This window comes from Rhinolophus sinicus, chromosome X, assembly GCF_036562045.2.
Source record: "Rhinolophus sinicus isolate RSC01 chromosome X, ASM3656204v1, whole genome shotgun sequence".
Classification (NCBI taxonomy): domain Eukaryota; kingdom Metazoa; phylum Chordata; class Mammalia; order Chiroptera; family Rhinolophidae; genus Rhinolophus; species Rhinolophus sinicus.
In genome coordinates, this window is record NC_133768.1 from 11269250 (window position 1) to 11413428 (window position 144179).

At 37.6% G+C, this 144179-nt stretch overlaps 2 protein-coding genes across 4 annotated transcripts; one reads left to right on the forward strand and one right to left on the reverse strand.

The window, feature by feature from the left end:
- Positions 1-15363: 15363 nt before the first annotated feature.
- FANCB (FA complementation group B) lies at positions 15364-39292 on the reverse strand. Of its 2 annotated transcripts, XM_074323189.1 has the most exons (11): positions 39191-39292; positions 38215-38330; positions 37934-38075; positions 31591-32601; positions 26870-27022; positions 24961-25053; positions 20216-20344; positions 18024-18187; positions 16803-17236; positions 16449-16686; positions 15364-15900 (listed from the first exon to the last, which is right to left on the reverse strand). In XM_074323189.1, the coding sequence occupies exons 4-11, from the start codon at positions 32584-32586 to the stop codon at positions 15489-15491; spliced, it is 2619 nt and encodes an 872-aa protein (XP_074179290.1). In that variant the 5' UTR covers positions 32587-32601; positions 37934-38075; positions 38215-38330; positions 39191-39292; the 3' UTR covers positions 15364-15488. The 2 variants fall into 2 exon arrangements, with proteins under 2 accessions (XP_074179290.1, XP_019601805.2); XM_019746246.2 differs by lacking the exons at positions 38215-38330; positions 39191-39292 and having other exon boundaries at positions 15370-15900; positions 31591-32622; positions 37934-38066.
- Positions 39293-39621: 329 nt separating this feature from the next.
- On the forward strand, positions 39622-84611 carry MOSPD2 (motile sperm domain containing 2). 2 transcript variants are annotated; one of them, XM_019746332.2, is made up of 15 exons: positions 39622-39761; positions 39918-39987; positions 56976-57131; positions 58751-58837; positions 60518-60672; positions 64723-64783; positions 66902-66940; positions 71513-71637; positions 74635-74811; positions 75407-75519; positions 77607-77703; positions 78558-78654; positions 79057-79186; positions 81343-81445; positions 83692-84611. In XM_019746332.2, exons 1-15 carry the CDS (start codon positions 39753-39755, stop codon positions 83731-83733), a joined length of 1461 nt encoding a protein of 486 aa, XP_019601891.2. In that variant the 5' UTR covers positions 39622-39752; the 3' UTR covers positions 83734-84611. The 2 variants fall into 2 exon arrangements, with proteins under 2 accessions (XP_019601891.2, XP_019601890.2); XM_019746331.2 differs by lacking the exon at positions 83692-84611 and adding an exon at positions 82045-83478.
- The last annotated feature ends 59568 nt before the right edge of the window (positions 84612-144179 follow it).

The window sequence follows — 144179 nt, forward strand, 5'->3', positions numbered from 1 at the left end:
ACATATGATCTATCCTGGAGAATGTTCCATGAGTCCTAGAGAAGAATGTGTATTCTGCTCTTGTTAGATGGAATGTTCTGTGTATGTATGTTAGGGTCATTTGGACTATAGTTCAGGCTCAATGCTTTCTAACTGATTTTCTGCCTGAATGATCTATTTATCATTGAAAGCGGGGTATTGAAGTTCTCTACTATTATTGTATTGCTGTCTATTTCTCCCTTTGTATCTGTTAATAATGCTTTATATATTTAGGTGCTCTGATGTTGGATGCATATATATTTAGTATTATTTCCTCCTGATGAATTGAGCCCTTTAAGCATTATATAAGGAACTTCTTTGTCTTTTATTACATTTTTTTTACTTAAATTCTATTTTGTCTGATATAAGTATACCTATTCCTGTTCTCTTTTGCTTTCCATTTGCATAAAATATCTTTTTCCATCCCTTTAGTTTCAGTCCAGGTGTGTCCTTAAAGTGAGTCTCTTGTAGGCAGCATATAGTTGAATCTTTTTTAAAACATCCACTTAACCTCTGTATTTCTTTTGATTGGAGAATTTAGTCCACTTACATTTAATGTAATTATTGATAGGTAAGGACTTACTAATGTCATTTTGTTGTTTTCTTGGAGTTTTGTAGATCTTTTGTTCCTTTCTTCTCCTCGTTTTCTTCCTATGTGACTTAATGACTTTCTACTTTGATTCCTTCTTTATCTTTTTCTGTATCTACCATAGGATTTTGCTTTTTGGTTACCATGAGGCTTACATAAAATATCTTATAAGTCTATTTTAAGCTAGTAACAACTTTGTTTGCATACAAAAGCACAACACTTTTACTCTCCCCTCCCAATTTATATTTTTGGTGTCACAGTTATCATCTTTTTTTTTTTTTTTTTTCAATTTTATTGGGGAAGGGGAACAGGACTTTACTGGGGAACAGTGTGTACTTCCAGGACTTTTTTCCAAGTCAAGTTGTTGTCCTTTCAGTCTTAGTTGTGGAGGGCGCAGCTCAGCTCCAGGTCCAGTTGCCGTTGCTAGTTGCAGGGGGCGCAGCCCACCATCCCTTGTGGGAGTCAAACCGGCAACCTTGTGGTTGAGAGGACGTGCTCCAACCAACTGAGCCATCCGGGAGCTCAGCGGCAGCTCAGCTCAAGGTGCCATATTCAATCTTAGTTGCAGGGGGCGGAGCCCACCATCCCTTGTGAGACTCGAGTTGAACCGGCAACTTTGTGGTTGAGAGCCCACTGGCCCATGTGGGAATCGAAGCAGCAGCCTTTGGAGTTAGGAGCATGGAGCTCCAACCGCATGAGCCACCGGTCCAGCCCCCTCATCTTTTATATTGTGTACCCATTAACAAATTATTTTAGCTATAAGTATTTCAAATACTTTTGTCATTTAATCTTTACATTAAAATTATAAGTAAATTATACAACACTGTTACAAAGTTCGTGTGCTGTGAATTTGACTATAGCAATAAATTTTATACTTTTAAAAATTTTTATACTTCCTTTTATGATTTCATACTACTAGTTAGTGTCCTTTCTTTTCAACTTGAAGAACTCCCTTTGGCATTCCTTGTAAGTAATCCAGTAGTGATGAACTCCATCAGCATTATTGGGGGTGGGACACTTCCCTTGTATGTGACGAGCTTTTTTCGTAGTGCTTTCAAGATGCTCTCTTTGTCTTTGATTTTTGACAGTTTTATTATAATGTGTCACAGTGAAGTCTTCATTGGGTTGAACCTGATTAGGAACCTTTGAGCTTCATGTACCTGGATGCCCATCTTTCCCCAGATTTGGGGAATTTTTAGCCATTATTTCTTTAAATATGTTTTCTACTCCTTTCTCTTTTCCTCCTAGAATTCTTATAATGCAGATATCATTGCTTGATGTCCTATAATCCTGTAGGCTTTCTTCATTCCTTTTCATTTTTTTCTTTTTTCTCCCCTGACTGGATTTCAAATAAGTTATCTTCTAGTTCACTGATTCTTTCTTCTGCTTGATCGAGTCTGCTATTGAAGCTCTCTAATGCATTTCTTATTTCAGTCTTTGTATTACTCAGCTCCAGAATTTGATTGTTCTTTTTAATGTTTTCTCTCTGTTGAACTTCTCATTTTGTTCTTGTACTGTTTTCCTGATTTTGTTAAAATGTTAGTCAGTGTTCTCCTGTAGTTCTCTGAGTTTCTTTAGACCAATTATTTTTAATTCTTTGTCAGGCAATTGGTGAATCTCCATTTCTTTGGGGTCAGTTACTGGAAGTTTATTGTGTTCCTTTGGTGGTGTCATGTTTCCCTGACTCATCATATGTGCAGCCTTGGGTGTGTGTGTGCACATGTGAAGAAGCAGTCACCTCTTCCAGATTTTATGGACTGACGTTAGTAAGAAAAAACCTTCACTGTGGGTCAGGGCATACTGGAGTATTCTGTGGCCCTTGGTCTAGTGGTGTAGGATGCCAAGTGTGGGTTTATGTGGTACCTCCAGGTCTGGGGGAGGACAGGGGGCATTGTGTATCATTGGCTCAGGAAGCTCTTTTCCACATTGACAACTGCATGACCCTTTGTGATGAGAACTTCAGGGTGTCTGTAGTGGCTGCAATGGATGTTGGGGTCCGTGGTGATGCCTCCAGGTCCTGAGGTGAGGAACTGGAGCTGGTGGTAGGTCTGGCCAGAGATGGTCGTGTACGGCTGTGGGTGCTGGCTGTAGGTACGAGGGGCATGCAGACACATGGCTGTAGGGTCTAGCTGTGGGCGTGTGTATGGCAGTGGAGTCCTGTGACAGGAGTCAAGCTATATCCAGGCATACAAGCAGGTGCTAGGGCCTGGACTTTTCACATGCATTCATACATCTACAGAGGGTAGCTGCAGGTATGTGCATGGCAGGGTGTGTGTGGCGGGTAGGGGGTTGGCTGCACAAACCTAAGCCAGTATTATGCACCCACACAGCATCACAGGCAGTGGCTGGTTGCCAGTGCAGATCCTGGGTCCTGGGCATCCTGTAGCAAAGTGGTTGAAGGGAGGGAGAGGGGAATAGGGAGGAAATCAGGCAACCGGTGTCTGCAAATGTAAAACCTGTGGGGCCATTGGTTTCCTCAGTGGCAAAAGCTGCCAGGACCCTCTGTTGAGCACTCTGCTAGGGTCAGAGATAGGGTACTCAGTGATGAAAGTTGAAGGGGTCCTCTACAGAGCAGACCACTGGAAACCACATTCATTCCCCCACTGCTAAAACTGGTAGTCGCTGCCCTTCTTCCTTGTTCCCAGCCATCTCAAGATGTATCAGCTATGTCATATGTCAGTCCCTGGGTGGGGTGAAACTGAAGTGGGTCTTTCACGCAGTGTCCTGAAAGGCTGGCGAGTCTGGTCACTCACCCTGTTCTCCTTTTCCCAGCAAGGGGAGTTTGGGCCAGGGAGCTCCCTCGTGGCACTGAGCAGAGCTGACCAGGCATTGGGATGATGCAGGAAAATGAAACTATTCTTCCTACCCTTTTTTGTGCAGTTATTCTCAGGGTTTTGTTTGTTTTTTGTCCACTGTGTTGCTGAAGCTTCTTAAATGGACTCCTGAGTTCTCACAGAGCTATTTTTGTATGTGGCTAGCTAATTGTTCTTTGTGGGGGACAGAAGCTTGGGTCTCCTGCTCCACCATCTTGGTGATGTCACTCTCGTTAGGCATTTTAATTCAACAAATAATTTAAAGTGAAGACATGACAATTATTGTCGTGTACAATATTCATTCATGTATATTTATTGACTATATATCTTTTTATTTTCTTCATTTCTTCCTGCATTTCATGCTTCCATATACTATCATTTTGTTCCTGTCTGAAGAAATCCCTTTAATATTTGTTTCAGAGCAGGCCTGCTTGCAATGCATTGCCTTAGTCTTTGTCTGAAAATATCTTTATTTTTCAAGTATATTTTTGCTACACAAAGAATTTTTGGCTCAGTTATTTTTTATAAGAAATTTAAAGATGAATTCCATAGCTTTTTGGTTTCAATTGTTTTATAAAACATTGGTTATCAATTATACTGTTGTTCTGTTGAAGGTAATGTATCTTTTTTCTCTAACCATTTTTAAGCTTTTCTAATTGACTTTGTCTTTGTTTATCAGCTGTTTTTCCATGATGCACGTAAGTGTGGTTTCCTACTTTTTTTTTCTGCTTGGAGTTTTCTGAGCTTGTTGAATCTCTGGGTTGATGTCTTTCATCATTTCTGAGCAAATTCTCAACTATTACCTCTTCAAATATTGCTTTTGCCTCATTCTCCTTTTCCTCTTGGATTTCAATTACATAAATATTAAACCATTTGAGTATGTCTCACATGTGTCTTGTATGCTAATCTTTTTTCCACCTTTTCTCTCTCTGCTTCACTTTGAGTATTTTTAATTGACCCATATCCAAATGCACTAATCCTACATTCTGCTGGCCCCTCTGCAGCTAAATTCATATACTGAGTTTTGAATTTTAGATATTACATTTTTCAGTTCTAAACTTTCTATTTGAGTATTGTTTAGAGTCCAATTGTTTAAAATTTTCCATCTATTTGTCCTTTTCCTCTATTTTGAATATATCATATATTTTAGAACTCTTATCTGCTAACTTCAATATCAGCAACATCTGTGGGTCCACACCTATTTTTTCCTCTGAATTACCAGTCATAGTCTTGCCTCTTTGCATATCTAGAAATAATTTTATTGTGTACCAGATAGTGTGTATAGAAGAACCATACAGGTTCAGTGAAAAAGAGAGTTTCCCTGTTGTTTCATTAGTGAATTAGTGTGAGTAGCTGATCAACTCAATCCAATCAGAAACAGCTTGATCAGGGATCTACTGTAAGTATAGTAAGACTCAATCTACTTCTGGTATGTTCCTGTTCCTAGATTCTGGAAGTACAGATCTCCTTGGCTCTAGAAGCTAACAGAAAGACAGTTATGACCTTCAGAAGTTTTTATCTTATCCCTTTAGCTTCCTACTTCATTCAGCTTCAAAACTTGGCAAATGTCTTGAAGGGAAAACCAGCCACATCATTGAAGCAAAGCTCCTCCCTGGCAGTCCCGTATAATTGAAGGAGGTTTCGGTATGCGTTTCAGAAGTTTTTGTGCTGGCTTCCACATTTCTTGTACAGCTACAGAACTAAGAAAATATCCCAAGGTGAAAACTGTATGCATTTAAGGCCCCTTAATGCTTCAATTTGTCACTACAGCACAATGCAACGGCTAAGTTTGCTGACTTCTGTCCCCAAGCAGAAGTCCTTTGCCTGGACCAAGCCTGATCCACGGTCTGTCCCCAGATAAACAAAGGGTTGGCAATTATCAAGTCACTTTGAAAAAATTGTCCCTTTTCTGTAATTTTAGTGAATCCAGTCCTTGTTTCATAGCTCTCTAAATCCTTTTAAACATGACTTTGTAATGAATCCAGTTTTGTCTAGTGGGAGAGTGGTTCTGTGGCAACCTATTTCATTTCACTGTTATAGGAAAGTCCACTTTTTTCAATGCATTTATTTTGCTTATTGTTTGAAGTTGCAGGTTGTTAAATGTTTATTTGCATTTCCTTTTCCATTAATTTTTTGTTTGTTTTTTCTTTTCTTTCTCCTTATCGTTTTCAAGACATTTTCTGTATTATAGAGATTAGTCCGTATTTTGAGATATGTCACAAATGTTCTTTCAGTGTTATTTTGTCTTTTGATTTTTTCCTTTTTTAATGAAGATATTTTGACTTTTTTTTTCTTTTAATGTGACTAAAATTTAGGGCTTCTGGATTTTGTGAAATAGATTGATAAGTCTTCCCCACTCAAAGTCAACATAGAAGTTATCCCTTATTGTCATCTAATATTTTTGTTTCCTTTATACTTTTTGTTTCCTTTTTTATACTTGGTATTTCGATCCATATCAAAATGATCCTGGTAATAGGTACATTCTACCTTTTCTCCCCCAGATGGCTACTTGGATTTCCTAAGACCATCTTTTCTTCACTGAAGTGAAATGTCATCATTATAATGTACTAAATTCTCATATGTATTTGGTCTTATTTCTGAATTTTCTATTTTATCGTGGTGCATGTCTATTTGTGCACTAGAAATTCACTTTTACTTATTTATATTTAATTATATATCTTAATATCAAGTAGGGTGAATCTCCATTCCCCACCATGCTTTTCTTTCTCAGAGTTTTCATGGCTTTTCTGGCATACAGATGTTTCCACAAGAACTTTACAATGAGCTTGACTTTTTCCAAACAAAATTTATTGGTATTTTTATTGGGATTGGGTTAAATCTGTAAATTAACATAGAGACAACTGACAACTTAATGACACTGAATCTTTCTATCTAGGAATACGATACACATTACTATTTTTTTAGAGTCTTTTTTGGATCCTTTAGTAGCATTTAAATGTTTTCTTCATTCAGATATTGCACATTTCTTATTATGGGTACTTTTTTGCTGTTACTGTAATTATGATATTTTTTATGTAGTCTAATTTTGAAGATAAGAGATTAAACTGAACTTTACAATACTTGAAAATGAGATTGCTCTTCAGTACCTGGAAGTACTAGAGAAGCTACAGGGATGTGCTAGAAAGACTATTTGACAGTAGGAAAAGAAGATTGCTTTTACTGAATTTTTAAAAAACTGTTTTTATAAAATGGGATAGATCAGTGAAAGAGTTCAAAGTACTCTTGTCCCCCAATTCTATTGTTAACCCAAAATAAAAAACCTCGGAGTCTTCCTTGACTATTCCTTCACCTTCTGCTGACCATCTATCCAGTTTTTAATAATTGGTGAGCATCAAAATCATATTTGTGGCTTTTAAATATATATATAATCAAATTCTACCCTTGACCATTCTGGTTCAGGTCTAGGGCAAGTCTAGGTGTGTGTGTGTGCATGTGCGCATGCACACACACACACACACACACACACACACACTCATTCAACTCCAGTAAATCTGATTCTCCACCTTTTAAGAATGATTAATAAATTACAAACTAAATCCTGCTGACCATATATCCTAAATATCTCTGCAGTACCTTCTTCATTTTTACCTTTGCCAATTTACATCAGTACCTCATCATCTCTCACCTAGACCACTCTAGCAAGCTCCTCATTGCTATTCCTTAATCTACTCTTTGTCCCTTACAATCCAGCCTCCAAACAGCTAACAAGGTCATCCACATAAAATGAAAATCAGATCATCCCACCTGCTAACATAAATTCTTTCAAAACTTCTCATCTATGATTCTTAAACATTGATCCACTGACTAGTGCCAGTCCATAAGTTTCCACTGGTGTGGCACCATGAGACAGAAAAATAAAGCCAAAGTGGTGATTTTCTTTTTCATAAAACCAAATTTATTCAACTTAAATTATCTGTATTCTATGATTATATATTTAGAATCAATATATTCTTTTATGGAATAATAATGGCATGGGTGTCACTTTTATACATCCTTACGTGGCAAAACAAAAAGTTGTCAAATCTATGCTGGCCTAACCAATTTTTAAAATTACACCTGCCCACATGATCAAAGTCTGGGAATCGGGGGTGGCTGGTTAGCTCAGTTGGTTAGAGCGCGGTGCTCATAACACCAGAGTTACCAGTTCAATCCCCACATGGGCTGTTGTGCCCTCCACAACTAAATTGGAACTTGACTTGAAGCTGATGGGTCCTAGAAAAAAACACTTAAAAATAAGTAAAAGTTTTTTTTTTTAAAAAAAGTCTGGGAATCACTGATTTAAGAATTAAGTACAAGCTCCTAAATGTGACATGTAATTTGGAAATTCTGCCTCTCCACACACATACACATCAAGACTAGCTCTTTACTTACATTTCTTAAAACTACATTTCATTCATTAGTTTCTTCTTTTAAAAATATTACACTAGTATTACTTAAGCAGCAATTATGTGCAAAGTACTATGCTAGATGAAATACAAAAGTAATCAAGACAGAAAATGGGCCCTGTCCATAGAGGGAAACGGGATCAAATATATGGTGATGGAAGGAGAACTGACTCTGGGTGGTGAACACACAATGTGATATATACATGATGTAATACAGAATTGTACACCTGAAACCTATGTAATTTTACTAACAATTGTCACCCCAATAACTTTCATTTAAAAAAAAGGAATTTAAAGTTTTACAGTTTGCAGTTAAAAGCCCTGATTTCAAATTGGAGTTAACTCAAGTACCTGTCTATAATTAGTTAGCTATTAAATTACAATTATACTCACTGGAAAGAAGTATGGTATACTTTATAAAAGTGTATACTGGGGGAACTTGACCTGGTCTTGGAGGGTCAGAAGTCTCCATAAAGAAGTAAATTAAGAACTGAGATATGAAGGATGTATGGGCATGAAACTAAGTAAATGGGAGAGTAGGGCTGAAGAGAAAACAGCATAGTAATGGGAGAGCATGTGCAGCGTGTGAGGTGATAAGCCAAATGCTGTGCTTGAAGAACTGATGGGATGATGGCGAGCAGGACCTACAGGGACAGGAGTAGAATCCTAGCTAGGCTCATGGGGGAGGCCAGATGACACCGTGCCTTACACGCCACATATGGATTTTGATCTTTATTCTAAAAGTAAGAGGAAGTCACTGAATGGACACTGAAACAGTGGAAAGATGATGAATGCAGATCAGACTTGTGCTTTGACAACTGTGGCTGCTGTCTGGAAAATAGGACTAGAAGTAAAAGTAAAAAACATGGGGACAAGTTGGAAAGCTGCTGAAATAGTCCAAGTAAGAAATACCGGTAGCGTAGAATAAGGAGCTGGCAATAAAAATGGAAGAAAGCTTGATAAAATTAAGATAGTTAAGAGGATGGGTTGACAGAATCTTATAGCTTAGTACTAAAAGTCATCTGCTTTATAGTCATATGCAAACATCATGCTGTTTTATTTTTCATTGCCTTAATATCCTTGACTTTTTAATTTGTAAAACTAATGTAATGAATAATAAGTGTTTGTATTCGTTTCCTAGAGCTGCTGAAAGAAAATGCCACAAATTGCGTGGCTTAAAACAACAGAAATTGATTGTTTCAGTTCTGGAGTTTAGAAGTCTGAAATCAAGATATAGGCAGGGTCATGCTCGCTCTGAAATCTGAAGGGGAATCCTTCCTTGTCTCTTCCTAGCTTCTGGTGGTTTGCTGGCAGTCTTTGGCAGTCTTCAGCTTGCAGCTACATATCTCCAATCTCTGCCTACACTGTCACACTGCGATCTCCTTGTCTGTCTTCACATCTTCTTTTAAGGACACCACTTCATACACTGCTGACATCTTGAAAGAGATGAAATGTTTTCTATAGGGACATCATTTGGAAGGATTAGAGCACGCAAAGGGTGAAAAACAAGAATTCCACTCCTTTCCTACTCAAGTGATGCAGTACTTATATGGAATAAAGATGTAAGTTTTCTAGGCTAGGCAGCTCACAACTTTTCCTGAAATTCCAAGCTCTATTCAGTGATTCCCAGGCAATGACAAACACTTCAGAGAATCTCTAGACCTCCTAGAGATGTCTCAAAGAGAAGCTACTTAAGGGTTATTTAAAGAACTGACACTTCATTTCAGAACCCCCAAAATATGAATGAGCAATGGTAAATGCAATAATTCTGGAGAGCGGAGGTTCTAACAAAGACAACTAAAAGGAAATAAAGAAGAGAGACTCGGTTATTAGATATAGTTGGAGGGAAGTAGTCAAGAGATAAAACTTGGCTGAGGACATCAATCAACTCTAAGAACCTGCTCGTTATAGGACTAAAGATAACATGGCCACAATACTTCAATTATATTAACAAATTTATATTTTGACTGAATTGTATATTTCTTATAATCTTATTGTTTTGCAATAAGTGCATTTTGTTAACAGCCAGAGGACATGCACTATTTCATTACAAACTGACTCTAAGCTGAATAGCATCGTAGTGAAAGAGCAAAGGTTCTGGAGCTACACTGGATTGGAATCTTGGCTCTGTTCCTTAGTAGCTATGTGACCTTGGGTATGTTATTTGATCTGTGTGGGTCTTTTCCTGATCTATAAACAAGAGATTGTTAATAGTATACATCTTATAGCAGCATTGCCTAATAGGACTTTCTGTGGCTATGGAAATATTCTATTCTGTGTTGTCCAAATGGTAGCCACTAGCAACATGTGGCTATTGATGATCTGAAATGTAGCTAGTGCACATTTCACTAAGAAACTAAAATTGTAATTTAATTTTAATTGATTTATACATAAGTGTAAATAGCCAGTGTCTAGTGGTTACTGTCCTTGAAAGCACAGTTTTATATGGTTGTAAGGATTATATGGGCTAGGCATTGAAGTCAACGTCTGGCACACAATAATCAATAAATGTTAGCTATTGCTATTTCTCAGCATGCCACATCATAAAAAAAACTGGTTTGCAAGTGTGGGCTGCAACTTTCTTCAACTCTTTCCCTCAGTTCTGTGGATAATTATTTTTTCTACTGGTTACAGTTCCAGGTCAATTCCTTCGCCTTCCAGGTGGCACCGACTTAGGAAATCCCAGGCCAGTCTTCACGCCAAGCCCCACCTCCCCTTCTTGGGCCCAACACATGTACTTCATGTTCACTGTCTCTGAAGATTTTGCAGACCATCAAGAACACATTTGGCCCTGGCTCCCTTCAGACGCTACTCCCTACCCCCACTCCTAATGTTTTTACCAGAATCTTTCAAATGTTAGAACATATTCATTTCCTGTTTGGATAACTTATAAGAGGATTACATTATCGCACTTGACATAACCAAACTACTTGGTCTTTGTAAACCTTAAAACATCTCATCAGGCTTACAAAACCTACACTAAAAATTCCCATAACCTTGTTGTTGTTTTAATGAGGTTAGAATGAAGTTAGAAAGGGTTATGTTTTGCTTCCCTAGTATATATTAAAAGGCAACCACTCATATTCTAGCATATATTTGTTAATTGTTACCTTTGAAAGGGCTGCAAGCTCTGAATTAATACTACTGCGCATCTCTTGATAGAGGAATCCTACTCTATTTCCGAAACAGATCCATAATATCAAATCAGCTTTTCTTAGCACAAACACTCCCAGAAAAATCAAAATTGATAAAGATTTATAGATGATGTAATACAGAATTGTTCACCTGAAATCTATGTAATTTTACTAACAATTGTCACCCCAATAAATTTAAAAAAAATAAAAATAAATATCGACACTATGATTTGCACCCAGAAAAAAAGATTGATAAAGATTTCTCTTCCTATTGGACAGATATAGCTGACGATATGAAGAGTTGTCAGGAGAGAAACGTAAGCCTGAATTCTTCTCATATCTAAGAAACACGATACATATGGTCCTGACATTTATAATTTTATATTCTAAAACAGGAAATATGGAGAAATAGGTTAAATAATCTCACATGTACCTCTAACCCAATGAGGAAGGCATAATGAACAAGTGTCCTGGTGTAATACTAAAGGGAAGCTAAGGAATAGAGAAAAGAAGATAAAGAACCAAAAAAAACTAAAAAAATAAAAAAACCAAAATACTATCAGATATGAACTAATCTGAGTTGTAAACTAAACAAAAGGAAACAAAGACCCAGGATAGAAGCCTAGCAAGCCACAGAAAGGTGGTGCGGGGGCAGAGGCTGGGTGGCTCTTTCCTGCTCTGCTTTAGCAGAAACAAGCATCCTGTCTCTGTAGTAAACTCTTTCTGTCCTGGGACTCCATGTGACCGGCAGTCAGCTCTGTTCTCTGAGATTCTTTTTCCCATTTCTTGCAGTGAAAAATAATTTCAGCTCCAAGTAATAGAAATGGTGGGATTTAGGTTCGATCAGCACACAATAAAACAATTATGCAATCTACAATGTCAGATTCATTCTAATGCCTCATTTCCTGCGATTATAACTCTCAACTTTTTAAATTCAGGCCACTGACTTCCAGGACAGGAAAAGAGCCTCCTCTTCCTCACCAAAGAACCAACTCCTTCCCTTCATTCCGATTAGGCCCAATTTAGGTCTTGCGCCCATCCTAGACCAGTAACAGCTCCAGGGAAATGTCTTGAACTAACTGAATTAGACTAGTCAGGACTAACTTCTGTAACGGGGCATGGAGTCCACTTCCCCAGCCATATGAATTGTGGGAAAGGAAGTTTCTTGAACAAAAAGAGAGTTCTAGTACGAGAAAAGGGAAGAAATTGATGTTCAACAGGCAATCAATGAACAGAGCACTCCACTTCTCTCCCACTCCTGCCTGGGTACCTAGTGCTAGATGCTTCGGTTGATTACGAACCGCACGCTTTAGTGGCCTATAACACCACTTATACTTTTGGGGTAAGTGACTACTGCTGCGGGAAAATAGACAAGTAAAGATGAAGTCAAAGATGCTAAAAGAATTTCCTAGCGGAATTCAGGATCACTATTTTGACCTACAGTTGTGCATACAGGTACTTTGTCCAGTGTAGCTGCTCACAAGTGTAGCAAAGAAAACATCTGAATAGTGTGGGTACAGCAGATGTCTGATTTTCTGGCCTTATGATCACTCACTCCCTGAGGATTACCAAAAGAAGGTCCTAGAAAGCAGCCAGACTATTAGCACTGTGAACATACTTAACACAGTAGGATTTGATAGGATAGGGCCATTTGGTTGAAGCAGTAAACAATTCAAGTAACATATCAAGGCAACTCAAAAAGGGAAAACAGAACAAACCCCAGAAGAATTCAATCAGGCACGCTGTTTATGGATTAGCACTCTTTCAATCACACTATACTGTCTTTAGCAGTAAAACCTAAAGTTCTCTACATGGGGTTACCCAAGAGCATCCGTTCATTCCATTAGAATGGAAACTGATGTTTTTGAAAGTTTGAGTACGAGGAAGACAAAAGGATATCTCTCAATATCTGATTTTGTCCAACTTTCAGGCAAAAAGAAAGGGAGGGAGGGAAGGAGGGAGAGAGGAAAAGAGGGAGGGGGAGAGGGAGAGGAAAGGAGAGGGAGGGAGAGGGGGAGAAACGGAGGGAGAGAGAGAGAAATAAGAGACAGGAAGGAAGGAAAGAAGGGAGGAAAGGAGGGAGGGAGGGAGAGAGGGAGAGAGGGAGGGAGGGAGGGAGGGAAGGAGGAAGAGAAAGAAAGAAAGAGAGGGAAGGAAGGAAGGAAGGAAGGAAGGAAGGAAGGAAGGAAGGAAGGAAGGAAGGAAGGAAGGAAGGACAGAAAGAAAACACAGCTTTATCAGGACAATAAAAGATTTACTTGTATATTATTAGAATTGTTAAAGGGTCTACTGATTTTGAAAAATTTGTAACAAGGGTATGGGATCAAGTTGCTTGCATGTACCTGTTTAATTTGGTTTAACTTTTTTTTTCATACTGGGGACAATACTAATAATTACACTTGATGGGTTGCTGTGAAGGATTAAAAAATACATATGTATCGACATGGATATGAATGTGTATGTGTGCATGTGTGTGTGTGTTTCAAGCTTACTATTTGGCATATAGTTGACAGCCAATAAATGTTACATTTCTTCCCCAACCTAGCCACCACATTAAATAATGTCACACCTAAGCTGGCTTAGTTAAGAGATCAAGAGGCTGACAGAAAATTTTGTGTCTGAAAATTGTGGAGTGCTGTTCCAAAACAAAACTTGTTTACACTTCAGCAGTGTGGATTTGGGAAGGACTGTAGTTTTGAGGGGAGCCTCACATGTTCACAAGGTCAGCGGTCAGATGAATATGCTCAAAGAAGCAAACAGATAACTGAATCATGAAAGAACGGCAAGGGCATCATTTCCTCAAACTCTGGCTTTTCTAATTTATATTAAGTAGAAAAATACACTGAAGTACCAGACTCACTTATAGAGGTCATTTGGTATATCTAGATTAATACCTTTTGGCTGCTCTTATAAATAAAAAATAAGCACCATGGTATTTTATTACTCTACCTTTCCTACAGAAAAACTATGACAATTAAATTCTGTTTAGTTTTGTGACAGCCTCCATCTTCCAATGCAGTTCTTGTATTTTATACTCGGTTGTTCTTTCAGAACACGTCATGGACAGTTTTAATATACGAGTATATAGACGCGTACTGTTTCCAGATTTCCACAATTAATCCTGAAATTATTCCATCTCCACTTCCAGAAGGTCTGACATATTTTTCGTTGACATTTCATAGAAATAGAGCTGTCTCAATTTGCAATGGATTACTAAAAAAAGAGCTAGCATATTATACGGACAATCATAAAAATTGAGACAAGAAAACAACTCACAGTCTCTAAAATCCATTTGCATCACCAGATCGAGCACTTCTAAGGCACGAGGGGAATTAGCACTTGATAGCTGCAAGCATGAAATGTCACTTTCTATAATCATCTTTATTTCTTTCAATTGAGCTGGAAACTTCCATCTCACTTAAGGAGTTTAGAGCAAAAAGGATCAGAAACAATCCTTTTGGCCCATATCCTTTTATGTTTTTTACCTCTCCTGTCGTTACATTATTCCAAAATTTTTATCCCCCCACCAAAAAGGAAATAGGTTGAATTTTTACCCCTTGAAATGTCTCATTGGACCCCTTAAAAATCACTTAACTGAACTGAATTTTCACTTATTTTTAAATTTCTCGGTTCCTGAGAAACGCCATATACCATATTATTTAAATTATTTTAGTTAGCCTTTTATATTTTAGGTTTGCCTAGAGTGGAGTTTCAGATGGCTTAAAGGCATTTTCAATTTGTTTTTTAAATAGTGGCCTGTGAGGTATGCTTAACCTTTGAAAGAGAGGTGCTTCTCAGAGAAATGTCCTAAAATTTCCACATTCCTATAGACTTACACTTTCAGAGATGCTCTCTAATAAAATTTAAACAAGGGTTCCAAACACTTTCATTTTAATGGTCCCACCCAGACACTCTGCCATTTAAGGTTCCACAGGAGCTTGCTGTTTACAGGGAGTTGTGAATCCAGACAACCTTGTTTATCTGCTTGAAGTTGATTTTTATAAGCTGTTTTCCTAAGCAGAATCCAGTAAAAGGCCTACTTAAGTTTTTGAAGATTTAGACCAAAAGACTGTTAGACCACCTCTGTCTTCACTTCAGCGCTAAGTCTAAGTAAGGCAGGATCTCTCAACCTCAGGATTGATTGGGGTCATTCTTTCTTTGGGGGCATCCTGTGCAGATCAGGATGTTTAGCAGCATCCCTGTGCTCCAACCGCCATATGCGAATAGCACCCCGGCCTCACCCTCCCCCTCCTCACTACTTATGACAATCAAAAAATGTCCCCTGACAAGCCAAATGCCCCCTGGGAAGTGGTGGTGGGGGGAGGCTGGAGAGAGGAAAAAGAGCCCCTGCTGAGAACTGCTGCCCTAAGGCATGCTATTTTGTGCATCATCAAAACCCAAGATTCTGCAAAATGCCTCAATTTTTATTTTTACAAAAGATGCATATGATGTAAAATGAAAACAAGTGGAACCAAAATGCTCTGGCAGGGAAAACGTACTTTAAAGTCTAATCAAATTGAAATTATAATTATAAACCAGTCAGTTTCTGTGCAGCAATGTCTGATTCCAGCTGAACCTCAGCTAATTTCAAAGTCATTTCTCTATAAAGGGTACCACTCACTTTTAGGTTCGTCCCCAACATTTGCTTTTCTCTCTGAAATTCTTCTCTGTAGGAGTGGATGTTTTCTTTTCTGTCTGATAAAGCAGCCTGAATGACACCACTCTTTTCTTCCCTTGCTTCACACCTCTGCATCAAGTTGTTTTCAACCTTGACTAAGGCAGAAGAAACAGAACCCAGGATATCCAATTCTTTCTCCAAAGCTAATGCCAAATGATCAATTAGGAAATCCTCACTTTCTAATTTTAGATTTTTGAAGGAACAATTTGTAGGGAGAACTTTGATGAGATTCTGAAGGCACTGAAACAAAACTGTTTGATTCCTGGAAAAAAAACCACACACAATATATTACAAAACTGGGGACAGCACAAAGCAATTGTGTACAACATACTGTAGTAATCAATTACTATTTGTTTATAAATACTCTAGCAATGAATAGAACCAATTATGCATGCATGTGACCACTGATGTAATTCAGACCGCAGCAATCAAAAATACATATCCTATGCCAAGTCAGTTAATACTGATGAGGTTGTTTCCTGATTAACGTTTTTTCTCTCAATAATAAGACTAATATTTATTTTTTAAAATTTCATTGTGGGGGAGGGATAAGGGAAAACATTAAAATAATTATTAGGCCCTAATCAACCCAAAATATTTTTAAAAAGCCAAATACAAACATAAAATTAAAACAGCTTCAGTTTTTAAATGAGGCCACCTGTCCATTGTTGCTACAGCAGGCAATGACCCGGACATGTCCCACTACGGCTGGCACAGAACTCTGCCGTGTGGGATCGCTGTTGGGCAGCACATTCACCACACACATCTACCCTAACTCTACTGGACCAATTCCCATTTGATGTGCATTACCTGGAATAGACTGTTAAAATCCCTTCAAATGGCGTCCTTTGTTTCCAGTTGAAGAGTGTCCCACACAAACTTTCTGGCCCTTTACAAAGGCAAATTTCTGGAAATCCTTTGATTACTTCACATTTCATGTGTTCTAAGAGCCATGCCTTCATTGAAGTCAGGGCATAGCTGGGTGATGTGATTTGAAAACAAGTTTTGTGCAATACTGCGAGAAGTGCAAAGAGATCTTCCATGTGTTCTACAAGAAAAACATGTCATAGGCTCTGTCATTAAACTCCATTATCAAATAAAGAGAGTTCTTAAAAATTTCTGATTCAATTAGGTATATGATTAAAAAGTACCAACAAAAATTACCTATGGGATTCTTTGGAAATGTCACTAGGTATTTCCCACTTGAAAAATCTTCTAGACTTAAAGAAAGTCTGCCACACGGAATATAATGATGCTGAGAACAGTTACCATTTTCTCTCTTCCTAATTTGTAACAGCACAATGCAACAAAAATGACTGAATGTTAAAAGCGGCCAAAGAGGTGTTACCGCAGTAATTATCTGTACACACTCTTTCTCAGCTGGCTGTTCACAGACAAAGCTCTCCTCTTCCTCTTCCTCACGATCAAGAGTCAACTTGATCCTTTTTGCCTCTGGTCCTGTTTCATATGGCACTGAGCATGGTGCTGGAACAGAGTTCCTACTCAAGTTGATCACCCTATTTTGACACTTAATAAGCTGAAAGCTGGAGCTATGGGGTTGATTTATTGACACCGATAAAGTCACCTGGTTCTGGGACCTGTAAAACATCCAGAGTTTGATTTAGTCTAAAAGTTCATTCTTTAAAATTAAATAGATGCTTAAATGGTATACAAACAACAACAAAAAATTTTATTCTCTCTTTTCCTAGTAAACATCATCTCAAACATAAAATGTAGCAGAAAATGAAGCGTAATAGCCAAACACATTTTTAAAGATCCTGTATTAACACTTCTCATAAAATAGGAAAGTAAAAACATTGTGTAAATATGCTGGACTGTAGGAAAGTAATTTTTTAACAGAAAGAAATGGTAAATTAATGCTTGCATTTTATTTTTGAAGTAGGTCCCCCTTCTTTTTACACAAGGAAAAAAACTACTCATTTTTAAGTCTATTTTCATAATTTAGAATGCAAATATCTCTAAATTATAAATTGCATTTTATACTCTCCTAAATAATGTGAATACAATCTGCTTCTTAATACAGAATATTATTTATCCCTCAGCAATGATAATATTTTGGATAGAAGAGTATTAAAGTTAATTTCATCTGTTTCTATTTACATTTTTAATATGGCTATTAAACATTTAAAATTACATACGTGGCTTACATTACATTGGTGTTAGACAGTGCTGTTCAAGAGCATCAAGATAAAGGTATCATGTTAGAATTTACTTACATCACCCAGAGTCAGTTCTCCTTCCACAATGGGATTTATAGATGATGTAATACAGAATTGTACACCTGAAATCTATGTAATTTTACTAACAATTGTCACCCCAATAAATTTAATAAAATAAAAATTTTTTAAAAAAGAATTTACTTACAGCTTCAAAGAAGACGTGGTTTTCACTCCAACAACCAAGCTATCATCTATTACACGATACCATATCTTCTCTACTAGCTGTTCTGAATCTTGAGATTTGTCTAATAACTTTTCATCAGAAGTATGGACAAGATTTTCTTCACCACAAAGAGTAACAAAACATTCCTTATAGAAAAACATGTTTAAATAACTAATTACAAAAAAATTATCAACTGTAGCAAAACTAAGAAAATAATATAAATCAGCTTTTGGCCAGACCTTAAGGCTTACACATTTTAAAATAAATTATAATTTATAATTCCTTATACTATAGATTATACATAATTCACTAAAATAAAACTTATAAAACATATGTAATTAACTATTTACTCAGATCAAGAAGCACGACCGACTGGAAAGAAGACAGATTATCCAACACAGCAGGGGTGCAAACCTGCAGTCCATTTTGAAAAATCATCTGACAACATATACCCCGGGCCTGCCGCAAACAACCCGATCTTATCAGTGACTTACACTAAACCTGTAACTGTAAAGTTTTGTATGAATGAAACTGACTAAACTATCTGCTGATCGTTTAGGACTGCTGATCGATTATTGCTAACATTTTATTCTTGAGGTCCATGCCATACTCACTGATTTCCACACACATATGGATTTCTAATAAAATAGAAATAAGAGTAGGAGGAGGAAGAACAGGAGTAGTAATGATAATAATAACATTTAACACTTATTGAATGTTTACTGTATATCAGGCGCTGTTCTAAATGCCATTCATGTATCAATTTGTTTAACCTTCACAATAACCCTAATACCCTAGGTCTGTAGTATTATTATCTACATTTTTCAGATAAGGAAAACCAGGCACAGGGAAGTTAAGTACCTTGCCCCAGGTCACACAGCTAGCAAGGGACACAGCTGGGATTTGAACAAAAGCAGACTGGTTCCAGAGCCCATATTCTGTCTTAGCCATTACTCTGTACTGCCCCTCTATGTGGTAATTACTGAAAAAAGATATGGGCACTTACTCTAGAGTGAGCTAGGAATTTGACAATTGTTCTAGTAGCCATCAGATGTGAGGCAGGCTATTCATCCAAAACCTGCAGAAATTTTTACTGCCTGCCAGGACTGCTTTTAAAACTAACCATGTAAAGGGCCAAAATGGTGTCTTGCACACAGTGGTTTCAATGCATTAATTTCTAAACGTGTCTTCCCCTTTTCTAATACTGGCAAAATTGTTGGGGTGAGGTAAGGAAGGAAAATGGGGAGACTTTTAACAATGACTTTCATGAGGTTTCCCAGAAAACTAGAACAGTAGTACAGAAATGTAGCATGTGTTTCTACGTTTGTTATACTAACAGAATCGTATTTTGGGCCAAAATCTTCATATAGCTAAGACTGAAACACAGACATGAGGCATAGACCATTATAAGAACGGCCAATCTAGAAGGAAGTCAGAGCTAAGCACTACAGTGACTTGAGGGAATAAAATGCAGCATCAAGGTTCTCTCCATCCAGCTGATTTATTTGTAATTTTGCTGTGCTGTCTTTCTCTTCATGGAACTAATGTGCATAAATACTATGTTTTATGAAGTCAAAGCAATTATTGCTAACTTTCTACATTACTATACTGGCAAGAAGAACTGCAAGGTACCTAAACAGGTTCTTTTGATGGTCAACCACAAGGAAAATGAGAGTAAATTTATAAAAGTAGATATAAGGACTAAAAACTCAGAACAATTTAGGGATATTAACTAGAGGAATAAATATCCTTTAAAATGAACTGTACAAGATATTAAAAGAACAACCATTATACTAATGATGAAATTATATCATCATCAATACAAGGTTAACTAATACTCAGTTTAAGAAGTCAGAAAATATATAATTCACTTAGGAGTAATTTCTATTCAAACTATACAAGTTTTGTTAAACAAAAGGACTTATTCCTCAAGGTTCCTGATAACTGAGATTTAAATATCCTACAGAATAAGAATAATTTGCAAATTGGTAAAATATTGGCTTCTTAATCAAATACTTTTCAATGTTATAAAAGCCCACCATTATAATCCCTGCCACTTTGCTAATTGATCTGTTGAACAGCATTTTCTAACATATTCCCATACTCCAATTTAAATAACTCTTCAATAGCTTTCAATTCATAAAATGATAAAATGGTCACATGATCAATTTTACCTCCTCTGCACTTGATATACTATCTTCTTTCCCTTGAAACAGGTTCATTAAAGCTTTGCAAGATTTTAAAATAATTTTTTCCTTAAGCAAGAGATGCTGCTGTGCTTCCTGAATAGAAGCCAATCCAGCCTGTAAAGTAGGAAGAACAATCATTGTCAGAGACATAATTTCAAATGAAACCTGACATACCATTAATTCAGGAAGGACTTTCTGCTTCATGCATTTTTCTACAGAAAAGCAGAGAATACTTCTCAGAGCAAAACTATTATATTTATAAAATTTAAGTTTAATTACAAAAGAAAATAACACAGCAAGTAACTGCAACAGATTTTACATATCATATTGAGAGAATGCCAATGCATTAGCACCTGTTTCACCACTGAGTTAAGTAATCAATATGAATATAAATATCCAATCAATATGAATAAAAATCAAAGCTTATCAACACTCCTACCCCCACAAGGAAACTGTTTTTCTTGTTGCTGAAATAATTTCTGCTTCAAAAAGCAAAAGACATCATTATAAATAGAAATGGTCACTTTTAATCTGATACTATTTGAAATACTGTTCCTATAACCTTTATAGCAAAATTTTAAAAATAACATATAACAGCCTCAAAACTGTCACAAGTTTATTTTTGTGCTAATAAACTCAGTGCTAGGATTAACTCTTAACTACTGGAGGAAAAACAATGGGTCTGAACTGGGCATAGAACAATCCATTCCTTTTATTGTAGCAGATAAAGAGATTTCAGCACTAAGAACAAAACACTCATGAAATACATTTTGCCACTGAAAATTTTAAGTCATGTCGTTGTACTGATAGAAACTGTTTCATGTCAGACGGGTATCTGAGGCTGTTTAAGTATTAATCCAGCTTTTAATATAAATGTTTTTCTAGATTGAAAAAACAAAATGCATCCTGTTTTTGAATTCCTTTCTTTTAAATGATATTATAAGGCAGGTACATTTTTCATTTTATCAATGAATAGAAGTTGGAGAGTGAAGACTGAATTATATTTCACCCCATTGGACAAAGTATGGTAAGTGTCTAGCTAATGTTTTAAAGCTTTGTACGTTGACCTAGTTCTGTGGGCTCCACATCATTCACATGCCCTCATCACTCACCTACTGAGTAATCTGTAATTTACAGGACGCGAGTTGTAGCCCTCAGAGGCGGAGCAAACCTGAGACTGCTGGAGCGGTAGGGAGTGAAGAGAGGACTATGTGAGTGGATGGACACTGAGGGCCCCCTCAGAAATGATCCATGCTCTCTCTTCCCTACTCCCTGCAACATGCCCCCTACTCCAGGACTAAATGGTAAATTACCAAAACTCTTAAATATTCGTTACGAAGTTTTGTTACAAAACTATGAAAATGAGCACATGGTAAGAAATTTAATTAACAGAAAAGTACATCTCACCTTCCCTTCCTACACCCTCAATCCCATTTGCACAGCCAACAGATTGCTTATCTTTCCAGAATTTTGCCAAGTATACGTTAAGGAATATGTTCCTCCTCCTTCCAATAAACATACAAACAAAACTCACCCAAAACCAAATACAGGAGTATACTACACTGCATGGCACCAAACCTTGCATTTTTCCTTCTTTATGTGACCTCTCTCAGACATGCAGAAGCGTGCATAAAACGAAGAATGGTTTACAGACTAATAATGAACTCACTACCCATGCAACCACACCCAAGTCAAAAAGTAGCACTCCAGGAGTTAGCTGCCCCCGGGCTTTCCCCAGTCACAAACCTCTTTCTCCACTGCAGTTGCAACACTACCCTGACCTTTAAGATAACTTCCTTGTTTGGCTTCATAATTTTACCATCATTATATGAATTTCTAAAGACTGTTTTTACTTGTGTGTGTGTTTTGCTTCTGAACTTTTTATAGATGGAATCATGCTGTATGCGTCAGGTTTTAGAGTCATCCATTTGTCATGAGTAGCTATAGTTCAGGCCTTTCACTGACCTATAGTGTTCCACCGTATAAGTAACTAGACCACAGTTTACTTCTCCAGTCTGCACTGCACGGACACCTGGGTTACGTCTAGCTGTGGAGTATCACAAACAATGCTGCTGTGAACATTCCTGGCCATGAGCACGGGTTTCTCCAAGGTCCTCCCCACTTTCCCCTCCAACAGCTGGTTGGAAAACAAATTTTGCGGGAGAAAGAACTGTTAAATGGACTCCAGTCCTTGCTCTGCAAATCACTTAACCTTTCTGCCTCTCCATTTGTTTTCTCATATGTAAAATGGGGGCAAGGGTAGATTTGTTAATCTCTAAAAGTCCTTCCAACACTTGGAAATGTTTTTATCCATATTGAGAGCTAGTGATAACACGTGGATACCTGAGACAAAATGGACACTCAACTACCTCTTATTCCACACTTCCGTATGTCCCTGCCTTCCGTCTATCTTCCTTTCATATTTTACTTCTTTGTCTCTGTGCTACTTTCTGGACAATTTTTCAAACAGTCTACGAAAGAGGACTTCCAGAACTGCTTCAGAAAGTGGCAAGAACGATGGGATAAGTGTGTTTGAAATGAGGGGGAGTATTTTGAGAGGGATTCATGGCAATGTGTCTTTTACTGTACTCAATTTTTTTTTAATTTAAACATTCACTGTACTTGGTGATCACACCTCACATATTTGCTTCTGCCAGGTACCCAGGGTACCACTGCTCTAGGTTAAATGCAAATGCTCCTGGGGCAAAAGTAGCATCAGTGGTCTACTTAGCTCTCTGGGTTCTGCCCTTTAGACTCTGGCCTGATAATTTATGCTTCTATCTTCAGGTTTTTGAAGCTTTTAAGGTTTTAAAAACATATTTCAACTATCATTTTAAGTTGCTTTATTAGGACAGTTGGTCTAAATAAATTAGGTGACATATTACCAGAAGTGGGATTTCTGAAAGTCATGCTTTCATAAATTAAATTATTTGGGTATTATTTCTAAATAGGTATAAAGATCAACCTTATTCCTTTTGACAGCTACATAGTATTCCATGGTTCAGGTATATCATAATTTATTTACTATACCACTAATGATGGATATTGCAATTTTGACTGATTTTGTTATTTATAAAAGCTTCATAAATGTTCCTATAAAATCATCATTGCTTACATGTGCAGGTATAACCTCAGAACAGATTTCTAGAAGTGAAACCACAAGAGTAAAAAGATGTGCATGTGCAATTCATATTTTAGTAGTTACAGCAAGTTTCCCTCTGAGGAGGGTGGACCACTTTACATTCCCAACACTATTATTTCAGAATGCATATTTATACTAAGGATAGTAATCCTTTGTCAGGTGTTACAATTTCTTTTTACATAATTTGTCTTTTTATTTATTTTACTTTGTTCAGAGTATGAACATTTTAAATGTAATCAATCTTTTGCATCATGGGTCTATGTCCACTATGATATTTTATTTATCTATTGCTCACATTCATGTTCAATACACATTTAGTGAATTTACTTTAATAATTAAAATAGTTGTAAAATAAGTTTAAAAGGCCTGCAAAGTATAAATATTTACTATCTGGCTTTTACAGAAAACGTTTGCCAAGGATAAGAAAAAAGTTAAATGACACCACAAGGAACCACACAAAGCCAAAAGGAGGGACTATTGGCCTGGCCTCCTCATTTGGTATCATCTAAAAAATAAGGGAGGGGGCATTATTCTAAATAAAAGAAAACAATGAGAGATATAATAATCAAGTGGAAGTGTAAACTTTGATGGGACCCTGAGAAAAACAGCTATAAAAAAATTTTGTGTGGCAGTTAAAGACATCTGAATATAGACTGAATAGTAAATAAGATTAAGGGATTCTTATTAATTTTCTAAGTGCAATAATAGTATTGTGGTTACATAGGATAATGTCTACTTTTAGAAAATTCTTGTTAAAATACATAAGAGTGAGGTATTATAATATCTGCAACTTTCAAATGATGCTGCAGAAATGTACACATACTTATACACATACACCAAGCACAAACAGATGAGGCAAATACGATTTTTTAAAAAGTAACTATAGTTGATTCCATGTGGGGACTAGAGATCATCAGTGTACTATTCTGTGAGCTTTTCTGTATATTTGAAATGTTTTATGAATGAAAAAGAGCAGGTTACAAAAGAACATGCATCTTATAATCACATTTTCATGTACATTTGCATATACTCATTTAAAAAAATCTGTAAGAATATACATGCCAAAGTGTTAAAATTGGTTATATCTCAGTAGCAGAATCAAAGGTAATCATTAATTTATTTTTAAGATTCTCTTGCTTAGTCTAATATTTTACAAGGAATGTGGATTACCTTTGTATATTAGGGGAAAAAACCTCTCTTTTAGAGAGCTTTGTATGGAAAACTTGAGGGTAAACTGTTCATGTTTGGAATACGTTATGATTGATCATATTTGCTATTCCTTTAAAAGAGATACTGTGGGATACCGATCTCATAGACCAGAAAGAATGTGCTTTCAAAAGCTTCCTATATGTTACCTTATAAGGCTTATTAAATTTACATAATCTTACTAGAAAAAGGTATCATTTTTAGATGATACATTTATAAGTAATGTCATAATATTTTTTACAGAGGTACCAGAAAGGTAATGATCCTTTAAATACCATTTTTCCCAATCACTGAATTGCTTATACTTTAAGAACCTTTCTTTCAATGTCCTATCCTTCATTTAAAATAGCACTAATCACAAAAAGCAAACATAGACACTAACTTTCATTCTTCTTTCCAGAGCTGGAATCACCAAAAAGCGATTATCTTCTTTATCTTCCAGTAAGTCATCTTCATTGCAAGCCAATGTTTCACTCTAACAAAAAAAAATACACTAAAATTGAAATTTTGAAACAAATTGAAAATTCGTAAGATTAAGAATACACAATCAAAACTTAGCCAAAGGGCAGTTTTCCATGTTACACACTAGTGTATAAAATACAACATATGTATTTTCCCCATCTTCTTGTAACTAGAAAAAATTACTATTATTACCACTATTCCCACCCACGCAATATTTGCATACTGCCTTCAAAAAATATCAGCTTAGTAGACTTTTATAAAATTGTAAAATCTCATTAACTAGAGGAAATAAGAATTATCCTCATTGTACTAATGAAAAAAAATTGAGGCTCAGGCATTTTATATAGATCTGAAATTTCCAGGGTATTATTTCCCTTATGCCCAGGATCTTCAGATATTATGAACTACTGCTTGTTTTAATAAAGCAGTTTCACTTGATTTTATTCCTTAATTAATCCAATATCATGTTTATTGATACAATTTTCAGAAGCAACAATAAGTTAATTTAGCACTTGAGTGACCACCATGTATACTATTTTCAAAGGCATAGTCAATTTGTGAAACATCTGTTGAAAGGCGATTCAATGTATACAGTCATGTGCCACATGACATTTCCGTCAACCACGGACCACATATACAACAGTGGTCCCATAAGATTATAATGGAGCTGAAAGTTTTCCATCACCTAGTGACGTTGGACCCATCATAACATTGTACCACAAGGCATTACTCATGTGTTGTGGTGATTTTGGTATAAACAAACCTACTGCACTGCCAGTCTATGAAAGTACAGCATGTACAATTATGTATAGTACATTATACTTGTCATCGTGATAAATGACTGTTAGTGATTTATGTATTGACTGTAGACTTCTTAATCATTATTTTATAGTCTACTCTTTCCACTTATAAAGTTTGCTGTAAACAGTATGTTGTATTATGGCAGCAGCCTCATAAATCTCATGTTTACCTCACCTCTTGATTGCATTTTCTTTTGTGCACGATTTAACCTCATTTTTTAATTAATTTATTTTTTTTAATTTTTATCGGGGAACAGTATGTTTCTCCAGGGCCCATCAGCTCCAAGTCGTTGTGTCTTCAATCTAGTTGTGGAGGGCGCAGCTCACTGGCCCATGTGGGGATCGAACTTGCAACCCTGTTGTTCAGAGCTTGTGCTCTAACCAACTGAGCCATCCGGCCACCCCAAACCTCATTTTTCAAAAATAAATTTAGTGTAGCCTAAATGTACAGTGTCTATAAAGTGTACAGCAGGGGACAGTAATGTCCTAGGCCTTCACACTCACTCACACTCACTCACTCACTCACCCAGAGCAGCTTCCAGTCCTGCAAGCTCCATTCATGGTGAGTGCCCTACTCAGGTGTGCGATTCTGTATCTTTTTTACTGTATTTTTACTGTACCTTTTCTATGTTTACTTATGTTTAGACATACAAACACTTACCACAGTGTTACAGTTGCCTACAACATTCAGTATAGCACATGCTGTGCAGGCCTATAGCCCAGGAGCAATGGGCTACCCCACACGGCCCAGGTGTGCAGTAGGCTAGACCGTCTAGGCGTGTGTAAGCACCTCTATGATGTCTGCACAGTGACGGAACCGCCTAACGACGCAGTTCTCAGAACGTACCCCCATTGTTAAGAGGCATATGACTGCATTTTTAAAAGATTCAATGCATGTATTGTTAAAGTTCAATGTTTACTTTAAAGTATGAAATCACAAATATTTAAATAGTGGGTCAAAAGCTTTAAAGCACTCAAATTTCCTAAAATGGTGCTTAAAGTATTGTATAAAAAGTAAACAGAACTTACTGAATAGTTTATGTTGTCAAGATCTGTTATTTTAAATGAACTCAGGCAATCTGAATTTAAGGAGTCCTTAAAAAGTAGCAATACTTGTTCAGTTCCAGTTCCAAGAAAGTCATCTATCAGTACTGAGCTAATTTTTTCCCATTTAGCAGCAATCTGAAAAAGAGTTGTAAAGAAGGAATAGAGAAGGGAAAAAAAATCAGTTGTGAAAACTTGTTGCATGCAGTTGTAATGTGTTATCGTCAACCTTATATACATGTAATGAAAAATAAACACTAAAAACTAAAATAAATATATTGAGGGATCAGAAAACATAAGGAGTTATAAGTTTATAAATAGCAAGATACTTAAATTTAATATTTTATCAACATTTGTCCAGGGACTGTAATATTGCTGGTTTCTATATTAAAATTTTATTATAATTTATAAATTATAATACTTCTCATGACTAAATATTTTGGAAATTCTAGCATTTCTCACGAGTAACTCTAGTGCAGTTTCTTTCTCTAACACAGTTAATTTAAGGGTGACCCTCACTCCTGTAAGCCTTGGTGGATATGTATTTATGATTGGACAAGAAATTCAGTTGTACTAGGTCAATACAAGGTACCAGTGTACACTTTAAGAGCTCTCAAAGCAGAATAGCCTTTAAGAGTCAAGACGGTCTATGGCCATACCACCCTGCACGTGCCCGATCTCGTCTGATCTCAGAAACTAAGCAGGGTCGGGCCTGGTTAGTACTTGGATGGGAGAGTCAAGAACGTAATACCCTAAATCCTTGTTGGGGAGAACATAGCCATTATCAGGGCCACAAATGAGGAGGGATCCTAATATTGGGGCACCTAGAACCATCCTAGCCTAATGGAATGATTTGACCAGTTTATATTAGAATGTGAGACCCCAAGATTAAAATTGAAGATAACTTTTTAAAGGTCCATAAATCCTCTGAAAGACTAACACCACAGGGATCGGACACCCCTTCTCCCTCAGGCAGAAAAGCTAAAACTCCCACTGAGAATCCCAGGGGCACAGATACAGCGAATAGGTGATTCAGGAGGGTGGCCTGAATTAGAGCAAGAATATAAGACTCTTCAATCTATGTAACCAAATATCAACCTTTCCCCTATAAGGCTAATATCCAAAGCAGTGATTTTTTTCATTTATGCAGGAAGAAGGTGATTTGTAAAACCATATCCTTCTTCCTCCCAACTCCTCACCGGTATCATGGAGTATAATGAACTATACAAAGAGACAGTAATAAGAATGTGCTCAGTATGCAAACACCATAAAGCTGTGCACTCGGGAATCCACACACACATTCGCAATCTACAGCTCTAGAACCGTGCTGCCCAAAAGAAACACAGGCAAGCCACAAATGCAAGGCATATATATAATTTTAAATTATCAAGTAGCCTATGAAAGAAAATTCTCTAGCAGCAATGAAAAGAAAAATGTAAAAGTTACTTTATTATGTTTTATTTAATCCAATATATCCAAAATATTAGCATTTCAGTTCAATATAACCAATAACAGTGTTTAGATAGTTTACTTTCACTTTTTATTGTATTTTTACTGTACCTTTTCTATAGGGTTAAATATGTTTAGAAACACAAATAATTACCATGGTGTTACAATTGCCTACAGTATTCAGTCTTTGAAATCTGTGCATTTGACATTTCCAGAACATTCTACTTCAGACTAGCCACATGTTGAATAACCACATGTGGGTAGTGGCTACCATATCAGACAGAACACCTCTAGAACATATTAACCTCTTTCTATCTACAGCATACCAATATCCATTTCAGGTATACTTGACAATGATCTCAATTTTGAAATGATACAGATTCTTGCCAAATATATCCAAAGAACGATATACTGGATTCTTGCCAAAACTTGCAGAGACAATTTCCACTCGAGAGAAAGCCTCAGAAGATAAAAGCTACTCATGTATTTCTCTAGACTCAGCTCTGTTTCAAGTCCTGTCACTGGATAAAACATTATACGTGGGAAGGTTGATTGAGAACACACTAACCTTGATTTTCATTACTTATTTTAATTTATGCTTATTAGTATTTAACCTAGCTTTGTAAGCTGCCTTAATTCCTTTATGGAATGAGGTGGGTAAAGGATAGATGGATAAATCCATGGCTAAACCAAAGGAAGACTCTTCCGTTGTTTTCTCCCATTTGGGGGAAAAACTGCTACCATAGACACTATTTTATTTTTCAATAATGTATTTATTATTCAAAACCTCTTACATAATACCACAAACAGTAACTTCCTCTCAGAACTCAAGTGTTAGAAAATATTTTTTTTCCTTAATAATGTATGTTCCATTCAATCGTAAAACCTGCTGTATTTACTTCTTTCGTCTTAACTGCTAAACTAAGTGTATTTGCTCAAATGCAATTACTTCCCTTACCTCTCCTCCCCCTTTATTTGTAGATTGTTCGCCTTTATTCCCATTTTAAAAGTAATCAAATATTTTACTCTAAGCCATGTCCAATTTTGTTTAACTAGGTTAGTATAAATGTAACACCAACACTGAGGCAGGAGCTGCACAACTCCCGGAGTGGCAAGGTTACTCAGGCATTTTAGAAGCACTTTACTTGGCAGACATCAGGGTGTAACTCCAGAGCTCTCAATACAGGGCATTTGAGAACAGTTCAGAAGTACAGAATCCCTGAAGAGGTAGTTTAAGGGGTATGGCAGTACAGACTCAGGTAACTTACGGAAAGGACTGTGGTCCACTGTAGAGAAAGAACCACAGAACACAACCTCAAGGCGGGGAAGCCAACAGTTACAGGTCCACTTACAGGGAGTGACATAGTCTCCTGCTTGGGGTAACGTATCAAGTGGCAGAATTCTGCAGTGTCCAAACAGGGGACCTGCTTCAAGGGAGTGAGGTCTGCGTTCCACTGAATCAATGAGGCAGAAGGGAATTGTTTTTCTTTATCCAGGTGAGTACGAGACTTTTGTTCGGTCCCTGTCACTGATGGCAGCCCTGGCCCTTGCCTAATAATAGCTACCTTTCACCAAGCTTCTTCTATGTGCCAACCACTGTGCTAGACACTTCCCCATGTCATTTTATTTAATTCTCCTCTCTCAGAGGCAGGATGATTTCAATTTCATAAAGATGGAAAACGAGTTCACGAAAATGAAATACTTTCCTTAACGTAACCATTAAGTGGGTCAACTGGGATTCAAACTCCGGTTGTGTTCCTTCCACTACCCTGATCCCAATAAAGATTATAGGCTACACCAGATGTTTCCCTCCACCATTTCTTGAAAGGAAAAGAAGTTTAAAAAGACAGAAACTGTTACCTTCCAAATAACCTTCAAATAAAAGTAGAATGTGCTTTTAAAAGACGGCTTTTAAAGTAAAATAGGATAGCTTTCAAATTATTTTCTTTTTTTTCCCTTTCTTTTTTAAGGAGGGCACAGCTCACAGTGGCCCATGCGGGGATCGAACCGGCAACCTTGGTGTTATTAGCACCACATTCTAACCACTTGAGCTAATGGGCCACCCCCTCAAATTATTTTCCTCTATGCGTTACAGAGGTTGAATACCGTTATATAATCCCTATTAACATAAAGGTAATTTACAAGGCAAAGCCTGATAAAACACAATTTCAACCTGACATTTCCACACACACATACACAAAGTAACAATAAAAAATGCCTCTCAAACCTTCTAAAATATTTATCAATGTTCCATATCATGGTGATAATACAGAGATAGAAATTTTAATTGAGCTTCTAATTAAACAGATAGGGCACACAAAGTAAGGCAGTATCTGCTTTTTACCAAAGTAGCGCAAGAACTTAAAAAGCTGTATAATGAACTAAAAAAATACTTTTGGAAGACACATTTCTGATGGATAATGATTATTTACCTTGAATTACAAACACTGATATCACATAACTGAATGAGTTGATATATATCTTAAGCCAGGAGGATGCAGTGTTACCAAAAAGCAGGGTCAGAAATATCATTGGTGGAGACACCATTACAAACCTCCAATTTCCTATTTATTTTCTGCACCTTTTACCTGTTACTGAACACTCAATACCAGTGAGTATTCTACAGTAATTTTCAAACCTTACATTAAAAAATATGACTACTGTATATGTGGATAAAATGTGAATGTTTGCTAAGGCCAACTCTGAGTTTCAAAATATAACATACCAAAATTCTCTAAGCAACAGTTTTTAGAAAAATTAACACTTAGCACTTGTTTCTGGAGAACAATTATTTGACTCTTAAGGGACAATGATATATTTCAAGAAATTCCTCTAGATTTAATTTTAAGTTTAAACAGATAATTACCAACTTTAAAAAGTTGAACTGATTGAGTTTTCTAAGAAGGCTTATGAAGTCGTCACTAATAATCTTATTCTAAATAAAAATATGCATCTAATTATCACATTAATAAAAATTGTGTTATATTAAAAGACAAATATATAATAATTGTAATTATATATTTACATATTCCCAACCAACTCGAAGGTTTTATGACTCAAAATGGCAGGGCAAAATCCTTATCAGGTAGTATTCAGATAACTTTAAGAAAAAATAATGATATATACGACTTTCTTATAAGCGCAGCACTAAAAATTGATTTGGATAGTAAGACCCCAAATGAACTCTATAAAGTATAGGAATGTTTAATAGGTCGAAGACTACACCAACTGAATGATTATGAGAATAACTACTGTACCTGAAAGTTCTTTCCCCAAACAGCACAAACATCACTGGACCTAAAGGACACAAGGAAAAGGAGGTCTCCGCCCGAATCCATAAGTTGAATTGCACAAGGATCTCCAAATGGAAGCTGGCACACACTTTTAGGAGTCCCATTTTGGAATGAAATCAGCTGATCCTTTCGAGTAAGGGCGATCAGAGACATTCTGAGCTGGTTGTTGACAATCTCAGTTGCACAGACATGCACACACGTTATCACACTGCTGTACGCCGGAGGGATAATGTATGTATCACTTATAACTTCTTCACTTTCAAGGGCGTATACACAAAACTTGGTATTCCAAAATGCATAATCTGATTTTGAAGGCTTTGCGGTGCATTCTTCCTCCGACGAATAGCATTTCTTTTGTCCTAATAAAACCATACCTAGATTTTCAATCTCTCCTGCCCACTCAATACAGGAAAAGTTAACAGACACAGTAATAACTCTGCCAGTTTGGGGAGAGATATAGAAGAATGTTTCAACATGTTTCCATAAAATTAAAGGGCCATTAAAGACCCTTATGCCGTCCTTCAACTCATGGCCTAGTTTGAAACTCAAACGCTTTTCAAACTTATTGGTACTATGAAGAAATAGTAGAAAATACTTGAAAACATTATTCTTTTCATTGCATTGTATCACAATATAAGGGAGGTTCATTCCAGTTCTGAAATCTGACACACAATTGCAACACATAATTTTTAAATAAGAATTTTCTTCCTTTATGCTGAAGAATCCAGTGGACTTCTGAACAAATGCTCCTGTTCCTCTGTCAAACACCATTCTTCTGACATGCAATATGGGTATTTCTGCAGGCCCTTTACCTGCAAAATTTCCTTTAGACAATTGAAAAATAAGCACTTCCCCATTATAACACAAGAGCCTTTCTTCTTCATTAGATGGACATTGCTCATCATTCCACAATATCAAGTCTTTGTATTGGTCCAATTTTTGAATGCAAATTGATTCCATTTGATACTTTTAAACCTAAAAATGAAATGAGAAAGACTGCCATCAAGTAGGCAGAGTTAAAAGAAAACACGTTTTTGTTAGACAACTATTATATAGGTAACTATAAATTTTATTAAGGTAACATTTTTCAGTTTTTTATGTTATCTTAATGACACACTTATCAAAAAATACATCCCAAGTATTATTTCTGTACAGCCCTTAAAAAACACAGTTTGCAAAGAATACAAATAACCACATCAAAACCGATAACTGAATGTGTTGACAGTAACTATGAAAAGCTGTAGGTGCTCTAGTAAAGTGACTGCAAACATTCTGTCTGGCTCAGAGAATTTCTTGAGGGTTCCACTTCTGTCTCTCAAACCTACTGACCTAATCTGGTTTCCCTACTTTTACTAGAATGACAACTCAGTCAGTGATTTAAATTAAACTGCTCCCATAGCCCAGGCATTTGGGTCCCTGCTTCCCTGAGAAAGGAGCTCATACAGACTATATGACCAAATTGAAAGCCCAGAAAGAAAAACAGGAGATGCTATAATATGGCTTGAAAAAAATCTCTGCAGGAGTAAGAGAAATAAATCTTAAATCTTACTTTGCAAAAACAATGTAGCTTTATGACCTAAGTAAGTCACTATTCTTACTCAAAGTAGAAAAATAGAGGATTAGTAATATTATAATGAACACAAGAATTAAATAATAGCTATCAATTATTCATACTTATTATGTGCCAAGTACAATACATGCATTATTTCCTTTACGCTTACTACTATTCAAGTATTCTTATTATCCTATCTTTTAAATGAGAAACCTTATTTTAAAGGTCAGAAAATTTTCCAAGGTTACAACACTACTAATCGGCAATGGCATTAGATTTGGATGAGCAGCTGGCCCTCTGACTGCTGACCCATTTGTAACCACCACACTCTACTGACATGCATTCCCTTACTGTGGCACTGGTTATAAGAAAGGCAACTTGAATTAGTAAAGAAGAACAAAGAACAAAGGAACACCCCACACACACAATTAACACACATGTAAGAAAAATATGTCGATCTCTCTTTATTCAGTGGCTACATTTGCTGAGTCACTCCCTTTAACAGTTACTGAATGCTTAGCCAGACACAGGAATGCTGGTCTGCCTTTTCTAGACGTGACTTAGGGCAAGTTACTTTGTGCCCCACATCCACATCTATATAATAGGGTATAGTAACAGTATCTATTTCACAAGGTATTGTAATTAACTAACATAACCCACTTGAAATAGGACCTGGCACAAGAAAGCCCTCAGTAAAGGTTATTTGGTTACTAGGTTACCATTATTATTGTCGTCATCATCATCATGGCTGGCTCTGGTTAATATAGTACCTAACCTTATAAACATCAGAAGAACAGTTGCATACTTAACGGTTTGTGAATGCTGAAAGGTCCCTCTCCACTATAAATAATTCTAACTCATATTCTCTTTTATCCTGTGGATCATTTACACCAGGAAATCCAACTATTTCAGAAATAAATGAAAACTATGTCATTTACAAGTAAATAATATTGTTCTCCTCTGGTGAATAAGAAGCAAACTCCAAAGGCTTAGGTTTTGTTCTTTTATTATAAAAACCTACCAATAGTCCAATTAGAAAAAAAGCATCACTGAACCATTAACTACAAGTTTAACTTAATGTAGCCTGCATTTTAGAGAAATGACTTTGATTTGGAGGCAATTCTATTTAAGAGCAGACTAGTCAGCATCTACTTTCAAATTGGAGATGCTACACCTTACTGTCTAATTTCCAAATACATCACTTGTGGTTTTAAAATATGTTCACAAATTCTTTGAAACTCCTTCCATCAAGAAGTGACATTTAATTCTCTCCTTGAGTGAGGTCTGGTCATTATGACTTGTCTAGCCAATAGAAAGTGGTAGAAGTGACAGTGTATGACTTCCATGACTGGATCATAAAGTATGCGACTTCATCATTGACCTCTACCTTTGATCACTTACACTGGGGAAAGCCACCTGCCATGTCAAGACACTCAGGCAGTCCCTTGGATAAGTGCACACAGCAGGTAATTATGGCCTCCTGCCAAAAGACAGCAAGGGACTGAGGTCTTCTGCCAACAGCCATGTGGGTGAGCCTTCCTGGGGTCAGATCCTCTACTCCTACTCAAGCTTTTAGATAACTCAGTCCCTTGGAGAGATCTTGAGCCAGAACCACCCAGCCAAGCTGCTCCCAAATTCCTGATCCTCAGAAATTTTGAGATCATAAATGTTTGTTGCTTTAAGCTAAATTTGGAGTAATTCATTATGTAGGAACAGATAAGTACATTCCTCTATGGCATTTGTTTTTTTGGTTGTTGTTTTTTTTACATTAAATTGATGATATTGTTTTTGAGAATTTGATGAAACCTATGACCTGAAGTAATGGGAGATATTGTATCATAACACGAACTAGCAGAAGTCACTGGCTTACTGGTTTGTTGTTAGGCAATTAACATCAAAGATCTGAGACACACAAAGTAGTTTCAGCTTCCACAGTAAAGAAGATAGGCAAATCAAAGGTGTGGCTTCTATTTATGAACCTATCTTTTACTTTAAAGGAAATAAACATGTTATATTACATCAAAATATATGAATAATAATTTCTGTATTTCAAATTTCCCACAGCCATGTCAGGTCTTTCAGAAGATTCATTAAAAAAAGGAAAAGCATAAAATGACATATTCTGAGACAAAAATCTGAGAACACATTGTTTGGTACTACCTACTCAAAAAGTTTTTCAGATTTCTTAATCATACTAAAAACGACCAAAAATAACTTCTGTATCGAAAAGGATTTTATTATTTTAATATTAAATGTCACAACTAAAGTTTAATCAACACAATGCTCACCAATAATATCTGAGTGTGATGGAAGTAAGGAGAATCTGATTGCTAAAAGGTCAGTAGAATCTCCCCTTTACTAAACTTTAGAGTGTGTATTGTTGCACCCTGACAGTTACGACTTAGGAAAATCAGGCCCCTTACATTCTGTTCTTTTAATGCTATCACCAAGTTCCTTAATTTAGAAATCTCTATCTTCCAATTTTCTGTTCCAATTACCAAAGTTCAGGCTTTCATCTCTCACTTAGGCTGAGGTAAAAGCTCCTTAATTGGTTTTCCTTACTCTAGTCTCTCTCCCCTCCAATATATCAGTTTATCTAGACTACCTCAGTTTTTGTTCTAAAACACAAACTCGATCCAGTAACTGCCTCCTAATTCAAAAACATTGCGTGCACACACCACCCCTTTCTCAACAGACATGATCCATGAATTACTACCTGAAAAGATAGATGCTAAAAATTGTATATTGAATATATGAATGATGTACAAATAAAATATTGCAAACCACTGCTATAAAGTTTAGCATGGTATTCAAAGCCCTGCTATAATTCTAATCCAACATGCTTTTAGCATGAGCTCTAAGAAAACACCAAACTTATTCTCCTGAACTTAGACTTAAATAGATTTAAAAACATAAATGACTATTAAATGAAAGACGATTGTTTTTTCTTTTTAAATGCTATTGCCAAGACATCTGTATTTTCAATATGCTATTTAAATGGGCTACCTTCAAAGTTAAAAAGTAGAAGCTACTATTAATGTATTTATGAAGATAATTTTTTCCTCAAATTTTCTGTAATCTCAAGGCTTATTAACTTCACATTTTTATCTGTTTTATTTTATACTAATGCAACATCTGTTTTAAGAGTAAAGATCTTAGCATACGTTCATAAAACAAACCTGTAAACCTATGGAATAAGTGGTAATTTTACTTTTTAGATAGAAGTAATCTGGAAACAAGTGAAACTAAGGTTCAATTTAAAGGTTCTTAAACCAATATAAACAAGCCCTGATTAATCAAACCCTGATCATCAGGGCATCAGGCTTACTATTCCAACCTACCAGTCATTTGACTGTTTATTTAGTACCCTTACAACAGTGGCTGCAGAAAAAACAGGTAACTCAAACCAGTTAAATTTTACCTCCTGTTGTAGTTATGGGGGCGGGGGTGGAGGGGAGATTTGGAAGCAGAGTATTTATAAAATGTTGTGTAATTAATTTGAACTTTTCCTGTTCTGTATTACCATTTATACATAAAATGAAAACAGATGTGTGAGTAGACTAGAAAAATAATAATATATGATAACATAGTAGGTTGGCAAATTATCATCCTCATCTGATCTTCTCCACCAGCCTCCCAATCAAATAAACAATGTTCCTTTTAAATGTTACTAAATTCATTTGGGCACTGTGAATTTCAGAACTCTTTAAATTACTACAGGTCTGGTTCAGGAAGACCCTAAAAGAGCACTATATTATCTGCAGATGAAATCTAAAATAGTCTCTAACAAACTGTCTCAATTGCGACCAATACAAAGTATCTTTGGGAAAAAACAACACCTAGCTAAAAGTCTCATTTAATAATATTAAACATAATTCTTTGAACATAATACTGATAGATGTCCTTTTTTCAACATATAAGGCATTGTTACCTAAGTAAATTAACTTGGCTACAGAGTATGTCCACCGTTAAAACTTTTTTCTACCTATATAACTAGAAGTTATTTCTTGGGGCCTACCCAGAATCCATCTCCCTTATCCCTTTCCCAACAATACTTGGTGCACCTGAAATGCAGGTGAATGTGGGGGAATGGTGATCCACTAAGAGAGTTAGAGAAGATTAAGTTAAAGGTTTTCTATGTCATACTAAGGACTTCTAACCTTAGGTAGCAATGATAAACCACTGAAAGATTTCAAAAACAGAAATCATGGGATTATATTTCTGAATTATAGAGATCCTGGTGACAGTGTTGAAGATGGGGCTAAGGTAAGACTAGAGGCAGAGCCATCAATTAGGAGATAATTATAAGCACTTAATTAAAGGGAGAGGTGACTTTGGAAGGCAATTTGGCAGTAAATGGAAATGCATATATCCAGGAGTTTCATTTCTAAATACGAACTGAGAGAAATAATTCTACATAATAATGCATAAAGACATTGCTCTAGAAAGTGCACTGTGCTGTTATGTGTACTACAAAAAAAATAGTGAAAACTTCAATGAACACCAATAGAGGAATGAATAAATATAGATGGGAATATCATACCATAGTTAAAATGAATTAGATCTATGTATATCATCATGGTTAGGTTGCAAAAATAAAATGAGAAAAATTAAGTTGCAGAAAAATGTATACTGCAGTACATTATTTATCTAAATCAAAACACATAAAACAGCATTATGTATTTTCTGTTTACCTACAATGGCTATATTCTGAGCGCTTTCTCTGTACCAGGTACTGTTGGAATTTGTACTCACTCATTTATTCCTTACGACATCCTTGTGCCATAGGCACTATTATCCCACTTTATAGATGTAGAAACTGAGGCATGGAGTTCAGGGATCTTCTCAAAGGCTTACAGCTAGGAAGTGACAGAGCCATGATTCAAACCCAGGCAGCCTTGTCCGGAAAAAAAAAAAAAGCAAAGCTGTAAAGATTCATGCCACATTCCAAACAGCTACTATTTATTCTGGAGAAGGGGATGGACATCAGGGTAGGGAAGTGAAACCAGAGGAAAACTTTAGCTATACAGGCATACCTCGGAGATATTGCGCATTTGGTTCCAGACCACAGTAATATAGTAGCGCAATTAAGTGAGTCATAATCTTTTTGCTGGTGGCGAGTCTTGCATGCAATCTGTAAAAAATGCAACACCTATGAAGAACAATAAAGCAAAGTGCAATAAAACAAGGTATGCTTTACCTGAAGTGTTATTAAGAATGTATCCAAATAATTTTTAAATAGTATTCATTTCTTTTCTCTATAAAAATGTAAACAAAAATAGTCTGGGGTGAAAGATGCTAAAGTGTCAATCGTGGTTGACTACGGATGGTGGAAACATGGAGGCTGTTCTTACAATGTCTCTGTAGCTTAATCTTTCAATTTTTAAAAAAGGCAGTTATATTGAATGCGAGATGATTTGCTTTCCATTTTTTAACCAACAACTTTAAATATTGCTCCAGCAAGTTATGAGTCAATCTTTCTCAATGTTGGCACTTACTGACATTGTGCCCTGAATAACTTGTGGGGGCTCTCCCGTGCACTGTAGGATTTAGCAGTATCCTTGGCTTCTACCCACCCGATGCCAGCAGCAGGACGCCCTCCCAGTAGTGACAACAAAAATGTCTCCAGACATTGCCAAATGTCCCCTGGAAGGCAAAATTGCCCATTGCTTTGAGAACAATTACCTTAATTGATAATGGAAGACACTTTGCTTCTCAACTTTACACAACTGTTTCAGTTTAAAGATGTCAAAGATATATTCCCTGTTAAGTATCTCACACTCCCAGTGTTCCCAGGGGTGAAGAAAGTTTCAAGAGAAATATTCCTGAATATAGCAAGCATTTAAATCTAATTATCATTCCACAGAATGATGGACATCCATAGGATGATGGATACAGGTCACAAGACGCCGGCTTCCTTCCCGCTCTCCCGCAATGACAGGACAGGGGAGCAACCCCAGCCCCACTGACCCCTCCGCCAAGGTCGGGTTAGAGAACATACGCCGGCCCTACCTCAGCGTGTGGGGCCCTGAGTCCGTTGTCGCCACTTTCCCGAGGCCCCACGCGGGAGCCGGGTCCGGAGACTCCGAACCTCCCGCCCGCGCGCGGCATCCTGGGAAGGCCGGTCCAGAGGCTACGTAGAGCTCAGAGGAGGCGGGGCCCGCGGAGCCAGCCAGGAAAAGGTTGCCAACGGAGGCTGAGGAGGCGGGCCCTCGGGGGAACATTGTGAAACCGAATGGCAGGTGGAGCTGGCTGGGGTGGGGTTCCGCGGGGGAAGCGCTCGCGATCCGGCGGCTGGCGGGGGTGGGGTCCGCAGTGCAGGGAACAGCAGGGGGTGCGAACAAGAAGCGAATGGGAAGCCAGGCTGAGAGCCTAGTCCCGCCTCGAGACTCAGGCGGCCGTATTGGATTGGGCAGCTCTGCGACGCCTCCGCCCGCCTTCCGGTGTCACGCGACCGCCTCCACCTCCCGCCCTTCGCTCTTTACCTCTGGGCTGGCCTGGTGGGTGATGTGATATTGGGACGGCAGCTGTGGAAGTGGCGATAGCGACTGCAGTCACGTCCGCGCCCGCGACCATGGCCGAGGTGAGGAGCCGATCGCACCGCACCGTTGCCGGTTCCCACCTCAGACCCTAATCCTCCTCTGAGGCCGGTGGCCGCGCTCCCAGGTGCAGGTGGGCTGGGCCGAGGGGAAGCGGAATGGTGCGCTTGGTGTCTAAGCGTGTCTTGTCTTCCTTCCAGTGTCAAGCCCAGAATAAAGCCAAGCTCATCTCTGAGACCCGACGGAGGTTCGAAGTGGAGTATTTGACAGGTGGGTGTCATGTCCTCGGTGTGCAATGAGCGTCCCCAACTTTGCTGGAGTGTTTGCTGGTGTCTGTGGGAAGCGTTAGGGACCATTTCGACCCTCACAGGGGCGGTGCCCTGCATGATTCCAAGGTTTTCCTTTCTGTAACGTGCCATGCACGCTGCTCCAATCGGGCAGGTGATGCGTCCATTGCTTGCTAAAGGGCTAATGTAAGTTGGAAATCGGTGAGTTTCTACCTAGCATCTCGAGTTTATGGAACTTGCAGGACACTTGCTAAGCGCACGGTACTGGTGACACCATCCAATCCACGGTTCCTCTGCTGACCTTTCACCAGCAGCAATCACGAAAATGAACCTGGACACTGCCATAATAGTATTCACTCACTGTGTACTTAATTGGGGCTCCAGATTCCTTGGATGTTTTGCCTAATTCTACATCAGACAACCCAGCATGCTGCCCACGGAGTAGGCCCTCCAGTGCTGGAACAAGTTCTTTTCATCCCACATTGAACCTAGCAAAGTACCTGTGAGTCCAGAATTGATGTATTGCTTGAACATTCTGTATCCAGATGTCACAGATACTTGAGTTGTCCAGTATTTGACTGATGATTTAATCCATGCACAGTAATTTTTTAAAACATGCAGGATAATTTGATATAAATATGGTATAACTATTCTAATCCTGACCCTGCCACTTATTAGCTTACTTGTCTTTTCTGAGCCTCTGTTTTTACATAGATATAAAATGTGAATAATTAGGAGGCTTAATAATTAGGAGGACATCGAACTGTCCAGCATGGGGTCACATAGTAACCAAAATGACTATTTTGCCTCAATAGTCATTTGGTTACTGTGAAAGGAGTTAGGGTTGACTTTAGTGCTAAGCAGAGAGATTCCCTGCAATTTTAGGTTGCCCTTAGATTATATGTCAGTTGATGACCTAGAACAAATAAGGAAATCTGTTCCAAATAACATGGTCAGTAACCTTTTCATCCCTCCCTGTCAATTTTCTTCACATCCCAAATTTTGCATCAGAGAGTTGCAAAAGCACTTGATTCACTTTTAGCTCCGAGATCTCACTTCTAATAATACAGCTGGTTCCAGTAAAGAAATAATTTTAAAATTGCTTTCTATAGAAATGTGACTCTTATAGCTACACAGTTTATAATATTTTAAGACCCCAGAACTTGATATAATGAGCTAGTGTCTCCCCAATACTCTTCTACTTACACCCAAGCGAGGAAGAAGAATATAGTCATAGAAATATGCTAGACAAGGTCTTAAAGATCATCTGGCCCCAATCTTCTTATTTTTAAAATGAAGAAAGTAAGATTAGAGAGATTAAATGATTTGCCTAAAATCCCTGGTATTAGTGGCTAGGCCAAGGGCTGGTGCTCAGGTCTTCTGAATTTCACTATAGTAATCTTTTGGCAACACCATCCTGTCAAATTGTCATGTCATTCCCCATCTTGAAGCTCTTCGTTTCCTCCCTACTTTGTTTAGAATTAAAAAATCCCAGTTCTTTATAATGACCTACAATGCAAGGCCATGCACACACTCTCATTCTTTCCCCACTCCTCCATCCTCACCTGTCCCTACTTGCTTAGTACAGATTTCATCACTGCCCACAGTAAGAAACGTATTATACATTGCAATCCAGTACACGTGCACACACAAAACTGAAGCAAAAGTTTGTTAAATAATTCTTATTCTGAAAATCTATGACTTCCTGATGCAGTGACCCACTAAATTGTTATCACAACCTACTAACGTGACCCACAGTTTGAAAAACACGACCAGCTACACTGCCTCTTTTATGTTCTTCAAAGACTGAGTCTGTTTCCATCTCAGGACCTTTTTACTTCTCTCTGTCCGGAAGGCTCTTACCCAGATAGTGTGCATGGCTGGGACCTTCTTTTCTTTCCCATCTTGGTTTAAATGTGTCTGAGAAGCCTTTGCTGATTATTAAATAGCCTACCTGTCTTGTTTATTTTTGTCTTTTTTGCAAGTCTTACCATAGGCCGTAGTTATCTTGTTCATTTGTTTACTTATTGTTCATTTCCTCCGGTAGAACGTATGTAGGTCTGGGCAACCTGTGGACATTAAAGGCAAAGTTGGACTCACCTCTGTATACCTAGCACAGTTCTCAATACATACTCTTTGAATGAAGATAGCAGTGCTTAAATATATACATAGGGAGATTAGTCCAAGTCTGTAGTACTAAGAGCTCTCCTAACTGGCTTCCCTCCACCACCAAAATCTGGCAAAGAGCAGCCCTCACAATATGTCTCATAAAGACAAGTGTTATTTCTAAGTAGAGCACAGTATGGCATTAAGTATAGGGAGGGTTTTGTCCTTAAATATACACACTTGGGTATGTGTGAATGCACGTGGGTGGGTTATCTGCACAACCGTTGTAAATATAAATTTAATTTAAAGACTTGCAAGAGAAAGGGAAATAAAAACCTTTAAATACTTTCTCCCCTTAAACTTTCAGTTGTTTCCTGAAAGAGAGCATCAAGTAAAGGTAGAGTAGGAAGGTGACAGAAAGGGGTTTTGATTTACCTGTGTTCTCCCTTTCAAGTTTACTTTTTAGAAATTAACTCAGGTATTTAGAACATCCACTTTCCTCATTCCTCTTTTATGTCACCCTTTGTGTTGCCATTTAGAATATTTTGTTTCAGAAGAGCTTAAGGCAAACTTAAGCAATCGCAATGTTTTTCCTAAAGGAAGATATTTACTATCTGCAAGTATATCACTTAAAGCACTGGCTGTACTCCAGAAAACTCTTTGGAGGTAGATTCTTGGGAATCCCAAGCACATTTCTGTTTCCATAGAAATTAAGTTACCAATTATGGATAACTGGCAAAAGAATAAAATACAAGTCCATTATTGCTTGATGCATCATTAATGGTCCTCTTTTCTTCATTGTTTCTGTGAGAAATTCCATGCTGAGTTTCAAATGAACAACATTTCCTGTTCTCTCTTCCTCCTTCTTGTGGCCAAGGCCAGAGACTAATCCCTTGTGACAATAATTTATTCAGTTCCTCAAATACTCAGTATGTGCTTAATTCTGGGAAACTGTGTGTCAATATTAGAGAAAGTGCTGAAGAAGGATAGAGCCCCTTCCTGAACCACTAGAATCTAGTTAGAGGCGCTAAAACAGAGCTGTTCAAGTTAAGGCAAATTATATCAAGAGTAGTAAGAGTGCTACCATCATTTCTGTAAGAGTCAAAGATAAGGAAAATCACATATGATTGGGGTGGCTAGGTTAGCACAGAGTTAGAAAAAAAATCACAGGAAAAGTGGTGTTTCTCATGGACTTTGGAAGATGGTGGAGCTTGGCCAGGTGGAAAATGTGAACCAGGCGGATCCAATAGTGTGACCTAAGGCCCTGCAGTGAGAGGGTGGGGGGGGCACCTTCAGGAAGCCCTCAGAAGTCCACTCCGAGGAGCCTAGGGAGGGCGGGGGAGCACACGTGGCTAAGAACGGGGGCCCTGGAGTGTCCAGAGCCTTGGACACCTAAGCGATGCCTTTGTGCTTTATGTAGTCAGTTTGGAGAGGTTTGTGGGGTGTTATTTTAGGTTTGTTTTCTGACTTTGCAAGTATGTATATGAATTCATTTAAATGAATTTGGATGATACCAAAAACGTCTGAGAACTCCCCATAAGCTCACCATCCACAGATAGCTCTGCTAACAGAGGATGCTTTTTTTCCTGTCTTTTTTTCTATACATTTTTAAAAACATAGTTAAAAGACCATCCTGTATGTAATTTTGTGTTGCATTATTTTACTGACATGTTATTTCCCCATATTTATGAAGTAAGCAACACTTTACCATTTAATAGTCTGTTCTACAAATAAAAGATAGTTTTGTCTTTTAAAAAGTCCCTTTGTGGACATTTATATTCTTCCCAGTTTTTTGTTAATACGTTTTGTGCAGATTATTTCCTTCAGACTCATGTCTAAATGTAGAATTACTGGTTTTAGTAGTGTATTTTTAAGACACTTTGTTTCATATGTGTTAAACTTTCCTCTATAGAAGTTGCACCAAGATTCACTCCCACCAGCACATATGTATGTGTTAGTCTCACGACAGCCTTATCTATATTTAGTGTCCTCATTTCTTAACTGATGGTGGTTTTAGATTTTGCATTTGATGACTAGTGAGAGTAAACTTTTCATGTTTACATCCACTTGTAGTTTAATTTTTTTTCACTAGTATGACTTTATAATTGGTTTGGGCTTTTCTTGTTTATGTTACTTACTTTGTTCATTCTCTGAATGTATTCGCAATTTCCCATTCATTTGTGATTTCTTCCATTGCTGTTAAGTTAAATAATTTCCTCTCCATTGACTTTTTCTAGTTTTTTAATTTTTGTTGTCTTATTATTTTTAAATTTAGAAATATCTTTTATGTACAGAATGTGTAAAACATGAATAAAATAAACACCCATGTACTCAGCTTTCAGCCAAAGAAATGGAACCTCCTGGGTGGGTACCCCTGTCCCTGCTTATCCTGCATTTGTCCTTCATCCGTCCTGTGCCCCACCAGGCAGCTGCTTGTCCTGCATTTGGTGTTACTCATTCCCTTGCTTTTCATTAGCTTCACCACCTGTGATGTATTCCTCACCAGTACTTTAAGTTTACCTCATTTAAACTTTAAATAAAAGCTGAATATATTTTTCCATGACTTGCTTGTTGCTCAGTCATTCATATTGTCAAATATAACTGTACTGTCATGGATTCCTTTTTATAGCTGTGTAATAGTGCACAGAATGAATATACCAGTTGATGGATGTTGAGTTATTTCCACGTTTTGCTATTATGTACAATGCTGCTGTGAACATTCTTACGCATATCTGGTATCTAGAGTTTCTCTAAGGCAGTGATTCTCAATGTTTGTGCAGGAACCGTAGTTCCTTGAGACCATATCAAGGGGTTTGAGAGGTCAAAACTATTTTCATAATAACACTAAAACATCATTTTCCTTTTTCATTGTCATTCTCTCACAAGCGTACGGTGGTTGTTTTTCCAGAGGTTACGCTAGTGTGATATCGTTGCTCTGACAGCTGATGGAATGTGTGCTGGTATGTTCTCGTGTCAATTTTTTTAAATCAGTTTTAATACCTACTAGTACAGTAACTACTGATAAATGTAACCAATATAAACAAACAAGCTCTTTAGGGTACTCAGCTATTTTTAAGAGTGTAAAATGGGACCTAAGATCAAAAAGTTTGAGAACTGCTGTTGTAGGGTTTGTACCCAACAGTGAAATGGGTGGGTCACAGAATAAGCAAATACTCTACTAGGTAATACCAAATGATTTTCCAAAGTGACTACCAGTTTTCATTTTAACCAGCAGTATCTGAATGTCCTTGGTTTTCCAGACCCTAAAATTTGGCATTGCTATTTTTTCTTTGTTTTGTTAGTTTTTTTCCCATGTGATAGGGCTGTTGGAATATCTCATTGTGGTTTTAATTTGCCTTTCTTTGAGTACCGGCAAGATTAAGCATTTCTTCATATCTCTGTGGGCCATTTGGTTTCCACTTCCATGAAAATCACTTCTTCAGGCTCTTCCTGGCCCTTTGTTCTTCCATATAAATTATAGAATCAGCTTATCATGTTTATGAAAAAAATAAAAAGCTTTTGTTGGGATTTTGAGTGGAATTGGGTTAAATCAGAAAATCAACTTTGGCCTATCCAAAAACCTGGTATAGAGTTCTACCTGCTAAAGTCTTTCTTGTTGAAAGATTTATAATTTTCTCCATAAAGGTTAACCTATTTTTGTTAAATTTATTCCCAGATACTTTACATTTTTTTAATTAAAATTTTGCTTTTATTATTTAAATTTTTGTTTAAATGGTGTCCTTTAAGAATTTATTTTCTAAATGATTGCTGGTTTATAGAAAGTGCATTTAACTTTTTACATTAATATTGAATTCAGAAACCTTGCTAACTCTTATTAATTTTGATAATATCTCTAGATTATTTTGGGCTTTCTGCATAGACGGTAATATCACCTTGAAATAATGACAATTTTCTAACTTTCCAATTCTTACATCTTTCAGTGCTTTTACTTTACATGGGCTGGAACCTTTAGAACAGTGTTGAGTAGAAGCAGTGATAAAAGCTTGCTTGTTTTATTCCTGATCTTTGAACGATAACCCCGAACATGTCACCGTTAAGTACTTTGATCTCTGTAGAGAACCTTTACCAAAATGAAGACATTTCCTTCTATTCCTGGTTTGCCATTTTGGTTGTCGTTTGCTGTTTTGTTCCAATTATGAGTGATGGTTGAATTTTACTACCGTGTTTCCCCAAAAATAAGACCTAGCCAGACCATCAGCTCTAATGCGTCTTTTGGAGCAAAAATTAGTATAAGACCAGGTCCTAGCTGGACCATCAGCTCTAATGCATCTTTTGGAGCAAAAAGACGCATTAGAGCTGATGGTCCAGCTAGGTCTTATTTTCGGGGAAACAGGGTAGATGCATTTTCTTCATCTACTGAACACATTTATTGTGTCTAATGAGATGTTCACTTGGTATTTTTCTTTTAATCTGTTAGTATGGCAGATTATATTAATAAGGTTTTTGAAATATATTGTTGGATTCAGTTAACATTTTATTTAGGAATTTTGCATCTATGTTCACGAACTGGCCTGTAATTTTCCACTCTTGTACTTTTGTTGTTCATTTTTGACATCAAAATTATGCAGTTTTCATAAAATGAGTTAGGAGTATTTCCTCTTCTATTCCCTGAAAGATATGGTCATTGTGTAGTTCTAACCTGACTCCCCATATTCACTCCTCCCCCCAATTTATTATTGTTTTATGTATCTGTATTTGTTTACTTACCATAAGTTTACTAATATTTCTATTTACCATTCCTTTTTGAGTTTCAGATCTTGTATCTGGAATCATCATTTGATCTAAAGTATAACCTCTAGATTTTCCCTTGGTGGGGTCTTAGTGGTAAATCCTTAATTTTAAAGAAGTCTTTGTCTTTTTTTTAATTAAGCAATTAACCTTGAGGAATGCCTTCATTTTATTAGGCCAAAGGAGACAAAGTGGTTAGAGAAGTAGAAGAACCAGGAAACTGTAGTATCATAGAGGATCTCAGGGGAATTTCAAGGACAGGAAGCTCAGCAGTGAATGGAAGGAACACTGTAGGTAAAGAGTGCATGAAACAGGGATTGTCCTTGCCAACTGCCCTCTCTGGAAAGGATGGGAAAGGAAAATGGCATTTAAAGTGTAACTACACTATTGGATATTTTACATAAGCTCTAGATTATGAACCATCCAAGGGATCAGCTCAGGCTTTATTCATTTTTGCATCTGGAATACCTAGCTCTCTTTTGAGCTAGCATATGGTGGGTGATCATAAATTAGTCCTCATAACTAATGTGTAATGTATTATCCCCAAGAGAGAAAGCCTTTCAAAGACAGATAAAGTTGTTATGATCAGAACAACAGGAAAAGATCTTAAGAATTTATTAATTTTTATCATATCTAAATATATCAAGCCTCTGCTGTAGAGAATATAAGATTGTAACTTCACATGGAGATTTGAGTGATATATTTGTGATGGGATAGAGAATTGGTAGACCTGCTTATTTTTAAAAATTTTATTTTTTTATTAGTTTCAGGTGTACAAAACATAGTGACAAAGTAATAATCCCAATAAGTCTATCCATCTGACACTGTACATAGTTATTATATTATTGACTATATTCCCTACACTGTACTATATACCTCCATTATTTTTTTTAATTATAGTTGACATTCAATTTTATTTTATATTAGTGTCAGGTATACAACATAGTGGTTAGATATTTATATAATTTGTGAAGTAATCCCCCCAATAAGTCTAGTACCCACCTGGCACTATAGTTTTTACATTATTATTGACTATATTTCATGTGCTGTACTTTATATCCCCATGGCTATTTTGTTACTTCTTAATTCCTTCACCTTTTTCACCCAGCCCCCACCCCCCTCCCATCTAGTAATCCTCAGTTTGTTCCCTGTATCTATGGATCTGTTTCTGTTCTATTTGTTCATTTATTTCATTCTTTAGAGATACCTGCTTATTTCTGAATCTTTATTTTCAGTGTAACTTTTATCAGCACCTGGCAAATATTTTTGACTCCTCTCTTTATGTTGTTGACCTATTCTTCATATATGCTCATCTTGAATGTGTAGTGGAATATGCAACTTTAAAGAGTCCGTTACTAGAATGTTGTTACTTCTAAGATGTCTGTTACTAGAATATTGTCACTTCAATTGTCAGTTGAAAAGCTTGCATGAGAAGAGTGGTCTATTTACCAAATCTGTGCCATCTCGATAGTAGAGTATTTGAATGATTTTTTATTAGTAAAAATTTAAACTGACAAGAATTTTGGTTTGATGGGATCTCTAGGAGGTGGGTAGAGTTCACAGAAATTCCTAAAAAAATTTTCCCCTACAGCCATTTTTACAAGGAATGGGAGAACAAAAAAATTGCTTCATTTCAGTCTAAACTATTTTAGCTGAATTTGTGTTGACTATAGAGGTTTGGTGTATATGTATAGAACTATTTTGATATTAGTTACTTTATATGTACTAGTTGGGCTGTGATTTACAGAAGCTCTTCTTTTCCCATTATACTGCTATATATTCACAATTAACATAAGACATTTACAGATAATTTTTTTAAGTTTTTATACAGGCACTTACTGTGTACCAAGATCATTGGAGAGAAACATAAAAATATGTAAGTGAAAATAAAAGACATATGAGAAACCCATATACATCTAATAGGACTTCCAGAAGAAAAAAAATAGAGACAGTGCTATTTGAAGACGTAATAGTTGATAGTTTTCCAGGGTTTATAAAAGACATCAAATCCTCAGGTTAAAGAAGCATAACAAAATCTGAGCATCATAAAGAAAAATAAATTAATCCCTAGGCATATCGTAATGAAACTGAAAACACCAAGGACAAAGGAAAAATGTAACAACTGCTGAAAAATGACAGATTATCTACAAAGGAACAAATATCAGACTGATACCGGTACTTGATTTCTTATCAGCAACAGTTAATGCCAGGTAACAGTGAAATAATTTTCTGAAAGAACAAAGGAAAATAACTGCCATTTTAGAATATTTAGTCTAGAGTGAAGATAAAATTTTTTCAGGCATGCAAAGATTGACAGTCCATTGCTAATAAAAAATCTATTAGACTCCTTTACTAATAATAGAACCCAAAAGGAAGTAGCGGGATGCAAGGAGCAATGAAAAGCAAAGAAACTGGTGAGCAAATTAGTAAAGAAACGATCTGAATTAATGTTGTTAGTAAAAAAAAATCAACAACAGTAATAATAGGAATGGGGAGATTGAGGCAAAACATTACAAGACTTGTTCAGAAGGAGGATAGAGATATTAACTAGATTTTGTCGATTAAGTGTGAATATTTAAACTTAGGGTAAGCACTGAGAGACAGAAACAAAATATTTAATTTCTAAACCAGTGAAAGAATGAAAAGGTGAATGAAGAAAACATCATCTCTACAGCAGGAATCAAGAAAGGAGGAAAAAAACCAGCATAGTAAGTAGAAAACACAGAGTGAAACAGCAGAAATAATCCAACTTTATCAATAGTTACCACAAATATAAACAAATATATACTTCTTACCAGCGTAGATTTTTAAAATCTTAATTGCATGCTGCCTATAAGAGACTAATAACCTAAAATAAATTAATGTAGAAAGGTTAGAAATAAAGAGATGGATTCAATCCCCGCATGGGCCACTGTGAGCTGCGCCCTCCTTAAAAAAATAAATAAATAAAATAAAATAAAAAGAAAGAAAGAAAGAGAGAGATGGAAAAAGATGTATAAAACAAATATTAACCAAAAGTAATCCTGTGTTGGCTATATTTTCATTAGACAAAATATTATTTAGGGTGAAAACCTATACATATAAAAAGGGGTGCTACTAGTAATAAAAGGACCCCTAAAAAGATACAACAATTAGGAACATAAAAAAGTATCTTACAGTATAGCCTTAAGATACATAAAGCAAAAACTTCCAAAATTATAAGGGAAACTCAAAAAATCCACAAACATTGAATGATTTTAACAAACCTCTTTCAGAAATACACAGAACAAGCAAGCAAGAAATCCTTAAGATTTCAGATTTTACCACTACAATGAACAAAGTTGATAATAGATATGTATGTTTGTATGTGTATGTATATTGAGTTTATAGTCTCTCCTACCCAACAAATAGAGAGTACATAATTTTGAATATATATTTGTGCTCTTGGAGCTTTTGCAAGCATTCACCACATACTACGTCAGTAATAAGTCTCAGAAATTCCATAGTAGCTAGATCATACATGTTCTCACACCATTAAACAACTATATTAGAAGTCACAATAAACAGGTACTTAAAATCAAATGTTAAGAAACTAAAATAGGACACCTCTAGATAACCTATAGACTAACAACTTCCTAGCAACGTTTGTAGTTCTTTTGCTAAATAACCTGTGCATTAAAGAGGATATCACAATGGAAATTACAAAATACTTAAAGCTGAGCAACAGCAAAATACCTGTGGTCTTACATGCATTCATTAGAATGACAAGGTCCTAATAAAAATCAGCTAAAGATTCAATTCAAGGGGCCACAAAGTGAACATGAGTAAATACAAAGAAAGTAGGAGGAAGGAAATAAGAACAGATGTTAATGGTATGGGGGAAAGATAGTAGATATAATAAACACAAGCTGTTTTTTTTGCAAGGGCTAGTAAAATAGACAAACCTAGGATGACCAATTAAGAAAGGAAGAAGGCAAAGACATACACTAGGAACAAAAGCAGGCAATAATTATAGATGTGATAAGAGATTTTCTTAAATCATGAGAATAATACAATGACCAGTGTTATCACAGTAATTTAATAAACTTAAATGTAAAACTTTCTGGGGAAAAGAAAAATTGTCTCAATGAGAAGTAAAAAAACCTAAATAGATCAGTGACTATTAAAGAAATTGAATTGATAGTCATACCCAGTGTCCCCAAAAATAAGACCTAGCCAGACAATGAGCTCTAATGCATCTTCTGGAGCAAACATTAATATGAGACCCAGTCTTACATTATAGTAAAATAAGACCGGGTCTTATATTAATTTTTGCTCCAAAAGATGCATTAGAGCTGACTGTCCGACTAGGTCTTATTTTTGGGGAAACAGGGTAGATTTTTACCAATCTCCCCGCCCCGCCACCATAAAGACGCATGTGTACACATAAGGCAAAAGCAGTTGTGTTAATCCCAGGAATGCAAAGATGATTCAGAATTTAAAAATGTAGCAGAGGAATTTGCCATATTAACATAATGCTTCTCAATTAAATTTTTGAATAGGTACAGTTCAACTATCTCAAAACCATAAAAAGATAAACATTCAGAAGTGTCTTTCATCTCTTGTGCCTCTTCACTCCCTTCTCCTCTTTTCTCTTTAGGTAACCAGGTCTGTTCCTGTTTCTTTTTTCTGTATTTGTTTAAGCCAATACAAACATTATGTGCATTAACAAAATTAAATGAGGGAAGATGTTTATTTCGATAGAGAGAAACCACACTGGCTATAATTCAACTATATGAAAAAGCGAACAAAACTTTTTGAAAACAAGGAAAACATAACTTTAAGTGTATCTTCTAAAAACCTACGGAAAATATTATGTTTAATTGTGAAACTTCAAAATAATTCCCATAAAGTCAGGAAAAAGACAGTGATCTCCACTATTCTTCAATTCTACAATATATAAAATAACCTCGTTATTAATATGGCGAGGAAAATAATAGGTATGAGGTTTGCCAATCTTGTCAGTATTGTCTTGTGATAGCAACACAAAAATATCTAAACTGCCTAATAATCTAACTGAAGAAATATATGGCTTTTTCTTTTATGGAGAAAACTATAAAATGTTATTAAAGAATATTGAAAAAAGACCTGAATAGATGAGTTGAGCGATATATCATCTAAGATATTATGTCTCTTGCATATCCAGCATACGAATCCAGCTTTTGAAGACTAGGAGCTGAAGCAGAAAAGCACCTTCCCTCTCTACACCACAGGGGAAGTCAGCAAAGTCCTGTTTTTGTACTGTCCTCGAGCTCAGAATGGTTTTTTTCCTGTATTTTTAAAGGGTTGCTAAAAACAACAAACAAGGAAGAATCGTCAATGGAGGCCATATGTGGCATTCAAAGTGCAGGATATTTAAATATTTACCATCTGGCCCGTTACATAAAAAGTTTGCCAACCCCTGCAGTACACCAGTGGTTCTCAAAGTGTGGTCCCTGGACCAAAGGGCAGCACCAACATCCTGTAGCAACTTGTTACAGATGCAGATTCTCAGATGCCATCCATGAATTGACACTCTTAAGGGTGGGGCCCAATCCCTGTTTTAACAAGCCCTCCCTGGTTTTGATACTTGCTGAACTTTGAGAATCACTACTTCAGCTAGTGGCTTAATCCTATTTTAAAAGATCACCTGCCTCTCCCTCTCACCAGGTAGCTTCACTGGAAAGTGGAGATTCAGAGTAGGTGTGGCCAATGAGCAGAGGATGCCCTTAAAGGAATATTTTGTTGTTTAGGCACCTGATCACTCCCATTGTTGACATTTGCACAGTCCAGCCAATAGAAATGGTTGATCTAATGCAAATGCCCATCCAGGACCCCAAAAGAACTTTAAGTCAATCCATGCTTAGAGAGCTGGAGAAATAAGAGACCTAGAGAAATTAAGAGGTTTTAAACTACTATAATATTCAAGAGTTGTATATTTGCTGCTTTTGAACATTATGACACCCAGTTAATAACTGGTCTCTAGTTTTCATTATCAGAATACTTCAGTATTTTTTCAACCTTTATCTGAATTCTAGGCACATTTATAATAACTACAATATACTTCCAAGATTTTCTCAACTGATTAACTAATAGGTCAATTAAAATTTAGTCTTCTACTCATGGGTAGCATTCTTAATTTATTTAAATAAAAGTTTACTTGCATAGTGTTTAACATTTTCAAAATGTCCTTGATCTTCATGACTGTGGGTAGGCAGACCGTATCTCCATTTTATAGAGAAGAAAATCAGTCCCAGAGTGACTTGTTCAGTCTCCCTATCCATAGTACCATGGATCTTCTGATTCCATCATTCTGTCCTGTATCCTGAATCTAGCTAGAATTTTTTTCATATTTGTTAACCTTAAAACAGTTTCTGACCTATTGGTCATTTCACCAGCCAAGAGAGAAAAGAAAGTTAATGGAATTTTCTGTTTTATGAGTAACAATTCTATTCTCTTTATGTTGCAATACTTAAAATTTTCCGAAGGTGTATATGTGAGAAACAATGTGTGTGTGCGGGGGGGTGTCAGTGTGCACGCATGCACAGCAGACAGAGAGATGAAAAGCTGAGAGTTCTCTTTGCCCTGGAACATTTAGTACTGTCTGTTGCAGAGGTGAATCACCATTACCCTTTATTTAACTTTAGTTCTTTCTCTGTCAAATTATGAACTTTACAATTTGTCTGGTGGCAGTATACTGTATAAATACCGTGTTTCCCTGAAAATAAGACCTAGCCCAACAATTAGCTCTAATGCGTCTTTGGGGGCAAAAATTAATATAAGACCCGGTCTTATTTTCCTATAATATAAGACCGGGTATAATATAATATAATATAATATAATATAATATAATATAATATAATATAATATAATATAATATAATATAAGACCCGGTCTTATATAAGACCGGGTCTTATATAAAATTTTGCTCCAAAAGACACATTAGAGCTGATTGTTCAGCTAGGTCTTATTTTGTGGGAAACGGTATAAGATCAGTTTACAGAGCAAAATTCATATAGAATAGAAAGAAACAATGAACCACAGATGTGCTTAAAATTTCTTAACAAAGTGGCTGAAATGAGCTTTGAGCTATTTTGAAGAAAGGCAAGGATGAGGCTTAAAAATTCACCACTTAAGATTGATGTTGGTTTGTGATGAAGTTTTCATTGGTCCACAGCAAGATTAAAGTAATAAGGACACCATATTATGAGAGTATATACATATGCATACAAATCGGTGCATAATACTGTCGAACGAACTCAAAGAGTCTAGAGGCTTTCGCTAGATATTAGTGATAGAGATTTATTCAAGGGTCTTAGAGTTTGCAAACTCGGAATACAGCTAGGCAAAAACCTGGAAGTGTTCCAAAGAAGAAAGAAAAGATAAAGAGTTCTTAAAAGACCCATCCTTGAGAAGAATCAGTCCTGCATTCTTAGCCCTAGGATTGGTCCCAGACAGTTATCAGTCAGATGTCAGGAAGTCTGGATGATGGATGCCAGGTGGTACAGAAGATGAGTGCCAGGAGGTCTGGTCATGTCTGCTGGTCTGGATACGTGAGTCCCTTAGAGGATAATCAGGGTTTATCTGGAAGTCCAGGCATTGACACAGGACTGGAAAGTTCAAAAGTTTTAAGTTCCCAGGCTAGTTAGAACAAGAATATCATCATTTCTTCATGCCTCAGCCTACTCAATTTTAGTAATTTAGCCGCTAGACTTAGTGACTCCATTTTATTTCTTCATTCTATTCCTCAAAACTAATCTCTTCCTAATCTGTATGCTTTAATCATGAAGAGGTAAAGTCTTTCAAAATGATGTCCCTGGTAGGCTTATGGGGGTGGAAAATACAGGGAAGGAGAGGATTTGGGAGGGGGTCTTGTGAGGGTGGAAGAAGAGGGGCAGGAGAAAAGTGGGGACAGATGAGGTCTAAAGGGGAGAGAAAATGAGACAGAAAAACAAAGTAAACTGAGCATTCAAGGTAGGGAAAACTTGGCCTGGGACCACAAGGCCAAGTGTAATTGTGCTTATGACAAAACAATTTGTTGCATTCAAATACAGCCCCAGGCAACTGAACCCTCAACTGTTAGGAAATTTTCAGAAAATTAATCCTTTGGTAAGTCCAGATGTTACAGGAAGAAGCTAAAGATGAACACTCAATATGTATCTGAAGATACCAAAACACACGTGTGCACACCCTCTACCCCTGACAAAATCAGGAAGTATGCATTAAACACTTCTACCTGTTTGAGTTGCCAGCTAAATTAATCATCTTTTATATAGACCACCTCTTTTATTTGAAAGAACAACTGGAAAGTAAATGTGGTTATTCAGATGTGGGTATTTGGCAGAAATTTTCTTGAAAATGAATGAGGTCAGCCTGTTATTTCAAGGAAAACACCATGCTTGTCCAGGGGAGATGGCTGTACAGTAGCCAAACTAGATGGTGCTTCCTCAGGGGACAGGTGCTCCCAGGGGCTCTCTTGATGCTAAACAGTGTAAACTCTTTAAGTCTAACTCATGTTTAAACTTTATAATTAAAGTTGTTTTGAATACTGATGGATTTTTCAATAGCAGAGCTAAAAAACATTTTCCAAGGTTTACCTACTACAGAACCACTCATTGTATAGATGAGAAAAATAGAACCCAGATATTAAAAGGCATTTCCAAGGTAACACTCTACACGTGCATGTTTTAGGGCCTAATCTTATATTTTATAGTGCTTTAAACTTCCAACTACTTTCATATATACATGTTCATCTGATCCTTGCACAACCCTGTGAGTATCTAAAGCAGCTTAAAGATAAGGAAACTGAGACTCAAAGAAGATAGTTCTCTGAATGCACTTTATGTTTCCTTGCCCTTTAAGCTATTACCTCAGAGGGTCTGAAATAAGGCTGAGCAAATGGAGAAGACAGAATCTATAAAACTTCGCAACTAATTAGAAGAAAAAACACTGGAGATGAAGAAGCCAGAAAACTTTCAGAAGTTTCTTGCTAGGTCCCCTGGGAGGGTACCATTAAGCGAGGAAATAAAAAGTGAGAAGTAATGCATTCATTCAACAAATGTTTCCTGAAGGCCTTTTCATGGAACTGCTATCATGGGCTTTGGGGGGTTCGACAGGATGGACAGTGCCATTACTGTCTCCATGTGGGAAGACATGGCACGCATGCCAGTGACTCAGATTCGCGGGGGAAAGTGCTAAATGCCATGAGAAAGGCTTAGGTCAAGTCCTGTAGCTGTTCACAGGCGGGAAGGAATGACTTCTGGGCTCGGGAAATGTTATGGAAGAGGAAGCACTTGAAAGGAGTCTTGCAGGATGGGAGAATTTGGACATGCAGAGGTGGCTGTGAGGAGACGAGGAAAATTCAGTTATAGAAAAATAGTGAGAGCAGGGTGTAGAAAGAAGACTATCAGATACAGAGATTGGTAGGAACATAGCATGTATGTAGGCTGACAATGAGAAATTATTATTGAAAACAATTATTCCAATAAGTTATAGAAAATGTTAACTGCTACATACATGGTCAGTTTCCATCTTGTATTCAGTTCATTTTTTTAAGTGATACTTGCCAAACAAATGTCTTTTGAAGTACAACTTAGTTCTTTACATATAAAATTTCATTTTGCATTGACTAGGGTAAGGATTTCAAGTTCAGATAACACAATTGATCTTCCCAGATGTTGGTTTATAGTTTTAGAGAGGGTCCTGCAAAATATCTTACTATGGTCTTATTTTTTAAAATCTACAGTGGTTTACCGTGTTTCCCTGAAAATAAGACCTAACTGGAAAATAAGCTCTAGCATGATTTTTCAGGATGACACCCCCTGAACATGAGCCCTAATATGTCTTTTGGAGCAAAAATTAATATAAGATCAGGTCTTATTTTTGGGGAAACACGGTATTTAAAGTAAACCTGCAATCTTTAGATAACTTTATTCTCCTCACACTTAGAAATTCCATCAGTCCTTTAAATTGCATTTTCATCCGAACTGCATCCCTGTGTCTATCTTCAAATAGCTTAGCTTTGTTTTCCAGGTCTTTCTTCTCCTTTGGCATTAGTGTTTGTTATTATTCACTGTAGAATTTATCTGACTTGGATGTTTATTACTGTTTTTCCCCTAGATAAGCCAGATAAATATGATCCACGTGATGTTGAAAGGCTACAACAAGATGATAACTGGGTTGAAAGTTACTTATTCTGGAGACATGATGCTGTAGATGAAACACTGAAGATGATCGATGAGAGTTTTCAGTGGAGGAAAGAAATGTCTGTCAACGGTAAGCTGTTCAATTTAACCTTGACAGTATGCTATTCCCTGCATAAATGTTACTGTTTTACATTCATCTAATAGTGTATTTGCAAATATCCTTGGCAATCATCATAAACACCAGAATATAATGTATTATACAGACCCAATAACACTTTGAAAGGAGTGTCATGTGAGTAAGTCTTAAAAGTCAGATCATTCATGAGGAAATCAGATCACCAGGAAGCAGAATCACACTCAGACTGTTCACTCACAGCAGAATCTCCTAATGTGTGCTTGTTAGTTCGGTACCATTAAACAATAGCAAGACAACATCTTCGCTCTTAGGCCTAGAGATACTCTTTGCCTGTTTTTCTTAGTTGTTGCCTTATGTTCTTCTCCATCCTCAGAGTTCCTTGTGCTAATAGGTGTTCCATATAGAATAATTGAATGGAGGTCCCCCAAAAGCAACCTTATCCCCAAAGATGCCTTGGCAGCCTTCTTTTAGTGGCTTAATTTCAAGGCCTACTTCAAGACTGAAATTTTCTCCAAAAACGGGAGTTTGAAATCTTAGAGGGAGGTTTTATAATAGTCATCAAATACATAAAGAACTCTTCTCAGAAAAGGTTACTCATTATCTCTCTCCTCCTAAAAATTTAACAAGAAACTGGCATAACTACTGGCTTTGATGAGGTATAAAAAATTTCCTGACCTTGAGGAATATAAACTCTGGAGTGACTGAGTCTGGAGACTTAATACAAAATAGTCAACAAATAAATCGAGCAGACATTCGCCCCAATCCTCACACTTGTAGAAGGAATCCATCAGAAGGGACGTATTTAATAATTCGATTGGAAATGTAAAAACTATAGGTAATTGCAATAAACAGTGATGCATTTATTAATCAAGCAAATAAATACAAATCTGGTATTTCTAAATTACTTAAGGACAGAATAAACGTTTAACAATAGTTTTTTCTTACATAGAATTGCTTGTGTCTAGTGGCAGACAGCAGGTATAAGGTAAAGGGGGTGAGGAAAGATAAAGAAATCTTTGGAAGTTCTTGGGGAACTACTGGCAAATGTAACAAAAGCACTTGCTGTCTTGCTCTGTTGGATCTCGGCCTCACGAGAGACAGGATAGGCCCTCTTTGTTCCTCCTGCTACAGGAGCTAGCACTTTTCCTATTTTCCACTTGCCCCAAGATTATAAAATGTATTAGACTCTACTGGATATCAGGTTTTGTCGAAAAACATTATTTTGCAAATGAAACCATAGTGATTTTTTTCATTAATTCTGAATCTATACTGTAGATATTTATGGGTGTGTTCTCTTGAAATTGTCCAACAGTAACAATATTTGTTTGCAAATCATTATATGAAACACAACCAGACCACGGAAATGTGTCTATGTAAATAAAGGCTGACATGTCAAAGGGCAATGGATTTTTTTTCATTTCTCTCATCTGTATGTAGTTTGTTTACTTAGTAAGAAACACTGTTTTATTGCCAGATGCTCTAGCCAGATGTTTGAATAAACTTTATCTTTTTCATATCAGAGCTACTATATAACAGTACCTTTTACATTGTGAGTTTTCTTTTTAAAAAGGTCCCTAAGTTACAATTACTCATCAAAGTGTATCACTTTTTAGATCTGACTGAATCCTCCATTCCCAGATGGTTACTGGAAATCGGAGGTATTTATCTCCACGGTTATGACAAAGAAGGCAACAAGTTACGTAAGTATATTGAATTTATGGACTGGCTTTTCAAAATTTTGAGATGTACTTGTGTAGCTCAACAGAATTAGTAACAGGCGGCACTTCCTCCATAGGTAGCACATGGCAGGTTCCTTCCAGTTGGGGACAGTTAGGGCCATCTTGACTGAGCGTCTCATACTCGGTAGTTATACTACTGTTTACATTCTACCTAATCAAACAGGCAGCAAAGGCAAATGCTGCAGCCCTAACACAGCCAAAGTAATGTAATTCAGAGTCACTATCATCTTTCTAATTTGATTGTGACATTAAACTTCAACCCAGTACTTTTATGGAAATCTTTTTGACAGTCCCTGAGGGTTGGTACATGGAAGTTTTTCTTTTCAAGTTTCCCAGTCTTGTCCCCTTTCTTTCTCCTCGATCTGTGTGACAGCAGGAGGAACACTAACACTCATCGCTGCCATCCCAACAACTCTCTTCTATCCCCATTGCCCCAAATCCAGCTTGGTTTGTACCAAGGCTGACGCCCAGCAGACGTGTCAGAGCACCATTTCGAGCAGACGTCCTGCCCAGGCAGCTTCGCGCACGTCACTGCATGCCTTGCTCGCCTTCTGCGGCATGTGGTCTGTTCCTGTGTGAACAGTACTCTGTGCATTCTCCTCCTATCACTGGCTCCTCCTCAGTCTTCTTTGCGCATTTGTCCTTCCACTTGTCCTTTAAAAGTGCTTCCCTGGCTTCATTCCTTTTTTTGGCCTCTTTTCCTTTCTAGCTGATACAGTGTCTTTGAGTGATCTCACGTACCTTGACAGCTTCAGCTGCCTCCCCTGAAGGGCGCTGAGCCCACACCGTCCCCAGGCCACGTGCACATACATGCCCAGCTACCCACTGATGGGTGCCACCAGATTGATTACCAGCCGGCTGCCTTCAACATAACACACAGCTGAACACCCGAGTCCCACCATCTGCTCTGCCCCTGTACTGCCCAGCTCAGGCCAGCAACCACTGGCTCGTCCCTCTGACGTAGCTTCACTTCGCCCGTCTGGTTTCACCAGCACTTCCTCAGTTCAGTCCCTCACTAGCTCTTTCCCGCAGCGCCTTCCCAGGGCAGCAGCTGTTGGGTTTCCTCTCTGTCTCTTCCAGTCTCCTCTCTATGCTGCTGCCTGAGAGATGTTGTAAACAGGAAAATCAAAACACCTTAGCATTGTATGCAGTCCTCAAATCCCAGCCCTATCTCTGCTTAGCTTCACCTCTCATGTTTTGTCTTAGCTGCCACCACTCTGAATGGTTTGCCACACTCACCTACGTGCACGACACCCACTCACACCTCCACGGTGCCTCTGTCCAGCCTCTTCCTCTGCAAGGAACATTTTTTCTATTGCGCAACAGAAGCAATGACGACTTTCTTTTTCGTTAAGCACAGTTAAGGGTACTCTTATCTTATTACCAAATATGGTTTGTTCTCTTGTATTTTCTTTCCCCCCTTACTTACTAGTGGAGGATATTTCCTAACTTTCTGCTACTCTTTAACGTTCTCAAGTGCACACTACTTCTCATTTAGAAAAAGGAAGAGATATTTTAATCTGAGAAACAAAATGAATTATAAATGAAGAAAAATGAAAAGGGAAAGAATGATATACGTATAAAATAATGTTATAATGCCATAAACATTTTTCTTATTTTTATCTTATGTTCTGCTAAAAGTCTGGATCAGGGTGAAGTATCATATAAAAGATCATAAAACCATACTGGACAAAAAGAAGCTTATCGCATTCTGGTTGGAACGTTATGCTAAAAGAGAAAGTGGGAAACCTATAACAGTGATGTTTGATCTGTCAGAAACTGGACTAAACAGCATAGTAAGCATTTTTCTTTAATTCTAAATCATTGTTTATCTTCCATCCTTCCTGTCCTCCCTGCCACTCCTCCCTAACCAAATTTTGCTATAAAATTGAGCTAACCAAGTTATGTTTCAGATTTATTCTCCGCTCTCCCGTGTTATGAGTGAAGTCAAACATGGAGTAAGATTTGCAAACAAATAAATTTGCTTCAGTATTTAGCACTGAAACTGTAGATTTCCTACAAATGTTCCTTGTCTGACACACATGATGTAGAGGTAGGATGTGGAGGCTGACAGGCTACTGAGCACACGTGGTCACTGAACTTTTCTGCCAAAGCTCATATCCTACAGCACCTACCCCTGTAAAGCACTCAGTAAATACTAAGGAAAGTCTGCTCTCTATTGCACCATTACATTCATACAGTGCCTTGCAGCTGTGAGATGTTCACCTGAGTTTTGCACATACAGCACTTTGTGATTTTGTTGGGGTTCTGTTTGCTTCTTTGGATTCCAGAAAACTGGAAACCAATTTTCCCCAAGTGATTTTGCCAAGTTTAAAAAAATAAATCAAACCTACCAGTCTTTAATTTGGGCGCTTGTGACCTGAGTGGTAACTACAAACCCTTCAGCAGCGATGGGGATCCATCCATAAGCACATTTATTAGAGCTGTCGTCTCTTACATTCAACCCTTGGCTAATTCTGGTAGCAGTAAAGTGGCATTCACACACCTGCCTGGGGCAGTGTTAAAACTGTTTGAAAATCCATTTGGCAAAATACCATGTTTCCCTGAAAATAAGACCTATCCGGACCATCAGCTCTAATGTGTCTTTTGGAGCAAAAATTATATAAGACCCGGTCTTATTTTAACATAAGACCGGGTCTTATATAATATACCATGTTTCCCCGAAAATAAGATCTAGCCAGACAGTCAGCTCTAATGTGTTTTTTGTAGCAAAAATTAATGTAAGACCCAGTCTTATTTTACTATAATATAAGACTGGGTATGATATGATATATATGATATGATATGATATGATATGATATGATATGATATGATATGATATGATATGATATATGATTCCGGGTCTTATATTAATTTTTGCTACGAAAGACGCATTAGAGCTGATGGTACGGCTAGGTCTTATTTTCAGGGAAACACGGTATGTTAAGAATCTTAAAGTGTTTACATTCATACTCTGCCTGGTAACTAATTTCTGGAATCTATTTGTATTCTAAAGAAAGAATCCTGAATATAGAAAAAGCATTGTGCACCAAAATGTTTTTTTCAGAGTGTTATTTAAAATAGTGGAAAATTAGAAAAATGCATATGTCAGCATGGTGAAATAGTAAATTATGGTGTATCTAGTTGATGGAGTATGTTTAGTGGTATTTATAAAGAATTTGTAGTAATATTGGAAAATGACCTTTTTTAATGAAAAAAGGCAACAGAATTGTATCATGATACCTAGCCACAAAAAGAAAACCTTGGATATTGCAAAAACAAATAAATGAAAAACAAACTAGAGAGAACTAGAGATGAGTTGCTTTGGGTGGTAGAGTTTTTAATCTTTCTATATTTCTATTTATATTTTAAGAATTCATTGCCCTGGATTTTTTCAATCTAGTTTCTGTCTCAATGAGTTTTAGATGATAGAGTAAGTCATTTTATGCCCAAAATCTAAATCTAAATGCCTAAATATATAATAAAAATAAATCATGATTCTGTTATCCTTTATGTATAATTTTCTAATTGTTAACCCAGAATCATGAAAAATAATTGTTAATGTTTTTATTGCCAAATATAGGGGCAAAGAATTAACTTGAACTGTCTGATTTTTTCCAAACTACTTATATGTTACCTCATTATCTTTAATTTATAAAGTTTATTTGCATTACTATTTAATTCATTATTAATGTTTTTAAATACTTGAACCTTATCGAATAATTTTTATATATCACCCTCATGAATCACAAAGGATTTAAGTTGGCTGTATAAAGATGTATACAGAATTACAAGGCAAGACATTTTAAAAATTACTTGTTAAAGAGTTGGGCCACTAATTTGGCGCTAAGCTCTCAGCTGCCTACCTAAAAGAAATGGAATCATTTCAAACTATTTCAGAGACCATACTTTCAAACCAGGGTCTTAGGAGAAGTGTATTCATTCCTGATACTTGAACTAAAGAGAAAAGTCTTGAAAGGGAGGACATTTTACAAGATAATGAATAGCGATCCCCACAAAATGCAGACCAGTAGTTTCATGGAGTTTTTTTTATGTAGAGCCCACTACTATACATACATCAGTGACATCCTATCAAATCTACTTCAATTAGCAGTAACTTGGGATTTTTATAAGCAAGGACATTCAACTACATAAAAGATGAAAACAAAAATATTGGAGACTTTTTAGGCAATTTCTGGGGGCCACAGATCATATACTAGGTAACAAATTTATATATAACTAGTTATTTTGAGATATTTCTTTGACTCTTATTTAACTACAAATTATTAAGCTCTATGCACAGTGGATATGAAAATTAGTTATAAAGGTATTATTATATACTAGGATTTGTCCCATAATAAATACTTAAGATAGTTAAGGATGCTTACTTTCAGTTTACTGGAGTTAAAGATGCTGTAGCTCACATGCTAGAAAAGACTTTATAGACTCATTTCTAGGACAACCCACCTTTCGGTAATTGATGGATTTAAGTTTGCCTGGTTTTATATATGCGTGTGTGTGTGTGTGTGTGTGTGTGTGTGTGTGTGTGTGTATGTGTATGTATGTACCGAGGGTGCTAAAAATGTATACACATGACTTGTATTCATCTTTTGTTATCAATATATATTATTACGACTTTAATACAGTTTTTTCCTTTCTTAAAATGTGCATACATTTTTTGGCACCGTGTGTGTGTATCTTTCACCCTACAGTCCTTATAAAATGGCTGATCAGGATTAGTAAGACAGCTTGTGGCCATGGAATAACATGGACTGAAATGATCCATGTGAATAGTAACCCTAATAACCTAATTTCATGTTGCTGAGTTCATTGCAGTGAAACCAACCAGTTATGTTTATAAAGTCTCCCAGAAATTGGAGTCAGTGACCAACACTTGAATATAAACTAAGAAATTCTAATTCTAGATCCCTAAATAAGAGGAAAGAAGCTAGAAATGAAATAGATATAGCAGGCCAATATTACCAGGTTAACTTATGTAAAACACTAAAAATATATATTTTATTGAAGCTGTTAGAGGTGTAGAAATTAGCTTGAAGAAGAAAATATACCATAATTTACATACAAATGTATTATCATTCCAAGTAGTCAGTTTGTAAACTGTATAGTTGTTTCAAAAATTATTTAACAGATTTTTAGATTTTCTCTATGCAGATTGCTTTTAGCTCCATTTTATAATGCCATGTTACCTTAGCTGCCTGAGTATCTAACTAGTTTGAGGTAACATGAATGATATTTAAGCTTCTGATTTCTTTAACTCAGTTTTAGGACCGATTATTAAAAGTGGCTTAATGAACAAATTGGTAGCTACATTTTGCCATGGGGATATGAAAGACGGTTTGGGGAATATAATCAATAATGTTGTAAAGATTTTGTAGGGTGTCAGATGGGTACTTGTCCTATTAGGGAGACCACTTTATGGACGGTGTAGATGCCTGATCACTGCACTGTATACCTGAAGCTGAAGCTGAATAATAGTGAATGTCAACTATAATTATATGTATATATGGTCACAGGATATGGAGTACAACATGGGGAATAGAGTCAATGGTATTGTAACAGCTATATATGATGTCAGGGTAGAAAATTGGGGGAGGGGGCTTATCACTTTGTGAGGGTTGTAAATGTCTAACTAGTACATTGTTTTGTACACCTGAAACTAATTTAAAACGTGGCTTAATGATGTAAAACGTTAATTCTTGGGAATATAGCTATTTATATAATCGCTTATTTTTTAAGATGTTAATAATTGTCTCATTTGTACTTAATAATTTATCACCTTAAATGTGGACATTCTTAAAGATTTCAATATGTAATCTTTATTTTAGGACATGGATTTTGTACGCTTTATCATCAACTGCTTTAAGGTTTATTACCCTAAATACCTCTGTAAGTAAATTACTTCTTTATAAAAATATAACTATGTAGAAACTGTAGATAATGCCTGAGAATTGTAGTGCTTTATATTATTATGGACTTTAATAGCTGAAACATTGTTTCGTGATGCAGAGCTTAAATGTGTTCATAGACATTTAAGTGCATTTTCTAGTAGGTACAGGGGGAAATTTTCATAAATAATCATTGTCATTTACAGTTAGTTTTAAGAGTTTAAGTTCTAAACTGTATATATGACATCCTGTAACATACACATACACATAGGGACTATCTCATTTTTACTAATCTTTCAATTGATAAATTTCTTTAAAATAATATTTATTATATGGAACTTCTTACATACAAGAAACAGACAAACAGTATTGATAAAGTATACTCTGATAAGCAAACTCATACATAAAGTACACTGTGTTACTAATTGCTGTTTAACAACTGTCATTGAGAAAACACTTGACTGTCCTGTACTACACTTGAATGTGGCATTTGGAGTTTGTTTTTAATTGTGATTATTCCATTAATTACCTGAATGAAGAACTCCTAAATCTTACTCATTTTTTATTTATTGGATCTATGTGATGGTTTCCCCCTGGAGAAATGAAGTTTCCATCCCTCATAAACAGAAATATTTTTAACCTAAGTGGGTTGAAAGTGAAAAGACAGAAAAGAGGCAACAGGAAAATCAGAAAATAAACTCACAGCTCTGTCTGGGCACACCCCTGGCAAATATCACAATTAGGGTCTTTGGGGACTTGTGACTCAAGTGAGACTGGAGCATAAAATCCCTAAATTGTCTTACTTTGGCATGCTTTTGCATCATTATGAATGTGAAATGAGGAACAGGCAAATAGCATTATGGATATCAAGGCTCAGGGCCACTCCTAGCCATTTGTTCTTATGTCTTCAGAGAAAGTATTCATGAACGTTTTTAGTTAAAGAGAATGTCTGGTTTGGGGACCCTGTAGGATCTGCTGTTCCTTCTGAATTCTTCCACTGCCCCATATTATTAGCTTGTTTCTCCAGGGTACAAACTGAAAATAAAGTAGCCACTTGTTTATCGAAATAGCTGATGGAGTTTATGAAGAGTCATTTATAAATAGTATTATCATTATTACCTTATAAAACACATCCACGATTTTTTGAGAAAACTATCAATAAATTCATGGCTCAAAGATGAATTGAAATACTATTCATTCCAATAACTAGAGATAATGTATATATTCTACCTACCTAATGTAGTTTTGCAGACATTGAAATTTATAGAATCTTAAATTGATTATGCTTCAGAATCTGTCATGAAATATGATTACTTCTTAATAGTATTAAGTACCAGGGTACCACTTTGCAGATACCATGTGCTTATCATGTACTTCACTATCCTACATTAATATAATCATTCTAGGAGGTTCTTTGCTCAGAAGAATGAAATTACATTTTAATTCTTCTGGAATGAAGACTAAATTAGATATCAAAAATCCCTTTTGTGGTTTCTGGTTCTTTCTCACAATTGTTAATAGGGCTGTTTAATATCTTCATCTAAGTATGCAAATAATACTTTTGTATACTTTGGAATTATTGGTTTCCTGGAGCTCATAATATTAAGAAAAGTAGAAACAATTTTTGTTTCTTCAAATATAATGACTTATTAAAATAGTGGGGACAACTGTGAGAATGGTTTAGCAATATAATCTCTAGAAAATTATATTAATAATTGAAACCATAAATTAGATGTTGAAATTATTTTAAAAGTCAATGGACTTCAGCACTAATATGACATGCCACATCCAAAGATTCCACTTACCCACTTAACTATTTTCTTCTGTACCTTTCTGCAAACAGCAAAAGCAATAAATAAATAAAAGAACAGGCTACTTGGCAAAGGACAGTGATAGTGCATTATTCATTTCTCAGAAGCCATCCTCGTGGGTGGGCCCCTCACCACAGTGAGAAGTTAGTTTAGTTCGAGCACCACTCATACTTCACTGACTTAGAACTGAGTCAACCAGCTCACTTTTTAGTTACGTTTAGATCACCATTTTTTCTAGGTCAGGTAGAAGTGATATTGCTATAGTGGTACTAAGTCACATTCAATGAATTTTTTTTTTAATCTTTCAGCAAAAATAGTGATCTTTGATATGCCTTGGATAATGAACGGTGAGTATGTTACTGATACTTTCTAAAACAAAATGTCTGATTTCCTTTTTTCTTTGCCAATTTAGCCATATTTCTATGGTTGTTTTTTTAAAAAATGTTTATATTGAGCTTGGTGTATACGTACTCTTAAGAGGCTAGAGCTAAAACACTCAAAGGCTGTTCCAAAGCAAACTGGGCTAGCTTTCTGCCTCCAGGCCCTGGGGACACCCATTTGTCTTCTCTAAAAACAGCCTCAAGATGTTCAACCATTCAGGCAAAACTATAGTCAGAAGCCTTACTTTGTCACCCACAGATGGGGTATTTCATACACAGGCCTTGGCTAAGTTTTCTTACAGCCTTCAGATATTGAGGAAGAAATTAGAATGAATCTGAAATTTACTCCAAATCTCTGAGTCACATAGCCTTTATGAGTCATGATACATTTTTTGATTAAAAAATTTTTTTAACTATTGAAAACACTAGTAATAAAAAAATATCTCACAAAGAAAAGCCCAGGCCTAAATGGCTTGACTGGTAAATCTACCAAACATATAAAGAAGAATCAACACCAATCCTTCTCAAACTCTTCCAAAAAATAAAAGAAGAAGGAACACTGCCCAACTCATTTTATGAGGCATCTGTCCCTAATAACAAACATCACAGGAAAAGAAAACTACAGACCAGTATTCCTTATGAATATAGATGGACCAACCTCAATAAAGTACTAACAAACCGAATCTAGCAGCATATAAAAAGGATTATACACCATGACCAAGAGGGATTTATCTCAGGAATGCAAGGTCAGTTAACATATGAAAATCAATCAGTGTTATCCAACATACTAATAGGCTAGAAGAAAAAAAAACACATGATCATCTCAATAGACACCGAAAAAGCATTTGACAAAATCCAGTACAGTCTCATGATAAAAGCTCTCAAGAAACTAGGAATTGTAGGTGCAAAGAGTGGAACAACTGTGAAGTTTGGAGGACCACAGTAGTCCACACAAGACTACCCTCACTTCTGACACCAACTGTAAGTTCAAGGGGTTCCCAGAACCACTCTCAGGTTCACTAGAATGACACACAGAACTCACTGTAAGTTACTATACTCAGTTACGGTTTATTACAGGAAAGGATTCAGATTAAAATTAGCCAAGAGAAGAAAGACATAGGGCAGAATCCAGGAAAGGGCCAAATGTGAAGCAAGTTAATTTCCCAGCATCGACATGGGGCAGTACCCGTGGAGTACTGCCAACCAGGGAAGCTCGCCCATACAGTGGTGTTCAGAGTTTTTATTGGGGTTCCATTGCATAGGCCTGACTGACTTACTACATGGTTTATCTCCGTCTCCAGTCTTTCCAGAGGTCTGATACTGTGTGACGCAAAGCTCCCCCCCCCCACTCATTGTTCTAGTGTGACCCAGGGCCCCCAAACAAAGACACTCCTATCGGGCATGAAGATTACCTCCCAGAAACTGAGGGCAAAGGCCAGACCTTTCTTTGAGTAAAGGTTAATTCTTCACCACACAGAAGAGAACTTCCTCAGCCTGATGAAGGGCTTCTGTGAAAACCCGCAGCTAACATCATATTTAGTGGTGAACGAGTGAATGCCTTCTCTCTTAGATCAGGGACAAGACAAGGTTGTCTGCTTTCACCACTTATATTGCCAGGGCATTGAGGCAAGAAAAAGAAAGAAAGGGCATCCAGACTGGAAAAGAAGTAATACTATCTATATTTGCAGGTGACATAATCTTCTATATGGAAAATTTTAAGGAATACAGTCTCAAAAAAACCTATTAGAACTAATAAACAAGTTCAGCAAGGTGACAGAGTACGTAGTTAATACACAAAATCAATAGTATTTCTATATACTAGCAATGAATAATCCATAAATGAAATTAAGAAAACAATTCCATTTATAATAGCATCACAAAGAATAAAGTACTTAGAAATAAAATTAATAAGTTTAAGACTTACACACTGAAAACTATAAAACACCACTGAAGGATATTCAAGACCTAGTTATACAGACATCTCTTATTCAAGGATTAGAAGACCTGATATTGTTAAGATAGCAGTACTTCCTGAATTGATCTAGATTCAGTGCAGTCCCTATAAAAATCCCAGCTGCCTTTTTTACAGAAATTGACAAGCTTGTCTTTAAATTGATATGGAAATGCAAGAGACCCAGACTAGTAAAAATAATTTTGAAAAAGAACAACGCAATTGAAGGATTCATACTTCCACACTTCTTGATTTCTAAACTTACTACAAAGCTATAGTAATTAAGACACTGTGGTAGATATAAGCATAGACATATAGATGAATAAAATAGAATTGAGAGTCCAAAAATAAACCCTAACGTTGATGGTTGATTTTTTAACAATGGTGCAAAGACAATTCAGTGGAGAAAGAATAGTCTTTTTAATAAATAGTACTAGAACTGAATAGCCATCCACAGTCAACAGAATGAATTGGACCTCTACCTCCCATTATACACAAAATTTCACTAAAAATGGATCAGAGACCTAAATGTAAAACTATAAAATTCTTATAAGAACTCTTAGGAGTATATCTTTGTGACCTTGGATTAGGCAGTGATTTCTTAGATATAACACCAAAAAAGTACAAGTGACAAAAGAAAATAAATACATTGAACTTCATTAAAATGTAAAATTTTTGTGCTCCAGAAGATACCATCAAAAAGTTGAAAAGACAGCTCTCAGAATGGAATAAAATATTTACAAGTCAATATTTACATCTGATAAGGGACTTATGTCGAGAATATATAAATAACTTTTACAATGCAACAATAAAAAGACACATGGCCCAATTAAAAAGGGCCAAAGAGTTGAATAGACATTTTTGCAAAGAAGATATGCAAATGGTCAATGAACACATAAAAAGATGTTCAACATCATTAGTCATTAGAGAAATTCAAGTCAAAACCAAATGAGATACTTCACACCGACTAGGATGGCTGTAATCAGAGACAGACAGTAACAAGCGTTGGTGAGGATGTGGAGAAATTGGGACCCTCATACATTGCTGTGGGAATATAAAATGGTGCAGCCACAGTGGAAAACAGCCTGGCAGTTCCTCAAAAAGTTAAATATAAGAGTTACCATATGACCCAGCAATTCCACTCCTAAGTATATCCCAAAGAGAATTGAAAGCATATGTCTGCACAAAAACTTGTACACAAATGTTCACAGCAGCATTATTCATAATAGTGAAAAGTGGGAACAACCCAAATGTTCATCAGTTGATGAATGGATAAACAAATGTTACATATCCATGAAAGGGAAAATGATTCAGCAGTAAAAAGGAATCAAATACTGATACATGCTACATCATGGATGAACCTTAAAAACACACTGAGTGAACAAAGCCAGTAGGGAAAAAAAAAACACTGTATGATTCCATTTATATGAAATGTCCTAAATAGGCAAATCCATAAAAACAAAGCCAATTAGTGTTTGCCAGGGAACGGAAGAGGATGAGGAGACTGCTAATGGATAAGGGTTTCTTTTTGGTGTGATGAAAATGTTGTGAAATTAGATAGTGGTGATGGTTGTGCAACTCTGTGAATGTACTAAAAACCATTGATGTGTATACTTTAAAAGGGTAAATTGTATGGTATGTAAATTACATCTCAATTAACCTGTTCTTAAAAAATCAGATTTCGCACTTTAGTTAATTCAAGTAGCAGAACTTTAAATATGTCAACTCTCACTTTCAAAATGGAAATTAATGAACATGTAAATGTTATGAAAAAAATTTAAGCATAATTAGCAAAGTAAAAACGTAATTTTCTGAACTACTATTTAATGTTTATTATGCTGTTGTATTTCCTGATTTTTTTTATTGACGCTTTTGCAAATTTAATGCAGGATTCCTCTTTTCATTTCTTTAAAATGTGCTTAGAATGTCATGATGGAAACAAGATTTTAAAAATTAAGTATAAATCAGAATGGCATGACAGAACAGATTGTAATTACTAAACAGCTGGGTTTGATAAGAATTTATACCTGCACACTCCGTAAATTCCTCACAGTTGCATAAACTGCAGGGCTTGGGAGAAAGGCAGAGAAGTTTGGGTTAAGGTGGAAGAAGTCTGGGTCTAGCTCACACCCATAATGAAGAGAGTTACTTCCTTCTCTTCCTGACTTCCCATTTGAGGATGTTTTTCAGATTGGCGGATTATCAGAAGCGTAAGGCCAATGACTCTCCCCATACTATTGTGCAGTTTTCCCCCGAATTACATTGCTGTTTGATTCAGTGTCTGGAAATCTTAGTAGTTGGAATCATTGATGGATTTGTGCAGAGGCCAGAACCCTGATAAGTTTATTAGAGAATATCTGGGTAATTTAATCTTCCTGAATCTTCATGGAACATTTGAAATCCATAAGGGACAGTCACAGTGTAAATGCCTACAGGAATGAGAGACTATTAAGTATCATGCCATGGAAAGATACATATTAACAGATTTTAGCCCAAACTAATTCCAGAAGACCTGCGTTAGCACATACAGTAAATTAATTGAGAAAGAGAATGAAAAGAATTTAATGAAGTGACTGTTTTTTCTTCAGCTGCTTTCAAAATTGTGAAATCCTGGCTTGGTCCAGAAGCAGTGAGTCTGTTGAAGTTTACAAGTAAAAATGAAGTCCAAGACTATGTCAGTGTAGAATACCTGCCTCCCCACATGGGTGGAACTGTAAGTATAGTACTGGAAACTCGTTTCTAAAATAAGACTGTGTCACAACACTTTGGGCTGTATTCTTTCCTCAAGGAAAAAGGAAAATCAATGTCATAACATCCAAAGAAACATCACAGATACCCCAAAGTAGAAAGCAGTGTTAAGACATTTGTAAAATTTTCAAGTTGTTCCCGTGCTACTTTTGAATGGTTTTAAACTGGAAAGTATTCACTAAAATAGTATTTAGTATTCAGAAACAAGTATTCAGTAAAAAGTCTTTCTACTGCTATCCCAACCACCCTGTCTTCTTCCCCAGTTTTATTTCTTACATTTATTTCCAGAGATCTCTATTGCCTATATAAGCAACTGTATTATATATGTAATATATGTATAAGCAAATGTAGTATATGTGTAATTCTTCCTCTTTCCCATCTCTTTTAAACAAGTAGTACATTTATACACTATTGAGCATCCTGCTTTTTTCTTCACAATATATCTTAGAGATCATTCCTAATCAATGTGACAGCCAACTTATTCTTTATTTATGGCTGCATAGTATTCCAGTGTCTAGAGATGACCCATACGTTATTTAATTAATAACCATAAGGTAATTATTTGGACATGTCTTTACTTTGCTTCCAATTGTTTACTATTGAACAGTCTTTTTAATTTAAAAGATAATATGTACTATCGAGATTTTTTGGAAATGATTTTACTACTTACAAGTAAGAGACCAGGATTAGTAGGTATGTGTTAAACTCCTAATACTGTTTAACAATGAAACATATTGATAATGACTTTTTTAATAAACTGTGAAACCTATGGAATTGGTGCTTTGAGTTAACTTGATTGATAACATTTCTATTACTTGATTTTTATAATGTACTTTGTATACTGCCTTTCTGGCATAATTGTATTCAACCAGAACCAAGGGGATAGCAAGATGAAAAGTTTTGGTATGTCCTTTTATTTGTTTTCTTTGATTAAAAAAACTTGAACTAATATTTTTAAACTTTGCTGGTTTCCTATTCTGAGACTTATTTCACATTTTAACCTAGAAAAACAGAGTATGGTTCATTTCAAGTACTAAGTTAAAATAGTGATTTGATTCATTTGTCATTTTTTTATAGTTTGCCCATAGAATTGTTGTATCTTAAAATTAATAGTACTTAGTAAAATTTACTTTTTTTAGGGGTAGAAAAAGGTTATTTTATTTCCCTTTTTTGTTGTTAGTGGTATATTTCTTCAGGATTATAGTCAAGTTGTAATTAGGACTGATATTTTCTAACATAATTTTTTGTTTTCAAAAAATAATACAAACGCATGATATTTTTAGAAACAGCAAACAATACTAAAGACTGAAAAGTATAAGAGTACAGTGAAAAGTACATGTCCCTCCCAAGGTCACTGCCCATTGCTACTCCCCAGAGGCAGTCACTGTTTCCAAGTTTTCTCTCCTTCCAGAGATATTCTATCCAGTGTTTTTTTACATAATGGTCATATATCACACATGTTGTGGGGCTTTTTTCATATCATTTATTTTTAGGTTATACCATATTGATTCATAGAGGTCTGTGGTTCTTTAAACTATTGCAGAATATTCCATTGTGTCGATATAACATAACTTATTTAATCAGTTCTCTTTTGAAGGTACCTTATTTTCTAATCCTTTTTCCATTACTAATAATGCTGCAGTGACTATCCTTATAAATTATTCTTGGCACACACGTGCAGCAGTATATGTAGAAGGTAAACTCCTAGAAATAAAATCATTAGGTCAGTGGGTATATTTAGTTTTTAATTTTAGTAGTTGTTGCCAATTTCCCTCTAAAGAGATTCTCCCCATTTATCAATGATGTGTGAGAATGCTTGAACCACATTCTCGCCAACACCACATACCGTGTTTCTCCGAAAATAAGGCCAGGTCTTATATTAATTTTTGCTTCAAAAGACACATTAGGGCTTATGTTCAGGGGATGTCATCCTGAAAAATCATTCTAGGGCTTATTTTCCAGTTAGGTCTTATTTTCAGGGAAACACGGTAGTCTCATTTTTGCCAGTCTCAGGTGAAAAATATTTTATTATAGTTTTAATTTGCATTTCTTTTATTGTAAATGATGTTGGGCATGTTTTAATGATTTAAAAGGCAGTCTTCATTCTTTTTCTATGAACTATATCATTCCTTTATTCCTTGTTCTGTTGGGTTATTATTTTCTTGTTGATTTGTATATACCGTGTTTCCCCAAAAATAAGACCTAGCCATACAATCAGCTTTAATGCGTCTTTTGGAGCAAAAATTAATACAAGACCCGGTCTTATTTTACTATAGGACCAGGTCTTATATAAGACCAGGTATATAACATAAGATAAGATAAGATAACATAACATAACATAACATAACATAACATAACATAACATAACATAACATAACATAACATCGGGTCTTATATAAGACCGGGTCTTACATGAATTTTTGCTCCAAAAGACGCAATACAGCTGATTGTCCAGTTAGGTCTTATTTTCGGGGAAACATGGTATTAACAAAAGGTGTCTTTTGTTTCTGATATGTGTGGTGCATATTTTCCCAATTGTGGCCTTTTTCTTAAAAAACAAATTTCATTTTAGTGTGCTCAATTTTTAATCAATATTTGTATGCCTTCTAGGTTTTGTGCTATGCTTAGAAAGGCTACCTCTACTTAGGGTTTTTTTAATCCTCCCATGTGTTGTTCTGAATCTTACATGGTTTTTAAAAAAATAAACGCACATATGCACACATAGTTAAAGCTTTCACCCATCTGAAATACTTTTGCTGTAAAGAGTGAGCTAAAGATCCAACTTGGTTGTTTTACAGATGGCTGGCCAGTTGTCCCATACCACTTACTACTCTTTCCCTTTCTGGTTTTAAATTTCACTACTGTTTGTTTTCTTGGCTAAAGTAATGGATTTTAACTTTACTAAGAGAATTATTTTTCTATCCACTTCTTAGCAGACTGATCCAAAATTATTTTATTTTAGGATCCTTTCAAGTATACCTATCCACCACTAGTAGATGATGACTTCCAGACACCACTGTGTGAAAATGGTCCTATTGCCAGTGAGGATGAAGCTTCAAGTAAGGAAGACATAGAAAGTGATGGCAAAGAAACCTTGGAAACAGTTTCTAATGAAGAACAAACAGCTCTTCTGAAAAAGGTAATTCTACAAATAAAATTGAGTCAAAAGCTGTGGCCTAGCCCCAATTCTACTGTTAGCTTGCTATGTGATTATGTGTAATCCACTTAAAAGTTTCTGTCCTTCTCATCTTTGTATGTAAAAGAGAAAGAAGAAGGAGGGGATGGGCCAGTTCCATACTGTTGTATAAAAATTGGTAAAATGCACCTGGAAGGAATTGTAGCTATTTTTTATTTGTCTGAAATAAAAGTAATTGAAAACTTTACTTTGATCTGCTTCCTCTATTTCATATTTTAAAAAGCACTTTGTTGTCATCTTGCTATCCATAATCAGGGGCTTAATAGATAAATACATTGTAATTTAGAACAAATTTAAAGAGTCTTAAGGGAAGGACCATGTTGTATTTTCTACAGTGACATTTATAGTAGGCACTCAAATATATGTTACTGTAATGTTAATATATACTAAATATACAATGCAGATATAATAAACCTATGTTAAAGATTATAATTTGGATTGAATCAATATAATGTTTACTTTTTGATCTAATGACCTACCCAACTGTCAGTATGAAACTAAATTTCTTTTTTCTTCATATATATTTTTTTGTCTTTAGATTAACCTAACCGAAGCTGTTTCCAAAGCAGAAGAAAATGAAAAGATTGATTCCAAGATGAAAGGTTTCAAGAAACCATTGAGTGTATTTAAGGGGCCCTTATTACACATCAGGTAATAGTGGAAGATTTTATTAGCTATGCTTTTATAACATATTTTGATCATCTTGAAGGATCTGCAAAGTAAGAAAACTTCTATAGTATTTTTGAAACTGTGGAAATACACAATTATGGATTAGGTGAAGACTCACCTTGGTTTCCAGACATAGTGGATATTTTTAGCTACTTTTTTTTATTCCATTGAGTGTGTTTAAAAGGCCCTCATTATCACAACAGATAATAAAATTGAATATTCATATATTAACAGTAAATCTTAATGACATGCATTTTCCTCATTATACTGGTACTGTTAGACTTGCACAAATTCAGAGATGCTAGAAACAACATTGAAATGTAGGCATTTATCAATTTGACCTTCCAAAAGCTGAAGCTGAACCAGAAAAGTAGGTTTTTTACTAAAGCCAAATTTCAGCCCATCTCTATTTTTATTTCTAGGTTATGCAACCCAAAAGATTCAGGATTGTTTCTTTATCATTATATAAAGACCTCTTTCTCACTAATAGTGCTTTTGGTTGGTAAATATTTAGCCATATATTAATATTGCTATATACCATCTTTCTTTAGTAATGACCTGATATGTCATTTTTCTATCCCTTTACTTGAAACCTTTCTATGTAACTGTTTTAGGTATATGTCTGTTATAAGCATTACAGCCAGAGTTTTTAAAACTGGAATCTGAGATTCTCTAACTAACGAGATGAGTCTGTTTACATATATTTTGATTACCATTATATCTGGATTTGTTGTGTCTGTGCGTGACAGAGAGAAATACATGCGCATTATGTTGTTTTCCATGGTTTTTCTTTGCTATTTTCCCTCTTTGGAGATTGTTTCCCATTTTCTCCTCTATTGGTTTGGAAGTTACACACTGTTTTTTCACTGGAGGCCTGTCCAAACCGTGGGTCCAGGCTTATAAATGTCGAGGTATGGCCAAAAGAGCTAGCTAGGGAGAAAGCCAAAGTGGAACTTCGGGCTCTGCCATTCCCTGCCTCTGCCCCAGGAAAGTCACAGCACTTCTGCACACGCCCAAGGACCCAACCTATGGCAGTCCCACAGAGCTTCTCGCAGTTTTTCTGCTGGTTACTAAGAGCAGTTCTGGGATCCAAAACCTGCCTGTCTTTACTGTGGCATATTTCAGATTGAGTCCTAAAAGGAAGCCAGCAACCGTGCTCATTTACCATCTTGTCCAAAGCTGGGCAAAGCCCTCCTGGGAGAACACTTCCTTAAAAATGTGCGCTCTCTAGATTAATAAACATCTCTGATAGGAAGACATTCCTGGTAGAACATGAATCTATTTAAAGATATATCTGAAAGTCAAGGTCTAGCTGAACAATATATATTTTTATCTAAAACAAAAACACGGTCCTTCCCATTGTTTGGAGGCACCTGATACAATTTGGCTAATGTACTTAAACTACACAAACTTTGCTGGAATTTTTGTTTTCATTTTAGGTCACGGGCATTACAGTGGCCAAGAATAGTAAAATTTGCATTTGGGGGCTCACTGATTTTACTGTTTGACAAGTTCTTCCTGCAGTTCCCAGCCCAGATTTTATTTCTGTGTTTATTTTTCTTCTTCCCTATTACATAGAAGAAAAGCCTTCATATAGTAAGAAATTATTCTATTGAATAATTTGAATACATCCCTAATGATCATTCTTTTTAAGGTATGATCTTCTCTGCTGGTGTATAAAAATATGCCCCATTCTAATCTGTAATTAGGTGAAGTTGAAGCAGCAACTCCATCTTTACTTTTATTATCTGTAACCTTCCCAAGAGTTGAAGAAAATGCACTTTGAGGTGGTGCTGATTGTAGGACTAATTCAGACTCTTCCTAGTTCGCTTTCTGTTCCTTCTGCTTTTGATCTTGGGGAAACCATAGGACTTTTTAAATAGCATGCATTGAATCAGTAAGATTAAAATACAAAATATATTGGGTAATTATGTTGTAATCTTGTCTTTTGATGAACTCTCTGTACAAACAAGCTTAAAATACTAACCAAATGTTTTTCTTCAAGCTAATGATTAAATTGTCATTTATTCTGAGTAATACAAATGCCTTATGTTTTTATCATCACTTAGCCCAGCAGAAGAACTATATTTTGGAAGTACGGAATCTGGAGAGAAGAAAGCTTTAATTGTGTTGACAAATGTAACTAAAAACATAGTGGCGTTTAAGGTAAATTTCTGAAAGAGAATAAATTATGTGTGAAAATTTGACATGGCAGTGATTTTAGACACATTTTAATTAAAAGATTGATAATTTTGAATATGCACAATGTTTTGATTTATGATATTTTTAAGTATGCTATACTACCTTCTGGCTTTAACCATGTGGCACGAAATTTTTCCTGGGTTCTGTATTTCAGTCTTTTATTTGCGGTAATAGGCTAATGCCCAAATTGATCCCAGAATTTAACATTTGTTGTAAATAAAATTCCCAAGGATAATCACTCTTCATCATCTGAATAATTCATAATAACAGTGAAAAATAAAACTATAAAATCAAATGTGCATTTCCCCCAGTGCAGTATATTTAGGAATGTAGTTTATACTGGATACTAACCTGATACTGAGCATTAAATGTAACAAGACTGAGTTGGAGGTATTACTTCCTTAAATCACATATTTAAATTTAACCGCTAGAATGTGTGGATGTCCTTTGATTATCTACTCTTTTTATCATTTCTGAACACTATTGTAACATGTGTTGTAATGTGCATTCACTTCTTTGAATATGTATTAAATTCACATGATTAGCAGACAGGATAAATATTTAACAGATGGAGTAATTTTTGTATTTAAGATGAAGGCTAAGTGACAGTTGGACTTAAAAGATGAGTGAATATTTTTTTAATACTTGAGATGCTTTTTTCCTATTGGTGGCTAAAGATACATTCTATGCATAACCACAAAGCTTATTTTGTAAATTTTGGTTATTGATTAACTGCTGATTTTGTTAAAAGTCCTTTTTAAGCCATTTCCCAAATAAAAGCAGAAAGATTATTATGTGACTACTTCGTTTATAAACAGGTGAGAACAACTGCTCCAGAAAAATACCGAGTCAAGCCCAGTAACAGCAGCTGTGACCCTGGCGCATCAGTTGATATAATCGTGTCTCCCCACGGGGGTAGGTTGTCCCATGATGGCCATGGTGGGGTGTGCTGGGGTGGGAGGACCTGGGGCTGGGCCATGAGTCAGCAGAACTGGACTAGAATCTATACATATAGTGTCAGCAAGTCACCTCACTGCACTGTAGGTGTCTGCTTTCCCACGTGTAAAATGAGATGGGCAAATGGGTCTCTAAAGTACTTCCCAGCATTACAAAAATGTTCACTGTTTTTAACGAGTAAAATTGTTTAAACTGATGCCAGTTGAAAAAGAAGTCCTCATTTTTAGAAGGACTTTTTACGATAGTTTCATATTCTTATTTTTCCTTAACGTTTTTCCCCCAGAATAATGCCTTAAACCACATCTCTAACCCTTTATAAAGATTTCTGTTTATATAATAAGCTGCTCTTTTGAAATGCAGGTTTAACTGTCTCTGCCCAAGACCGTTTTCTGATAATGGCAGCTGAAATGGAACAGTCACCTGGCACAGGCCCAGCAGAATTAAGTCAGTTCTGGAAAGAAGTTCTCAGAAACAAAGTGATGGAGCACAGGTATACTTTTTACTCACAGGCATTCCAGTGTGGTGGGCAGGATCAGAAAGAGAAACGTGCCTGTATGGCAGGCATACCTTCCTTCTAGAGTTTGGCAGACATTGAGGCATCTAGTGTGGGCCCTGAGTTCTGCAAGGCTGTGGGGTGCCCAGGTGAATGAGACCTGGGGTTTCTCAAGACGGTTGCTAATAGCAGATGCCTGCTTACAGGCCAATGCAAGAGTCTGGATGTGTCAAAACGCAGATCTTGTCTGGTAACTGCAGTATAATCACGGGTGGGAAGAATACCCCTTAGAGTCAATCAAGGTCCCTGTGATTGACCAGTGGTCTCTGAATGACCACTGATCTTTTTAACTCTTCTCTAAATTTGGTAGATGTCTTCTGAAAGTGGAGGTAAAAAGAGCCTTGTAATTTCATCTTGCTAAGGAAGTACGTAAGGCTAGCCGCCATACTCTTTCGTGTCCTCCTTTCAATTTGGTCTTTCCGAAGATACCAATAAGAACTTTTTAGGATGAGAACTCTCTAAATTTGTTTTTCAAACATAGAAGGTTTTCCATTTCAAAGGACCTATCATCTGGCCATTGACAAGTAGGATCTTATATTAATCTCAATCGTGACTCAGGCCAATAAGACTTTTGTAGCTTAACCATGGACGCAAGAGATATCCTATAAAAGGGTTCAAAAAAACACAGTTCTCACAAGGTCAGAACATTCACTCCCAGAGGTAGCATAAGAAATCAAAACCTTCATTATCTCAGGCAGTAAGAATGGTGTAGTGCAAACATGGCTCAGGTTTCCCACAAGAACGTGAGATGCCGCCAGTCACAGACCCGCTCATCTGTGACACCAGACTCATGCACCGGAAAGAGACAATAAAGGTTAAGACAACAAAGGCCCACTATGGACCGGGACCCCTTCTGATAAACTCCCATGGGTGCCGTCACAGTCAAAGAGAATGCTGCTTGTCACTTAGTGTCTCAGACTGGGCACAGGCAGACTCCAGCTGGCAGAGACCAGAGGGAATCTTCTCACTGGTCACAAAGCCACGCTCTCAAGATAGAACAAGACGTAATGAAAAACTCATTTGGGCCTATGATTCTCCTCCTTGTGACAAATGACACAAAAGAAACAAAAGAAAATAGTGACCATCTCTGAGAGGAAAAAGGATCAATAGAAAACAAGACTACTCATAACAAAAATCTCTACCAAAGTCGCTACACCCAAGGAACTAGTTCCCACAATTATTTCTCCTTCTAATCTAAATTTGGAAAGGAAGAGACAGGTAAAAATTTTTCCCTTCCCCTCTTAGCCTGGCACTACAATGAGATTCAGGAGAGCTGATGTTGGTGAGAATTCTTATCCTTCGCCTGCTTCTGCCAGTTTTCCAGGATCCAATCTGCAGACCCCCAAGCAAGTATGGTTTCTGAACAGGTCCCATAGTAAGTCACCAGACTGTAGGGCAGGAAAAATAATTTTCCTTTACTCTTCTAGGTTCTTCGCTTAGACTCCCCCACCCCAAATCAAAGACAGAGTAACAGGAGAAAAACATTAGTTTAATAACATGGATATCTCTTATGTACATGGGAGAGACCCAGGGAAAACTAGTAACTCCTTGAAATGGCCCAAGCCACCACCTTCCATACCATCTCCAGCTAAAGACCAAAGCAGATGTGTGGGTGGAGGGGGGAGCGATTTGGGGGGTGTTATCAGGCAAAGCTCAGTAAACCAGGGTCATGCTGTATGCATATTTAAGTCCTCACCTTCTCCACTGATGAGTTTCTAGAGATTTATTCATCTTCCTCTTCCTGTTACAGAGAGGGAGACACCTTACAAATGGAGAGTCCCCTTATAAATGTAACTTTCTTACAAAAGGGTAACTTGTACTCAGTTTTCAAAGCTTTTCCAGTGTCTGTTGTTTCTCAAAAAATAACCAGCTCGAGATAATCCTTACACCAAAGCGGCATGTTTTGGAGGTGGCAGATTCTGTCCCCTTCAAAGATAAATACACACTGAACTCCTACCTTAGGTGTATCCGGGGAGAAGAATGAGTACTTTCACCTGTGTTACATATACTTGTGTTTTTCTCATTTTATTTTTTACTTTTAAAAAAAATTATTAATAATTTTAAGAAGTTTTTTTTCCTTTGGATTTTCATAGGTTAAGATGCCATATTGTTGAGAGCAGTAAACCAACCACTCTCACGTTAAAAGACAGTGCTTTTAACATGTCAGATAAAACGAGTGAAGATATGTGTCTACAAGTAAGTGTTCGTTCTTCCTAAAACAAAATTGTTACTGCTAATTAACATTAGAAATCTATTTTTTTCCCACTGACGTAAGGAGAACCTTTGGCATAGACACGACAGAAATGCTCTCTTCTTTGTGAAGGGAAGCCAAATCAGAAATGGTAAGCAGCAAGTTACTTCTGGAGATCTACTAACTTTCTAAAAGCTCTGGACATTTTGATTTGAACTAGGTACCATATAGCCAAGTGCATGGTGCTTTGAGGGGTAATCAAAGAATTTGATCTCACTGAACGTTACCACATAGTGCATTTAAATTTGAAAAAGATGGGGGGGAGGGGCTCTCTTTCTAAGTAGCTGGTTTCTGAACTTCCAGGAAGTTATTGCTTTGCTCCTTTCTCAGCTAGAAAATTAGACCTTTTCCAAACGAGAGTAGGCAGGTACAGGTCTGTTCACCAAACAAATCTAATTCCTCATTGCATTTCCAGCTCCCAGCCTATCAGAGTAGATGGACCACATCCTGTAAATGTTTGGATTTCTAATATTCCTGTTGGCATTCACATGATTAATATACTGTTTTATTGATACAAATCTTTCATCCTTTTTTCCCTCTTTAGCTCAATCGTTTACTAGAAAGCAATAAAAAGCTTGAAGACCAACTTCAGCGTTGTATCTGGTTCCAGCAGCTGCTGCTTTCCTTAACAGTGCTCTCGCTTGCTTTTGTCATCTCTTTGTTCTGTTTGTTGTTCAATTAAAGAAGTGCTCCTCAGTAGGAAACATGGCTCTTTTGTCCAGTAGTTGGAAAAAGTAAGATCCAGAACGTCTCCACCATGCTACTAACAGTGTCACCCATCTGTGCTTCCTAAAAGGAAATGTGCAGCGCAGAGGGGAACAGATACAAGTCTTGAAAATAAACTTAGAATAAGGAAACACTGAAGAAATGGATGATAAGAGTGTATAATTAGTTATTAAAGCAAGGAAAGACATATCCGTTGTGTAAATTAAGTTTATATGTAACTTATTTTTTTCCCTTTGATTTGAATACTTTTAAAGCTTAAGTTTTATCATGTACATATATGAGCTGAACTGAAAAGTATAACATGCTTTGTTGCAGCCAAAAAACGTAATCTGCTTTTTTATCACATAATTATTATAGCTGAGCCAACTTACTAGCTTTTCTATGTGTATATAGAACATGTATATTGGAAAAAAACATACAGAGTAATTTCTGTAATCATGACTTTGTAATTTTGAGAATTACTTCCAGACGCTAGTCAATATTCTTTTGGAATGTAAAACTATTTAATGCCAAACCACCTTTTGCCTTTGTTTCTTATCGGCCCTCCCTTGCCTTTTGTTAATTTCAGACTTTTTTATGAACACTCTCATTTAGGTAGAATTTGGAAAACTGAGTTTGGTTGGATTTTCCTTGAATTCTGTTAGTGATGTCCAGAGGGAATCTCTCTTCAGTCCCACTTTCCAGTCTTTCTTATGCAGTTTCATGTTGCTTGCGATGGCTGGACCCCGACCTGAGCCTTTTGCTTCATTTATTATAAAGGCTTGATCCTCTACTGCCCATCTCCACCCCCTTTTCTAAATGAAACGAGTTATATAAAAATTTTCGAAAAGTTTGTTTTTGAGATGCATAGCAGTATAATTCATTTACATTTCAGTTCCTTCTTAAAATCAGCCATGAAAGGGGAACTTGACAAAAGAGTATAAGGATGAAAAAAAGAAAAAACGAAACTCAAGTGTCAGTTCTCCGTTTAAGAGTGAAAAACAAACTCGTGACCAAGTATATAAAACCTTCAGACCAGGGCTAAGGGACATGCCTGATACTCTGCCTTTGTCACAGTAATACCAAGGACGGTTCCTAAATTCCTAAAAAAAAAAACATCTTGCAGGAGCAGAGCCTAATGAAATTAGTTTGTTCTCCTCGTTAATATGTCTAGTTCAGTCCATGTTAGTTCATGTGTAAATCTATTTTATATGAAAGAAAGCATAGTCTGCCTGTAAAATAAATTGTGAGTTTTGATTAAGCCACGTTTGGAGATTTATTGTTATTATTATTGTTGTTGTTGTTGTTGTTGTTATTATTATTATTCTGAGGTGTAGTGTTGGCAGCTTTCATCTGGAGAAGTTGGTTCCAAAATAGAGTTATGAAGAACAATATAATAAAGTCCCTTCAAAACTGGCCTAGGATATCAAACCTTAAAAGGACACTGGTCTGATACTTTGTCTTAATTTGGGTTTTTCTGTTTCAGTTTGCCAACTCCAGACGTGCAAGTGACGGCAGTCCGCCCTAAGTACTATCCCTAGTATCTGCCTGTGTGTGCGCACAGCGGTTTCCCCTTACATGTTAGATTCGTGCCTTTAATACAATCTAATCCCAAAGTGTATGTTTTATGTTCCTCGGCAAATAAATGAGGAAATAATTAGTCAAAATTGGGAATGCATTGTCCTAACAGTGTCCCTTTAATGTTTCATATGAAAATTACGTTGATTCACTAAAACGCTCTGCCCTGATGTTTGGCCAGTTGAATTTAATAACATATCTTGTTAATGTTTGTGTGTCTATTTAATGTCACTAATTAATGAAAATTAACTAGAAAATCAAAGCATCTAAACTTTGGTACTTGTCTTGATTAATCACATATATTTACATTTGATTTTATTCTGTCTTGATTTTATTTAATCACATTTGATTATTTTTGGTACTCTAAAATTAATAATTTTATTTTGAATCATGTCATTACCTGTTTATGACAGATTACCAAGAATCAACATTTAGATTTCGATTGTTTTCACTTGAAGATGAAAATTAATAGATTTTGCATGAAAACATTAATGGAATATCATTAGTTTGATCTGCAAGCAGCCTAAAAATGCAATTGCTGGTAAATCTAGCCTCAAATTTCATAAGAATACCATAACTTTTTATATCTTGCCACTAACTTTGACTGGATTTAATAGCACTTTATTGTACAATTGCAAAAAAATATATTCCTAGAATTGTTGCCAGTGTAATTTCTCTAATGTTCTGGTGCTTTTCATATATTTTCAGTATTTTTATTACTATATTGGTATTTTCTTTGTATAAATTGATCAAAAGAACATGTTTTCTATTTTAATATGTTTTAGACAAATAATTACATTTATGAAATAAATATCATTAGGAAAAATCTCTGGTCTCTAATTGCTAAAGCACCTTAAAGTCAATGTTCAGACTCACTCTGACCTTTTAAAGATCACATTAATTTCTTTTAGACCTGCTTTACATTTTTATAAGGACAGCCCTGCAAGCTTCCAGATGCAATGGTGTTATCAGGTGACCTCTCCTTAGTGTCCCTTTTCTCCTCGCCCCTAGTCAGGGTCTGGCTGCTCTTCAGCAGAGCTGTTTTCCTCTGACTTAGCATTGGACTCACTGTCATGGCTGGGAGCTCCATCATGAAATCTATTGCCAGAACTACCCCACGTCCCCCCAAATTCATACCCACACACCTTCCTGCCTGACAAGTCCTACCTAGCTGCTGGGCGGATGGAAGGCAGTCCCTGCGAGTAGGCACTGGAGCATGGGCATCGGCGTTGTTAGGAAGGGGCGGCCAGAGGGAAGAGGCCCTGGGGATTACTAGTGTGGTCCCCTTGCCACTAGAAGACACGACACCCAAATGGCAGCTACTGCTGCGTAAAAATAGAATAGAATGAATAGGACAGGTCCATCTTCTAAACTGAAAAAGAAGTAAGAGACACACCCAAAGAGAAAATCCAAATAGAGCTACAAAGACAGAGGGTAATGTACCAAGAAGCACCACACCTGCCCGGACTAGGAGGATGTATGTGGTCTCCTTTCCTAAAAGACACACTTTTCTAGGAAACAAGAGCTGTGGGGAAAGCTCCAAGGAGGAGAGCACATTGCTTTACAACAATCTTCATCTCGTTCTCCCCTAAATGTTCACCAGCAACTCGAGGTGCCCTGATGTCAGAACTTGGACCCAGAAGCACAGGGCCTCCCTTCTCTCCCTGGTCCAAGAGGACACTGGAAATCCCATTTCTGGCTGAAGCAATGGTGGTTAGGAGCGAGGGCTCCGAAGTAACACTGCCTGCCACTTGCTCCCTGTGTGACTTGGGCACATTAGTTGAGCTATGTCAGCCTCAGTTTCCTCACTCTATGTGAGTCTGACAGTCACAGTAGTACTTTACAGGACTGATGGGAGAGTGAAAGGAAGTAATGCATTTAACACAGCCCTGGAGAGGCTGGCCCTGCTTTACTCATGTTGCCTCCACTGCCTTCCATCCCAGCTCCCGGGAACTTCTCCCACTTGAGTTGATCTTCCTGAATAGCCCACCTCATTCAAAGACAAACATCAGTTCTGCAAACCTTTCCCTGCATTTTATTTGTACCCTTGCCTTCTTTGCACCTCACTCTTCATTCTGGTGCCCAGGTCAAGGGACACACCTGCAAGGCCAGTGATGCTCAACGGCCTTGACTCCTGTGAAGGAGTATCCCTTCCAGACTGAGGAAGACATTGTCAGGTGTTTCCCTCCACCATCGCACCCACGGCCTCTTCAAAACACCACACCCATGGAACTGGTCTTGCAGTATTCCACCTGTAACCGTTTCCCCTCAAATTTGTAACAATTCAATAAAGATATCACATAGGACTTTTTGCATCTTCATAAAAATGTCACCCTTACATTGAATAGAATTACCTCCCTGTAATGCATAAAGTTTGTCTTCCCTTCTCTACCCCACCCATCATGTCCACTGCCATGCAAAGTAAGACATGTTGAAGTATTTGAGACAATTGGTTCAACTGGCAAGAATACAGAAGAGCATCTCCCTGACCCATAGGGGCAAGATATGTGCACACTTTCATGTCTTTCTAGAGGGACAGTTTGAGTGGTCCTTGAAGCCACAAGTGCATGCTCCTTTGTCCTGAACAGTCAGGGAATACATCATACAAGTTTGGACAATTAAGTTCATGAACTTGTTGCAATGATGTTGCTAACCTTTTTTGATATCAGAGGGGTTATTCATTAATAATTTGTACCAACTGGACAAACAGTTAAGCAAGTTTACTATTTGGAAGTGCTGAAAAGGCTGTGTGAAAAAGTTAGATGACCTGAACTTTTCTCCAACAATTCATGGCTCTTGCATCACGACAATGCACCAGCTCACACCGCACTGTCTGTGAGGGAGTTTTTAGCCAGTAAACAGATAACTGTATTGGAACACCCTCCCAACTCACCTGATCTGCCCCTCAGTGACTTCTTTCTTTACCCTAAGATAAAGGAAACAGTGAAAGGAAGATATTTTGATGACATTCAGGACATCAAGTGTAATACGATGACAACTGATGGTCATTCCAGAAAAAGAGTTCCAAAATCGCTTTAAGGGTGGACTAGGCACTGGCATCAGTGCATAGCTTCCCAACGGGAGTACTTTGAAGGTGACCGTAGTGATTTCAGCAATGAGGTGTGTAGCACTTTTTCTGGGATGAGTTCGTGAACTTAATTGTCAGACCTCGTACAAGCTAACCTAAATCATGGGCGTGTTATCCCATCGCATTCACTAGCCTTGGACCCCAGTCAAGGGGAGAGGGTTATATAGGGTGTTGGATGGGACCATCCAACCGATTCCCTCCATTTTACAGACCAGGAAACAGAGGGGTCAGAGAGCTTAATCCAACCTTACCCAGTCTCATTGATTGCTCACAGATGTCCTCCACATGAAAGGAAACAGACTAGAACTTGTGCTAAGCACCAAATGACAGGCATGAGGAATAGTATGTCTCTATCCCACTTGGCTTTTTCCAGTCTCATGGCTTCAGTGCATATAAGTATTCAAACTTTTATAAATAAATTAAGGGAAAGTATGTCACCACTATTTTAAACATTTATTTAATCATAAAAATCTTTGAGAAGCATTCTCACGATAAGTTAATGTTCTAGGGCAAAGGGGACTTCCAGTAATTGTGCGCTTTTGTAAACAAAGCTCTAGTGAAAAACAATAAGTTATTTTAAACTTTCCCTTTTCTTTCAGAATAATCCATTCACTTCAGTTAACTTATTTAAATTAGTTTTCTTGGACATAAATATGCTCTGTGAAGGTAGCTATACAAAAAAAGTTAAAACTGTAAGAAAGGGAAAAAGTCCTTTTCTTACAGAGATTTGCATCATGATTCCCAGCATTATACTGTCCAGTTTACTTGGGATCAAACTCTAGAAAATCCCCTGCAAATTTTCAGGTCATTCTAGAGCTCTGCACCCACATGCATGTGTTGAAAAATCTCACTAGTTCTTCAAAGTCATCTCAAAGTGTCCTTCTGCACACACTTGCTATTGACCCACAAATTCCGACTTGATTTCACCTTCTATGTATATAGTTGTGGTTCTGAATGCAAGAAACTTCAAACCTCCTAGTATTATGCCTCTCCCGTTGCTGGACCTGAAACTATAACAAAGAAGTGCATCATTTGTCTTTCCCACTCCAATAATCATCTTTTTTGCATCAAGTCTTCACTCTAATTCTATCACATAGGTTCATTCAGTAGAACTCACTGTGTGCAGTTAAATTTGCCCTGAATGGCTTTTGCCCACTAAGAGGCAAATGGACTTGAGCCACTTGAGTCAAATACCAAATCACTCTTCTCAGTCAGAAACTAAATGTCAAAAATGTGTTTTGGGTACTTTTCCAATATTCTAACTCTATGACTCCAGCCACTTCCTTTTGGGGGGGGGGAGAGAGGGAGGGGGTTATGACTAGGGGCAATAACAACAGTATGACAATCTACTAATTTTAATTTTTTGTTAATGTGGCTGACTGATAAGTTGCTAAAAAGGAAACTGATGTAAAAAGCAAACTTTCCTTGAAAATCCAGTATTTACTGCTCCGGGATCTTTTAAACCGCTTAAGATCTTAGTCATTAAAAGTCAGTGCTTAGGGTAGAAATGAATATAGTCAGAAAAATTCATTAGGAAGGTACTGCAAAAAAGATGGGCATAGTAACCCATAACTTGGTGAATCTAAACCTTAATTTTAACACCAGATAAAGTATTTGATTCGTCTTTGGTGGGGGGGGGGGTCATGTAGCACTGTGTGTGTATAGTATCTTTGAAAGTAGAATCCCCCTCAGCAAGATTCTCTTAAGAGACACAAAAAAAATTGAGAATGGAAGAAAAACATTCATATTTACCATTCTACATACATTGAGTGGAGTAGACCCTCTTGATTCCAACATTAAGAGCCAAATATAAGTGAGGTTGCTCATATAGGGCAAAAATCAGAACTGAAATCTGGTCTTTCCCTTAGACAAACCTCTTTAGGAAGCGTCCTCAACACATTTCCACTCCATCTTGCTCCCTGTTGTCTCATCCATCCTAATGCCTATTTCCATCACTCTAACAAAACGGTACTCACTAAGGTCCAGCAATGACCTCCTTGGCACTTCATCAGTGGACCTGTTTCAGCCTGGCTTTGAAGTGATTTATTGCAGCAGCATTTGGCTATACCAACCACTAAGTTTCTGAGACAATGAATTCCTGCTTTTCTTCTCCCACTGACATTCTTCAGTATTGTTTACTGGCTCATCTTCCTCCACCAAGTCTTTAAGATGTTAAAAGTTGGGAATGTGCACTCTTTCCTTTCTCTCCATAAGCAATCTCCTCCATATATAGGGCTACAATTAGCATTGGTAAGCCATTAACCCTTGGATATTCTAAGCAGACCTCCCTGTTCTAAGTCTAGACATACGTATCTACCATCAACTCAGCAGTTCCAAGAATCCATCACAAAATGTCAAAAACAACTCATGCTCTTTCCCCAGACCTGGTCTTCCAGTCCCCACCTCAATGGATGGCATCACACTCTGTCCATTTACACCAGCTAGAAACATGACCTTCATCTTTGACCCCAACAAGGCCCTTCCCCTTCTACTTCTCTCCCTCTCCACTGCCAGCACCTTGTTCTTCAATCCACAGCGTCCCTCACCTGGACTTCTGCAACAATCTCAAGAAATGTCTGGACATCCCTTTGACTCTCTGCAGTACTATCTACATATTGCATTCAGGGATATTCAAGACCCATTGAAAATGCACACCCGATCATATCACTCCTCAGATTAAAGCCTTCAAGTAGCTTCTATCGCTGTTAGCCCATGATTAAATTTCCTAACTTGGCCTACAAGCTCCTGAACGATCTGGCCCTTGCCTACTTTTTCTGCCTCATTTACCTCCCCCTTCTCTCCTTCTTTATGGTTTGGTCCCATCTCTTTTCCTGGAATTCTCCTCCATCCCAACCTCCTACCTTCACCTCCTCACAGTGGACCTCAGCTCATCATTTGCTCAGAAAACGTCCCTCTCTTCCAACTCTCAGCACTTTTATTTAACATAGTATTGGAAGTCCTAGCCAGAGCAAGTAGGCAAGAAAGAGAAATAAAAGGTATCTATATTGTAAAGGAAGAAGTAAAAGTGTCACTATTTGCAGGTAACATGATATTATATATAGAAAACCCTGACAGAAGACTTCCGGAAAAATGGCGGCGTGAGGTGAGCCTCTGTAAAGCTCCCCTGGAATTTACAAAGAATCGAACAACAAAAACTCCACAAAGGACTCCCTGCACAGCAGACAGGCAAGACGAAGAGGCCCACTGCTGAAATCACCTACAGGTGGGAGATTCGCGCGAGTGGGGGAGGAGGAAAGGGAGAAGTGTGCAGAGACGGAGCCGCGCGGGGGCAGGACGCAGACCTCGCTCAGTGCGCCGAGCTCGCTGCTTCCCGGAACTACCGCAGCTGTGGGAGATCGGACTGCTAGGGCTCCGCCAGGGCTCCACAGGGCTGAGGGGACAGCATATAACACGGCTGAACCCAATGCTCACGGCAGAGACCTCGGAGAAAAGACTGAGGGAAAAAGGCTGAAAACGGTGGTTTAAGCCCGCACTGCCGAGCAGAGAACGGAGCCTTAGGCACTGAGACTAGCCGCCCCCTCCCTCCCCTCCCAGAGCTCGCCCCGCCCCCACCTGCCCGGTGCTAAAAGCGAAACAGTAGCAGTGTCAGATCAAAACAACAGAAAATTTGCTATTTTGAGAACTGTGACCGCAGACACAAATTCACAGCCCAACTAGTTCCGGCAAAGGGGAGAGAGCTGTGGAATCTGAATCAGGAGCTGGAAGAGCTTTGGAACATCAAAAGCTCTCCACATACCCACCGGGACACTGCGCCCTGCGACCTAGACGAACTATTAACAGAGGAGAAGCCCGTCTCCCAGGGAATCCCCCCATTGTGTGAGAAGTTGGAATAATGCAGAGAAAACATAGCACTACCGTGTGGGAGAAGAAAAATAAGCTGCAGTTGGAGAAATAATAAAACATTCTACCAACAAGTACTGGCAAACAAAAGAAAAACCGCTTTCTATCAACCTGTTGCAGAAGTCACTCCTGTAGATGTCTAGGAAGAGAAATAGTAAACCAGTAATCGCCATGAATAACCAAGGCAACAAGATAGCTCAGAAAGAAAGTGAAAAATCTCCAGAGAAGGCACTTAAAGATACAGAAATATGTGACTTAAGTGACAGAGAATTCAAGATTGCAGTTCTGAAAAAACTCAACGAGATACAAGAAAACACAGATAGGCAGTTAAATGAACTCAGAAACTCAATTAAAGAACAGCATGAGCATTTTACGAAAGAGATTGAAATTTTAAAAAAGAACCAAACAGAATTTCTGGAGATTAAGAACCCAATAGAAGAAATTAAGAATGAAATAACCACCTTAGGTAGTAGAGTTGACCAGATGCAGGAAAGAATCAGTGACATCGAAGATAGAAACCTGGAAATGACACAGATAGAAGAAGAAAGAGACTTGAGACTTAAAAGAAATGAAAGAACTTACAAGAACTTTCTGACTCCATCAGAAAGAGCAATATAAGAATAATGGGCATACCAGAAGGAGAAGAAAGAGAGAAGGGAACAGAGAATATATTCAAACAAATTGTCGATGAGAACTTCCCAAATTTGTGGACAGAACTGGACCCTCGAATCCAAGAAGCAAATAGAACACCTAGTTACCTCAATCCCAACAGGCCTTCTCCAAGGCACATTGTATTGAAGCTGTCTAAAATCAACGACAAAGAAAGAATCCTCAAGGCAGCCAGGAAAAGAAGACGGTAACTTACAAAGGAAAGCCCATTAGATTATCATCAGATTTTTCAGCAGAAACTCTACAAGCCAGGAGGGAGTGGAACCAAATATTCAAACTATTGAAAGAGAGAAATCATGAGCCAAGAATAATATATCCAGCAAAGATATCCTTTAGATATGAAGGAGGAATAAAGACCTTTCCAGACATACAGAAGCTGAGGGAATTTTCTAATACACGACCTGCACTACAAGAAATACTAAAGGAGGCTATTCGACCACCATCAACAGGGACAATTTGTGGCAACCAAAACTCAAAAAGGGGGAGAGTAAAGGCCTGAACCGGAATATGGGAATGGAGAAAGTAAGCGTGCTGAAGAAAATGGAATACTCTAAATATCAAACTTTCTTTTACATAAACTTAAGGGTAACCACTCAAAATAAATCCAGAATTGAAATATATACTGAAATAAAAGAAGAAACAGAGGGAAACATCATAGAATACCACCACACAGAAATAATAGACAACAAAAAGGCAAAGAAACAATGGAGACACAGCCTTACCAGAAAACTAAAGATAGAATGACAGGAAATCCTCACATATCAATAATCACCCTAAATGTAAATGGACTGAACTCACCAATAAAAAGGCACAGAGTAGCAGATTGGATCAAAAACTAAACCCAACCATATGCTGTCTCCAAGAGACACATCTCAGCTACAAGGACAAGCATAGACTCAAAGTGAAAGGGTGGAAATTGACACTCCAAGCAAATGGTACCCAGAGAAAATCAGGTGTAGCCATAATGATATCAGATGAAACAGACTTCAAGGTGAAAAAGATAACAAGAGACAAAGATGGACATTTCATAATGGTGAAGGGACTGTACAACAAGAAGACATAACAGTCATCAATATTTATGCCCCCAATCAGGGAGCACCAAATACACCAAGCAACTACTAACAGAACTAAAGGGAGAAATTGACCAAAACACAATTATACTAGGGGACTTAAATACATCATTGACAGCTATGGATAGATCATCCAAACAGAAAATAAATAACGAAATAGTAGCCCTAAATGACACATTAGATGAAATGGACATAATTGACATTTATAGAGCACTTCATCCTAAAACATCAGACTATACATTCTTTTCTAGTGTACATGGAACATTCTCAAGGATAGACCATATATTGGGACATAAAATCAGTCTCAACAAATTTAAGAAGATTGAAATCATACCATGCATATTCTCTGATCACAAGGCTTTGAAATTGATATCAACTGTAAAAAGAAAGCGGAAAAACACAAATACATGGAGATTAAACAACATACTTTTAAAGAAGGACTGGGTCAAAGAAGAAATTAGAGGAGAGATCAAAAGATACATAGAAACAAATGACAATGAAAATACATCCTACCAAAATTTTTGGGATGCAGCGAAAGCAGTTTTAAGAGGGAAATTTATCTCATTACAGGCCTATCTCAAGAAACAAGAAAACTCCCAAATAAATAACCTCATGTTACACCTTAAAGAACTAGAAAAGAAGAACAAGTAAAACCCAAGGTCAGCAGAAGAAAGGAAATAACAAAAATTAGAGCAGAACTAAATGAAATAGAGAACAAAAAGACAATAGAAAAATTAATGTGACAAAGAGCTGGTTCTTTGAAAAGATTAACAAAATTGACAAACCCTTGGCTAGACTTACTAAGATAAAAGAGAGAAGACACTGATTAACAAAATCAGAAACGTAAAAGGGAAGTTATCACGGACACCACAGAAATACAAAGGATCATCCAAGAATACTATGAAGGACTATATGCCACCAAATTCAACAACCTAGAAGAAATGGACAAGTTCTTAGAAACATATAGCCTTCCAAGGCTGAACCATGAAGAACTGGAAAATCTAAACAGACCGATCACCAGTAACTAAATTGAATCAGTCATCCAAAACCTTCCCAAAAGCAAAAGTCCGGGACCAGATGGCTTCACTAGTGAATTCTACCAAACCTTCAAAGAGGATCTAATACCAATTCTGCACAAACTCTTCCAAAAAATTGAAGAAGAGACAGTACTCCCTAACTCATGTTATGAGGCCAACATTACCCTGATACCAAAACCTGGTAAGGACAGCACAAAAAAAGAAAACTACAGACCAATATCTCTGATGAATACCGATGGAAAAATCCTAAATAAAATTCTAGCAAATCGAATACAACAATGCATTAAAAAGATTATTCATCACGACCAAGTGGGGTTCATCCCCGGAGCACAAGGATGGTTCAACATACGAATCCATCAATGTGATACATCACATAAACAAAATAAAGGACAAAAATCATATGATTATATCAATTGATGCAGAAAAGCATTTGACAAGATACAACATCCATTTATGATTAAAACACTTAATAAAATGGGTATAGAAGGAAAATACCTTAACATAATAAAGGCCATATATGACAAGCCCTCTGCTAATCTCATAATTAATGGAGAAAACTGAAGCCCTTTGCTCTACGCTCAGGAACACGACAGGATGTCCCCTATCACCTCTGCTTTTCAACATAGTGTTAAAGTCCTTGCCAGAGCAATCAGGCAAGAGAAAGAAATAAAAGGCATCCAAATTGGGAATGAAGAAGTTAAATTATCACTCTTTGCAGATGACATGATGCTATATATAGAAAACCCTAAAGACTCCACCAAAAAGCTATTAGAAACAATCAACGAATACAGTAAAGTTGCTGGCTACAAAATCAACGCACAAAAGTCCATTGCCTTCCTATATACTAACAATGAAATCTCAGAAAAGAAATACAAAAACAATTCCTTTTGCAATTGCAGCAAAAAGAATAAAATACCTAGGAATAAACTTAACCAAGGATGTGAAAGACCTATATGCTGAAAACTATAAGACATTTTTGAAAGAAATTGAAGAAGACACAAAGAAATGGAAAGACATTCCGTGCTCATGGATTGGAAGAATCAACATAGTTAAAATGGCCATATTACCCAAAGCAATATACAGATTCAATGCAATCCCCATCAAAATCCCAATGGCATATTTTAAAGAAATAGAACAAAAATCATCAGATTTGTTTGGAACCACAAAAGACCCTGAATAGCCAAAGCAATCTTAAGAAAAAGAACAATAATGGAGGTATCACACTTCCTGACTTTGGCTTGTACTACAGGGCTACAATAATCAAAACAGCATGGTATTGGCAGAAAACAGACACATAGACCAATGGAATAGAATTGAGAACCCAGAAATAAAACCACATAAATATGGACAGATAATTTTGACAAAGAAGCTAAAACATACAATGGAGCAAAGACAGCCTCTTCAATAAATGGTGCTGGGAGAATTGGATAGCCACGTGCAAAAGAATGAAACTGGACTGCTATTTGTCACCATGTACCAAAGTTAATTCAAAATGGATCAAAGACTTAAGCATAAGACCTGACACAATAAACTGCATAGAAGAAAACATAGGTACTAAACTTATGGACCTTGGGTTCAAAGAGCATTTTATGAACTTGACTCCAAAGGCAATGGAAGTAAAAGCTAAAATAAACGAATGGGACTATATGAAACTTAAAAGCTTCTGCACAGCAAAAGAAACCATTGACAAAATAAAGAGGCCACCAACTGAATGGGAGAAGATTTTTGCAAACAGTGCCTCCGATAAGGGGCTAGTATCCAGAATATACAAGGAACTCATGCAACTCAACAACAAAAACAAACAACCCAATTGAAAATGGGCAGAGGACTTGAAGAGACATTTCTCCAAAGAGGACATACAAATGGCAAATAGACATATGAAAAATGCTCAACATCACTAATCATCAGAGAAATGCAAATCAAAACCACAATGAGATATCACCTCACCCCAGTCAGAATGGCTATCATCAACAAGACAAATAGTAACAAATGTTGGAGAGGCTGTGGAGAAAAGGAACCTCATACACTGTTGGTGGAATGCAGACTGGTGCAGCCGTTATGGAAGGCAGTGTGGAGGTTCCTCAAAGAATTACGAATAGAATTGCCATATGACCCAGCAATCCTCTCCTGGGTATCTACCCAAAAATCTGAAAACATTTAGAGATAAAGACACGTGTGCTCCAATGTTCATTGCAGCTTTGTTTACGTGGCCAAGACATGGAAACAACCAAAATGTCCTTCGATAGATGAATGGATAAAGAAGTTGTGGTATATATACACAATGGAATACTATTCGCAGTAAGAAAAGATGATATAGGAACATTTGTGACAACATGGATGGATCTTGAGAGAGTAATGCTGAGCGAAACAAGTCAGACAGAAAAGCAGAGAACCATGTGATTTCACTGATATGTGGTATATAAACCAAAAACAACAAAAGAACAAGACAAACAAATGAGAAACAGAAACTCATAGACACAGACAATAGTTTAGTGGTTGCCAGAGGGTAAGGGGATGGGGGTGGGAGATGAGGGTAAGGGGGATCGAATATATGGTGATGGAAGGAGAACTGACTCTGGGTGATGAACACACAATGGGATTTATAGATGATGTAATACAGAATTGTACACCTGAAATCTATGTAATTTTACTAACAATTGTCACCCCAATAAATTTAATTAAAAAAAAAAAAAAACCCTAAAGACGCCTCCAAAAACAATTGGAACTAATCAACAAATTCAGTAAAGTTGCAGGATACAAAATCAGTATGTAAAATGTTGTGTTTCTATACATTAATAATGAACTACCAGAAAGAGAAATTGAAAAAACAGTCCCATTTACAATTGCATCAAAAAGAATAAAATACCTGGGAATAAATTTAACCAATGAGGTGAAAGGCCTGTACACTGAAAATTATGACATTCATGAAAGAAACTGAAAAAGATGCAAATAAATGGAAAGATATTTTGTGATTATCAATTAGAAGAATTAATATTGTTGAAACATCTATACTATTGAAAACAATTTACAGGTTCAATGCAATCCCTATCAAAATTCCAATGGAATTTTTCACAGAAATAGGAAAAAAAATCCTAAAATTTATATGGAACCACAAAAGACCCTGAATAGCCAAAGCAAACTTGACAAAGAACAAAGCTGGAAGCATTGTGCTCCTGATTTCAAATTATACTACAAAGCTACAGTAATCAAAACAGTATGGTACTGGCATGAAAACAGACACATAGATCAATGAAACGATAGATAACCCAGAAATAAACCCACACATATATCATCAATTAATTTACAACAAAGGAGCCAAGATTACACAATAGGGAAAAAATAGTCCTTCAATAAATGGTGTTTGGAAAACTGGACAGCTATAAGCAAAGAATGAAACTGGACTACTATCTTACACCATACACAAAACTTAACTCAAAATGGATTAAAGACTGAAATATAAGACCTGAAATCCTAAAACTCCTAGAAGAAAACATAGGCAGTAAGCTCCTTGATATCGACCTTGGCAATGATTTTATGAATTTGACACCAAAAGCAAAGGAAATAAAAGTAAAAATCAACAAGTGGGACTATATCAAACTAAAGAGCGTCTGAGCAACAAAGTAAACCATCAACAAAATGAAAAGACAACCTATGGAATGGGAGAAAATATTTGCAAATCATATCTGATATGGTGCTGATATCCAAGACACATAAAAAACCTCATACAACTCAATAGCAAAAAAACAAACAATATGATTTAAAAATGGACAGAAGAGGGCCGGCCCTGTGGCTCAGGCGGTTAGAGCCCCATGCTCCTAACTCCGAAGGCTGCCAGTTCGATTCCCACATGGGCCAGTGGGCTCTCAACCACAAGGTTGCCAGTTCGATTCCTTGACTCCCACAAAGGATGGTGGCCAGCGCCCCCTGCAACTAAAATTGAACATGGCACCTTGAGCTGAGCTGCCACTGAGCTCCCGGATGGCTCAGTTGGTTGGAGTGCATCCTCTCAACCACAAGGTTGTCGGTTCGACTCCCACAAGGGATGGTGGGCTGTGTCCCCTGCAACTAGAAAACGGCAACTGGACCTGGAGCTGAGCTGCGCCCTCCACAACTAAGACTGAAAGGACAACAACTTGAAGCTGAACGGCACCCTCCACAACTAAGATTGAAAGGACAACAACTTGACTTGGAAAAAAGGCCTGGAAGTACACACTGTTCCCCAATAAAATCCTGTTCCCCTTCCCCAATAAAATCTTTTTTAAAAAAATCACGAATTCAACTAGATTAAAATTAAGAAAGTGGACAAGGCAAAAACAAAAAAACAAACAAAAAAATGGACAGAAGATCTGAATAGACAGTTTTCCAAAGAAAGACATACAAATGGCCAATAGATACATGAAAAGATGCTCAACGTTACTAATCATCAGGGAAATGCAAATCAAAACCACAATGAGATCACCTGTTAAAATGGCTATTATCAAAAAGAGAAGCAATAACAAATGTTGGCAAGGATATGGAGACGAGGGTACCCTCGTGCACTGTTGGTGGGGATGTAAATTGGTGCAGTCACTATGGAAAACAATATGGAGTTTCCTCAGAAAATTAAAAGTAGAACTACTATATGATCCATCAATTCCCCTTCTGGGTATTTATCCAAAGAAAATGAGACACTAATTCAAAAAGGTATCTGCACCCCCATGTTCACTGCAGCATTTATTTATCATAGCCAAGACATGGAAACAACCTAAATGTCCAGTGATGGATGAATTTATAAAGAAAATGTGGTGTGTATTTTATATATTTATGTATATATGTAATATATATGTAACATATTATATAATGTATAATATATGATATACAATATATAAAATAAATATATAATACACACAGGAATATTATTCAGTCATAAAAAATGTCTTGTCATTTGTGACAACATGAATGGACCTTGAGAGCATTCAGACAAAGACAAATACTATGTGATCATACATGTTGAATCTACAGCAAAGAAATAAGTTCATAGATACAGAGAACAGATTGACGGTTGGCAGGGGGTGGGGTGTAGGCCAAATTGGTGAAGGGTTCAAAAGATACAAATTTCCAGTTATAAAAACTTTAAGTCATGGGATGTAAAATGCAGCATGGTGACTATAGTTAATACTGTATTGCATATTTGAAAGTGGCTAAGAGAGGAAAGCTTAAAAATTCTCATCACAAGAAAAAATTGGTAACTACATGTATGGTGACAGATGTTAACCTGTCTTATTGTGGTGATCATTTTGCAATATATACAAATATTGAATCATTATGTTGTACACCTGAAACTAGTATAATGCTATATGTCAATTATACCTCAATTTAAAAAAAAAGAAAAGGCATCTTTCATTCCAAGAAGTGGTCAGGTCCTGCTATTAGATGTTCCCATGATGCCACCATGTTTTCTTCATAGCACTTATTACAGCTTATATTGAGATATTTGTGTGGATTTTATTAATGCCTTTCTCCTCATTAGACTGTAAACTCTGCAAGGGAAGGGATGGTGGCGACCATCAAGTCCCCAGCACTTAGCATGCTGATACCTGCCAAAGGGGTGGAGCCTACCTGATGAAGAAATTCATTTAAATCCTGGGATTTAAAAAATAGATTATTCTGAAGTTCTAGGCTGGCCTTCCCCTTCCTCCCTTATAGTTTTTTTCCTCGTGTACATCAATCAATTAGCATTAACAAAGCACAGCTTTAGGCAAAGCGTATAACTTGGTGCTGTAGGAAAAATAGCAAGTGAAAGAGACAGTGGCTGTTCTCAAAGAACCCAGAATAGCTGGTCTGCAGCCCTGCAGGGTTTATAGGTCAGTAGAGCTATTGTCTCTTTAAGCCTCGCAAAGACATTTCTTCTGTCATTTGTCATGGACACTGGAGGAGGATCATGTTGGCCTCACCCAAAAGTCCACTGAGCAGGGAGCTCCCGCAGCTTTTCTTACCCCACTCACCTTACAGCAGAGATGACTATGGCTCCCTGAGTGTCATGGCAGAGTGGTTTCTCAAGTGCTGTTTTCTCTGTCTATAGGCCAGCATCTCCCCCAGGCGATCCCTTACAACACTAATTCCAGCTCACTCTGGGCCAAAAGGTTTCCATTGTCAAATAATTCTGAGAAACACTGTCTTAAACAAAATTAGAGATTTTCCTCAGAGAAGTTCTCAGCATCTTTAGTGTATTAATGTGCATGACAAATACCCAAATTTCTAAAACCATGGAATCCCTTTTCTAAGCAATATATTTGGAGACTAAGTACCCTGAGAACACATTTTGGAAAACACTGTGTTGAGACTTTTATCATGCATTGAAGGAATCCTATATACCTACAAGCCCAGCCTGCAGTGGAAATTTAAGAGTCAAAGGTCATGTTTCAAAGTGAATGGCATGACCCTTGTAAGTAAAGGAACAGAGGTTTACTGATGAAGCCCGTATAGACCTTCATATTTTCCTTTTCTAAATTCCATTTGTAAAACTAATTGAAGATGGCAGATTGTGTATTATAACTAAAAGCCGCCTGCAGTCTCAAAGACTTTCTATGGATTTGCATTTCCACATCCTATTTTATCCACTCCAGCTAGTTAATTTTAGTCATGACCACATTGCATATGTCTGACTCTCCCTTCCTTTTTATCCCTATCTGGACCAATGTTTGTTTCTTAACTTTCTGTGGATGGGTTAAATTTGCGAAACATGTTCGCCACTCACTGAGATGGAAGCTCACCATGACAGCCAGCCATTATTGCTCTGTGCTGGGCAGGATTTCAGCTCCCCCAACCCCCCACACACACACAGTTTTGGCCTGAGCTCATGGTCCATAGGCAGTTATTACCTCTAGGAAACACACCCATTTTGTTGGCTCTTCTTCATGAAAAGCAAATCCAAGTAGACCTCAAGGGCACTGAGAATCCTAACTTAGAGGACTTGATTACAGACACTAAGAGTAAGCATGTTCATAGTTAATGGCATCTTCTAAGTATTGGCAGACTTGAATATAACTACGTAGAATCAATCCTTTCATCTCTGCCTGTGTGTTAACGGCATTTCCTTTTGAGCCTTCTTTTCCATCTGGATGTTTCTCTGAAGACAGAAATTCTGATGAATACTTCACTTCATGCCAAAAGTACAGATGCTTCTCTACTTATGATGGGATTACTACCCAATAAACCCATCATAAGTTGAAAATATCCTAATTCAAAAATGCTTTTAATACACCGAATCTACTGAACATCATAGCTTAGTCTAGCCTACCTTAAACGTGCTCAGACAATATCCAAAAAAAAAACCACTGGCAGCACAGTAGACTGTAGAAATCAGTTGTTGACCCTCCTGATCACATGGTAGGAGCTACAGCTGCCACTGCCCAGCATCGTGAGAGAGTATCACACTGACACATTGCTAACCCAGGAAGAGATCAAAATTCAAAGTGTGGTTTGAATGGTTGCTTTCATGCCATTGTACAGCCAAAAACTCTTAAGTCGAACCATTATAAAGTCAGGGACCATCTGTATTTTCTTCTTCACTTACATCTTTGAATTTCAGTGGTTCTGGCACTGATTTTTGAGTACTTGTACCTACCAGCCCTTCAATTTCATGGCTTAAACTTAATATACATTTTTTGCTAAAGATTCAGGGGAGAGGGGAAAAAAGTGACTCTGAACTAGTACCTACATATAAATGCATTTTATTTACCCCAGGCACATCTTTCTATACCTATTGAATCTAATGTTCTTTGACTCAATTATAGGTGAAATTTCCACATTCCTTTTCTTGCCCACATGACTGATTATTCAATATTGTATTTTCCCACCCTCCAGTAAACAGCAGGCATAATAGTATTAAACCATTTGCCAGGCAGTCTCTAAACAAACATGACTTGAATCAAATGATTGAAAGTTCAAAGTTTTATAGTTTCAGAAAGGCACGAAGGATAGAAATCTGCTTTGTTGCCCCTTAGCAATAAGCTTGGAAAAATCAATCAATTACGATGGTGATATAGGCACCAAAGAAAATACCACTTCTGAAGTAGGGCCTGCTAACCTTAGAGAGAAATCAATAAGGAGTCCTTGGACCTTTTCAGAGTGTGTTCCAATGAATCAAGCATCAATGAAAAAGGAGCCAGAATTTTATTAAGAAAAGCTGGGGTGGGGCGGCATTTCTAACAAGCACGTAGGTTGTGCTGATATTGCAGTGCCTGACCATACTTCGACCAACAAGGCTTTAGAAATGTTAGAAAGACCATCTCGGGGCCCACCCCAGACATGCTGCATCGGAAGTTGCATGTCAACATCCCAGGGCCCCAGCTGATTCACATGCACGTTCAAGTTTGAAAAGCACTGATCCAAACTCCTTTCATCCCCTTGGCTGCAACAGTTGTGGTTAGAACCTGTTACGATCTTTTGTGGGTTTTGCTAGCTAAATAGTTTGTGGTCCTTTATAAGTGGGTTATGCTATATATGTATAGACTTTAAAATGAATTAAACGTTTGTTGAGTGTAACGTGGGTGCTGTGTACTGTGCTGGACACAGTGTTACAAAGAGGACTATCCTCAGGGAATCATAGCCTTCGGGTGGGAGGGTGGCCGTGGCCCAGATTTAACATACGCGGTATCAATTTCACAAAAGGAATATTTTCGTCTTAAAACTTCTTGACTTTATACTGATAATTAAATGGATTTCCAGCTGGCCATGGCCCAGAAATGCATAGACTCCAGGTGCATTCACCGTAAGTAGTCCTATACAGACCTGGTATATCCTGACAAACACGTTCCATCCATAAGGACTTCCCATTAGCAACTACCATGAAGTAGTGCTACTACCACATCTACAAGATTTACTCAGGTCATTTCTCCCTGGTGTGTCTCCATGATGGGAAAAGCTGCATTGCAGATCGGCTGTTAACCCTTTCCTTCCCACTTGCACAGAGTTAGCTGATGAAGTGTACTGTTTAGAGTTGGGTTTTTCAGAGGCAGGAGGAGAGGAGAGAGAATTTCTAAGAGGCTTATGTGGAAAATAGCCAACCCTAGTCTAACAAAACTCATCCTGAAAATGTAGGATCTGAAGCAGGGGAGGCCCTCAGATATTTGTTGAATGGATGAAAATACAAAAACACCTTAGGGCAAACAGAACACCAACCCCACCACATCCCTGCATTTGTCTTAAGGACTTGAATGATTACCCGCTTCCACACTGGTGGGAGCATATCCCTGGGCAGGGTTCTTCTTCCACCGTAAAAAAAAGTGCAGGGTGTGCCCTGACCTCTAGTTGGCAGGGTCCCATTGTTAGAACCACTAGTGTGCTCACTAGTAATAAATGGCTCTGTGTTTCTTCTCATTTCAAAAATCATTTTGACATTCAGCTTTGCAAAATGAATCCAGATGTTTAACATGCCACTGAGTATTAATGGATTCATTTAATGTTGGAAACCTATTAGCAAAACAGAGTTTATTCTGGGGACCAATTATTCAACATTCTGAGGCTTTCCAGAGCACACATAAAAGGGATATACCTCAACAGGTGCCGTTTGCAACTTTCTACCACCTATGCTGGTCCTTGGAAACAGAAAATACTACCCAAATCTCTCCGGGCACTTACTCCTTTTAAGTGAGTATGCTTCATTTGGGTGCTAATTAAAAGGAGTTTTCTTTGCTGGATCTGTGAAATCACTGTTTCTTGTTTAGTTCCTTTAGGTAAACCATAGCTCTACTGACTAGTCTCATTTTATTTTCTGTCTATTAAAAAAGGATCCCTAAAACTAGCTAACAAGTATTCCCAGAATGGGAGAGAAAGCCAGGTCTTCTAGATTATGATTAAGCCCAAAGAAATGTCATTGAAAGGCAGAAGAGGAAAGAAGAATTATTTTGTATAGAATAGCAACCCTGCCTGACACTTGTAAAACAAGAATAAAAGGTCAAATTTGTGCCTATAAATAGGCTCTACAAAGAGTCACTGAACAAAAGCAGCAACTCTCTGGCTTTGCTTCCTTCTTCCAAAATGAGGAAAGTGCTGAGTTGTACTGGAAAGGACTCATGGCTTAAAAAGCCCTTTAGGTAGATGACGCGATGTTCAGGATATTATGTCAGGGATTTATCTCGCGGTCAGGAAATATAAAACTTTTCAAATTCACAGGTGTCTATTCAAAACTAGACACTTCCCATAAATCCTCAAAATGGTTTTGAACTGTTAAAAAGAAGACAATAGTCCCAAAATGGAGTTGCTTAGGCTAAGCCCATGCCCCCAAATGGAGGTTTAATTATAGTTTAGGTTCTCCCAGAAATGGAATCTTAAACCAGGCAATCAGGAATGGCCTTATCAGCACTAGTGAGGTCATCTGCCTGATAAACTACTGCCATCCCCTAAAGGAAAGGGACCTTGCAATAATCAATCTGCTTTTTTGCCTAGTACAACTTCCTTGTTCCTGCTTCCTTCTGCCTATAAAAGTCTTTCATAGGAAGACTTTTCCTCGGAGCTCCTTTCTATCTGCTAGATTATATGCTGCCCTTCATGAATCATGAACTAAAGCCAATATGATATTTAAAATTTACTCAGTTGAATTTCATTTTTAAACAGAACCCACAATGATGCAAAGATCTTACAAGGACAAAAAAATTATAATATATTTAAGTGAAAAAAGCAGTATTTATAACTATATGAAAAACATAATTTAAAATAGAATGTTCAATCTTTGTAGGGGATGAAAAGAATATACGGAATTAACAGCAATTCTAATGATAGAGTATGGATTATTTTTCATGTTTTTCTTTCCCCCCACTTTTTAAATGAGTTTATGATACCACTATAAATTTTTTTACAATTAAAAATCTTTGTACACTTGAAACTAATGTAACTAATATTGTATACCAACTATACTTAAATACAATTTCAATATTCAAAAAATAAAAACAAATTGTGACTAATGTTAGTTATATCATTTTTCTTTGATACTTAAAAATGTTTTTTAACCATCAAACATCAAGAAACAAAATTAAGAACTGTCACTGTGTATTAACAAATAGTATAAATACACTTTTAGCACAGTGTCTGACACTCCGTGTTTCCATGTTCACTCTCTCCCCTTTTTAAATGGACACTAGTCCTTTTTCATGTCTTATTCATCTAAGCCAAGATCTCAAAACCTGAATTATTCTTTCTGGTTCTCTAGTTAATGAACTATAAATAATGATAAAACTGAGGTCTCGCAAGAACCTTCCCACATAAACTTGCACTTGCTAAGCAGTGATTTGGGCCCCATTTAGGATTTCAGGAATATTCTGCCTGCTCAAACCAGAGCTCCACTCTACCTCCAATACCCCTCGTCCAACAATCATTGGCCCTTTCTACCCGCTTGATGTCTTCTGAAAGTATCTGTTTTTCTCCAGCCCTGCTTGCTGCTTCTCTAGGCCAGGAGTCAGCAGTTTTTCTGTCAAGAGCCAGATAGGAAATACCGGGGATGCCAAAAAAATGTATACACATGACTTGTATTCATCTTTTGTTATCAGTATATATTGAGTATTACAATTTTAACACAGTTTTTCTTTCTTAAAATGTGTATACATTTTTTTGGTACCCTCTGTATTTTAGGGCTTAAGTCCAAACAGTCTCTGTTGAAACTACTTCACTCTGCTGTCATAGAGAGAAAGCAGCTGAAGGAGAGCAGAATACACCGCCCCAAAATACATGCCTCTTTGGCATAAGAATTATTTCGAGAAGCAGCAGACACAGGAAAATCTCTGAAAACAGAAAAGAGACATTTACATTTATAAGGGAAATCTCCATTCAAGGGGGTCTCCCTCTCTGTATCAGGAAGTGAAAGGTGCCTCTAAATCTCTAGAAACTCGTATCAGTGGAGAAGGCACCAAGTTAAATCTGCATAACAAACCTGACCCTTGTGCTCTTTTCCTTGTAACCTCCCATAACTGGCTTCTCTCTCCCCGCCCCCCCCCATCTTCTTTTGTGTTAGCTGGAGATGGTATTGAAGATGGTGGTTTGGGCCATTTGGGGGAGTTACTCAGTGTTCCTGGGTCTCTCCCATGTATACAGGATGGGTACGTGTTACTAAACTTCCATTTGTTTTTCTCCCATTAATCTATTACAGGGGGTTTCATCCAAGAACCTAGAATGATAAAAGGAGAATGATTTTCCCTCCTCTACACAGCCGTAGGCAATGTCTAAGTGTGTGGCGTCACTCTGCTGCAATAAAGCTTTGTTTACAAAAACAACTTAGCAGGCCAGATTGAGCTTACAGTCTGTAGTTGCCAACCCCTGCCCTAGAGTATTCCACTGCCTCATCGTTGATATGCCTACCTATAGGCATTTTCCCCTACAATCTGCTTTCCATACTACTATCAGAATGATCTTTTCTGAAATGCAAACCTGACTGTAGTAGAATCTTCCAGAGAGATATGGATATAAAATATCTGTTCTCTTCCACTTTGTGGAATTTAGTTTAATACATGGCAACCCAGAAAAAAAAAATACTACATTACCTAGCTTCCTTCACAGCAAGATGTAAATATATAACAAATCCTGGTCAATGAGCTGTATGTAAAAGTGTGGGGCGGCCGGATGTTGAAAAATAAGAACAAAGTGGGAGGTATAATGATACCTGACATCAAATTATACTACAAGTCTGCAGTAATCAAAACAGCATGGTACCAGCATAAAAACAGACACATAGATCAACGGAACAGAATAGAGGGCCCAGAAATAAACCCATACCTGTGTGGTCATTTAATCTATGACAATGGAAGCAAGAATGTACGGTGGGGTAAAGACAGTCTATTCAATAAATGGTGCTGGGAAACCTAGTCAGACACATACAAAAAAATGAAGCTGGACCACCTCCTTACACCATATACAAGAATAAATTCAAAATGGATTAAAGACTTAAATATAAGATCTGAAATCATAAAACTCCTAGAAGAAAATATAGGAAGAAACTTCACAGACATTACCCGGAGTAAGATTTTTACTGATATATCCCCTCAGGCAAGGGAAGTAAGAGAAAAAATAAACATGTGGGATTACATCAAACTAAAACGTTTTTTTCACAGCAAAGGAAACCATCAATAAAACAAAAGGATCCTACTGAATGGGAAAAGATACTTACCAATGACATATCTGATAAGGGGTTAATAGCCCAAATCTATAAAAAAAAAAACTCACTCAGCTCAACTCCAAAAAAACAAACAACCCAATTAAAAATGGGCAGAGGACATGAAGAGACATTTTTCTAAAAAGGACATACAGATGGCAAACAGACATATGAAGAAATGCTCAACCTCACTAACTATCAGAGAAATGCAAGTAAAAACCACAATGAGATACCACCTCACCGCAGTCAAAATGGCTATCATCAATAAATCAACAAACAACAAGTGCTGGCGTGGATGTGGAGAGAAGGGAACGCTTGTGCACTGTTGGTGGGAATGCAGATTGGTGCAGCCACTATGGAAAACAATATGGAGGTATCTCAAAAATCTGAAAATGGAACTACCTTATGACCCAGCAATTCTACTCCTAGGTATCTATCCAGAGAAATCCAAAACTCTAACTCGAAAAAATTTATGCACCCCTATGTTTATTGCAGCACTATATACAATAGCCAAGACATGGAAACAACTGAAATGCCCATCGGTAGACGACTGGATTAAGAAACTGTGGTACATTTCTACAATGGAGTATTACGCAGCCATAAAGAAGAATGAAATCTTACCATTTGCAACAATATGGATGGACCTAGAGAACATTATGTTAAGTGAAATAAGCCCGACACAGAAAGACAAATAACATATGATCTGACTTATATGTGGAATCTAAAGAAAAGAATAAATGAATGAACTAATCAGAAACAGTCTAAGAGACATAGAGGAAAAACTGAGGGTTGCTAGATGGGAGGGGGTGGGGATAAGGGGGAAGGTGAGGGGATTAGAAAGCACAATCGATAACCACAAGATTGTCACAGGGATACGAAAGTCAATTTGGGGATTGTAATCAATAATGTTATAAAGATTTTGTAGGGTACCCGATGGACACTTGTCTCCTTTGGGGGAAACCACCTCAGGGATGATGTAGATGCCTGATCTCTACACTGTACACCTGAAGCTGAAGCAAACAGTAATGAATGTCAACTACAATCATACATACATATATATAGTTACAAGAAGTGGAGTACAGAATCAGGAATAGAAGCAGTGGAAATGTAATGGCCGTGTGCGATGTCAGAGGGGTAGTAGATGGGGGAGGGGAGTTATCACTGTGTGAGGGATATAAATGATAAATGTTTAACTATTGCATTGTTTTGTACACCTGAAACTAATAAAAAATGCTAATTTAAAAAAGCGTGGGTGGGGTCTCAAGGAAGGCTCCTTAAAAATTAGGGAGTGGCCCTGTAAGGGTTCAGAATGAGTCATCCCAAGATATGCCTCTGCAGCACATGGATTCTTTTGAGCCGAAGGCAACCGAGACCCTGCTGTTTCATGGGGAACTTTCACCTCTCTAAGAATTTAAACTAGAACCCTGGCCCATAATAAGTTATCATCAGAAATAACTTTTTATTACCTATCCATAGGGCGAGGCAAACTTCTAATTACTGAACATCTGTTATTCTTTTTCTTTCTATCTGCTCTTCTTAACATCCTCAATGACCTTCCTCCTCTCTGAAGCTTTAAATCACCTTACCACATCCTTAGCTCAGAATGCCATATATACCTATTTCCCCTTTTTTTGAACCTCTCATATAGGTAGGATCTCTGACTCTCTCATGTATGTGGGGTTCCCATACATACATGTGTATTTAAATTTGGTTATTTTCTCTTGTTAATCTGTCCCATGTCGATTTATTAGACCAGCTGAAAGAACCTTGAAGGTAAAGTTTCTTTCTCCCCCACAGCCCATTGAGCTGGGGTGCAGAAGTGGTGGGTAGAATCTCAGCAACTATCATGAGGACAGAAGTCATGCAGTGAGAATGGCACAGATAGCAGACTTCCTGGTGTTTTACGGTAACTGGTATTCTTGCCTAGACTGCATTAACACTAAATTGTTCTCTCTGTGAGAGGACCGTAAATATATATGTTGCTTAAAAAAATATTGCTTTGTTTTCTGTGTATGTAAAAACATAATATAATACTAACTGATATATTAATGATTTGTCATTCTGGGCTAGTCAAATGAATGCTTTCAGTTGCAAGTAACAAACGACCTAATAAATAGTGTCTGGAGGGAGTGTCTCCTGGCTTAGGTTCTGTAGTCCGATAAGTCAAGGCTAGCACTGGTCTTTCTCCCATAATCAAGATGGCTACCGCAGCTCCAGGAACCACATCCCCATTAAAGGCAGAAAGAAATAGCAAAGGGATCTGCCAGTCAGTCATACCTGTTATTTTAACTGGGAAAGCAGTAGTTTTCTCAAAGTTCATACCAGTAGATTTCCACTGAGGTGCTCTGCCCTTTCTCCAGCTGCAAAGGAGTCTGGGAAAGTCAATATTGAGTTACATGCTCATCTACCTGGTACCTATGGCAAAGACAGGCAAGAGTATAAGGGGAAACTACTGCATGCTGCAAGTATTACTTGATTTAGTGCATTTTTTTTCTAAGTCCAATTTCCTCCGAATTAGTGCTACTGAGGACTTGACTGGTCTATTGTACATTATTGGTTCACATAAGTACAGAAATGGAGAGTAAGCATTTGGAAACCTTTCTGCCAACTTTACTGAGTAATTTTATTGCATTTGAATCTAGTCATAAAAGTTGGTTTGTATTTTATGTCTTTTTGTTACTTTGTTTTTTAAGTAATTCATTTTTATTGTGTTTCAAAATGTATCTGTTCACCATGGATTGGAAATTTTTTCAAAACTGTGTTTCCCTATAGATAATTTGAGAAGCACTGCTCTAAATTTTCTAATCTCAGTCAGACCTTTTAAAACAGTGTTTTTCAACAGGCTGTGATTTTGCCCCCCAGGGGACATTTGTCAATGGTGACATGTTTGATCCTCACAACTGCAGATTCAGGGCAGGTCCTACTGGCATCTAGTGGGTAGAGGCCAAGGATACTGCTCAACATCACACAATGCACAGGGCGGCCCTACAACAAAGAATGATCCAGCTGCAAATGGCAAGAGTGCTGAGTTTGAGAAACCCTGATCTAAAGATTGAAACTCAGAATGTGAAGCCATTTTAGAAACAAGGACTTTTTTTCCTTTTGCTTCTTTTCAGCTGATGAGTTGCTTTTTCTCATGTGAACCACAAACAGGAAAGTCACATGCTCACTTGCTTACACAATTAGATTTGATAAGGACACTCTGCTCTTCTTTGGGTCATTCTTCCCTCTTCCTCCTAACACCCTTGATTCCTTCATGGCAGAACAAAAAAAGAAGTACGCTATGATTATTTTGCTGAGAGAGGGTCTCATGACTCTTTTCCCCTATCACCAGTTTTTCTGACAGCTAGTTCTTTGATTTCTCAATCTTGTGTTTAGAACCTGCTAGCACTAATTTGAAAGCAATGCAGAGATGTTCATTTTACAAAGACCTTCTCTGCTGACCCTTCTGGCAACCACCTCTAACAGGACTAAATTAAAACTCTTTCCTTATTGGACTTGAAGTTGCTGTTCAAGCTCCTTGAAAATAACTTGTCAAAGCCATGTAAATAGGCTCTAATAAGTTTTGCTGAAGAAAAATGTGAAGTGATGTATCTATTATTGTTTTTGCTTATTTGACTAGCTACTAGAAATCATTTAATTTCAGTTAGTTTTCATTCAATGGCCTGATCCTTTTTCTTCATGTTGGCAGGGTCAACTGGTTCTTTGCAGATAAACGTGTTCATTGGCAACTGGGCTACTATCTGCATGTAAACAATGAACTTGAACCTAACATATTTCCTGTACTTCTTGTAAATAAGGTCCTTACAGTCTATCGAAGCCATTCTTAAAAATGATCTTCCTTCTGCTGTTGTCTGGTTATTGTTTTTTATAAAGAAAATGATTGTCTTTATTGTGTTTACTAAAATGCTGGTTATAAATCTTTTATTCCACAATAAAAGTTGTGATTGTTATGATACAATAAGGATTAATACTCGTTGAGTGCCAGCGACTGTTTTAATCACTTTAATCTTCTCATTTAATCTTCATGACAAACCTACACAATAGGTACTGTTGTTGTTCCCTCTTTATAGATGAGGAAACTGAGGCACATAGAGGTGATGTGCCTTGGCCAACGTTATAAAAGTACTGAGCAGCAGGGCTAAGATCCAAACCCAAGCTAGCTGGATCCAGAAACTGTGGTCCTACCCATCCTCCCTCTCTTGCAAGTTGAGAGTCATGTAAACAAGAAATGCAAGTACACCTGGAAATAGAAGGCGATGGTCCTTGAGGGATCAGGCTGGTCACGAGAAGCTCCTCGTGGAAACTAACATAAATAAGTTCTGTATCTTTAGGAACTGCATCTTACCTATCCTTGATTCTCCCCAGGCATGGAGTGTATCACTACCATGCACTCACAGAATCAGTGGTTAGTTGGTATTTGTAGATTTGCCCCACACTACAAGATGCCCACCCACATATTTGTTCTCCCACTCATCACCCCACATTCACACCTCTCTGATTCATAACTCTGGCCCAGAAACAGTAGCTGCAAAACCATGCATTCTCTCCCTTGGCAGCCTTTGATGACATCCCGTGAGCCATTCACACATCTGTGCTGTGGTTTCAGTCTCTAGCTGCTAGTGCATCTTTGACAAGGAAAGTGGGGGCTGAAGTTCAAAGTAATTAAATGACAATCTAGAGCAGCTTCGCTGGTCAGCCCTGGGATGGGAAAACTTAGGCTCCCGTTTGGGAAGAAGAGGAGAGCAAAACTGCACAATGGTTAGGATTGCCTCCCCTCTGTCATACTGAGCATTTCATGCCTTTCCTTCAAGTAAAGGTATCTTTTTTTTTTTAATTAAATTTATTGGGGTGACAATTGTTAGTAAAATTACATAGATTTCAGGTGTACAATTCTGTATTACATCATCTATAAATCCCATTGTGTGTTCATCACCCAGAGTCAGTATCTAAAGTTCCTTCCTTTCTTCATGACATCAATGCTATTTGTAGCCTAGCAGACCCAAAATTAAAATGGCAGATCAGAAAGAGGTCAGAGTTACTTTTCAATGCCTCACAAGACAGCCTCAAAGTGTAGTCTCTAAACTAGTAGCATGAACATTACCTGGGATCTTGTAGAAATGCAAATTCTCAGATTCCACCCCAGACCTACTGAATCAGACTTTCTAAGAGTGTGGGTTGTTGAACAAATACACGTTGAATTAGTGAATCAAAGAAATGATGAACTATCTAAAAGCCAAATGCTGTATCTCAGCTGGAGTCTTGATGGCCAGTTTTCACATGGATAACAGCTACAAATGATCATGCTTTTCCAAAGACATTTACTTCTTTTAAAAATTAAATAGAAATCACCAACAAAACCACTAAAGCTAACCTAAATTATGTAATTTAAAGGTGACAAAAAGTTGAACAAAATATAAGAAATATAAAGATAATAATTCCTTACTACAGTAGTTCCCCCATTATCCACGGTTTCACTTTCCACTTTTTCAGTTACTCGTTGTTAACCCTGGTCCAAAAATATTAAACGTCCCCAACCATCAACATCATCTGCTCCTGACATCCAACCCCTCACATCGTCGTGTCTGCAATCTATGTTTTAAAAAATTCTCCTGGTGATTCTGATGCAAGCTTGAGAACCACTGCCCTATATTTATGATTCTCAACCATTATTCCATATTGAAAATCACATTGTATATTTTAAGAGTTCCAAAGTCTAGGCTACATGCTAGACTAATTAGACTTTCTGGGGGTAAGACATAGGCATAAGTATTTCTTAAAGCTCCTCGGGTAATTATAATATGTAGCCAATGTTCAGAACCAGTGGGTTAGAGCAGGGTTCCTCAACTATAGCAATACTAATCTTTTGGGCCAGATCATTCTTTATTGTGAGGGCTGTTCTGTGCATTGTAGGACGGTTAGCAGCATCCCTGGTCTTTGTCCATCAGAAGCCAATAGCACCCTTTCCCCCTACCTGTCACAACCAAAACTGTCTCCAGACATTGCCAAATATCTGGGGTGGACAGGGGCAAAATCGCCTATGATTGGTTCATCGTTACCTCTCCAAGAATGTTTATAGGCCAGCCCACATTAGAATCATCTGTAGGGTTCTTTTTTTTTTTTTTTTTAAAGGCACATTATTAAGCCCCACTCAGGATGCCTGAATCAGAATTCTCTGGGAAATCGGGAAGCTTGTTAGCATCTGAAAATCTTACGTACCTTAAAATTTGAGAATGACTGAATTCAGTATTTCTTCTTAAAGGCAGATTGAATTTGACTTTGGTGCTTAGGGAAGCAAAATTTGACTTGTTTGGGATCCTGTTCTTTTTTACAGGTAAAAGTGAAGTGATTATGGTTCTTCCAAAGATTCCAGCTTAGCCAGACAGGTCCTTGGAGAGTTTAGACATCTCCCTGATGTGCAGTGAGATAAAGTAAACCTATAAAGTTTCAATCCAGTGACAGTAGTGTCATGTTTTGTGTAAATGAATATTTCAGCATCTACATAATAACTTTTTATTCAGATTCTTGACTGTAAAGGACATTTACTGTGAATGATGATTCATACATCTTGAAAGCCACTGATCACAGGACCAGATGAGTTTGCAATTGTTCCAGTTGACTAAAGGGTATGAGCAGCACTGATGACTGTTTTTCATAACTACTCTGGTCTTTAGTGTTCTCCTTGTGAATGCTGTCAATCCTGTTTATTTAAAAAAAAAGTTGGAGAATTTCTTGGCCACATTCCAAGCATGTATCCATTTACTGGTTACTTTTGGTTTGTCTGTTGGCTGTGCATACATGATACATGCTCCTTGGTTTAATAAAAGCTGGCTGTACCTCAAACTCCAGCTTCTACCCATAATGTCACTTGTAATCATTCATTCACTCACTATGCAGGGATGACAGACATAATGAATAGACACTTTTAGCAGAGCTTCAGCAAAAAGCAAGGAGAGTTCTGACAAAGGTATCGTTTTTCTTGGGAAATTAGGAAAGACTTCACAAGTAAAAAGGCATCTGAGCTAGTGTTACAGGATCAGTGGGAATTCATCAAGCAGAGAATAGAGGTCTATTCCAAAGACAAATCTTATATCAAAGATGAAAATTTCTGTGTCCTATTTCTATGTTTCAAGGAGTCCATAGTACCATGCCTGAAACTAAGGATGCCATTTTCTCAATGATCAAAGACTGTCACAGGCACTTTTAGAAACAACTTCCTCCCAAAGAGGATAATAATTTGAAGAGTAAAATATTCCATAATATTGAAGTGTTAAAAAACAAGACAACAGGCCCTAAATGGAGTCACTTATGCTAAGCCCCACATAGCCAAACCAAGACTTAATTACAGTTTCAGTTCCCCCAAAAATGGAATCTTAAACCAGCCAATCAGCACTAGCTAATCGGTCTGATAAACCCGTCATTCCCTAAAAGAAAGTGACCTTGTCACACCAATCAGGATTTTTGTTTGTTTGTTTGCCTATTATAACTTCCTTATTCCTGCTCCCATCTGCCTATAAAAGTCTTTCATTTTGTACAGCCCCTTGAGTTCCTTTCTGCTAGATTGGGTACTGCTCAATTTGAACTGATTTTTGCTCAAATAAACTCTTAAAACTTTGTAATATGCCTCACAGTTTATCTTTTAACAGTTCAAATGCAGTTAGTCATGTAAAATTTCAAATTAGGCCAATACCTCCACCACCCTCCCACCTCCCGCAAAATACATGAATCAGAAATTCATTTTATTCTAGCCCAGTGCTTCTCAAGTACGGCGATTTTGACCCCTAGGGGACATCTGGCAACGTCTGGAGACACTTTGTGTTGTCACACCTGTGAAATGTGTGGATCCTGGAGACCAGAAATGCTGCTGAACAATCTACAGCACACAGGACAACCCACCCCCCACACCCAAGGAAGAATGTCAACAATGCGAAGTATGAGAAACTCTGTTCTGCCCACGTTATATGGCTAAGGATCCATTTATTTAAACAGGCGTGCTTTCATTTGTGGAATGGAAATCAGTCCTGCTCAGCTCTTTGTTCCGTAGACAGTTTAAATGATGACACGTAAGATTTACCTTGACCCACCCTCACTGCTGCACAGTTCTATCTATAAACAAGACCCTCATGAGTTTAGAACACTGTGCAAACTCATGTGAATTTAATAACTTTAGTTGAGGGAAAATAAAACAAGAATCAAAGCCGGGGGTCGGGGGGGACATCGTGGCTCCGAGGCTGTGGGCCCATCACTGTCAGTCCAGCATAAATATTTATGATAGCATATTCCACCATGAGTGCATTTGTCAAGAAGAGAGTTGTTTCATCCCGTTGTAAGCAGAAGCAGGTTTTCTAAACACAACCTCTATTATTTGGAATGAGTAGTCCTACATTTGTGCCAGGTAGAAATGGTACAGGAATTTAATATTCAGTCAGCAAACATGGAAAGAACAAGGGGTGGGGGACAAGACTATCTTTATCTAAAAGTGTGTATTTCAATTTGGTAGCCATAACCACATGTGCTTGTTGAGTACTTGAAATGTGGTGAGTCCAGTTAAGATGTGCTATAAATGTAAAATAAACATGGGAGTTTAAAGACTTAATCCAGAAGCAAACAAGCAAAATGTCTCAATGTGTATTTTGATTACAAGTTGAAATGATAATATTTTGAATATATCTGGCCAAATATATTATTAAAATTAATTTTACCTAATTTTTAATGAGGCTACTAGAAAAATTCAAATTATGTATATATAAAATATACTATTATATATATTATGTATTTCTATTGGACAGTGCTGTTCTAAAAGCACACATTTCTGTCATTCTTTTATTAATCTTACTGTAATGTTCATGAAAAAACCTTAGAGTTCAGATTTCTAACAGGCGTGCCCTTCAATCATCAGGCCACTGGTTCTCAACCTTGACTGCACATTGAAATAACCTTGAAAGCTGTTAAAAATACTGATTCCCGGACATTCACAGGCAAAAACAAAACAAAACCCTAGACCTAAAATCTCACATCTTATACAAAACTTAACTCAAAATGGATCATAGATTTAACTGTAAAATGTGAAACTATAAATTTTTAGAAGAAAACATAGGGGAAAATCTTCAGGATCAAGGGCGAGGTAGCAGGTCCTTAGACTTTTTTATCAAAAAGCACAATCCAAGAAAGGGAAAATGGGTAAATTGGACTTGATTAAAATTAAAAGCTTTTGCTTTCTGGAAGCCCTTGTGAAGAGGATAAGACAAACTACAGACTGGCAGAGAATATTGATAAACTTTATATCTAACAAAGTAGACTATCTAGAGAATGCTCAAACTCAAGAGTAAAAATACAAATAATCTGATTAGAATAGGAACAAAATACAGGAACAGATATTTCATGAGGAAGCTATATAGATGGTGAATAAGCACATGAAAAGATGTTCAACATCATTGACCATTAGGGAAATGCAAATTGAAACCACTGCAGGTGAATCCACAATTATCTCAATAAAAATTTCAATTTACAAAAGTACCACCTCCACCCCCCTCCCTCCCATTCCCCCACTCCACCAGACTCTGATTTAAATGGACTGGGGTGTGGCCTGGGCATTGAGAGTTTAAAAATCTATGCACCCCCCCCACCTACCCCATGATTTTAATGAGCATCCAAGGTTAAGAACAATTCTTCCAGGATAAAGAGTATACCTTAATAGGAATTTATAAAATAGAGCCTGAAGGCAGGTGAGAGAAGGTGCTTACTTTGGGCTTTCTGATGGAGGGTTATCTTCACACTCAGTCTCCAAATAAGAGAATGCAACTTGTTCTCGGGATGTTTTATGTCCCAGTGTAATGTCTAGCCAGAGATTCAGCTATTTCTATTTACTGGGAAGAACAGGACTTGGGCAAATTGACCAGGTGGATGAAATTGTGATGCTTCCTACATTCTCTCTCCTTCCCCCATTAACTTCCCTTTCAATGCTTTAGGCACTAGTTTTCAAATGTTGGTACCTGGATCCAGTTCCTGGAGATTCTTATTTCATTGGTGTGGAGTACGGTCTGGCCACTGGCATTCTTAAAAATCTCTCCAGGAGATTCTAATACACAGTGAAGGGGAACGGAATTTGCCACCCCAAAATGTGCCTCTCTGGCATAAAGACAATTTTGAGCCGATTATATTGAAAAACAATAGACACAGGAGAAGCTCTGGAAACAGTAGAAATTACCCTTTTGTAAGAGTTACATTTATAAGGAAAATCTCCAAATGTAATCTCTATACCAGGAAATGTTTGCAAGTGCAAGGGAGAATGTTTGTGGATGAATTACTGGGAACCCCAGTATTCCAAATCCAAATCGCCCCCTCTCACAGCTTAGACCCCTACAGTGTATCAGTCCCCAGTGTGAATTACGTGGAGCTCATGGGTGGGTATGCCAGTTCTACAGATGCGCTGAAGGCAAAGTAGCTCTTATGCAAAACAGTGACTCTCAACTCATCAACTTTCTACCTCCTGGTGGGCAAATTTACACCCAACAGCAAATGCAAATTAAAGATAAACTAATTTAAGACTAAAGGCCTCTACCTTATCTCCTGAGGGGGGTGGTGTTGTGATCACATCTCCAAAGCGTGTGCCCCCTGTGGACTGTCGTTTTCATCAGAAGTTCCTAATTACACAGCCTCATTTTAAAGATACCCTCCTGCACTTATTTCCAGATTCCACAGCAGTGGAAGACATTTTCTCAAGTTAAAATATCCTCTCCACCCCCTCAGAAGGCACTTTCAGCTTCAAGATGAGCATCTGAGAGGAGTTGCTACCCTTGACCGCAATCTTCAGGGAGATTTGGAAAAGAAGTTTAAATAAAGGTCATAAGAGCGAATCATATGCTCTGTGCTAGGATTAAAAGTCCATCCTCTTCTTAAAAGGGCCAAGTGCCAGAAGATGAGTCACACTAACGAGGGCAGTGGGATGTTCACAGCAAGGAGCAGTATGTAACCGGGGCCCTCTGAACTGTGGCTAAAGGCACGCAAGCAAGTGGGATGAAAGCTCCGTACCCCAGATTTTCTTGGAGCCAGCGATCTGGAAGCAAACATTGCAAACATCTGGGAGACACCCTGGGGGTTGTGCCCAGCTTAGCCCACTGGAAGCTCTTTCCACATGCAGATGGAGATGTGGAGGCAACTGACATATAGGTTAGAATGAAAATTGGTATTTCTAAACTTCCCATTGTTTATGTGGGCCTTTTCCTGCCCAAGGGGCGGTCTGTCCTGGGGTGAAGAGATTACTAAACCAGGGAGTAGAATGACTCTGTTAGGTTCAGACTAAAAGCTTCGGAGAGTCTGCCTGCAAAGCTGTGTATCCAGGTCACCGCCAGAAACAGAGACAAGAAGCAATTTCATTTCGATATGCAGAATAGTCTTTCTGGACTATGTTTCAAATTCCAGTAAAATTAAACATTTATTAAGTGGTTCTCACACTTCAGTGTGTAGCAGAATCCCCTGCAGGGCCTGTGAAACCATCCCCAGGGTTTCTGGTTCTGCAGGTCTTGGGTGGGGCCTGAGAACTGGCATCTCTAACAAGTTCGCAAAGATGCTGATGGGTCAGGGAGCATGTTCTGAGAGCCACGGCTCAGAGGGTAACTGGAAATGTTTTAACTTAAAGGATGACTTACACACGACTCTCACGACTTACAGCCAAGTACCTCTTTCTTTGTAGGTATTTGCATCCCCAGTAGGTCAAGTTAGCACGGGACTTGGAGTCACATGGCAGATGCTGACTTTGGATGCCCATGATGTGACTTGCGTAATAGGAACTTCTGGTTTCACATACAAAACAGCAGCTGACTGCAAAACAAGAAAAATAATGTACAGAAACTTTTGGGAGCATAAAGGGAAACAGCAAAATCCGATGCGGAGGGCAGAATGTGTGTGTGTGAGGAGGGGTGGGGTTGGAGGGGAGACTGGGAAGATGAAGGAATGTGATTTTGTGAATGAGAAGCTCATCTTTTATATGGAGGAAAGAGTCGCCTTGAGGGACCAAGCAGGAGGGTTTGGGTTATTACTAATTCCACGATTAGTAATGTCCGCAGGGCGCACAGGGCTGTGCAAGCATTTCCTAGTTGGGAGGTTTGTGGTGCTGGGATAGGGGGCCAGTGGAGGTGGGGCTCATCTTCTCTGATGACTTCAATTTGGGACTGACTGGACCATTGTTTATTGGTCAGCCAGGGCTGTTTTTAGGTAGACGCTCCTACGCGCAGGAGAATGGATTTAGTGGCATCTCAAGTTCCATTTCTTCTTTGTAAAGAAAAATTAGTGGTTCATTGGGAAGCTATGCATTATCTATAGCTCGCCCTTCCCCATCAACTCATTCTAAGTCTATGAAAGGTAGTTTACACCTCTGTAAACTGTGGGTAACTGATAGTAAAACAATTCTTGCCTACACACAAGCAAATTCTGTCATGTGGCAGTTCCATCAACTCCCTCCCCCACGGGAGGAGGAAAGAAGCTGGTTGTTTTTTGTTTTTGTTTTTAAAGATTTTATTGGGGAAGGGGAACAGGACTTTATTGGGGAACAATGTGTACTTCCATGACTTTTTTCTAAGTCAAGTTGTTGTCTTTTCAATCTTAGTTGTGAGGGCGCAGCTCAGCTCCAGGTCCAGTTGCCGTTGTTAGTTGCAGGGGGCACAGCCCACCATCCCTTGCGGGAGTCGAACCAGCAACCTTGTGGTTGAGAGGATGCGCTGAGCCATCTGGGAGCTCAGCGGCAGCTCAACTCAAGGTGCCGTGTTCAATCTTAGTTGCAGGGGGCGCTGCCCACAATCCCTTGCAGGACTCAAGGAATTGAACTGGCAACCTTGTGGTTGAGAGCCCACTGGCCCATGTGGGAATCGAACTGGCAGCCTTAGGAGTTAGGAGCATGGAGCTCCAACCGCCTGAGCCACTGGACCGGCCCCAAGAAGCTGGTTTTGATGTTAGATTCTGCAATACCATTCTGATCCTAAACACCTGCAGTTAGTACAGACTCCGCAGGTTAAAGACAGAGACCCCGAAATTGCCCTCACTTCCCATGCTAGCCACAAGTTTGCTGGTCCTCAAGCCTCCTGCACCTCTGATCAACTTAGTATAGGGGAGGGGCATGAGAACTCTTTTTGCAGAAGAAGGAACTAGGAGGCTGGGTTCCAAGTCTGCTACCTCTGTGCTGCAAGACACAGAACTCGGGCAGACGAACAAGAGATTCCATTAGGACCATCCCTGCTGTTAAGCCCAGGGAGATAAAACACAGGTTGTGCTTTATAAGAGTTAAAAACCAACCTGCCCCTATTCTTGCATCTTACTGAAGTTAAAGATAAGTTTACTGTTGTTCTTCTATCCTTTTCCATGGAAGCAGAAAATACATATAAACCCCAGCCCCGGGGGGATGGGTCTCTATTAGTGATTAGAGACCACTCTGTCTGAGAGATGGCCCTTCTTTTCTTACTCTCTGCTAAATAAAGTTACTTTTCCTTTCAACTCTATTTTGGCTCACGTTTGAATCCTTTCCTATGTGAAGCCAAGAACCCTCTTTTCCTCTAACAAACTGGCTACAAATTCAGGAATTCCCTCTACCCCTTCAGGTTCGATAATTCACAAGAATGAATCACAGAATTCAGGAAACCTCTATACTTATGATTACAGTTTTATTATAAAGGGTACAAATGAGGACCAGTCATATGAAGAAACACCTAGGGTGGGGTCTGGGAAGGTCTCAAATGCAGACCTACTACGCTCTCTCCCTGTGGAATCAGGGGAGGTCAGCGTCTCAACACACATGTGTTCACCAACCAGGAAGCTCTCCAGAGCCTGGTGCCCAGAGTTTTCACTGGGCTCTCATTACATAAGCATGACTGACTGGACCCCTGACTCCATGATTAAACTCAGTATCCAGGCCCCTTCCCCTCCCTGCAGCTTAGGCTGGTATCACCTGGCTCAAAGCCCCAACCTTCTAATCAAGGGGTTGGTCTAATCACATGATTGGCCCCATCCTGACTCATCTCTTTAACATAAACCCATGTGTGGCCCAAGGGCCCACCAAGAATAACAGACACTTCTCTCACTTGGGGGCAACTGGAAGAATTTAAAAGTTCTCTCCTAGGAACTCCTGGGACAAGGCCAGCCAAATTCTTTATTATGACAGTCCCCATTTGCACATTCATTTTAATATTCATGATCTGTAAACATGTCTGGGTTTTGGATTGTTAACCAGTTATGACATCTGCTGGGGTCTTCTGTTTTGAGTCTTAAAACTTGGGTATCTGCCGCAGGAGGACTGTCAGAAATGACCTTGGCCTACCCCCTTATTTTGTAGTCAAGAACTCAATGCCCAAAGGTCATAAGTGCTCTTGGGCCAGGTGGGGCTGACCTGGGATTAGAATTTCTGTTTTCAGACTCAGACTCTAAGTTGTATTTGTAGGAGAGGAAAAATAATTTTCCCTCCACATTTCTAGGTTCTTGGTTGAGACCTCCTCAATAAAAGATTAGCAAGAGAAAAACAAACAGAAGTTCAATAACATGTAAATCTGCTGTCTACATGGGAGAGACCCGGGAAAACTGAGTAACTCCTCCAAATGGCCCAAGCCACCCCCTTCAATAGCATCCCCAGCTAAACACAAAAGAAGTTTGGGAGAGGGCCAATTATGAGAGGTGACCAGGAAAAGCAGTGAACAAAGGTCAGGCTGTCACACTGATTTAAGTCCTCGCCTTCTGCATTGATAGAGTTTTTATAGATTCAGAGTCATCATCCTCTTTCTGTTACTGAGAGGGAGACACCCTCAAATGGAAAGTTCCCACATCAACGTGTATTTCCCTCCCAAAAGGGTAACTTCTACTTGGTGTTCAGAGATTCTCCTGTGTCTGCTGTTTCCTAAAAATCTGCTCAATCATCCCTATGCCCAAGAGATGCATTTTGGGGTTGCATATTCTGCTTCCCTTAATGTTCTTTGCCACCATGTGAACCACAAAGCCAGACACTTTATTCCCCTTCCCATCCTTCCCCTGCACATACTTTTCCCCCCACAGAGAAGGCCATTCAAGCTCGTACTCACTCCAGTTAGGAACTCTGCTTTTCTTGTCTGACCCTTCCTTTAGATGAAGAACCCCTTGGGGTGAGTGTGGGGTCTTGTCCCACTTTGAACCTCCATTACCTAAGACAATCCCACGGGCATGTGGGATGTGCTCAATAGAAAAGTGTGTATAAACACATGATGATACACAATACATAAGTACATACATGAATAATAGCAAGTAATGATAATTCACATTCATAGGACATTAGCTGTATGTCTACCAATTACTTTCCTTTGCATTATCTCATGTAAAACTCACAGCAATTCCACAGATTAGGTACCATTATAATTACTGTTATTTTACAGATGAGGAAACTGAGGCTCACAGAGGTTGAAAACCTTACCGAAGGTCACCCGGACAGAAGGTGGTAGAAACTGGTCTGTTATCTGGGTGAAGCTTTTAACCTCTAGGGCAGCATTTATCACACTTGCTTGTAGCAGAATCACCCAGAGGGATTGTTACAACACCTGGGGTGGGACGTGCAATTTGCATTTCTAGCAAGTTCTCAGGGGATAATGATGATGCTGGCTCAGTGCACAGGTGAGCCCTGCTTTAGGCTTTGCTAGCTTACAGGAATAAAATGAACACAGGGCAACACAGTGGAAGAACAAATGAAGACCAAGTAACCGAGGACAATCTTTCACATTTTTTTTTGTTTTTAACAAGCAGACATGAGCAACTCAGGTTTACTTTCTCACGGTATATTAATCATACGATATGATGGGGGCAGAGCTTGGAATTAAAGGAAGGGATATTCTCCAGCATTGTTAGGATCTTTCATGTGATGGGAAAAAAATGCCAGTGAAGTCAGCTCCTTCTGTGCAGATTTCAAAACTGAGCTACAGGGTTGTCTCCAAAACAGAGTGTTATGTCAATTGTGTGTTCTGAGAAAATGATACAGGGGAACAGAAAACATTCATCTAAAACTCTTTTCAATCCAAGCCTGTGCCAACCAGGGAGAAGGTCATGGTGGTAGGTACCTATAGTGGCCTTGAAGGGAAAAGCTACAGGCATTGCTTCCCAGCCCCAGCTGTTGGCAAGAACACAGCCCCCAGCTGTGACATCATGGTTAGCTGCCACTCTGCTGACCAAGGTCCACACAATACCCCTAGTTTTTCTCAGTTTAAGGTGAATGGATCTGGACCATTGGATTAAATATCAAACACATACTGGAAAATCCTTTAAACAAGTGCCCTTACTGACCAAGGAGGATTCTCTGGTGAGAAAGAGTGGGCCACTTACAGTGTTGTTCTCAAACTGAACTGCAAAATAGCATCCCTGGGGAGCCTTTATACCTTCCGATGCTCAAGCCATAGACCAATTACAACCGAATCTCTGCAGGTGGACAAACCCAAGCATTGGCATTGCTGAAGCTTCCCAGGGGATCCCAATTTTAAGTCGGTGCTCTAAAAGCAGCACTTTTGAAATTTTAGATTGCATAGGATTTCCCTGGGCATCATGCTAAACTGCAGATTGTGACTCAGTAGGTCTGGAATGGGGCCTGAGATTTTGCATTTCTGACTAGCTCCTAGATGATGCTGATGTTGACCTGTATGTCAAGTGTAAGAAAAGCACCTAAAATGACTGGCAAAGCCATACTGTATAGAATGCAAAAATCTCCTACTGCTAAGCCCCGCCTGTTTGCTCAGAGTCTTAGCAAGTATGAGACAATGTCAGGAGAATATCTGCCATTCAGTCCCATTGAGAGTGTTAATATCCTGTCTCTGATGAGTAGGCAAGGAAGCTCCAGAAACAGCTGAAATTCCAATTTCTCATACCTAGCCTCACTACATGAAATACTCCAGGATTTCCGAGAACAGCATCTTGTGCCCCTCGGGATAGACTGTTGGATTCAATAAACCCTCAACAATCCTATGTTTAACATTGCTCAGTGAAACCAATTTTCAGAGGACAGGTTAGTCTTCCACATGATGTGCGTTGGGCTAAGCCTTGCAAATCATTTCCAAGTAATCAGGCATTCCCCTCTCCCCCCACCACGGCAATTCTGCAAAATGTGATTTGCAATTGGGCACGTGCTGTTCAATGACATCCCCACTCTTCCTTCCCATGCTAGCTGTTCATCAAATCTGATCATCTTCTTCCTATGTAGTCTTCCTATCCCAGCCTCCTTGCTGTTAGGTGTGGTCATATGATTGGGTTTTACCCAGTGGAATGTAAGGAGAATTGACGTGTGTCACATGCAGATCTGGCCCTGGCCCATAAAAATCTCTCCCCATGTGGTCTTTCAAGCACTTTCCCCTCTGCCAACTTGGTACAAATGAGCTTAGCAACTTGGAAGCCATGTGTTGCAGATGGCAGAGCCACAAGGTGGAAGGGAAGCTCCCTGCCAATTAGAAACACCTTTGACTTTACAGAGAAGTACACTTTTGTGTGTGAGTCATACCCCATTTTGTGATTTGTGACGGTAGCTAGCCATGTTTTAAGTAATACGCCTACAGCCATCACGATTCCACCCTCCATGCAGAAGCATAACTTGGGGGATAAGTGGAGAGAACCATGAATCATTAAGGACACACAGTTGGGCTCCCATCTCATCCCGGAGAGCAAGGTGTTTGTTGGAGGAGTTGAAGAGATTCTCTTCCTCTTCATGGATCCCTTTCTTTATGCCTCTCTGCTGTTGACAATTGCGATGGGGCTTGGGAGAGTACCTCTACTTAGAGAACAGCTACAGGAGCCAAGGAAGGAGCAAGAAGCTAATCACTTAGGTCTGCTTCTTGTCTTGGTTTTCAGGATGAAAAGACAGGTTCACACATTGTCCAAACAACCTCACCAAAGAAGGAAACAAGGCAGAGATAATAATGAGGAGGATGACAACAATGATAACTAACACTATTAAATATTTAAGACATGCCACCAAGGTTATAAAATTTTATACACATTACCTCATTTATTCTTCAGAACAACCTGATAATGAACTACTATTAATATCCTCATTTTTCAATGGCAAAAACAGAGGTCCAGAGAGATTAACTCGACCAGTCCGCAGGTGGCAGAGCCAAGATGCAAACCCAGGCAGTGTGTTGTACTGTGCTGCTTCAGGGTCTAGAAGAGGAGACTCAACTACCAGTGAAAGGTATGCAAGTGTCTGTAGTTTCTCCTGTCTCTTAGGAATGAAATGGCAGCTGAATAGAGTGGGGACTGGCAGAATCAGGGAACGCCAACAACTGGGAACCCTCAACACATTTGGCATAGTTTATAAGAAGGAGCCCTCAGGCAGCTCACACCTGGCAAACTACGTGGTCTATTTTTCACCACTGCACCTGGCTAACAGCCAAGGTAACACATTTAGCTCGTATGAACTTTGAATGAATGAATGAATCAGAAAAGGCTTGATTTCTTCTATGCCTGCTTCCTTACACTTATAACTTATCCATATCCTCATAGTTTTTCAATTTTATCTTGTAAAAATTTAATTACACAGGTAAAGCTACTCCAATATATAAGTATATTTCAGGATAATAAAATGCACATCTGTACCTACAACCAAGCTGAAGATAGAGAACATTCCAGGATCTTTGAAGTGCCCTGTGTGCCAGTCTCACAGTTTTCTATTCTCCCACCCCCAAAAGGTGTTCAGAATTATGTGTTAATCATTCTCTTGCTCTTTTTTTTTCTTACTCCAGGGTTCCTCAACAGCAGCACTACTGACACTTTGGATGAGATAATCTTTTATTGTGGGGTACTGTCCTATGCTGTTATGAGTTGAATTATACCCTCCCTTAAAAAAAAAAGATGTATTGAACTCCTAACTCCCAATACCTCAAAGGTGACCTTATTTGGAGATATGGTAGATATAATTAGTTAAGATGGGGTCATACTGGAGCAGGGTGAGTCTTTAATCCAATATGACTGGTATCATGTAACTCTATATGAATGGAATCATACTACACGTGTTCTTCTGTGACTTGCTATTTTTTTGATCAGTGTTATGTATTTGAGGTTTACCCAGGTTGGTACATGTAGCTGTAGTGTATTCATTTCCTCTGCTGTATAGAGTTCTATGGTATCAATATGTCTAGACCCCCCACCCCATTCTTTCATCAGAGAAAAGGTGGGCTGAGGGGGGTTCCTGAGCTGTCTCCTCTGTATTACGGGTTGATTTCCTGAGCGTGGAAACAGCATCTGCATACTTAGGCTGAACTTATTGAGACCACATGCCCCCTCAGCATTCTGTTGATTTCTAGGGCCATTCCATAATTTCTGGGTCCAGTAATTTTCCTGGAGAAATTTCACTGCAGTAACTAATGAGGTTGGCCTTATAAAAGCCATGCAATAATGCCAGAAGGCAGCTCTGAGGCATCCTTTTCCATCAATAGATTTAAATACAAAGTGAGAGGCAAACTTTTATGCAAAATGAGTAAAACTAAACCAGGTTGGAAAGGGGGGATGATTGCAAATGTTCTGACATATTCCAAATGCCAAAAGCACACAAGTCTAATTTCTACTCTGCTGGTTTATATATCTTTCTGTGAGAGATCAGCTCCTTAAGAAACACCTACTACCTGGCCGGGGATTCTGAGGGATTTCTTTTGGAGTTGATGAGACCTTACAGGTCTTTAGATACAATCTCAAATTGAATTCAATGTTGTGATTAACTCCTGTCTTGGAGGTCTCCTTCTTTCTTTCCTTTGCAAGTCAGCAAGCAAGCAGATAATGGATATCAATTTTTTCCAGCTTTGCTGAAGTATAATTGATAAATAAAATTGTAAGAGGACTTGATAGATGTACATATTGTGAAAGGATTCCCCCATCGAGTTAACTAACATGTCCAAGGTGATGGACATCTGGACACCATCCGGTGTGCTTCTGCTGCCTTGATCAGATGCACAGTGCCACGTGGGCAGTTCCCCATGGCGCCAGTCACCCTTCAACTGACTGATTTCAGTGGATGTTGAAAATAGGCAGAAATCTTGATACAATCACACATAATAATGCCTCTCCAAGGCTGCGCTCAATAATAACCTTGCTTTGCACACCAAAAATAACCAAAGCAAGACTCTAATCTCATGGAAAATCTGTTAGGACAGACATCCGAACTCTTGGAACAAAGCTGATCCTCTATTAAAGTTGGAGTGGAAAGGTATTACTGGCAAAGCCGAGCAAGGTTCACACCAAAGTAAAATTATGTCATTCTCCTGCCAACAACTTTCTAGTGACTTCCAATAGCATGTATAATAAAGCCCCTTATCATGCCGGACACAGTACCTCATGGCTTAGGGCACCACCCAGGTTTTACCCTGCTGCCTTCCCTCACTTTTCTCAGACATGTTTTATGGTCCTTCTCCCTGGAATGCTCTCCTCCTAGTTCTTTCCATGGCTATCTCCTTCCTTCTTATAATTCAGGTCTCTGACAAACATTGATTCACAGGAAGGCCTTCTTAGACTACCCCTTCTCAAATTCTCCCTCCCCTGTCGTCTTAGTTTCTTTCTACACTTCATGCTGCTTTATTGTCCTCAGAGCACTTAACCCTACCTCAAGTCACATTTACTTATTTTTGATAATATATACAAATTATTATAGCATTTTAAGTAATATAATATATGAATATAATATATAAAAATATATATTATTCATTTTAATCTGATTACAGTCTGTCTTCTCAACAATATGAGGTCAGACAATTAAGTTCGCGAACTTGTTGCAATGCTATTGCTAACCTTTTTTGATATCAGCGAGATTATGCATTATGAATTTGTACCAACTGGACAAACACTTAACCAAGTTTACTATGTGGAAGTGCTGAAAAGGTAGCGTGAAAAAGTTAGATGAAAACAACCTGAATGTTTCACCAACAATTCATGGCTCTTGCATCACGACAATGCACCAGCTCACACGGCACTGTCTGTGAGGGAGTTTTTAGCCAGTAAACAAATAACTGTATTGGAACACCCTCCCTGCTCACCTGAACTGGCCCCCAATAACTTCTTTCTTTACCTGAAGATAAAGAAAATGTTGAAAGGAAAACATTTTGATGACATTTAGGACACCAAGAGTAATATAATATGACGACAGCTCTGATGGCTATTCCAGAAAAAGAGTTCCAAAATTGCTTTGAAGGGTGGACTAGGCGCTGGCGTCGGTGCATAGCTTCCCAAGGGGAGTCCTTCGAAGGTGACTGTAGTGATATTCAGCAATGAGGTATGTAGCACTTTTTCTAGGATGAGTTCGCAAACTTAGTTGTCCGACCTCGTAGACAACTTCCTGCTCATTATGTAACTCTCAGTTTAAGTATATTTTTCAAATATATGAAAAAAACCCTTCCCTGATTCCCAGATACATTAGATCTCCATTATAGCTTTCTTAGCATCTAGTACTTCTTCTTAGCATTTATTACAAAGGTAATGAAGTAATTATAAATAACTATAAAAATTATTGTTTTACATATAGTTTTCTAGTAGGATACAAATTCTATGAGCTCAGGAGTTTGCCTGTGGTTTTTAATTGCTTCCCACCCTTTTTCTGCATTGTGGCACAAGTAGCAAAATGATATTTAGAAGAGTAACTGGGATAACCAGAGGAAGAGGCAACTTCTGGCCATAGGCCACCAACTTTGGTCTCTGGCTGTCCTAGACTCTGCCCTCCACCCTGGAGCCTAGGGGCATATGTGTGCTGGCACATGGGAGAACTGGGCTAGTTGGGAAACTCCGTTTCACTTTAACATTATATCCCTAGGACTTGCATGACTTTTGTACTCTAACACATTGCTTCCCAACCAGTTACAGCTCCGCCTGATAGGGCCTGGAGGAAATTTAGTCAATGTAAAAAGGTTACCCGATAATCATCCAGCAGGGCCTGGAGACTTCACCGGCTTAGCAGATGAACAGGGAGATTGTAGGTGTAAGCCCAGCCATGAGAAGTGAAGAGAAGGTCACTCACAGAAATGCTGATGATTACAGGCATTACAGAAGGGGCTCTGCCATAGGAAGCCAGGACTGGACTCATAGTGCCCAATCTGATTTACTGTACACTGCTGTAAGGGGGAAACAAAGGGAAATTTGAGTACCCACCTACTGCTATATGCTTGGCTATATATTTATTTTTAAATTATGTGCATATATTAGAGTTCTAATGTACAGTATGTACATTATAAAAAAGCAAATATGCATACTTAATAGGATACAGATGAAATAAAATAGATCTTAAAAGTCTGGCTAATTAGGATGCTTTCTATTTTCATTTACCGATATCTTAAATACAACAGATACTTAAGGTGTGTTTTATTCTTAATTGCACTGTGTGAGAACTTTCATTTCAAGTAATCTTGAAAATTTTGAATTTCCCTTAGCTGACTTTTTTTTATTAGATTGGATTGGTTTTCATTGCTAACATGAGTGGTACAGATCTCATTTTTCCCATGGTGCTTGCATTATTAGTATTATCTTATTAATATTATTGTTTACTGGTATCTTTTAAAGTCACTTGTCCATTTGGGGTATTTGAATGAGTTACCACTGGACAATACAATCTGTAAGACACATGGAATGGGCATTTGTAAAGTCCATTGTTTCCCGATACAATGGACTTTACATGTATACAATGAAAGCTAGAAAATGAAGGTAGCAGCATCACTGTCCACTACTCCCCACTGTGAGGTGCCGTAGTTTCTCCCAATGTCTCAGGGACAAGACAGATAGAAGGAATGAGGGTGCCAGTGTAAGCCCATATGTGACATACTAGAAGATCTAATTCTCCCTTTTTTTTTTAAGAGAAAAATTACTAAAAAATAAAAATAAAAAAATTACTATAAATCAGAGTTTTAATCCTTTCCCCCACGCACGACAATAGAACATCTTGTCCATCCCTGAGAGGTGTGTACTCCATTTTGCAAATCTCTAGTCTAGACGAGGGGTCAGCAAACTGTTTGTAAAGGGGCAGAGAGTAAATATTTTCTGCTTTGTGGACCACACAGTGTATGTTACAACTACTCAACTCTCCTGTTACAGCACAGAAGCAGCCATAGGCAATACATACATGAATGAATGAGCATAGCTGTGTTCCAATAAAACTTTATTTACAAAAACAGGTGGCAGCCAAATTGGCCCATGGCTATACTTTGCCCACCCCTTGATGAGGGCAGCAAAAGCCCAATTTCTCACAGGGAGAATTTGACACAAAAAGCCTTGCTCACAATCATGGAAGAAATAGTACAAGGTGGTAAGTGCTGTTAGGCTCAAAGAACTCTAAATGTAGCTAAGAGTTAGAAAAGCAAGTGTTGGCTCCCAGCTCAGTGAGTCAAAGACCTGGAGGGTAAACCACCAGGTCCCCAAATCAGAGTGGTTTTCATGGTGTGTCTTAGGTTGAACTATATGAAAGTGCTGATATTTGACCATTATTGACAAGAAAAAATGGCAGCTTCATGTCATTTGACACACACATGCACGCACGCACACATGCAGAAACAATAATAATGGTTGGGTTGAACTGAGTGCGTCTGACACTCTTGGCCAATATTTTGCATGTATTCTTTTACTTATTTTTTTACATCAAACCTGTAAGTTCACTATTATTATTTTATTATTTGCATTTCCCAATAAGGAAATTGAAATGTAAACTGTTTACATGCCTTACTCAAGGTCTCATGGCTAGAAAATGCTGCAATAGAAATGCTGGACCTACAATCAGGCTGCTTGACTCCAAAGTCCCTGCTCCTAGCCATCAAAGGTTTTCATGTGGAAAATAACCACTTGGGAAAAAGCATTTGAAGCTATGAACAAAGAAGAAAAGGGACACACTTTTATTTTGACTCACTGTTATACAGACGAGCCAAATATGGCCCCTGTTCATTAGTCCTTCTACTGTTTACTTCTTTGCAGCAAGCTGAGACCCATTAGCTCAAAATCCCACTGGTGCCCAACTCAAATACTTACACATTGAATTGTTTTAAGTATAGCCCCCCAAAAACATATATTTATAGAATATAGACTCATGAACAGAATATACATCCAAATCATTTAAGTGGTTACTTCTGGAGAGGGAGGGAAAGGGATGACCTGGGGAAGAGAATAGAGGAGATTTCAACTTTTATCTCCAGAGCTTCATTTAAATAAAAAACATGCAAAAATGTTAACATATGTTTATTTTGAGAAATTAGTATATGGCATTTTAATATTGTTTTAGGTAGCTCCACTGTATTTCAAGCATATTTTTGAAATAAATAATAGAAGACAATAATTTTCCTGCGGACCTGTATCCTATCAAGCAGAGAAAGTGACATTCAAACCAAGCAATTCAACTCTTAGAGCCTGTGCTGTTAACTTTTATACTCGTGTCTCATGGAAAGTTTCTCTCCCACTTTTTAAAGATGTGGACTCATCTAGGCAGGTTTTATAGGTAGCTTTTCTCTGCTCTTTAGTAAAAGAGACCTTGATATACCATGCTGTTAGTGGTCAACGATGTAGGTGTGTTAATTTACCACGAAATATCTCATTTTTGTTTTGTTTTTTAAAGCACCCCTGCTTAAATTAATAATCTTAATATTCCATTTCTATGTGCATTTTGGAATTAATGGATACTATTGGCAGAATGTATTTGAGTCATTACATTATTTTTCATGACAAAAAAAAAGAAGAAAATCATGTCTAAACCTAGAATAGTAATGTAAATTCAGCAAAGATATGTTCTCACAGTTCAGTCATTAATTAATAGATTATCTGTGTCCCATTAGACTTTGGCCCAGTACAATACTCAAGCGGAAATATAGATTATGCTGCTAACATCCGAATCCATAGGGTTGATGAATGGACCACATCAAATTCTAAGCTTTTCAGAGTCTCTACACATTTTCTGTCATGCTGAATTTGTATGAGGGCATAATATTTAAATCCATTATAAATCTGTTCTCTGGAAAGAAAGAGAAATAAAAATTCTGGTGCCCTAGAGCTAAAGTAGTAAGTTAGAAAAAGTTACTAAAGCGTTTCAGACGTTAGCCTTATGGGTCTTCACATGGAGGATGGTGAACCTTTGATTTTCAAAGCCCGTTTATGATGAAAGGATCCTGTACTGCTCTCAGACTGATGGTTTCTATCAAAACACCAAGCATTTACATTTTGTAAAATACCTAAGAGGGCAACGAAGGGCATAACTGCTAAGGAAGGGGGTCCTGGAGTTCATAGGTTTTCTCCAGCCAGTTTAAAATGATGCCGTTGAGACATCAATAATGAGCCCTTCGTGCCTGTCAGTCTGAGGTGTGTTCTACAGCAAACAGAAATTCTTCAGAACGGATTAGAAGAAATATTATTCTTTATTGTAATTCTTTATCCTCAGGGATATCTGCCAGAAATTGCCTTTTACAGGTAATATTAATTTTTTAATTTAGTTTTCCAAGTTGTCAGCCTGATGAGTTGCAGAATAATCAGAAATGCATAATTTATTGAAATTTGACTTACGTTTTCATTTATGTGAATATCCTTTTGCAATTTGTTTTATAACCACAGGAGACAGGGTTCCATATCTAACCAAGCCCTCTAGAGGACTGATACCGTTCTCAGAGAAATGCTTCCTCTTTTGATAGACCTCAGAAGGAGGAACAATAGAGAGTATTTGCAAGGAATAGGATATTTGAAGGTGTATTAAAATGGGATTTTATAAGGCAGTTGTAAAAGACTAAGGATTTTTCTCTTTTAGATTCTGAATGAGGGTACAGTTATGCAATATTTTAGATGAAATAATACATTCTGGTTAATCGACGTTCTGGTTCCTAGGACTTTAACAAGACATAGATTATCCACTTTTAAGGAATCAGAATTCAGGAAGGTAATATTAATGCTATTTATTCTTAAATATAATCTAGTAACTAGTTTTGAGTTCTTGCTATGTGCTAATCACATTATAATACTCTCTTTTAATTTAATACTACATATATTGTTAAACATGGTTCCATTGAAAAAATACACTTTAATTTGTCCTTGTTCTTGGGAAAGATAAGATGGACTGAATGATAGAGATTTCCAAGTGGTAAAATGGTTGTTAAGTAAACTTATTACAAGTAATGAAAAAGAGAAGGAAAATATTGACAATAGAACTGCATAAAAATTAAAATAGCAGGTGTGTTAAAAAATTAAATAGACTTGCAGTTAACTATTCTAATATTTTTAAATTTTACAGGTAGCCACTATGAACCACCAAGGAAATTGATACTATAAAATACATATGGATAAAATGTACTCATTAGAGCTTAAAGCTTTTGGTGAGGGTGAACTAGATGATTAAGATCAATTTTCCTATCAATATATAAAGACTTTTTTACAAATGAATAAGAGAAAGACAGAAAATGCAAGAGTAACACAGGAAAACCACCTGCACAGGCATATCGCGATAGAGGAAATTCAAATGGTCCATATCATATGGAACGGTGCTCAACATCATTGACTATTGGGTAAATGCGAGTTGAAACCACGAGATGCCACTACAAACATATCAGAGTGGCAAAATAAAACATCTGATAATACACAAGTATCAGAATGGCTAAAAAATTTTTAAATATATGTCATTGCCAAATCTTATCAAGGATGTGGAGCAATGAGAACTCTCATGCACTGTTGATGGGAGTATACATTGTAAAGTCACTATTGAATAATGTCTGACTGTAACGCTGAAAATGTGCAATGTCTGTGACCTAGTAATTCCATTTCTGGGTGTCTAAATGCCACAGAAATGCATGCTCGCATGCATCAGAAAACATGCCCTAGAATGTTCCCCACAGCATTATTAGTAGATGCTCCAAAAAAGAACAATTCAATAGAAAAACTGAAAAACAAGTGGAGGTAGGTCACTATCTTAGCATAGTATAATAGCAAGAAAATGAATGAACTACCTCTCCATACAACAGCATGGATAAATCTTAAGCACAGAAGACTGAGTTAAAGAAGCCAGACCATATGATCTCATTGACACATATTTCCAAAATAGGCCAAATTGGGGTGGCTGGTTAGTTTAGTTGGTTAGAGCGTGGTGCTAATAACACCAAGGTTGACAGTTCGATTCCCACATGGTCCACTGTGAGCTGTGCCCACAAAAAAAAAAAAAAAAAAAAAAGCCAAATTAAACCATTATTATGCAGTACGATAACAATATAACAATATGTTATTTATAATACACCACACACACACACATGTACTACAACTCCAAAGGATGCAAAACATCAATACAATGAAACTCAGGATAGTGGAAACTGGCAGGGGGTAAGTTGGGAGTACGTGATCAGGAAGAGACAGGTGGAGGCCTTCTAGGGGGCAGATGCTGTCTATGTTTGGATCTGCAGGAAGACACATTGCTGTTTTTCAGTCATTTGTTAAACTAAATATTTGTGTTTTATGCACATTTTGTATATTGTATCACAAGATGAAACATTAAAGGAATTTATTTCATCAGTATTTCAGAAAGATTAGTTTCTTTATGCCATAAATATTTAACGGATGCCTATGAGTAGCTGGGCCTATGCTAGATAGCTCATAATTTAAACGAGATGAGCCAAAAGAGAAGGAAGAGTAAGGGAATTTCACTTCTTTTATTTAGAGTTATCGTCAGGAATATAATTGGAAAACACTCCACTCAGAGATAAAAGGAACAGAAGAGTAGGTGACTGAATAGAGCCAAAAGACTGTAAATGGTCCCAGAAATCTCTTATATCTGGGAGGAACTTAATTTGCTAATGAATTTCTTTCTCAGGTTTGAGTTCTATCCTCAAGCTTGTTTGAAAATTGCTTGACTTCTCTCTCCAGTTCTTGGTGCTCTGTCCACATCGCCTATGAGAATGTTTTCTTTAATTTCCTTAAACTACTAACCAAGCACATATAACATTCATTATTTAGAGAAAAATACAAGAAATCAAATTCAATCCATGTGAAAGCCCCTGACTAAGTGTTAGAGCCTGTGGGGTAAACACAAAAATCAAACTTGAGAACTCCTGACCTTCCTCTCATTGATGTATGTTGAGAGCAATTACATGAATTTGTATTTCTGGCCTGGAAAAGAATTTAAAAAAAACACCACTTGGCCACAACTAAATTTCCTGCAAACAGCTTACCGTGCCATTTTTGACAGTTTCCTCTACTACTGTAATTTATAACCTTGAGTGTGACAAGAGATTTTTCAACAAAGGTCACGACTCTTGAGTTAAGAGGTTTAGAAGTTGAATCCTGAACAAGGGAGTAAGTAGGTATTGAGCCAGAGTGTACTTGTACATCAGCCAGTACAGTGGCTGGAAGAATGTGATGTTGTAATGAATCACAATGCACTAAACTTTTATTGTGAGTGGAACAGAAGACCGCATTTGAATGCAAATCCCCGAATTAAAGCAAGCAAGCATGTGTTCTACCACTGTAGCCAGGCAAGAGTGGGCAGTCAAGAGACTTGGGATAGATTTAATTGTCATGAAGATTATGAATAGTGTATGACTACTGAGATGAAAGTACTCTTATCTCTGCTAAAATGCCTTGCTGTATGCTATTGCAACACATTTAAAAACATTCTCTGGGAAGCTTAGATAGTAACTTCAAATCTTTTCGGAAAAGCACACCTACTATCCACACTAAGTGTGCGAATCAGCTATGGTTGCCAAGAGACCAGAACTTCTAAATTAGTTCTACCTTCAAAGGGAAATGTTAGGAGGAAAAGTGCATTTTCTCCTAATTGGGAAAAAGAGGTATGCGGTTTAATGTTTAACAGTATAGAATGTCACTATCTGTCTCAAGATTCATTTGTATGTTGCTGGAAATCCTGGCAAAACATTTTGTACCAAGGGAATGTTAATTAAGAAAAGGTAAGGCCTGTTCTTTGATTAAATGTATGCAGACAGTTAAGCGTTTTTTCTAGAAAGATGTAGAAACCTCCAGCATGTTACCCTCATAGCTGCCTTAACCTTCTCAATCTAGTGGCCTCCACTTCCCCATACATTTAAGCCTCCCGCACTCCTAGTCACTCCTTCAAGTATAACATTCTCTAAAACTTTTCCACCTCTAAAACCTTGGACTCTGAACTACTGCTCTCAGTTCACAACCTTCTGTGATGTGGTAATCTTCTCATTCTCTTACTCTCAGGACAGGGTGTGATGGAAGGTGACATAGTGATCAAATTTTGACCCTCAGGTTTCTGCCTTTAGCATTTGGGAAGGTTGTGGGGAAGCATCTACTAAGATAGAAAACACTGAAGGAGAAGGAGATTTTGGAAGAGAAAATCATGAGTTCAAGTTTAGCTACAATTCGCTTGATACATCTCAGAGACAACAAATGTATTTAAAGTTCAGGAGAGAGGATCAGTTTGAAGCCATTGACACATACATGATAATGGTGCCATGGTGATTGGCGAGATCATCTAGGAAGAGTAGGATTAAGAAGAAGAGGGCTCAGGGTCAGTCTCTCAAAAACTCTAACACTTAAGAGCTGATCAGGGCCAGCCAGGTGACTCAGATGGTTGGAGCTCCGTGCTCCTAACTCCGAAGGCTGCCGGTTGGATTCCTTGGGTCCTGCAAAGGACAGTGGGCAGCGCCCCCTGCAACTAAGATTGAACACAGCACCTTGAGCTGAGCTGCCACTGAGCTCCCGGATGGCTCAGTTGGTTGGAGTGCGTCCTCTCAACCACAAGGTTGCTGGTTCAACTCCCCCAAGGGATGGTGGGCTGCGCCCCCTGCAACTAACAGCAGCAACTGAACCTGGAGCTGAGCTGCACCCTCCACAACTAAGACTGAAAGGACAACTTGACTTGGAAAAAGTACTGGAAATAACACTGTTCCCCAATAAATTCCTGTTCCCCTTCCCCAATAAAATCTTAAAAAGAAGAAAAAAAAGAGTTGATCAGAAAGAAAGGGGCTTAGAGTGACCAGAAAAATATGGTCTACGAGACCAAAGAAAGAGAGTGTTTTAAGAAAGAGAGAGGGGACAGTAGTGTCAAAGGTATGTGGTGAGATGATAAGTCAGAAGTCTGAAGACTGTACATTGGATTTAGCAACATGGAGGTCACCAATGACCTTGATAAAAGCAGTTTTGATCATGTGGAAGTTGTGAAATGAGAATGTGAGGTGTGAGAAGAAAGTGAAGAAATGGAAATGGCAAGTATTAAGCATTCTTTTGAGAAGTTTGGGTGTGAAAGGGGAGAAAAAATACAGCAACAATTTGATGCAAAAATTGGATACAGTGAGGGATTTTTCATTGGGAGAAGGTTAAGTGAGTTTGAATGCTAATAGAGAGAAAGAAAGAGAGAGAGAGACCTGGGATCCAGAGGATAGGAGAGACCTGCTGTTTAGACAGGAAAAGACATTTCATCATTGTAAATCTGGTTTGCAAATTTGGTGATGGGCTATCTAATACTTTCTATTTCCTCTTAAAAAGGAAAAATTATCTGCTGAGTTTGTGGTAGAGATAGAGAGCTCACCTGACTAAATGTTCTGCTTGAGGTGTGGTTTGAGCAGAGCTCTGGCTCCATTTCTTTGTCATCCCCTCAACCCTTCCCTTCTTTCAGGCGTCAGCATTCTTCCCAGACAGGCTTTCCTCATGGTGGAAAATGGTAGCACAAGTTCCAGGCTTCACATTTGCTTGCCACAGAGTTGATAAGGAGAGACAGTTTGTGTTTCAGAGTTTCCAAAGATGTTCAGAGATTCTCTCAGATGAACGCATCCATGACTGGATGGCCAGAAGATGAAATGTGCTGACTGGCTAGTCTTAATTCATATGTTTGACTCATGGGACTGGGAGAAAAGTAAGTGCGCCTACAACCCATGGGTCTTTAATGGAAATAGAGGGTTGTTTGGAAGGTGGAGCGTGAAAATAGATGGTGAGAAGGTAAGAAAATTATGTGTATTACAAAAGAATAAAGAAAGGACCCTGGAAATCTCTACTGAGAGAGAGAGAGAGAGAGAGAGAGAGAGAGAGAGAGAGAGAGAGAGAGAGAATACTAATGGGATAACTACAAAGGAACGAAAATTAGGTTGACATAAAATAAAAATTTAATTTCTTTGTAGATATATGGCTATGAAGGTTACCTATTCCTTCTCGAGTGAGCTTTGTAAGTTTGAGTTTTTAAGGGATTTGTCTGTTTCATTTAAGTTATAGATTTTATTGGCATAAATTTCATTCCTGATACGAATATTTATGTCTTCTCTCTTTTTCCTGATTAGTTTGGTTAGCAATTTATCAATTTTATTGATCTTCTCAAGGAACCAGCTTTGTTTGTTGTTATCTATTTCACTGATTTCTGCTCATCTTTATTACATAATTTTTTTGTTTACTTTGGGTTTTATTTGCTCTTCATTTTCTAGTTTCTTAAAGTGGATGCTGAGACTTTTTTCCCCTAATATAGGTGTTTAGTGCTAAAAATTTCTTTCAAAATATTGCTTTATTAGCCTCCCATGAATTTGGGTATTTTGTGTTTTCACTTTAATTCAGTTCCAAATACTTTCCTTATGATTTCTTCTTTGACTTATGGGTGTTATGGGTTGAATTTTATCCCTTCCAATGCTATTCAACTCCTAACCCTCAGTACCTGTGAATGTGAGCTATTTGGAAATAGGGTCTTTGCAGATGGTCAAATTAAGGCCATTAGGGTAGGCCCTAATTCAATATGACTGGTATTCTTATAAAAAGGGGAAATTTGGACACAGAGATCCACACACAGGGAGAACGCCATATAAAGCCTGGAGTTATGACAAAGACTGCTGGCAAACTATCAGAAGCTAAAAGAGAGGCATGGAACAGATTCTCACAGCCCTCAGAAGGAAACAGCCCTGTTTTACCCACCCAGTTGTTTGTGGGTTTTCTTTTCTTTTTCTTTTCTTTCTTTTTTTCTTTTTTCTTTGTAACAGCAGCCCTAGTAAACTAATGTATTTATTTTCTAAATATTTGGGAGATTTCTCAAGATATCTTTATTTCTCATTTAATTCCATTGTGGCCAGATGATGCACTTTGTACAAGTGACGTCCTTTTAAACGTATTGACAGTTACTTTATGACCCAAAATGTAATCTAGTTTGGTAAATGTTTCATGCTCACTTGTTGTTCTATAACTGTCAGTTAGGTCAAGTTGGTCAATCATGATGTCTGTGTCTGCCATATCCTTGTGGATTTCCTATCTTATTGTTCTACCAGTTGTTGAGAGAGATATGTTGAAATCCCTGACTATAATTGTGGGTATTTATGTCTCCATGGAGTTCTACCAATTTTTGCTTCATGTATTTTGAAGCTCTGTTTTAGGCCTAAGGTCATTTAGAACTGTGATGTCCTCTTGATTAATTTATCCCTTTACCATTACAAAACTGGCCTCTTTATTGTTGATAATATGCTTTGTCTTGAAATATACAGTTGACCCTTGAACAGTGTCAGAGTTAGGGGCACTGACTCTCCGGTGCAGTTGAAAATCTGTGTATAACTTTTCACTCCCCCAAAACTTAACTACTAATAGTCTGCTATTGACTAGAAGTCTTACTGATAACATAAACAGTCAATTAACACATATTTTGTAGGTTATATGTACTATATACTATATTATTACAATAAAGTAAACTAGAGAAAAGAAAATGTTACAAAGAAAATCGTAAGAAAGAGAAAACACATTTATAGTATTTATTGAAAAATATCACATATAGGTGGACCCACACAGTTCAAACCTGTGTTGTTCAAGGGTCAATTGAACTCTGTTTGATATTAATATAGCCACTCCAGATTTCTTTTCATTAGTGTTCTCATGATATATCTTTTTCCATCCTTGTATTTTAACCTATTTGTATTTTTATACTTAAAGTATCTTACAGGCAGTATATAGTTGGGTCTTAATTATTTATTTAATCTGACAAATTCTGTCTTTTAATTGGAGTGTTTAGACCATTTACATTTAATGTGATTATTTTCATGTGTGGGGTTAAATCTAGCATCTTTGTATTTTTATATTTGTTTCATTTGTTTTCTGTTGCTATTTTCCCCCTTTTCAGGAGCACAATAGTGCTACCTTATATAAAGTTTGAAATATTAACTAAAGGGTCTCTTATTTCTGATGGAATAAGAATAGAGATATAAATACATTATCTGAAATTACAAAAGTAACCAAGAATAAAATTAGAATAACAACATAACTATCAAACATTGGATGTAGGATATGAGAAACAGGTTGAGGATAGCGTATAATGAACTAATTCTCATATTTCATAAAAAGTGTCAATAAAAATTGTCTTAATTTGGTAAGTCAAGAATCTTACTTAGAATTATAGAAATCATCACTAGAAGAACTAAAAGTAGAAAAAATTAAAGAGTCTCACCAGGGAGTATCACTGGATGGTAACACAGGGTGAGGCAAGAGTACATCCTTTTTCTTCATGAGCTTCCTGTACTCTTTGCCTTTTTACTATGCAGATGCTTTAGTTAATCATTTTTTTAAATGAAAACTAAACATTGTAGAAAGTGGGAGTTAACTGACTAAGAAATATTAATGAAACTTTCAGCCAACATTAGGACCTTTGTAAAATTCTGGTCTTCTATAAGAAAAATGGGAGAGAACCTCCCCTTAGGAAGCAGAAGTGGAAGGTATGACCTCGTGACATGAGTGTTCTCTTGGATCAACATTCCTACATTGGGTTAACAAAATGCACGCCATTAGCAGAACAATTCTCAGAATCATCCACGGAACCCACAATCATCCCCATCAATACACAAGCCAAAGCACATAACGGGCAACAGGTTATGTAAACCATAGCAAGGAAAAGAATGTGTTCGTTTCCCACAGCCAGACTCCTGGTACCCGTGATCCGCCAGCTACACAGGCTTGCACCAAATGATTCATTAGCCATGCGGTAATACAACTGAGTTCTTTGGACTCACTTATTACTTTATGTTGGGAGGAGTTCCTGTCTTTGTTTTTATCCTTAACTGTAATCGAGTGTCCTCATAAGCCTGTGATTTATATTGCTCCTTAAGATTTATATGCTGTGCTTCATTAATTCCCCCCTTACTCTCACATCCCTACTCCTCCAAATTATTCCCATTATCCCACCACAGTTAGTATACTTTTTTCTATGATAAGTTTTGCTATTTTAGATTATAAAACATCATTATATACCTACTCAAAGTATACTCCTGATACAGGTAAAACACACATACAGAAACAACTAGATCAGTGTCCATACAAATCTAAATCTTCAAAGCAAAAGGAAAATCCATTATATTACCAGTCTCTGCTTTGTATATCTCAGTAGGGTTTAACTTTACTCTTCACTCATCTCTTTCGGTTTATGAGTACCTGAGTAGTACATAAGGTAACCATGGTTACTGGAATAAAACTGCTTCATATGTGAAGGCAGAGGCTGAATATGTTTGAAGTGTTCCACATACTCTACGTCTTAAGCTTGTTCAACAAATTGGACTTGTCGCCACTGTTCTGCTTCAAATGGCTTTCGTTATTATTTGAAAGGCACGTACTTCTTCATCTGAAGTACCTGCTGGTTTAATACTTGTAACACTTCCTTGATATCATATTTAGAAGAAATGGTCCTCCTGTCCAATTGCCTGATGTTTTCCCCTCCATGGAATTCATTTCCAAGTAAATAGCCTACGAAGTGATTTTATGAGCATTAAACAAGTAGTTCTTTGGTACATTAATTTTGAAAGCATTGGATGATAGGAAGTGTGAAGAAAGAACAATTCTCAAGGTTGATATTTTCTACACCAGAGAAAAGAAGGCTTTTATCCATAGATTCTCTAAAAGCATGCAGCTGGACATTTGTTTAATAAAAATATAATGATTATTGAGTGTCAGATAGTATATTATGCAAGGGACACAAATTTTCTAATTTGTAATACTTATATCAAGCTTGCAAAGAAGATTTTATCATCCCCATTAAACATTCCAACTAATGAGTCCCAGAGTCTGGAGTCAAGACCACCCTCACCCCTCACGCATCACTTACTGCCCTGCTTTTAAAAAATAATTACTGAATAGCAATTTTCATGTTAGGTGCTTTTAAGGCACTGCAATCTTTTCCTTTGAAAACTTATCCTTGAGAGATTGGATCTATTATCTCACTATGTTATGGTAGACATTTGCCTCACAATGATTTTTCTTTTTACTTCCTGCTTCCTAAATGTGGATAAAATAATAATAAATAGCCACTACTGGTCTTGATCTTGTTTCATCTTCTATTACCATCTTCTATTTGTCATCATTTTGATGGAAGTGGTATATCTAAGAAGAATCGATAATATGTAGTATTTATCAAAGCAATGATTATTGACGTAGTGGCAAGATTTTGCCCTACTATAATGCTTTATTTTTAAGGACTCAAGGTATCATGAAATGATGGTATCTCAGCTTCGCCTACAACTAGCTGAGTGAACTTGGGTCTAACCTCAATTTCTTCACTTATAAAAGATAGGTAATAATACCAACCTTGCTGGGTTTTGTGAGACTCTAGGGAAAGAGCACTTTGGAAATGGAAATGCCCATTACAAATTTTATGTATTATCACAATTGCTACTAAATTTGGAAATGCTTTTCCTTAGTTTTATCATTTTCAAACCATAGTACAATTGAATCACGAATCCAACTGGTGATTTTTTTCAATTAAAGAGTTTTCAACCCACTTTCCATTGAAACCAAAGAAACCCTGAGATATTGACATGATTTTAAAGAAAATATGATCACAGTTAGTACTTGCCATTCTCCTTCAGATTCAGCCTGAATACTAAACCAGGAAAGAGAGTTTCAAGATTTGAAAAAAAAATCACAAAAGCATCCCCAAAGCCTATAAATCTTGAAAGTAATTTTCCTCTTTCAGAACTAAGTATTTTGAAGAAGACAACTGGTGCCAATCAACACTATTGTCCAACTACAGAGAACATATGCTAAAGTAAAACTCCAAAGGGGGACAAAAGATATTAAGTATAAAGTCAGTGTAAACAAAGTTAACTGTCAAGGATTAAAAAAGGTCACAAACTGTCAAGACAATATACGAAACACCTAAGAAATTTTAAATTGTCATCAGCTCTGAGAAAATATCAGAATCCTGTCAGGAAACTAAACCAGTGACAAAGTTTTTCTCTCTATACAACTTCCAGCCTGGGACCACAAATACATGTAATTGAAACATCTTAACTATTTTTGAGTTGTTCCGGAAGAGTGAAAGTCAAAGAATTCTTTTCTCCCCCACTTATTTATTTAATCATTTACTTATATCAGTGTGGATGCATACCTATTTATTTCATACATTGGGTTAAAATCCAATATTACTTTATTCTATTGCTCAAATTGTTCTTGTTTCGGCCATTGAGAGCACGTTCAGATTGGCTCCTGAAATTCCAAGAATTTCAATGTGCTTTGGAAAAAGAGAAACAAGTATGGGTGGTGGTGCCTGGAAATACAGGCAAAGCACTGCACTGAGAAAGAGCAGACCTCAGTTCTAGTCTCAGTCCTGAACCAACTGGTCTTGTGACTTTGAGCCAATCCCTTCATCTCTCTGAGCCCAACGACCTAAGGCACCGTAATTAGTGAGGATGATGGGTAAGATGTGGAGCCAACCACCTCTGCTCATAGTCAGACTCCTCCACTTACTAGCTGTGTTAACTTGAGCAAGTCAATTCACTTCTCTGTGTCTCAGTATCCTCCTCTGGAATATGCAGATAAAGAGTAACTACCCTAGGGTTACTTAGTTACTAAATTTAGGGATGTCGTAAGAATTAAATGAATCACATGATATGATATCTAATCTGTTTAGGACTGTACCCAATAAATTGTGAGCATTGAATGATATGGTAAAATAGAGGACAATAAAATCTGTCTTACTTTACTTCTTGGGGTGCTGTAACATATGAGAAAGGGTACTATACTCCATCAAATTGTTGTTGCTGTTGTAATGAAGAAGAATAAACAATAACACAGTGTTCTATATCTGCAGTTCATTTTTCTTCAGATTCCCCCTCTCTTTTTTACTTTATTTGGATTTCACCAGTTTTTCCACTAATGTCCTTTTTGAGTTCCACGATTCCATGCAATATATCACACTGCATTGAGTTGTCATGTGTCCCTAGGCTCTCTGGTCTGTGACAATTTCTCAGACTTTCCTTGATCTTAACAATTTTGAATACCACTGGTCAGATATTATGTAGAATTTGCCTCATTTTGGGTTTGTCTGATCTTTTCTCATGATGTGGACTGAAGAGAGAGATTTTTGAAGGAAAGAATCACAGAGTGGAAAAGCCCTCTTCATCTCACACCAGGGGATATATTATGTCCACGAGACTTATCTCTGGTGATATTAATCTTGAGCTGTCTGCTAGGTTTCCTCCCCATTCTCTATTCGTTAGAATGAGTCACTAAACCTAGTCCTCACTGGGGTGGGGGATTAAACTCCACCTCCTGGAGGGGATGGGTAGCTAAATATATTATTTGGAAGTCTTCTGTAAGGAAGATATATCCTTTCTCCCCCATTTATTTATTTATTTATTCAATTATTTATTCATATTAGTATGGATGCATGGCTAT

Bases quoted from the DNA above. Each gene is read 5' to 3' on its own strand.
- FANCB (XM_074323189.1), bottom strand. From the start codon at position 32,586: ATGGAATCAATTTGCATTCAAAAATTGGACCAATACAAAGACTTGATA. The intron at 20,345-24,960 runs GTTAGTGTCTAT...CCTACTTTACAG, and splicing joins CTCTGGAAAGAAGAATGAAA to GCTGGATTGGCTTCTATTCA. The intron at 16,687-16,802 runs GTAATTTTTGTT...TTTTTCTTGTAG, and splicing joins ATTTCCAAAGAATCCCATAG to AACACATGGAAGATCTCTTT.
- MOSPD2 (XM_019746331.2), top strand. The intron at 39,988-56,975 runs GTGGGTGTCATG...TTTTTCCCCTAG, and splicing joins CGAAGTGGAGTATTTGACAG to ATAAGCCAGATAAATATGAT. The intron at 71,638-74,634 runs GTAAGTATAGTA...ATTTTATTTTAG, and splicing joins CTCCCCACATGGGTGGAACT to GATCCTTTCAAGTATACCTA.